Source organism: Thermobia domestica, chromosome 13, assembly GCF_964235325.1.
Source record: "Thermobia domestica chromosome 13, izTheDome1.hap1.1, whole genome shotgun sequence".
In the NCBI taxonomy this organism is placed as follows: Eukaryota; Metazoa; Arthropoda; class Insecta; order Zygentoma; family Lepismatidae; genus Thermobia; species Thermobia domestica.
Window position 1 is genome coordinate 179,884,496 of NC_137466.1, and position 144,179 is coordinate 180,028,674.

Below are 144,179 nucleotides of genomic sequence, written 5' to 3' on the forward strand. Positions count from 1 at the left end.
TAACTATCGAAGAAAGACAAGCGTGTAGCTTCAGTCGTTGATATGATTTAACATTCTTTTTCACTTTTTACAAGCCAGCGGTAAGCAACCAGCCAGAGACAATATATTTTTCATTATTAAAAAGACACTCCTTGTTAAAAAAAAATAAATAAATAAAAACACTAATGGTAGTCACTAATGGTCACTCTTAAAAATGGAAAATCTCTCTGGCTCTCTTAATATTTTGTTTGATTCTTTGCGATCAAAGTAACTTTAAAAGTGGAGTAAGAAATACTATTCTTCCTATTGATAGTGTAATAGTGGCTTCTAATCTCCACAACCAACCCCTTGCTAAGCCTATTCGTACACACATACATGCATAAGCTAATTTTCTGGAGATAATACTTAGACAATTACAAACAAGTGCTACAATATTTTTTTCGTATCAACAGATTATCTCTTTTCCTAAAAAGCGAAACAACATAATATAACAAACCCACACTCGGATTAAGAACTTGTTGAAAACTGTTTTTCCATTGGACAAGCTAAAAATTTTTTATAAATGTAAGCGATGGTTTGGTTCCACCAAATCCTTCTTTAACAAAAGGAAAGAAAAAAGAAGAAAAGAAACGTACATAATTTATCATTTGATTGCTGTTACAAGTTTGTGTTGTCTATAGTTAACAGTTACCACATTGTAGAAAACACTTTACACTAAATGGCAATCAGTTACCATATATACTTTTTTTTTTATTTGGTAAGCTAGTGATTACCGCCAAGGTTGACAACACTTCCGCTCCTCTAAGGACGAAACCCGAAGGTGCACGAAGTACAAACAAAGGTATTTGCTCGTAGAATGCTCGTGAGCGTTCACGAGGAGAGTTTCCACTATCTGCTCGCCGTGGCCAGGGCTGCTGCACACCCATTGAACATTAATAAAATATGCATTTTTGGATTGCGTATGCGTGACTTCTTTATACTGAGAAGGACCACCATCCACAGTCTCTCGAATTCGAAATAGGGCTTCTTGAAATTCGGCCTTTTCGTGATTTTGGACAGCCCTAGCTCTGAAACTATGTACTTTTCGCCGTAAGCTCATATGAACCTTTTCTCTTATTTTAATGTGAAGAATCACCTCTTAAAGTTTGTCGGTATAGTTCATTAACACCCTGTGTATATGGGAGAGCCTTTCCTCTCTTCCTCTAAAATGATGCTACTGCTGGCAAAGGAAATCATTTTGTAAGAAAACAAATGGTCGCTAAATTATATCAATAGTAACAGGAATGTCCTTTCTATGTACGGGAAGAATACGATAATAAAACCGAAAATTGGAATATTGTACTTTTTTTTTAATGCTGAATCACGTATTTTTAAATCAACAGCTTGTGTACCGGAGAGTACACCTCAAACTTAAGCTATCTTAATATTGGGCACTTTCTGAATAAAGAAATAAATTTAAATATTTGAGGAATTGTCCTGTTGTCTTCCTTAGAGGCGGAGTGTTCATACAAGTATATATAATATTTGAGACATTTTTCTCTCTTGTTCCTTAGAGGCCGAGTTTCCAAGGACTCTGAAATATATATTCCCTTTTAAAAATTAAGTGTTCATATATTGAATTCCACATCTCGAACTTGAGCATCCTTGGTTGGGTCATTTTCTGAATAAAGAGGAAATTTAGATATTATAAAGGTATAAGGGGTAAAGACTATACTGGAATGCTGTTCGTATACAAGTTGAAATAAAGAGAACCAAGTACGGGCTGTTGCACCTTAACTCAGGCCCACTGAGCCATTTCATATACCATGGTAATCTCAATTAGTTGGGATTTACTGCAATAAAAACAAATAATTTCAAATACATAAAAGTAAGAGCGAATTAAATTATTATGGGGATGATGGTAGAGCACGTTTTTAGGTAATAGACAAGATATTCTGTGCTAAGTACTCCTTTAGGGGAGAGATAAGACCCCAGATAGCACAGAAAAAAATTTTAAAAATTTGCAAAGGCAAACTAAAAAGTTTGCAATAAACTTGCCGTTTCAAATGAGAAAATTTGCCGAAAGTTCAATGCAAATAACGGAGTTGACGCTGGCTGAGTTTGCACCAAAGTTGCCTCAGAAAATGAAAACATCTGCCAATACAAACGAAATGTTTGCGACTGCACAGCAAGAAAGTTTGCCAGGACTTTGCTGCAAATATTTTGTGCAAATTTTCTTTGACAAAATTTCCGAAAATGAGCTGATAAATTTGGTGAAAATATTAAAAGGTTTGCAGCAACATTGCAGAAAGTGTTTTCACGATCGCAAGATCATGTTTGCTGCAAATGTATCAGGTAATGTTTGCTGCAAAATTATAAAGTGAAACCTAACTTATGAAACATCAACATTTTTATAATGTGGATCCGTCTTTTCTGAGTGGCAAGCATTAAACATTTTTAGCTACTTGCCAAAGATAAGAAACTTACGAACGATAAACGCAAGACAAAGGATATCGCAATTTATCTACTTAACGATCATATCCCTGTACTTACTCTCACACACATTCACAAAATAACGTCAGGCTGCCTGGGTCAATAAAAACATCTGATAAGAGACCAGTGAGTTTATTCTGGAATCCTCTGGTGCATTGGTTTTTCTCGATTCTCACTTCCCGCTTGTTTTGTCACAGTTGATGTAGCGCAGTGAATTCTGGGTACGATGCGCGCGCACTCGGTAATATCATCACATATTTCCTTTCAGCAAGTTTTTCGAAACAAGTTTTTTACAGAGTAGCAAACTGTTTGCGACGGCAATCTTTCAACGCTATATTTTCAAAAAAGATGCAAGTTAATTGCAGTGGTGAATTTATTTTTACAAATCAGCGAAAATTTGCAGATCATATTGAAAGCTTTTAATAAATATTAAGAAATTTTGCCTTCGCAGACTTTCAGATTGTTTGCTCCACTAAACGAAGCAAAGATTTGCCGCAAGTATTCGTGCTATCTGGGACTGAACTTATCCTTACGTCAGAAAGAACTTCGATGTGTGCTGTGACACACACTCCTGTGAACTGATCCAGAGTCAGGAAAATGCAAAGCTTATGTTTGATTAGATTTTTTTGAGTACAACTGGCTGTTGCTCACTCCTCGTAGTAGCAGTTCCTTTTGGGGCATCAGATAGAATGATCGTGAATGATTTCTGACTTTGTATTTGTTGAAATCCAAACTCAACTCGATGACAGAACAATATTAAACTTAGTGCAATTGCACTAACGAAAGCTGCTTCCGTGGTGGTCATCGACTAGCAGGACGTTGTCCTCTGCATTGTGACGTTCTCGCAGAAAACGACAAGTATTGAAGCTCATGACATACAGGGATGCAGGACCACTTAGCTTAGTGGAAAGAATAACAGATAAAAATCATGACGACAGGTAAACAGGTAATAAGTATAAAAACTGTAGTATGACTGGTTTGTTTTCCTAATTGCGTTGCAGTGGTGTATAATACCCTCCGGAAGAGTAACAACTGTAGATGATCCCAGGCAGCTGGTCTGGAGATCGATTCTTCATCAGTCAAAGGTCATCAAATAACAACAGCTATTTGGACCTCTGATGCATGGGGTCCCGGGTTAAACCCTGTTTCCGCCAAGTGAGCTTCGGGGTTCTCCCGTTTCCTCTCACTTTCTTCATTCCACCATTTCATTCATTTCTCATAATCACCATCCCCTTTAGCCTAACCGGCATAATCATGGAACGTAAAACTCAAAAATTTCATTTCATTTTAACAATGGTTATTTGGGTATGGAAAAGGAGGGAACCAACCACAAGTTCAGTATGGATGGTATTAAACCAGAAAAATCGTGCGTGAAGACGAAGAGGTTAGCTGAACATTTTGGTGCACTGATATTCTCTACTTGTGGCAAGTAACCTGCCAGTAATGCCAGAACAACTATAATGATTATAATATATACCTACTCTTAATGTTATTAATAGAAAAATATTCTGCTTCGTTCACTTCCATAAAAAAGGAACAAAAATCTAGTCGAGTGTGGATCTCCTTATCCACGGAAACACTAAGATAGATAGACAATACGAGACCTTTTTGTTTAAGTTGTGAAATAACGAAACATTTGCTGATTTTCCTTGTTTTTATTTTTACTTTCTATCATCAATAGGAGAAAAACTATGGTTATAGTAAATAAATGAATTTGATATTTCAACAGATATACGCTTCATGGTCACTACAATTCAAACAAAAGATATACAACACCCCACTAAATTTTCTAACTCCCATTTCTTAAGCTGAACCGTATCATGAAGCACTTACTACGGAAAAAGCAAAATGCAAAAAATAATAAGCATTTTCGGTAAACTTTCTCCGAAAGAACTTCAACCAACAAACTTACAGCAAACTATGTACCCTTTGATATTTTGACGGAAAATATTTTAGGATTTTTTTACTTATGAATATGAACGAAAACAATTGATTTTATTTTTTTAAAGAAAACTGCCTGGAAATATTTTTTTTTCTGGGAGTAAATTACCCCTTAGGATTTTTAAGTGAAGAGTAGTCTACGCCACGTTATAGAAATCTTAAAGATCTGTTTTTTAATTACACTAAAAAATAAAATAACATTTAAACACTTTTGCAACAGATTTCGAAGAGAAAATGGGTCAAAAAGGAGCATGTTCTTGTCCAGAAAGCGCTAATTCTCAAACCAGTATTCCAATAACACTTATTTATAACATTTATCCTTGAAAACAGTTGTATGTTAATTTTTGCAGAAATATCCGGGACAGTTGGAAAACATACTGTGACAACTACATTTGGTCTCTGCTATATAACAATAAAAACACATATAATCATGGTAATGCCGGCTAGGCTAAAGGAGACTATGATGATGAGAAATGGTGGAATGAAGAAAGTGGGGGGAAACGGGACAATCCCGAGAAAACCAAAGCACACAGTGTTTGTCCATCATAGAGCTCACTTGGCGCGAGCTGAGATCAAACCAAGGACCTCATGCACCAGAGGTGAACGCTCTACCACCAAGACGTATATAATGATTGTGCGAGCATCACTGCAACAAGATGATAGTGAGCCAAGAAAATCCGCGCAAACGTTAGACCCAATGAAGGTAATGATCCCCATTGATAAAGAACCTGAACCCTTGACGAACGGGAGTCCGGTGGAGTGAATGGATGCTATAATCTGGCTATCGTGAGTATTACTCAGGATAGCGAGTCTGAGCCGATAGAGAGTCAGCCCCTTTAATCAGTACTGTTTCATTCGCATCGTTTTCTTTTTCATTGAAGACCGTCAAAAAAGTGAAATAAACAAAAATGTTAAGGTACAAAAAAGTATTTTACAATTTTAGAAATAGTAGATATCCCGCCCTTCATCTGTCCATCGTTCGCACAGTAACTCCTTTGTCATTAATATGGGTTTCCAATGTTTTCCATCAATACTTGGAGTAGCCCCCAAGCGGAAGAAGAATCTGCATCTGTTCACTAACATAACCTTGTGCTATGTTTGCTGTAAATCGAAATCTTTGTTTTACGTCCCATGGTTATGCCGGTTAGGCTAAAGGGGACGGTGATGATGAATAATGAAATGGTGGAATGAAGAAAGTGGGAGGAAACGGGAGAACCCGAGGAAACCCACGCACACGGTGTTTATCCACCACAAAGTTCACTTGGCGGGTGGGAGATCGAACCCGGGACCCCAAGCACCAAAGGTGAACGCTCTACCACTGAACCACCGCGGCCCCACTATGTTTGCTGTGTTTCGTACCTCAAACACATCATGTTCATCAATTTCCACTATCAGTTCATGATTGTGATTCAAAGATCAACAATGTTCTACCCAGAAATGAGAAAAATACATAAAAAAAAAAAAACATTTTTTCCTCCCTGTTCCACCACTTCTTTCTTCACAGTTAATTCTCTACCATCCACACAGTATTAAAATTATGTATTAATGTATTAAAATATTTCATAGATCAATCCCCGCTATTCTTTCTCTCGTTCCACTTAGACCTACCTTCCCATAGAGGGCACAACTCTTAAGTGATTAGGTAGTCCAGGGCTAGTAAAAAGCAGTGTCAATGACATCAGTCTTCTACAGGGTGCTTTGTTAATATCATTTCGTAAGTATACAGGGTGATCCATAATTATGCATATATTTGATTGATTGTAGTATTTGTAATTTTGGATAAAAAGTTTCGATATGGCAACACAGGGTGTCTACTAAAATTCCCAAATGAAATTTCGTGACCTTTTCTTTACCAAACCATAAAATTTCCTAACATTCTCAAGAGCGAATTTGGATGCAAATTAGGCCAAATTTTCATGCATGCGATAGAATACTTTGCTTGCGATTCAGTGGCGTCTAAAGCCCATCATAAAGACATTTTTGATGGTGAATTTTGACATTTGATAGAACAAAATTTTTCAGTCTATGCTTATATTTGTACAGATAAAAAAAATCGTGACCCAAAAGCTAAATTTCTTGACTTTCATGACTGTTTTCTGATTCGTGACCGATAGACACCCTGCAACACTATTTAGCCTGAGAGTGGGGATAACGGTCACTGAAGTTACAACAGTTAGTGTATGCCAGACAGGGTGGTGGGGCTGAACGAAATATTCCCGAACCGCTGGATCGCTCGACGTGAGTCTGGAGTGACCAGCTCGATCTCCCGTTTTTTTCCACCTGATTTTTTCTTGGGGTCTTTTAAAAAGGACAAAGTGTATGAACATCACATACGCAATTTGGCCGAACTACGGGAAGCTATCACAGAAGAGTTCCACAGGATACCAGTACGAGTCTGTCAAGTTGCTTGTGGCATGTATCAATTTGGATGGTACATTGGTGGACCATGCCATGAAGAACAGAAATTAAAATTCTTGTAAGGAAAAGTATGGGAGCAGTGTGTTTATGTTCAGTTTTACGTTCAAATTATGTTGCTAATTCCCTTACCGCAGTGTTTGAAACATAATTACGGATCACGCAGTATATGGTTAGTATTCGTTAATTTCGTAATTTCAGTATAATTTGTTGCTAACTAACTTTTCCCTACAGAAATTCAATTTTGTAGCTGAATGTGCAGTTAAATATAGTGGAAAATTTTCTACCTAACATCACTATACATAATATCCAAAATTGTCCGGCTTATGAAAAGTTTTTTTCCACTTGTTTCTACATCGTGATGAAAATTTTCCGATCTATGAAAATTCCTTTCACTTGTTTCTACAGAGTAATAAAACTTTCCGATTCACAAAAAGTCGTTTTACTTTTTGCTTCAAAATGATGGAAATTTTCCAACTCATAAAAAGTTCTTCAATTTTTCAATATAAGACAGAAAATATTTCGATTCATGAAAAATTGTTTAATTTGTTCCTACATTCTACTGAAAATTGTCTGAGCCATGAAAATTTTCAGATTCTTTAAACGATCTTTCACTTTTTTACATTTCTATACATGAATTCAACCAATTTTATGATTGCTGAGGGATTGTTACTTGATTACTGATATTTTTTTTAGAACGGAAAATTTTCCGAAAAAATATAGCGGAAAAATTTTCCACCTCACATCACTAATCCTATTCTTCCAGTCTGGAACAAGGAGAGAGTGCCACAAGAGGGAAAGGAATCCTTTCAATTCACAAGAAATGCCCCAAATATATTAGCAAGATTAACTCGAGAACTAAAGGACCCATCTAACAACATATGAAATGGTAGTAGACCTTAATGAGCTTAGTGGGTATATGAATTATGTTATTCATGTCTTTTGTTTTGGACTTATTGCCCACCAGATTTCTTATTGAAAAATATTTGTTAGTAAAATGTAAGTGTACACCCCGATTTTCATCTCCTATAATTCGAGAACCAAACATTTGTACACCATAACATTTCTTATGCTTAGTCACCTGGTAAAGGTCTATTGTCTTGATAAATTTGGTCAAAATCGGGTGAGTTTCATCAATTGTGTTTTAATGCAGTTTCTTGATTTCACTAAGTCCAAACCGAAATTTAATGAGCAATAACGCGAAAACGATTGGTCAAGTTTGAATGTGACAGCATGCAATACAAAATATTCTTTCATTAAATTGAAATCCAAATTTGATGGCTATAATTCAGGAACCAAAAAATTGCACACCATATTTCATATGTGTATTAAGTTTGTGAAGTTCTATCACCATCCCACTTTCGGTCAAGATCGGATGAATTTTATCGATCACATGTCATATATATTATTCTTGTGATTGATTAAAAAAAATAAAATAAATAAAATAAAAAGTAACTTAAGAATGAAGATAAAGATGGCGAAGGTACTCAAGACCGTTAATCTATGAAAACATTTTAGTAGCAAGTGAGATAAATTTCTTACAATTAGGCTCTCCAGTGTGGTTTGAATGAGATTATCCCCAACAGAAATGATTTGAAAAATTGTACAAAGTAACCAAAAAAAGTTCTTGCCGCTTTTGACGTTCCATTTGTTATAAGCTCAGAGACGAAATGACATGTGTCAACCTCGCGATCGGGAGCTAGTCTGACCACTGAGCTTCAGTATATAGGCACGTTGCGTACATACAACAATCATAGCTCGTCCAGTGTCGAAGAGAAATGGAGATAGCTAAGCAGCTTGTTCGCGTGTGTTCGTTGTATGACTAAGGTGGGGCTGTCAGTTGCCGCATATGCCAGGCATTTATGGAGAATGCCAGGCATTGGTTCCAGAAATTCCGTCCGGAAGATGTGAGCCTTTCAGATGAACCATGCACTGGATGACTAGGTCCTGAAAGCAGCCATCGAGAACAGTAATCTAACGTGTGATGAACTGGCAGAAAAGTTCCATGTTGCCGCTTAAACAATCAAACTGTACTTGCATGGGATAGGGAAATCATACAAGTTAAGCAAGTGGGCACCCTACACATTGTCGGCAGCCAACAAGAAACAAGTGAGAGCTTGTTTTTCCTTGCTCACTGGTGACGAAAAGTGCGTCCTCTATGACACTCCGACGTGTACCAGACATTGGTTATTGCATCGTGACCCTGTTCCTCACACCTCAAGACCACGTCTGCATCCACGAAAGATTAAGCTCTCTGCATGGTAGAACTGTCTAAGTCGTGCATTACGAGATCCTTCCAGCTGGTTATACCATCACTGTTGACCTCTCTCTCAGCAGTTGCAAAGGGTGCACCGCGCATTGCGGCAGGCGAAGTCGGCACCGGTGAATCACAAGGATGTAATGTTCCTGCACGACAATGCCAAGCCACATGTAGCAAAGAGGACTCGGGAGACCCTTCAGCAACTTGGCTGGGAGAACAAACAACCACTTCCGTGGGAGATCTTTGCAAATGAAGTAGAATGCGGAACGCACACACGAACTTCTTTGCCGCAGTTTTATTACCAGAGTATTGTACAGCTGTAAAAACGTTGGCAAAAGATGTTGGATGCTGATGGAGATTACTTTGACACCTAAAGGTACGTACCGTTAACTGTATTTCTCTCACTGCTCTAGAACGGCAATTACTTTTTTGGTTATCTTGTATTACTAGAAACGTAATAGATGAAATAGCATAACGAAATGACAAAGGAAGAAAATAATCGCAGTTGTTAGTCAGCCTTGAAAATGGATAATCTTTACCTCAAACAGGACTTACAAATAACTACTACAGCATTTATATTGGCAAATATATTTGCTACGAAATTTTTGTACAATGTAAAAGCTATTTGAGTAAACGTTTTGTACAACTGTTACTCATACAAAAAATATCCCTTATTACATTTATACAGATCTATGAAAAAAAGTGACATTCATATAAAATAAAGAACTATTTTTCACAACACTTCAACATCGTTAGTATGTAATAGTTCTAAAAAGGAACAATTAATTTAGATCTTAATTGGAGTAGTACAATAAACATCAACAATACTGTTGGTGCACAACCTCCTCTAATAATAATAATATTTCATCATTATGCAAGAATAAAAGGATACACAATACAAGACTTGTATATTGCCTTACCTTAAGATACTGCACACTATATCTAGTTGTGACAAATTATTACTCTTATATAATACTGCACGAGCAAAGTACTAGGTACACAACTTTTGTTTAAGAGAGTCTTAAATACAATTTTTGTACCAAGATTTTTGTTTTAATGTTCGCCTACATATAAAGTTGGAAATTGTCCTGTAAAGAAAAACTACAAAGGTTCATCCTAGATTTGTCAAGTCCTTTTGTGTATGCGTATTACAGAACAAAATATTTCATTATATTACAAACGGAAGACTACACCGTTGTTCTGTAGATATACATCATGACTATAGTCCTTTGCGAAACTAGGAGGCATTGCGAAGACTTTGTAATAATATAAGAACAAATGCAATATTTAAACACACAACTTCACTGCATTGCACTCTTCTAGTAACTCGTGAGAGCTTTTAAAAACACTGAAACTCTTCCTATCTACGTATTTCAAGACAATGTGAAGTCTATTGAAGTTCTAATACACGTATCTATCTATTATTATCCACTATTTCTGGAGGAAAAATAAATAAAAAGTAAGCCCACAACAAACGTCTATACAACTCTCGACACCGAGTTGCTTTTCACTATCAAAGTGTCGCTTGTCACTCTCAAGTTCAATGCTCGTGTGCAAGTATCTCCGTTTGTTGCTTCCACAAGTTGATCGAGTCAAAGTGAGATGGGACTGTCAGTAAGGCATCTTCTGCAGAGCGTGTGAGATCACAATTCTAAAAGTTGAGAAAAGAAAAGAAAATGAGCTCGGTTAAATTTTTGAGTTTATTCTAAGTGGCAGCAAGATTTAATATCCTAACTTACCAGTTAAATCTAAATTTGTTTATTGAAATTTCGAATGTATGGTTGAATATTTAATATTGTTTTCATTCAACATTTAACGGATTCGCACTGTACTCTAATTTACTGAAAATCAGCTTTATTTTCAAAACAAATCATACTAGTTACAAACTACAGAGGGAAAACAGAGTGGTTTTAAAAATGTGTTCTTTGAAGACCACGCCTTGCTTATTTTCACTGCCAGCTTAAACAAAATGAAAATATCGTAAAAACTTACAAAGAAATCAAATTTAAATCAAACGTTTTGGTCCTTTCGAATCCTTTCCCAGCTAAAATAAATTGAAAGTGACTATGTTTATAACTTAATAACTCTTCAACCACCCGATCTTGATCAAATTTTCGACATAGATGAGGTTCCGACCTGGGATGATTTTTATCATTTTACTTCGACGGTGCAACGTAGGGGAGGAGGAGGCGGATACACATATGTAAAAAATGAAAATGAACGTGACTCACTTTGTGACTTCATCACTCTTGAACCACCCGACGGATCTCGGATCAAGTTTTGAATGTGTATGTGGTTCGAGCCTGGGATGGTTTATATCATATCATTTTGACGGTGCAACTCAGGGGAGAGGGAGAGACATTTAAAAATAACCGAAAATAACCAATATTACTGTCGAATCCAGTTTTCGGGTCGCTGAGATGAACAGTGACACTTTCAATGCCGTTTAAACCCATGTCACTAAACACAAAAATAGCATATTTCACGGGTACCAAACACTTGATATAAGGAGTTGTGCATTTAAAAGTTTTATTTTAACCCAGCAAAGGGGGTAATCGATGCTAGTAAATAATAATAAAAAAGTCACCCCTAACAACCTGTATAAGAATCGCGTAGTACTTGCGATTCTATATATCACATGCAAGGTGAGTACATGATTTCCACCGATTTATTAATCGTAACAACTTTGTTTTCCCTCTCCGGGCATCAGTTAACACGAAAGTACAGCCAATTTAAGCAATAAAGTAAGTATACTTATTTCTGCTGACGACTGTACAAAAAAACACTTAAATTTATTGTCTTGCCGGTTTCACTAGAAATAAAATGATAAAAAGTGAGCCCCTAGGTCATTACAAAACCCTGAAGATAAGCATCTTAAAGCAATATAGTAATCGTAAAGCAATATATTCACATAAGTAATATACTCACCTTTGGTTTCTTCCGGTAAGTATTAACACATTCCACTGGTAACTTGGTAAACTCAACGTTACAACTATAGCCCTCAATGGTAAGTTTGATGATGGTATGCAAAGGAACATCCATATATGGCAGATCATCTGAAAATAAAGGAAACGTTTCATTAGTGAATTATTTCTATTAAAATAAGAATGTATAATTCATAAGTCTCCGTCATTCGCAATCAACTTAAGTTAAAAACTTCATGAGAACTGGACGACTCAAGTATGATGTTTGTATGAATGACGCTTTAACATTTGGAGCAATTAACGCTACCTACAGTTTCTATTGGTATTTCTTACTTCAATAAACAACACGTACAATTTTCAATAGTGGTTCATAGTTAAGTGAGGAAGCGCAAATTTCCTGTGCATGTGGTATCGGGTTCTATTTCCGGTGGGGGTACGTGCTTTTAAGTTCCATCTTCGATGTTTTGAAGGGATAATGATCTACAATCACCAACAAATTTGAAGTCAATTATCCTCCACATATTAGTAGAAAAAGACAACGCAATATTTGCGGTTTATCACTGTCTATTTATACAGTAATAGAAAAAAAACTAGTTAATATAAATACATAAACCTTCCATTTTCCCTATTTCTGTTTTATGGTGGAAGAAGAACCATAATAATAAAAGCAGGCACATCTATGTATTTACTCCTACCATTCACAAATGCATCCAAGTGATACTGCGGGTGATTTGCATTCTTCACACAGAATTCGTCTGAACTCGAAATCTCGCACGAAATTCGAACGCCTCATCTCGGCATCTTAATGACTCCCCCCCCCCCTTCCCTCTTTTAGGCCAAATATTAAGGAACGCAGATTTAATTATAGTTTATTTCTTTAATAGGAGTGCAGTTCGGTAAATTCTTTAAAGTTCACGTGCTGGATTTTACAACAGTATCTGGATATCTCCTTTGACTGGATTTGCGGGGTTGCAATGTCTCAACACCCACTGTCTCTCTCTCTCAATACTATGGCTAATGTGAAGCAGATGTCAGGCAATGTAAAAGCAGGGAAGCTAATCTTGAGAACAGGTATTTCTTTTAAAAAGGAAAATAATGCAAATCTGTAATTTTTCTTTAATATATGATATGAATAACTTATAAAGAACAGATTTCTCTGCTCCCAGGGCATCCACATTTTGCTACAATCGAGTATAATACATATACAGGAAAACTATATGTTAAACAGCAATCTTCTAATCACTGACTGAAAGAACAACGTTTGGAACTGTGCAACTAAGAGACAACGTGGACTTGACAAGCGGCTGCCAAATGTTTGAAATGAGGGTTCTGGGCTTCCACTTGTTATCGGGGATGCTTTCAACAAATTCCCGCAGACGATGACTTATTTATGGCACTAGCCACCACACGCAGAAAGCGGCATCCTTTATATACAAACTGCACATCTATTGACGAAATAAACTACACTTCAAATAAAAATGCTAAATACCTTATTACATGCCTCTAACCTTAAGGGATACCGAAATATGGACCTCCATTTCTTTCCTTTCTGCGTCGAATTAAATTAAAATTTATATATATACACACAAATTTAAAGTTTTTAACTTAAGCAGTTTGATCTAGACGTTGATCAGCCAGTCAGCTGGGATGACTTCTTTCATATACAGAGAGGAACCGCCTTGACGATGTATTACCCTCGAGAAACAAATGACCAATCGTTTATGCCGTGCAACTAAACCATACCTATCCCCCCCCCCCCACCTCCTTTATATTAAGTATATTACTGAGGAATTTCCAGCTTCATAATTACTAGAAAGACCACAACAGTTCTGCATTATTCGACATATACTGAGTAAATTAAATAACTAGAAATATAACCTAGAAATATAACCTCTAAGACACTCACCTGGTTTCTTATTCAGGAAGTATCCCAGCATACATCGAAGTATGGCCTGGTGGCTCACTACGAGAATATTTGATTCTCTCTCAAGCTCAACAAGAACAGGCTCCAGCCTTTCCATAATATCCACATAGGATTCGCCCCAAGGATATCTATAGCGTAGTTTATCCTGATCTCTCCACGCGAACTCCTGAGGGTATTTCTCTTGCATTTCCTCGTATGTAAGACCTTCGCAAACACCCTACAAAGTAAGAATGCAAGATTACTATTACGTAACTTTCTACAGCGAATGGTAGAACCTTTCAAGCATGATAGTCGATCTCCGCCAGAAAGACTAAGTTCATATGCATTCGCCATGCCGACAATCCCGACTAATCTTCATCACGCCTAGTAATGCTGTGAAATTACTTTAAAAGTAAATCTGATTATTTTCTTTTTCTTGTCCCTTATCCAAATAATGTACTGATTCCAATAATCAGAAAATCAATTAACATTAATTTCCTGAAAGCAGTTTCCCATCGGAAATGATGTGTGTTTTGATTAAGTAATCACTATGATGTGTCAGGCCAGCTCTTAATTTACTTCTACATATAATCTTTACTATACTACTGCTAAAAAAAACACCTAAAATTAATAGACCAAATAGTCAATATTCAACCGAAATCATCTCCCATCAGCCCTCAGTCAGCTACCAGTATAGTCTAATTGATTCATATTAAGTTCTAAAATGAAGGAGTTATAAGATAACTGTTGGAAAATCACCAATTCATTAAAAAGCTACAGAAATCAACCGATACAGCTACAACACTTAAGAGGATGTCGATCCAGATTGAAGCATTATAAATGAATGAGCTTAACGTCTCTCATAAGCATTCTCACATTTGAAATTAGGATTTACCGTTCCACGTAAGATCCGAACTTTATATTTTCACCAGCAATCGAATTCGGGTCTCCCACGCCAAACGAAAGAACCCTAACCAGTTACCTACAACAAAGCTCGCACTAGAAATGAGTATCCCACAACGTTAATATCTAACTAATATGATACAGAGACACCTATTTAATCAATAACCTGTCATATTGATACTGCGGAAATTATTTAGTTTCAACAAACTAAAGAGAAGTCACTATGGTACGTGACAACATTAGATAAAGGGCATTAACAACAAAACAGAAGAAGAAAGAAAGAAAAATTGCTTAACTTAAAATCTGACAAAGCGAACACTTATTAAGCTTTCTATCTAAGAAGCATACTGTCACTACTTACAGCATCTAACTCATTGAGCGCCTCCAAACTTTCCATAGGTGCGTTAATTCCTTTCGCTGTTTGAATAGTCCTCTTCTTTTCACTGGTCCACACCCTCAGTCCAGGAATTGCGGCCTCGTTAAAATGTCGTGCTAAAGTTATTCCATACATTTGTCCACGCGGAGAGAGATCAGCATCGCCTCCAATTTTTCCCAACATATTATATTCGCTCTCTCCATGCTGTGAAGAAAAGTGTCCTTATAGTCTTTAATTGAAAGGAATCACGTAACAAGTAGTACACGAATTAAAGGACTTTTACAGGGAAGGAGTTGAAGTGCATTTAAGAGAAAGATATGTACAATTCAATATATTTTGCATTGTATACTCTTTATCTATTATATATACATACACATCTTCCCTGGAAATACTTTCTATTCATTACAGAATGAATATGTTATCTTTAGAGGTTTCCCCTCTCCCTTCACTTCCCCGGAAATTCGAACACTGAAGATAAGACAACTACAAATTTAGAAATTTGCCTCTGTTTACACTTTAGTAGCAATCCATACATTTACAAATTACCTAAGTAACTGACACTTTCACAACATCTATCTGAACTGTGCATAAAATATCTGACATAAACTTACCCTAGAGAAATACAGCGTCTTAGGAAATGGCTTGATGTTTGAAAGAAAGTAGAGAACTTTACATGGAAGATGTCCGTTGAGTTTATGTGCTCTGACGTCTTCTCCTGAAACAATACGGAAAAAGTCAATTGTAGATCATATGTATCTCCATGACAAAATTACGGTACAACTCCTTTCACAATTTGAACTGAATCAAGAGCAATCGTCACAATGACATCTGCTTTATTTTTTACTAAATGTGAAATACCGATTCAAAGAACAAGAATGTCTCTTCCTGCTCAAATAAGTAACGCTTGCGGTCTTTGGTTTGATTCTTGGAGGTACTTGCATCAGGAAAACCCAAGTAGTGGTCAGATCTCATTTTAAGAAGGTCCCGTCTCATGAAGTGTTGGTACTGAAAAGGGGTGTTAAACTCCAGCCAATCAGTACTGACAGAAAGCTGATATGTACCAACCAAGGAAGTGGACTTTTAATTACGGAACAAGCTCTGTAAATGAATACGAAAATTGCTTATTTACCTTCTACACACCCTTGATTTGTCAAAGAGAGGCATTTCTCCACACAGCGTACATATTATTGACAAATATCCAATGGAATCGTTACATACTCACCTAATATTACTATTTGCATGGCTAATACAGAAATATTGTACGTGACAAGACAAAAACAGACTTAAATCCCTACGACTTCCTTAATATTGTTAAGTATCCTAAATCCTCAATTATATACAGTGTCCCACAAAGAGGTTTACACTGAATATTAATAACAGAGAAGGTATTAAATATAAACTGATCAAATTATTATTTGGCTGTCATGATTAGTGTGTGTAGCCATTCACTTTTTTTTTTTTTATTTTCAGTTTAGTTGCCAGTAGCTAATAATAATAATAATAATAATAATAATAATAATAATAATAATAATAATAATAATAATAATAATAATAATAACTTGTTACTTTTAGTTCAAGTTATTCAAGTTTAGTGTAAACCCCTTTGCGGGGCAACGTGTACATGAAGTAAAAAGTAATCGAAAGTAGGTAACTATTACTAAATCTTACCAGCATTGATCAGCTTTATATAGCTATAATGTCCTTCTGTTTTATTATCAATAGTTTCATATTGTTCAGTGTAATGCTCTATTTTCAGAAGGTAATCTTTACGAGCTTTTTCGACGCTCATTTCCTTATAATCTGAACTATGCTTCATTACTTCCTGCAAAATAAAGAGAGAATATCCTGAGTTTTACTCTGACATTAATTAGCTCAAATATAATAAGCACTAAACATATTTTCTAAACAATGCTAATACACACAAATATTCAAAACTCGCTACAAAATCTACATAGGTTTTACTGCAGTTAAAGCTCCTCTAACTAAGAACTGTTAAAAGAACTAAATACCATATTTTATCATATATATATATATATATATATATATTAAAAAACATTGTACATTAGACGAATTCCTCGTTAGATGTAAATGCAAGTATATACAGAGTGAAAAAACGAAAACGGCCGAGAATCGAACTCAAATTTCTACCTTCCGTACCCATGTTTTAACCAATACGCTACCCATTCCGCTTCCTGACAGCCATATATTTCACCAATTTTGAAGTCGGCGCTCAGCCTTCTTAGTACAATTTCTCAGTCGTGCATTTTCCCACCCTTTATGTATCATATTAGTTCCTAATTAACATGTAGCTCGAACTGGAAATACGGCCTGGGTGTATCCTGGGTGTAAAGTTCTAAATGAAATGAAATCTTTCAGTTTTACGTCCCACGATTATGCCGGTTAGGTTAAAGGAGACGGTGATGATGAGAAATGAATGGAATAGTGGAATGAATAAAAGTGACGAGAAACGGGAAAAAATGAGAAAACCTACGCACACGGTGTTTGTCTACCACAAAGTTCACTTGGCGCGAGCTGGGATCGATCCAGGGACCCCAAGCACCAGAGGTGAACACTCTACCACTGAGCCACCGCAGCCTCTGTTAAGTTCTAGTTGGCAAAACTATGGATAAAAGACGTTTGGGCAGACGAAGAAGGAAGGGTAATACAAAGTTGAATCTTACAAAGATGAGCAACCTCACGACTGGCATAGGGCACAAGATGCAACTGCGAATGAAAAGAAGTGGGTCTGCAGCGATGAACTTTAGGGTTTCTTAAAGTGAATGATTTTAAGTGAAAGAAACTGAGGAGACAAAATGACTCAAATTCTTGTTGTTATTCACCTATCTCCCAAGTATAGGATTCATTTACTTTCGTTTCCAAATCTTGTTTGTTTTTCAAAACTACCTATCAAAGAACAATAAAATGCTCCCATATTACAAAAGTGAAAGATATTAAGTTTTCTCTAAATGATTCACCAGGAAGAAAGAAAACAGAAGATATTAAAGAAAAGAGCAGCAGCTGTGAAAGATCAGATTCAGCACAATAATAGTGCCTCGAGCTTCTACTTTCACTTGATTCTGAAGACGTTTTAAAGTAACCTCAACTATTTTCTGCATAGCTAAAACGCACTGAGAAAAAATAATGAAATCATACGACAATGACATATACAGGCTAGATTATTACGGGGAAAAAAATAAAAGAAAATATTATTATACCTACTATTCTTTTTTAATGAGGAGATACTGTTGAAACAGTATAATATACTTACTTGAATGTTCTTTTCAACAATTTCCTCGTCGTCACAAATGGACTCCACAAACAGAACTTTGCAACCCATTATCTTTGCAAACAATTCATGTACCAATTGTCTTCGTGCACGAGTTGCATTAGTTCCATCCAAAATCTGAAAGGAAAAGCGTATCTATTTAGTATTCTGTGAAACCGTATGTGTAAATTTAAGAGCATTATTTTTTTCTAAATAAAATAATTGAAGCCACAAACTATTAGAATAAGAACATCGGTATACTTGAAGCTATTACATCTGTTACGAACTATCCACCACCGTAGCATGATGTACATAGTTTAATCATACCGGCAATGTTATTTAACTGTGATTATCGTTTATAAATCTTTAGATGGGCATTCCTGAGTTAATAGATATAACCACTTATCAGTATAGTTCCTTTAGTAGTTAGTTACGAATATTAAACTATAATATTGCACAAGAAAGAGAGATTACTTGTGGATAAAGTAAACGGACTCTCACACCCAACACAGAATTTTCGGAATTGGCACAGCATTCTGAAAAAAATACGATATCATTTGAAGAAAAAGGAAATATCGATCTCCTGTTTAGAAAGCCAAAAATATCGGCAGTGGGAGCCGGAGCGCTAATAAAAATCACTGAAGTTCCCAACTTAACATTTTGTGGGAGATAATGCCATAGCCAGATGAGTTAATTTTTGTACTGTGTAGCCCCACGTTAATGAAAACTTTACTATGCTAACGGAAAGATTAAAGGTCGACGAAGCATCTCCAATTGCACTCAGAAAAATATATACTTCTCAGAATATAACGATTTCATTAAATGAAACAAGGTGGTTAAATAAAATGTGTAAAATAATAGAAATAGAACTTAAGATGATTCGAAAGCGTCCTATAACGAAGTCTTAACATTTTAATCAGTTCTTACACCAATCCTATCCAAAGATGAGATAATGACTTATTACAGATCGAATATAGTCATTCAAAAACTTAAAAAATAACAAAAATAAATGAATTACAGTGTATATCAAGCTGAAAAATAGGAACCCATCAAATGTAAAACTTTTTATACACAACTGTAAATCCAACACATGCACGAGATTCAATAGATCTTTCCGTCTTCTACGTACTGATACGCAATACTCGCCAAATACATTATTTACATTGCAGGAGTGGCTCCTGTTTGAAATACATATATAAGGCGAGTTTTCCATCTGATGAACTCTCAAAACTGCATTACAGGTAACTTCTACATCCTAATTCCGTCTGAAACTGAGGAACATGACATATTTACAAATTTTTGACAAAAAGAAGTACGAATTCATTTCGCACCCGAAAGTATAAGATATGGGAAGAATTTTCCAGAATAAAGTTGGTCAGAACCTATATATTTTTAAAGTTTCACATCGGATTCAAGTGTTAAAAAAGATTTTAGATGACCGGCTGCAAAATTTCCTACCTAAACTCTTTCTGATTAACAAAGCGAGACCGCTAATAGTTTACCTACGCTTATTCGCAAGATGGCAATACTAACCGCAACATCTCCTTGTTGATTCAACCATTCTGCAGCATCTTCCATTGCATCCAGTGCACAATTCTTTCTGATTTCCATTGCTTCTTCATTATCAGCGCGGAAAAAGTCATGGCTGTCGTATTGCTCTATACGTTTCCTCCTATACTCACTCACCCTGAAAACTAAGGATACGAAAAAATGTATCTTCTATAAATTATAATTCGAACATTATTTAAAAATTTGATCTTTACAAATTCAAATATTTATCATATTGCCCGCAGGATGCATGAAAAGACAGAAGAGATTATCTTCTCGTACACTTTTCTCTGAATAATTGTTCCAAACAAGAAATATGCTATAACAAAAATCCATACAGTTGATCGCTGTTGGAATGTCCCGTCAGCAGTAACATCTTGGTTGAAAATTACTGTATAGTCGTGATAAAATCCTAACCTGATACAAAAATATTCGTACCGTTTAATACAAAAAGTATACTAAATAATGAACTACATATTCTCATTGGCCCTATTCTCTCTCATATTCCAGCTGCCATTTTTGCACTTTTTCAAAACTTTTTTAAAACTCGAATTAATACGGTGTGTGTTCAGGCTTCCTCTGGTAAACGTTTCAATGACTAAAAATATGTTAATGTTAATTTATTCTAATTTTTACAAGAAAAACATATCTAACCGTATTATTCGGTGAAAACACACAGTATTGCTTAATGATATGTCAAATATTTTTTTCTAGACATTTAATGAAAGGAAAAATAAAAAATACATCTGCAGGTCGAAGGCCTAGTTGGTACTGTTTATCGTATACGGGTGTTTGACAGCATCACTCTATTTTCATTTCTCTTAATGCGGGCAAGTGGTACAAGTATAATTACATAAAACTCTCTTAAGCTATACTTTTAATTTTAAAACCCTCTCATTATCATCAACTGCGAAAATATCTCTTCAATCTTACCGTTTCTATACACATATCAGTTAAATATTTCTTCATTTTGTTCTCATTTTTATGAAAACTATATCTAACTGCATTATGCGGGGAAAACGAAGTATTGCGTCATCATGTCAAATATTTTCTGTTGGTATTTAATGAAAGGAAAAAAAAAATGGATATGCAGGTTAAAGGCCTAATTGAAAATGTTTATTGTATACAGGAGTTTGAAAGTATCACACCTTTCTGTACGTTATATAAATGAGGTGTTAACTTCTTTTCGATAGAACACTTCAAATATCACTCATTCCAATTATCTTTAAGTCTATACACTCTGGTACGTTGGTCCGAAACACTTAAAGAAGGTAAAAGGACGATATAAAGAAGAGGAGAGATTTCTCGAAAGTACAGATAACAAGACTGAGAAAATGCCAGCATGATCAGGAAGAAAAAAAAAAAAAAAAAAAAACCCTCTTGAGATACCTTCCTACAAAATTTGCTACTGCCAGCTCCTCTCTTTCCTAGGTTGCTAAATTAAAGGCAGTGACAACATGAAAATACCCTGGCGCACTGATTAAAGTTTGAGAAAATTCAGCAGGAAAAGTCCATCCCAGCGGTGTAACAAACTATGCGGTCCCGCCTTCAAAAAGAAATTTCGGCCCTCGTAGAAATATAATAAAAACGTACAGAAACTAAATGAGTTACAACTGGTTATCGAATATTCCAGCAGACGAATATAAAAGTTAATGCATGGTTTTTCGTTATTAGGTTGTATTATGTGCGGGAGTTATTCAGTAATTTAGCAGATAAATTATTAGTACTTTTTCACATTAGGATAAAGGACAGACATTCGATTTTCTGCAACCATGTATTTTTATCTGCCGCTCTACTATTAAAAAGCATGAAATTTAAAGAATTACATTTTCTTCAAGATAACACCATTTAATAAACAAATAATCATATTTGGAGTGATTCATCGATTCGGAAATTACTGAATTTGATAGTAAAAGTACTCCAATATGGGAATTTATGTTTCGTGCGTGGTGAAAGAATGCAGGTAGAAAGGGAAAAATGTATCATGATTCCAAGTATTATACATACTTCTGCTATTATCAATCTCTGGACTTTGGTGCATATCGAGTCTTCTTCATTTCAGTGCAGTGGAGTAACAATTTTTTAAATCAGAAAATTTGATGAAAACAAAATTAAGGCATCGATTAGGCATGAACAGACTGGACTTCTGTATACGATAAAATTATTAAAATCGAACTATCATTCTTTCACACAAATTATCTCAAATTGATTAAAAGATACTTGTAAAAACATACAAGAAATGAATACTAAATTTCTTAACTGAGTAGAGTGAGAAGGAGTGTAATAAATATTAAGTCTGTTTTGTACTTCATTAACTGCATTTATAATTTAGTTTTTCATAATAAACGTAGCTCCTTTTCAGGTTGGACGCATTCTGAAATTTATTTCGTTTATCCCTAAAATCATCTATTTTCTGAATTATACTAACTCAAAAAACCAGTACAACAACACACGCGATTAACATAGTAACATTCAATATTTAACATAACGGAAAATAGCCGTGCCGCAATTACCAGCACAGCTCAGGTCAGCTCAGTACACATTGTCCTAACTCATTCAGTCCAGGAGATTTCGCACGGCGAAAGTGTGTTAACAACCGAGATGGTGTCTGTGCGAACACTAATCAGTACTCGTGTATAGCCAAACGACAGCCGCCATGCTGAACGGGACGTTAAACTCAAAATCAACTCCTTAACAACCACAAAATTTCAAGTCCAAATTGACGCATCATTCTATATCCTTATTAATCATAATACGATATTAATATACACTACAGTACAGCTAATGGTTAACAACTTACCTTTCGAATTATAACCTATCCAATTGAGATATCGATTAAGCTTGTGTCCAATGACAGTTTTTCCTCGTGCTGGCAGACCGACGAGAACCACAAGAAGAGGTGGAAAGTGCTTATGCTGCGACGCTGAAAGAAAATAATGGTGTCAATGACAGTCTATATAACAATTTCACACACAAATCCATATCATGACACAAAACAATAACCCAGACTATCAATGCCGCCATATGCAAGAGATACAAACCTGCTAAAATACTGAAGGAGATCTAAGTGACACAGCTAACGAGTAGGCTCATTTCAGGTTTTGCTTGAAGAGAACTGTCCATCAATATAAGAATTTGACGTTTTTTATCTGTACTTCATTAATCAAAATATTTGTACGTTCCAAACTCAGGGAAGGGGCCAAATCTTCCCGTCCCTCCCAAATAACGCTTCTGATCTCAATATTTCATCACAACGGCAGCAATGATGGAAAACCTTTCTTATCAAAATCTTCAACCATACGGCGGAAATTGGGTACCTGGATAACGCAAAATATCGCACTTGTTACATTTGCATCTTCAGCACTTTTATTGTGAGGTTTTATTTTTAAAATATAACACCCCCCCCCCAAAAAAAAAAGTAATCTGTTCTGCAGTGGCGTACCAAAGTGAGGTAGGATTAAAATTCCTTTTGAGAAAAAAATACTATGGCAAAATACAAATTTACTGTATTAAGATATTCTGTATACAGGGTGGACCATTTAACTTGATGTGTCCTTGTAACTTTAAACTAATTGACATAAAACGCGCTAAACGTTTCCACTGTGGAAATATCCATTGGGGTACATTGTTTGGCATACTCTGTGATACCGCAAAGTTAACAGTGCTGCCAAGCCAATGTAATATTTATTTTTTAAATGGCACTATGTCAGGTTATTACATATTTAAAATCTACATGTAAATGAAAACATCGAACACCACACTTGTCACGCAGTGTTGCAACCTAAGGACGCCACAGTATAACAAACCTCGAAAAACAAAATTTTGGAGGATTCAACAGTAATTATGCAAGTAACATGGACCGGACAATGCAATACAAAGTATCTTAATGTCAAGTACTACGGTCAGCATATGATGTATTTGGAACACGTAGAAACAAAGTTAAAAAGAACTGAAAATTTAACTTTTTCCGAAGGACTTTTATTTCAAAAAAGCGTTTAGATAATATCACAAAGAATGGCGTACTGGTTTCCACTAGACAAACATCTTAATGCCGTTTACAGCAATTTGATATCTCAAACCATTCGGGAGATATGAAAAAAAAAAAATAGTAACATTTGATTTATAGCTTAAAATAATGTATTTGTAGGAACTTTACAAAACAACTTTTGATTTACTTTGCTCTATAACAGTGGTTCTCGAACTTTCCGATAACGCAGATCCACTGTTCATTCGGAAAGTGATCTGTGGACCCCCTTGCAATCCTATCTGAAATTTTACATGGTATAAAAAATACACTGATTAGAATTACTAATGACAAGATAAAGATCAAGAAAAATAATGTAATAAGTAATTTATTCTGAAGATACACAACTGTTTCCTAGTGAAGGAAATTTCAATTGAAAATACAGTAACTTTTAAAACTGAAAATCATTTAAATAAGAAAAAAGAAAGAAATCCACTGACTATGTTCTCAAATGTGGGGTCACTAATATGAGGAATGAAATTCTGTATTCTTCCATAACTGCATTGAAATCAGGAATAAGTTTTGCCACCAACTTGCCGTGAGTTCCATTTTATTACAACACATTTCAATTTTTAGGCGTCGCGGAGCCCCAGGGGTCCGTGGACCCCATTTTGAGAACTACTGCTCTATAACATTGCAACAATACTCTTTAGTAGGTGTAATATTCTCGGCATTCATGATTTTACATAGTGTTGCAAACTTTAACCTATCTCCAGAACGATTTGAGATATCAAATTGCTGTAAACGGAATTTTGACCTTCACATCTATTGAAAACAATCTATGCAATTGAAGAAAATGTTTGTGTAAGTAGTCTTTCGAAATAAAGGCTCTTGAAAACAAACTTTCAATCCTTTGTAATTTGCTCATATTCACTTGAAATCCTTAATATCACTTTTTTTTCAGTTTATTAAGGACGGATTATTAAGGCAAGTAAATGATTACGGAAAAAATGGTGGAATGAGAATGTGGGAGGAGATGGGAAGTACCGTGACCCACGCACCAGAAGCGCTCTACCACTGAGCCACCATGGGCCTCTTATCATGTTCATAGTATTAGACACTAAAGTACTTCGGATCCGTCTGTCTCATTTGCATTACTGCTGTAGAGACCATCAAAATTTGAATATTTGTGGTACTGTAGCATCCTTAATTTGCAACACTAAATAAGACTGTAACATTGAAAGCTTTTTGCTTAACATATAAATTTGAAATATAGCTATAATAACCCGATATATTGCCATTTGAAAAAAATATAACTTCGTGTTAGATTGGCAACACTGTTAATTCAAAGCAAAGTCCCAATAGCTTCCAGTAAAAAATACTGCACTGCTACGACAAAATAAGTCTTAAGTCTTATAATGAGAAACTTAGATGTTACAGAAAACTTCTAGTAAAAGCCCTGAGACTAACAGTCACCGCTAAAAAAAAAAAAAAAAAAAAAAGAAAAAAAGAAAAAAATTCAAGACTTGACTATAGTGACGCCATGCTACTGGGAAACCACACTCTTGAAGGAAATTTAATTGTTCATAAGGCAGCCTTTCATTCCTTGTAGATCCTCAATCCGATTGTAAAAATTCTGTAAGTGCACGTAGACAGTTGAAAACCAGGAAGTGCAAACCTCGTAACTCATCAAAACCAACCGTTTCTGGAGAGCACAAGAAATACGACACGAGGTTTTAAAAAGTTAATTTTTTAGGTTCTTTTAATTGTGTTTTCGTTTACGAGCTTTTGCACACACGTAGATTCAGATGTGGGGAATTGAATGCAATTAAAATCTAAAATTCCATTTAAAGAAAAAGTGGAGATATGAGGTTTTGCACTTTCGCCGTCGATTTAGACAAAAGAGGGGACACAAAGAAAAAAATAGGTATTTCTTTTTCCTTTCAGATTTAGGTTTCATGGTAAGTTTCAGCTATCAGTCAGAGCTGGCAATACCTAGTGACGCAGCTTCAAAGAGGAATCTCTAGCTATAATAAGATTGGGAAATCCCAGGTTTGGAAAGAACTAAACAACAAAACTACGAACAGAAGTGAGACAATCCTTTTCTTTCTTTGAAATAAGATTGATTCCAACTCATAATTAAGAATTTAAAATTGTATGCATAAAATTCTGTGTAAATACTTTTAGTTTAATATCTTACAATTTTAAAGCTTTGTTTTGCAAAAGGAAACTTCTATTATGAAATCAGAAGCGAGAGGGAGCACTTTTTTCAAGAGCTTAATGACCATGAATCAATGAATTAGCTTTTGTAAACATATACATGGAGTGCCAAAAATGAATGGGGAAGGCGTTAAACGGCATGGAGGTTATTCGGAAGACTAAATTAGATCTGTGAAAGGAAGACCCCAATGCGGCTTAAAATGTGATGAGGTTATAAGAGGCCGAAGTCTTACATATGCCAAAATTTTGATAGATGTAAAGGGACGTCTATCAAACATACGTCCTGGTTACGCTACTTATAGGATAGATATCACCAAGGGCGCCCATGTTGTGGTTTCCAAGGGGGGGCAAGTATAAGCGACGGTTCAAAAATAGTTCAAATTTTACCGTAACTAATGTAAAAATTATATTGGATTTTCGATATTCTGAAGTACAATCTCGTCTACTGGGGGGGGGGGGGGGTGCGCCCTACCTTCCCCCTGATGGGCGCCTTTGGATATCATCTCTTATTTGTTACTATGCTCAATACTAATCAAACCTATATTATTAATATTATTATTATTATTGTGGGAGTATGTTTAGTACAAGGGGTCCAGAAGCTCGTAAAAACACAAAATTTACAGGAAAAATTAATGATGCAAGTACTTAGACGTAACATAACGTAACCAAATTTAACCTAACCTAACATAAACTAACGTAAGCTAACCTGAACTAGCCTAAACTAACGTAATATTAGTAGAAATAAGCGAAATTCTATCATTTTTTGTAAAATTATGCGGGATTCCTACACTAATATAACATAACCTAAACTAACCTAACGTAACCTAAACCAGCCTAACCTAACTTAAACTAAACGAATGTGCACAGAAATTACCAAAATTGTATCATTTTTTAGAAAAAACAGCTGGACCCCTTCTGCTAAACATAGGCCTTATTGTGGGCTGATTTTAAAAATGATAGCTTATATGTGTACGATATTTATACTTGCAAGATCAAGACTAGAGTTCGGTACATCATTGCAAACAAAATTTAATCCTTTCAACAACGTTTCATTAGGCTATTATGTCGTAAAATGAATAGAAACTATAACTCACCTACTTATGAATATTGGAGTCAATTTTAGGAAATACCGACATGAAGTGACACAAGAAAAATTGAGAAATGATTTGTTTAGAAAATACTTTACTGTAAATATCACAATGAATACTGGCTACATAATGTAGGTATAAGGGTACCAACGTATAATGAGTGAAACAAAACAATTTTAATAATGAAAACAATGAATATACAAACAAAACATACATCTGGCACTCTTACGAATATTGGAAAGGATTTCCCGTGTTCAATATGTAACAAATATTTTCTCAATTCCAGAGGGTTAACCATACATAACAGCAAATGCCACAATGATACTAATAAAGATAAGAAAGTGACCGATACTTGTGCGAGTCGTTATACAGCTAACCAATTTCCTAGTACACAAGACTTGAACACAAATGACAATAATAGGGATGGAAACGCGCTAATTTCTAAATATAATAATACTTTAGTAAGATTAAAATCGTCAATAGCCATGCTTCGAAGAGTCCCGCGAGGAGCAAGACATGCAATGGCAGATGCGCTATATGAAGTTCTTCAACAGATAGTGATATCTAATAATCTTGAATCATGGATGAATCTTTTATTTTTCCCCTACATAACACTTTGTATGCCTCCATCTTCTGTCAAAGTCACTAACCTTACTACATGGGTGAAACAGAGGATCCAACTATGGTCAAATAGTTGTTGTGACGATATAACAAACCTAACAAGTTTGAAGAAGAACACATACAAACGCAACAAAACTGCTAACAAATCACCTAATGACATCTTAATCAAGCACATAGAGAATAAACTGGCAGATGGAGACGTACATGGAGCTGTTCGACTTCTTACTTCTGAAGATACTTTAGCCTCAACAGATGCCACCACATTGAAAGTCCTAAAAGAGAAACATCCTGCACATCCTTCTGGATTTACGCCATCCGACACAGCAGATTTTAATATTAATATTAATAGAGTCACATCCAACGAATTCTTAAAAGCGCTTAAATCCTTCCCTTCAGGTTCTGCAGGAGGTATAGATAACATGCGCCCTTCAATTCTTAAAGATTTAATACTTTATAATGCACATGATTCCAAAGATCGCCTAATTAAGATAGCATGTGAATTCCTATCTAAGGTTATATCAGGGAATATGCCTAAAGAATTAAGACCAATATTCTTTGGGGCATCGCTAATAGCTCTGACAAAGAAAAGTGGAGGTATTAGACCTATTGCAATAGGGAACATGTGGAGAAGACTTTCGTCTAAAATAATTTGTGGAAGAATTAAACAACCTCTAGTTCAATTTCTCTCTCCACACCAACTTGGAGTAGGCATTCGATATGGAGCCGAGGCAGCAGCACATGCGGCTCGTATATATTATTCTTACCCTCACCAGAAACCTAAAGCTTTCTTAAAAATTGATTTCAGGAATGCTTTTAATGAGATAGACAGGGACGTAATGTTATCAGTCGTAAAAGAAAAATTTCCTTCGATCTATCCCTATGTACACCAAAGTTATGCTCAGTCCAGCAATTTATATTATGGTAAACACATCATTTTGTCACAAAGAGGAGTACAGCAAGGAGATCCTTTAGGTCCAGCATTATTCGCAATAACTTTACAGTCCATAGTCGATAACATACACACAGATTTGAATGTTTGGTACTTAGATGATGGAACCATAGCTGGAGATCCGGATACCGTATTAAATACATTAAAAGTGATCTATACACAGGGAATTAGAGTTGGTCTACATCTCAATTTTTCGAAATGTGAAGTTAGCTTTCTTGGAACAACGAAAGAGCATATGCACATACTCCTCACATCATACAATGAGGTAGCTCCGGGCATTCAATTAATGTCTCCTTCAAACGCTTATCTCCTAGGAACTGGCCTCACAACAGAATCAAGAAAAACCTTGTTAACTGAGAGCATAACCAAACTGGAGATGTATTTCGCACGTCTGTCATTAATCTCAGCACATTCTGCCTTTTATTTATTAAGGACATCATTTACTACTCCAAGATTACTATATTTTCTGAGAAGTTCACCTTCATGGAAGGAAGAAGATTTATTAGAACGCTTTGATAACACCGTAAAATCTGGTTTAGAATCTATCCTAAATTGCTTCCTTGAGGATAACACATGGCTTCAGGCTTCTCTGCCAGTTGGTTTTGGTGGATTAGGCATCCGACGAGCCATAGATTTGGCTATTCCCGCCTTCTTGGCATCATTCTATGGTTCCCGATGTCTAATAGAATCACTTCTCCAACAGGATATAAGCTTCCACATGGATTCTGAAGTTAAAGATTGCTCTTCCACTTGGTCACTTCTAGTTGGATCTGAATTACCCGAATTTAGTACCAGAGCAAAGCAATCCACGTGGGAAGAACCTATTTTTAAATCACACTTCTCCTTTTTACTACGGTCTTCAGACAGCCTAGAAGACAAGGCTAGAATAATTGCTGCATCATCCATAGAAGGAGGAGCTTGGCTTAAAGCTTTACCTTCGTTCTCTCTAGGTCTTCATCTCAGTAATGAGAGTTTTCGAATAGCAGTTGCGTTACGGTTGGGAGCAAATATATGTGAACCTCATAAATGTCAGGCATGTAGGAATCCAGTAGATAAAAAAGGACTGCATGGACTGTCTTGCATAAAAAGTACAGGTAGATGTCCCCGACACTCAACTGTCAATGACATTATAATGAGAGCACTCATTTCAGCAGGTATACCGGCAATAAGGGAGCCAAATGGATGTAGTAGAACGGATGGTAAAAGACCAGATGGGATGACCTTAATACCTTGGAAGAGAGGCAAATCATTGATTTGGGATTTTACATGCACAGATACTTTCGCTCCTTCCAACCTTCCTTTCTCCTCACTCCAAGCGGGCAATGTAGCCAGTCGAAAGGAAACAGAAAAAAGAAGAAAATACAGCAACCTAACAGAGAAGTACCAATTTGTACCCATTGCCATTGAATCCAGTGGATCCTGGGGCAAAGAAGGTCTCAGTTTTATAAAGGAAGTAGGTAAACGCATCACTCAATTGTCTGGTGATGATAGAGCAAGCACCTTCCTAATTCAGAGAATAAGTATGGCAGTACAAAGAGGTAATGCAACCTCTATATTAGGAACCATACCACCAGGTAAAGAGCTAGAGGAGATTTTTCTTCTTTAAAATACGTTTCTTTAAGTCATCTGATTGTTTTATGCTAGAAGAAGAAGAAATTTGATTTGTATATAAAGTTATCTCTAGTATGTGATTTGCATTAGGATTGTTCTGTTTATGTACATGTTATTTAAACTTATTAGTTTTTTAGTTACATTTCACTCAGTTACTTTCAATATTCTTACCAAATTCCTTCTCGTGGTGTATACATGACATTATAATAATAAATGGTATGTATTTTAAGAAGAGTGTCAAAATCTATTAATCTAATCTGAGCCCTTTACTTTAATCAGCAAGTAATTAAACATAAATTCTAAATATTGACGGATGGACATTATGTGCAATAGTTTCGAAAATGTCTCCATTTCGAAGCTATAAAATATTTTGTAATAATATGACAAGGAATGATTGTTTAAACCCATAATACTCTTATTTCTCTATTGTTTCAACACGTTATTTATATTATAGGCACTTAATTATTATTATATGCATGTTTATATTTCAACAATGACAAAGTGCTGTATTTTTGCCATTAAGTTGTTCGTGGGACAAAAATATTACTTTTTTTTTTTCTTTTAATACACATTTACCCAAGAATTTTAGGTTAGGCGAAGTTATTCTGTTGTTATGTGGCCCATCGCTAAACATCAGGACAAAATAATAATAATAATAAAATAAATATGCCAAATCTAAACGAAAGTACTTTGAATCAGGTTCTCTCACTTGCAAATACAGTGCTTCTAATTTGAAACTGGTCCCGGTATCTTTCGTACATTTACCCCTGGGCCGGTTTAAAATTTAACGCAATATATTTAATGCATTATAATACTGCAACACATGTGACGGGCGAACCTTCACTCCAGTTATCCTTAGGCAGACAAGAGAAATTACACTACTAATTTTAGCAAAATAGTCCAAACTTCCCTAATCCTAAGCTAACCCGACCCTACTCTATTAGGTGCAGATTAAGTCTATTATAACTTTTTAAAGCGGTCCTACTTAACGATGTGCAGCTGGAGTGGGTATTGCAAAGTTTAACCCCGAAAAGAGTTCTGTAATCTTCTTGTATCTAAATAACTTGTATGTTTAACTATTGCAAAATTATTGATGAAAAGCTTCTTACTAGATTTACAATTTCGACTTACCTTTTCTGTTTTTCAGCAACAAAATTGGTCGCCCCTCCAGGTCTTTCTCCAATTGGCTATTTTTAGTTGGCTTCTCAGGGATAACGCTGGTAACAATTGGTGCCATTCTGATTTGTAGTTTTAACAATCAATTATAGCAAAAATGTACTTTAACAACGTATTCAGCTGACCCAAAGCCAATGACGACGTGTATAACAAGATCGTTCGATTGTCGAAAACCACGAATTTCTAAATACTGTACCAGTACAATGCAGTACGCTGTTGGTCTATGGAATAACTCTTTAGCAACTTTCTCGCAAAATAATACACACCTATGTTCAATTTTAAAAGTTAAACTAAGTACTACATATACAGTTCCGAAAAATGATCAGATGATGTATGCCGAATAAATGATTGAAGGTCCGCCCTCATTCCAGTGCGATATTTAACTTTCGGAGCCAGTGTACAGGCTTTGGCTAGGTTTAAAGGTGTAATTATTTTATAAACTAAGGCCAATTATCAACATTATTAGCCTCAGTTCGTATAAACCGTCTCTTCAGCTTCGCGAGTTCTCTGAGCTTAAACAACACAAAACACTTCCTTCAGAAAATAAGTATTCTTTCAAATTCGATTCTCCGGACTCAGTTACCGTTTTGAAACTTGGAATTTCTTGTTGCAAGCACTATGTCGTCCATGGATTTGATAATTCTGAACGAAGTCCGAGAGCATCGGTTGACGATGTTTTCGTTCTCTCTCCTGAAACGCAGCCAAGATTGTTCTGGATTATTTTTGTACACACATGCACTCTGCCAAATGATTAAAGTCTGCGAAACAACGATACGTTTCCACAAAACTCTCGTCCAGTCAGAAATCTCAAGACGAATTCTCTTGTATGCACTGAAAATTCAAGCAACTTATGAACTATCAGCTGGTAATAGCACAACAAACAGCGAATGATCTTAGATCTTCACCAAGTGCACTGCAACATCGATTTTCTTCTTTAATTCGCGCAGCGAGCGGCTTTGTGTAGAAAAGTATTTCCTCCGCGCATGCGCATTCCGTTACTTTTGTGGTGGGATGAGAAAAAGACTAGGGGAGGGGGGATAAAGGAAATAGGTCGGGCTAGATCGATTATTCTGGAGGTAAAATTTGTTAACCATTTTTCATAATAATATTGCTCCGTTAATTGTAAAAGGAAAAATGAAGTAGATTTGTCGCATACATTGAAACAGAAAACAAAATAGGCTATCTAATAGATAAATAATTTAATAAATGTGATTTATAGATACTTGTACTCAGTGCACAGAGGCAAATTTAAGTGCATGTAGCTATTGATTTTCGATTAATATCAATTCTCGTGGATGTATGTTATATTCACAATATTCCATTTAAGTAAATAAATAATTGAAGTTTTCTTTGAAGTCAATAGAAACATTCAGCAGACTCAAGGGCGCCCATCTTCCAAAATCGGAGAATTGTTTGAAATTTAACGTCACTTTTGAGCACCGAGGTCATGTATGGTTATATGCAATAGTATAACCATAACTATACTGTTAAAGTTTATTGTTCGAACACTATATTTCTCGAATATTAGTTATTCGAATAATATACGTTATTCAAACAATGAATAAGTTTTTTAAAAAGTTAATTGATTAACCGGACACTCGTCAGTAACTTTATTTCCCAAACTGAAATACCCGTACTTCGCACGGGGAGGATGAAGTTAAAGTAAAGAACTGAGTGAAATATATAAATAGGGAAGAGCTATCCCTTCGGCATTATCCTTGTCGAGCCGGATATCCTTGTCCATTATCCTTGTTTCGGACCAGCTGACATGTCCCATTTCCCTAGGCTGGCACCAATCAGTTTGGCGATTCCGAACATTAAAAATTTTGGAGATTTTATTTCCCCCACCCTCCATGACGATGGGGGCTCAAGTTGGACGTGAACGGCGTCGGAAGTGTCACTATTCATCTCAGCGACTCTGAAAACTGTGAAAATGAAATATTTAACTTTTACGTCCCACGATTATGCCGGTTAGGTTAAAGGAGACGGTGATTATGAGAAATGAATGAAATGGTGGAATGAAGAAAGTGGGAGGAAACGGGAGAACCCCGAGAAAACCCACGAGCAGGGAGTTTGTCCACCAGAAAGTCCTCACTGCGCGAGCTGGGATCGAACCAGGGACCCCAAGCACCGGAGGTGAACTCTCTACCACTGAGCCACCGCGCCCCCTGAAAACTATGAATTTGACACTAATATTCGTTGAGAGCTCCCTCGTGGCTATATGGTTAACTTACGCGCCTTTCACATGGGTGTCTAGGTTTGATTCCAGGTGGCAGTTCATATAGTTTGATTCCCCTTTTAAGTTGTAGGTTCATGTCTCATATAGCCTTTCTGCTGAAAGGAACTCTAAACTCCAATCCATCACTCCATGCTCGGACTTCAAGATATTCGAAAGCTTTATCTCATCTTTAAGATGTGAAGCATTAGATTTGATGTTCGATCGAGAGCCAAAACTGTTGATCGTAATAAATCTTATTCAAGCTTGTAACAAGGCTTTTGTTTCTGTTCTGTATTCTACGTGCCACGTGCCAACACTTTAACGTGCGTAATACTTTGAAGGATTATCGAGTCATGAATGATAGTTAACTGTATCCTGTGTCGATAACCAAAAAATTGGATATACATCATCGGTATAGATGTTTGTGTATTTATGTGGCCGTGACAGAGCATTAAGTGTTCAATGGCACCAGCTGCACCTTATTAACAGTTAATCGGGGTTAAATAAAATAGTTTAACAATGGAGTAAACATTTTAATGCAAATTAACGTTGAATTGAAGCGAGAGAGAACTATAAATTGGTGCAAAGCAATAGTTCAATATTCTTCCTCAATTCATGTATATTAGCTGTGCAGATATTACATTGCACTGATTAATTGTGTCCAAATACAGTGAACGTAACTATTATGGAAAGGGTTATAATGTGTAATCACACGCACTTTGGAGGAATAGTAACCAAAAAGTTAATTCCTAGTAATTGTTCAAACTGCTAATGAATTCTGACGAAATTTTATGTGGTGGGCTTGTAACGACTGATAGAAATAAATTGTTTTGAATTAGTCCCAGAAGCGACAGTCCTATTAGCGACAGGAACTGTTATCTGTCCTATGAGCGACCGATTCATTTACATTGAGATGATGGAAGATGATATGATTCCCTCTCGTAAAATATGTTTGCCTCTGGCGTTATTAGCGCTCGAACAACCTTGCTACGAAAAATGTACGTGCCAGTAATACAGTTCATCAAATATATTTTCCCTCTCAAATAACTTAGCGAGACCACAGGGACATTTCCATGAAAAGTATATTCTTATGCAATTATTGAAAATCCAGTTGTAATATCTCCTTTCTTCAAAAGCTCTGTTTTCTGTACTTAATTTGATTCAAATCTAATTACTCACTAAGCACAGTAATATATTTTATTTTGAAGAACTTAAATGTGTAACAGTTTTGCCAACTATGTACTTTTTTAGACTTCCAAAGACACTGAATAAAATAAAAAAAAAGTCAATGATAAAAGACAGCTTTTGAGATCCTTTACATCTGATTGGCTATTCTCAACCAATCTCACCAATTACAATGCAGTTCACTCTAAACAATCCAAAAGGTAAACAAACTCTTTAAACTACGTTCCTCCCTATTGTAAGCTACTAAAACGTAAACTAATTGCTTAATTTGCCTTCCTTCCTTGTTTTGACTTATACATAAAAGCTTGTCGTATAGCAATCTGAAATACGAGTAATCCCTTATAACTAGACGAGCTGTTAAGTCCTGCGAGAGATTTGTAACTTGTGTAATAATTTCTTCGAATACTTTTTTTTTTTTTTAAGATTTCTTTGATATCCTCAAGTGGTAAACACCCTCTTTCCATGAGCGCTCGATGGGAAGGCAGGGATCACCCCCCTGGCTCACCAAAATGTATACGTAATATAGCAAACCACGTATATTAAATACCAGATATACCAGACATTGTACAGCAACCATGAAGATGCCCCTCCCTAGAAAATTTTCTTCGGGCGCCCCTACCTCTTTCTGATTTCTTTCTTATGCCATAAACATATTCAATTTAAACTTATGCTCCGCATCATTTTAACATGATTTTTTTAATTATATTAGAATCATAGACAAAGGCGGAGCTACTCTAAATATTTAGTTAGTTTTCCCCTTGATATAGTCAGTGTATTCATAGAAAATAATTCAAAAATATTTAGGAAAAACCATACAAAATATTGTTAGTGTAATGAGAGTAGTCTCACGTATTAAATTCAGGTAGAGCGAAATTTTTCATAGTACATTTTTTAGGTTCTAAATCGCATTAGCATGAAACAAGTTAAAGAAGAGAGAACCTTGTCTTCTTCCATTATCTTAGTATGAACGAATCGGTGACTCATTGAGCAGTTAACAGATCGAATCGGTCGCTTATAGGACAGTTAACAGTTCCTGTCGCTAATAGGAATGTCGCAAGTGTGACGACACCATTGTTTTGGTGGTCAGATAGTAATTGCAAACGTCTCGGAGAAATAATCACTCCAAAAACACTTTTTCCAATAGAGTCCAATGAAAAGTTAGAAAGGCACCAGACTATATGAAAATGATATCAACAATTGAATAGAATTTTCGAAATAAAGAAAAGGAGAAATCTTGTGTTATTTCTTCTATAGATTTTTTTGAAATATATTGGGCCTTATGCAGAGTCATTTTGACGTATGATTAGCGTCATTCTAAAGGTCAGACTACTGCAGGAATCATATGTTAGTCGAATTCTTTAGTATGGCACTAATCACGCGACAGAACGACTCTGCATAAGGCCCAATATATTTCACTTTAGTCACCGTAATACGGTAGGTGTAGTGTTTTATTCAGTCTTCTTGATTTCCAAATGGAGAAGGAATCTAAAGCCTAGGATGGAGGCCATATTCATTACCTACATGCTACAAAGCTTCGTTGTGATCATGTGGATAGCATATGTGCAGGGCTGGATTAACCTATCTGGAGGCCCGGTGCTAGAAAAAAATATGTGACCCCTGCTGACTTCATCTAATACATTTCTGTAAAAGTACAGTAGGAAAAAAAGGGAATATGTTTAATATTTTTGGTCATATTTTATTTTATGATGATGATTGTATCTTCATGATTCTTTTTAGGTAGCCAGTTGAGATTTTGATCAGAGTGGAGGGCCCTGTCCAACTGGAGGCCCAGGGTTATAGGCCCCCTAATCCCCCCCTCTTGATCCGGCCCTGCATATGTGCCTTTTGTGTGGGAGGTTCGGCAGGAGCTAATGTGTAGTTCAGATCGCATGCTAAGCTGTAAGTTCACGTCTCATATATTCTCATATATAAACTCAAATTCAATCCAAATCTAACCTACCTGTTACGCCTATATTTCAAAAGTTGGATGGGGAATTTCTCTTAACCTAACTGGATAGAATACTGATAGAAGTTATCTTAGATATTTTTTTATCTTTTATTTATTTATTTATTATTGTTTTAATCAATTGAGCAAGCATTTTTATTTATTTTGTGCAGGTTGAATATCTAGTATTTTCATGAACATTTAAAACCAATCTGATCATCTAGAGAATTCTCAAGTGTTTCCAAGTCATAGATAGCTTGCAGCTTCTATGATAATTGAAAATTACTTAAGAAGTAGAGCTCTGACATTATCATCTGATATTCAACATCTTCGAACCTGAAATCAGATTTGCGCTAAAAATGCATATGCTAACTATATTTGTGTATGAATGTATTATTATTAGGAAGTATTTTTTTTTTCTTTTTCATTCAGATAATAAGTTTGAACGCAAAATGTGAGAAAAAATAATAAAATAAAGTTTCTCAAATCTTTTTTTCAATCTATTATATTAAACAATGTTTTTCATTATTATACTTAGTATCTACTATATTATTTAGTGGATCTATATATATTATCTAGGAGTTTTCATAAAAATAGTAGATATCAGTAATATCTGTACGTGCATGTGAATCATTACTTTCCTTTTGTATTTACAAGTTGTATGTATCGTCAGCTGATTCCTTTTAGACGAACTCATGTTGCTTCTCTCGGAAATTCCAGAAGATACGCATCATCAAAGATAATTTCTAGACTAAACCAGTATAAATTGGTTTTATCTGTCCATTTTTCTTTTTTCTTTTTTAACTCAAGGAGAGGGTGAGTGAAAGCGAGGGTTGGACGAGGCCTTCTCAAATGACCTTGACTAGAACACCCTTATTGGTAGTGTTGCCAGTTTGGGGTAAAAGTTGCTAAATCTTTGGCATTTGACTTCCAAGATAGCTACAACTTTTTTCCCCGATTGGCGATATTTTTTATTTGTGACACAATCAGCTCCAGGAATATAAATGAATAAAGTTTACCTCGGGACCAAAACACAGTACACCCTGGGCAGTTTAATATGTAACAATAAAGGCGCGGAAAGTGATGTCACAGGACTGCTACCTGTTGAAATTTTCATGACCCAAGTCAACATTTCCTTTTCCAGGGACTAAAGCTTCCAATTGAACCATTGAGTCAAATGAAAGCTGTGAGTCTAGACAACCAATATGGGTGAGGAAAATAGATACACGTGGTGTGAATCAAATGGATACATATGGGATAGAACGTATCAAATGACAATTTGGCGATTTTTGTGCTGCGAACAACCTATTCTTCTGTAATCAAGCACTACTAGTTCGAAACAGTTTTTGGTGTTTCTTCTTTATGTTTCTCATGTTTCTTTTCGTTTCTTTCAACTAACGTAAGGGATAAGTTGAGTAAGTATACGAAAGCTTGACCATCCTTCCACAATCTCGCTTTGTTTCCTGTTACGACAGCCCTCTAACGGAAGACATTTGCAACCTTCTTGTAATTTGCACGCATCCATTGAGAGCTATAAGCAATATTAATAGCAAGCATATTAGCGTAGAAGCGTATTGAAGTGGGTATTAGATTCTATTTTTGGACTTCTTCCTCTTCTTTTTGTAAATTTTTACATATCTTTACTAAAAATTCACTCTGACCTATGCACTTATATTATTACTAATCTGTGTTACAGTTTTGACAAGGTCATTTTCTTCATTAGAAACATTATTTGATATGCAGCTTCGGAAATAGGCAAGGGCGCTGATCTTGGGGGGGGGCGCCCCCAAAGCTTATGTGGGGCCCTCTATTGTATTTATGAATATACAATATTTGGCACAATTTGAATGCAATTCGTCTTAAAATCCTGCGTCTGAATGCCCCCCCCCTAAATTTACAGTGAAATCGGCGCCCTTGGAAATAGGCCTATATATCAATATAATAGACAACGAAAACTAAAATGAGCAGTTTTTTTTTTTTTTTTTTTTTTTTTTTTTTTTTTTTTTTTTTTTAATGTCGGAAATATGATTCCCACCTTTAAGTGACTTTTCAACCCAAATTGGAGTCATTTGATCTCTCGTTTAGTGATTTCTTGTGGCAACATTTTGGCAACAATGCTGGAGTCAAGTGAAGTTTTATTGTGGACACGAAACACTACTTTCAAAAACAATGTGTTATTTTTCTTTTTTTTCATCGTTTCATTAGGCAGATTTTAGTCTAACTACCTCAATAAGGGATCTGGTTCGATTGCGTTGCCTTATGTCGGAGGAATGTTATGTTCTTGTTGATTTAAGAGTAGCGTTCCTTTTCAGCACCGAGGCGGTATGAGACGTGGGTCTAAACCACGTAATACATTCAAATTTTAATGCTCTTCCACCAGGAATCGAACTCCGGGCCACTTGATCGCAAGCTCTTGTAATATATTATCCAGGCGCCGGAACCTGGGGGCCCAGACCATCCCTTAAGACCCCAAAATATTTTCGATGTTTCACTATCATTTTTCTGTTTTTACTTCTATCTTGGATCGTGCTTCGACCAAGAAGAAGGATTACAAACAGAAATTCAACGCAGAATAAAATGTGTCTATGTAAATCAGAGAAAGATGAGCGGACTGTCGTGATAAGAAAGTGGCCGTGTATGAATAAAACTGGCGGTAATAAGACCGGCCATATGATATACAGTGGTGAAACCTGGCAATCACAAGGACCTGCCAAAAGAGGATGAAAGTGGCGGGAATGCGAATGTTAAGATGGATGTGTAGTGTGAGAAGGAAGGGTAGAATAAATAACGATTACATGAGAGCCAGTGTTAAGGCGGGACCCTTGAGTAAAATGTTTGAAGAATGAAGGCTGAGATGTACAATAGAACGAAGAAACGATGGCTATGTGGGAAAGAGAACTGTAAAGTTCGAAGTATCCGGAAAAGGAAAAGGGGAAGACCCAGGATGTAATGGAAGGACAAGGTACAAGATGATCTGAGGGGGAGGGGGTGGCGAATAGAGGATGTCCAGGAAAGAGTCGGCCCTTGGCAATTTGCCGCCCCATGCAATGGCATCATTTGCTGTCCTCCACTTTCTCCAGAAAGAACAAATTTTAGAAGTCACTGTTTTAAGTATGCTACCTCATCATGAACAACGAAGGGAAAGGAAAAATCACTCGCACTCAGAAAGGCCTAAACATTACAAATACAATCTCGTTGTAAATCTATTATGTTACTGAAAGATAAAGCAAACACACCTGTAGAGGAAAGATGGTAACCCTATTTATAAAATTCAATATCGAGCTTCAATCTCAATATATCAGTTTGCAATGCCAGTGCAACTAGCTCTATTATCTTTATTTCTTGATTTTCCTAAAACATATGTTAAGATTTTAAAAAAAAACTTGTTACCACCTTCAGTGATAAGGAACTTATTTATGACAAAGACAAGACTAGTTTTCATATCACAACTATGAACTAACTAAATGGAACAGGTGTTCGAGAATTGAGTTCTTATATTTGGCAACAATGAAAACGATTAATGCTGGGATTGTTTGACCATTTGCTTTAGCACTGTCCATTTGACCTTAAACTAATGCGACCTAAACAATTTATAAATGTATTATTTCAACACAAGGTCAGCTTAGTATATTTAACAACCATCATCATGAAGTCTGTTTCCAATAAGAAATATTTATTTTAAATAAAATACTTATGACAGATATTGCCGCCCCGTGCAAATGCATCTGTTACGCATATGGTAGAGCAGGCCCTAGTCCAGGATACCGGAGAGTGGAGGAAATAATTAAAGACCGAAACGACGCCCTTCCCCCATAAACGTGGGAAAGGACAGAAACAAAGATTTATTATTATTACAGGGATGCAAATAAGCAACAAAGTTTTACTAGCCCAAGAAAAAAAGCTACTAGCCACATCCAACAATAATAGAAATCATGTACTTACCTTCGTATGATAAATACTCGCCCTCACGGATGAACCACTCGCCCTGGGCGAGTGGTTATTTGCATCCCTGTATTATTATTATTATTATTATTATTATTATTATTATTATTATTATTATTATTATTATTATTATTATTATTATTATTATTATTATTATTATATTTATATTTATTGAAGTTTGGCGTGCCTTTCCAGCACCGATATCTATAGTAGGTGCGGGCCTCTTGTTTAAGAGATTCTAACTAGTAATCCATTCAAATTTTAAGGTATTCCAATCTCATTGGGCCAGGATCCCGTGAACCTAAGGCGTACGCACTAGCCACTAGAGCAGTGAAGAGGGCTGTTACTCTATTACTATAACTTTAATCTATTATTATTGCGAAATGTAGGCGTACTGCTCTTATTTTTAAAAATCTAAAGGAAACAAGAAAGTATCAAGAACAAGCAAAACACATTGAAGATTGCATGATTTTCCACGAAAGGTATTTTTCTGTTTCTTTTTTCTACCTTTTTTTTTTTTTTTTTTTTTTTTTTTTTAACAAATATTCATGCATGTTTCACGTGCTGACCACGAGATCAAGTTTTGGAGTGAGCGGGTATCGACTTCAGAAGAGAAAGAGAAAGAGAGATGGACATCCTGGTATGTTGCACGAAACCAGATAAAATTTGAATGAGTAGTGTCGACTGTCGCAACATGCGGTCAGAGTTGCGAAGAATCTTTTCATGCTAACAAAAGACTAGAGCCAAACGCTTCAACTATACGTGTTCTCTAACTTTGTTTTGGCAATGTCCCAGAGTAACAGAGCCATCGGATTGAAAATCTCACTCACTCACAGTTCCATTAGCAACGAATTCACTTTGGTTGTCCTTTCAGCGACCTTCATGTTCGGTTGGACGGTGTGAACGAATCTATGGCCTTGGTAATAATTGTTTTCACTCTTTCTTTTTCTTTATAATTACAAAAAGAAATAACGTGCATAAAAGTTTGCAAGTGATAAGAAGAAATTACAACTGACCAGAGAACATAGTGCAGTAACACTATACATTATCTGATCATATTAGTTTCCGCATAGATTTAAGATATTTATTTCCCTTAGCAAAAACAAATATTTATCTGAAAGATTAGAATTACTTCGACCTTTAAAACAACGTTTTATCACAACTTGTTATGAAGAAATAAACATTTAGAATTTACTACAGAACTCATTACTTTACAATACATGAACTTGGCTTAATAAATAAGCAAATAAGTATGATATGAAGCATCGTAATCAGTTTACGATTCATAGTGCTAGTGAAATAATTTGGCTTCCTTTGCTTGATGATTATTTTATTTATTATTATTATTATTATTATTATTATTATTATTATTATTATTATTATTATTATTATTATTATTATTATTATTATTATTATTATTATTATTATTATTATTATTATTAATGAAGGTTTGAGAATTCAATACTGCATCTGAAATCGTAGAAGGGATCAGACAAAAAGCATTCAATCCCATTTCGCCTAACCTTATCTCGCCTAAGGACTTCAGCCACTGATTTCTGCAAGTAAGAATTTCCGACATTTTAGTCGAGATGAGAATTGCTATCTTGTTTAATCCCATCTCGCCCAAAATGGTAACGAAGGAATTTCTGTGCTAATGAGGAAATTTATGTACAGCACTACATTATTAACCACCAGACTACGAAAATGTTAAAACAAATATATTTTGTTTTTTTTTTTAAAAAAGTCTACACTAGTATTAATCTTTATCACAGATCGTACATGCCTTGTATAAAAATCAATATCCTGATTTCAGTATTGATATTTTCTGTCAGCTATATATCAATATGAAAGATAATTTTCTAAAAAAAAAAAAAAAAAAAAAAAAAAAAAAAAAAGAAGTTGTTTACGAGTAAATTGGATTTTGATTTTCATTTTATATTATACGAATAGGGGGAGTCTATTATTTTTATTCTTGGAGAAAGAGCTGAGAAGTGTGAAAGCACATTTTAGAATCTCCTGAAAAACTTAAAATTTGGCATCCAGCATGTACACATACCAATAGACCAGCGTTTCCCAACCTTTTTCAACTTGCGGCACACTACAGGTGTAACTTGAATTCTCCCGGCACACCCATATATATATATATATATATATATATATATATATATATATATATATATATAATTACTACTATTATTTGTAAATATAAAATGCCGTGGTATTTTAATGTGATTACTGATCTTCTTACAGAGAAGAAAGCTCGATCACTGATTTCCCCCCGTGGTAAATCATTATGCTTATTTTTCATTCTAATTTTAAAATAGAAAACAATTGCAATGAAATATAGGACTCGGGTTTTAAAAAATCCACTTTCTCTTTCGAAAACTGTATCTAACCTTTAACTAAAAGGGAAGATCACTAAATAACGAACAAATAAACAAATCTCCTATGCTTTTAAAACACAAATGTAGGTAATTTGTATGCATGTTTGCTTTGTTGAATTTATGTTAAAATTTCAAGTTACGAAATAGTCTGCAACAATAAAGAAGCAATAATTGTCATGACAATGATAAATATGTTTTTCAACATTAAAAATGTACAGAAAACTAACACAGTATGAAACTTAAAATTGTAGATTTATAGTAGAGGTTCATAGTAATGTTAAATACAAATATACATTTTCCCCTATTTCTTGCAATTTGGTTCCTATAGAATTAATAATTTGTTTCATTTCCTCGCGGCACACCAGTGTGCCGCGGCACACCGGTTGGGAAACGCTGCAATAGACAAACAAAAGCATGAGAAACAAACGTGCTTCCTGTTGCTGAAATTACTGCTGCCACACAGCGGAAAGTGTGTTCTAAGTGTTTAAGCGTGTTCACCTCTGTGAAGTAAAGTAACGAAGTAATTTCTAGGATTTACTTAAAAAAAAAAAAAAAACTGTGACAAACATCTTGGCATTTCAGTTAAACGAATAAAACACAAGCTTTGACGCGATGTTGCCGAGTGCTAAGGGGAGTGGCTATGGCTAAGCAGACATACTATAGGGCGATCAGGTGATAGGGGATAGACGTAGATGTGTACAAAATAAACGTGACAATACCATTGGCCTCTCATTTGCTAGCAGCATTTAAAGGGAACTTGGAGCGCCGCCTTCAAATGCCAAAATGTTTGTCACGCCGTTTTTTAGGACCTTTTGTGTAATTTAAATCTATCCAAGGACAGCAGACTTCATTTCTGACCATTTTTTGATTTTCTATTCCAGTAGTCGGTCACGCTGAGATCTATGTACTATCAAAAGTTGATAATGGCGTAATTAAAAATTCCCTAATTAACAGTAGGCTATATACTGTACATCGTTTTCACAAGTGAACTAATAGCATTTTAAATTTAATTTAAAAGCTTGTAGCATAATTTGCTATCACGTAAAAATGTACTTTTCATGTTTTGCCACCCTCGTGTAGAAATATTCTGGCAATAAATGTATCTCTGAACGTGATTGGATTTACTATTGCATTGACTTTTGGCTCATCCTAGATAGATATAAGAAATACTTATGAAGTTAATAAAACTAACACACCTAAGTCAACATTGCAGGTTTTTTCTAACGGAAACACAAAATAGTTGGCAATCAATTTACACTTGTGTCAGTTTTTCCATGAAAATGCAATGAAAGAAAAGTGTCTTGTTAAACAAATAAATAAACAAAACTCACACGAATACGAGATAAACAGTTAATATAAACAAGCGACTAGAAGATACGGTACTTTTCTGTTTGCATTGCCGTCATCTGTCGTCGCTAAGTGAAGATCGTATCATACTTAGACAATGCATCACTTGTATGGTGAAAGGGCTTAAACGCCATTAGAAACAGGATAGGAAGAAAAGAAATTCCATTCATGTACTCTTCAAATGTTGATTCATTACTTCAAAAAGCGACAAATCTCTTAACGGCTTTTCTGAAACTACCGAAAAGCAATGAATCATATCCTATCTTTGGCATCGATTCAAAATCAGTTACGTACAGGAAATAGTGTTGCAAGAGAACAATTTTAACTTTTCATGAATCGAATATTCGTTTAATCATGTATCATTTTATCACAAATCAATCATGTAACTCAAGGATAGAGGATCTGCCTGTACAACAAAATTGTGAGGCCACACGCCACAGTTACGCCACACCCACTCTACCCGCTCCGCCCAATAGCATTGCAATATTCTGCGCCAACATTCACGGAGGAAACGAGAATAGCCAATCAGATGTGCAGATACTCGGTTGTTGATTTTTTTTTTTGGGGGGGGGCTTCATTAAGTTATTAGGATGAAAATACGTATGGGCAGATCCTCTATTTTATAACATCCTTGGTGTAATTTATAATTTTGACTTGTTTACTATTCCTAATCTTTGTCTAAATCACTTTTACTTACATGAAAGAAAGCTTAAAGTAGGAGGAAAGAGGAATAATACCCAGTGGTTAAGAATTCCAGCATATTTCTTAATGGCTGCGTGGACAATCATGCAATCATGACGACAAACATTAACGATGTTTATATTTTTTTAAACCGAATATATTTTATTTGACAAGCATAAGATAATCGTATTTAGTCGTACAATAAATTCCCATTTAATCTGAATCATGTTGCGTTACATTGACTTTCATAATATATGAAGTTTAAAAGAAATGAAACTTCTACTTTTACAACACACAATTATGCTCCATATGCTGAAGGAGACGGATGACTAATGAAAGTGAATGGTTGTGAAAGAATTAGTGGAAGGAAACTTATAAAATCCATGTGCATTATGTTGTCCACTACAAACTTACATAGCCTGAGATTAGAGATGTAAAAAAAAAAAAAAAAAAAAAAAAAAAAAAAAAAAAAACTTTCATATAAAACCGGGTTTTGGGAGGGACGGATTTTTTTTGGGGGGGGCTTGGGCTTTTCATGACTTTCATGACTATTTTCAAATAGCATTGTTGTTTTCCTGAAATGGATTCTGAAAGTAGAAAAATGCCTTAACAATATCCAGTACTTGTGAGTTCTATGTTCCATCTGAGGTTGGCTGTCTTAATGGCCTTAAGCTGGTGTAGCAATTGTTTCCAACAAGTGTGCGTTATGCAACCACCATATCCAAAATGTAATTTTGGTTGCTTAATCATTTTATCAATTTTATTTTTTTGTTTTTTACGTATTCTGTGTTTTAATTACTTTCGCTTTAGTGTGAAGAAATAGCCACGTTTTTTTTTTTTTTTTAGATTTAGTCTTGAGTTGTATGAGAATATTTTTTTTTCTGGAACGTGTGGCAGCTTAGTCCAAGGAAATTTCGGTGCATAAAAAAATCGGTGTAGGGAAAACTCGGTGTGGGGAAAGTTAGGTGTAAGGTGAATTCAGTGTAATCCATATTGCATATTACCACTTACGATAACTTACGAAATTCATATTATGAAAACGAAAACACCGTAAAATGCACCGAGTAAAATTTTATTACCTATTCCAAGAAAAGCAAATTTATTTGTTTGCTTTGAGACATATCTCTTGCATGTCTTTTGTGGAGTATTACTATAATAAGTTTTCATCACACAATGAATTTGACACTTTTTGTCAGAAATAAAACAATTGCAACTATAACTTTAAAGATAGAAACTACTAAAAACACCTTCCATATAATACATCATAGAACATATAGCCCTATATACATATGTAAGATGCAAAAATATATTGACCGAAAAGGTCTTACGAGGAAACCGATTCAAGTGTGACACGAAATTCTGGACGAGTTTATGCGAAAACGAGGTGTTTTTGTATACAATTAAACCCATTAGAGGGAAAAACCCTCGATCTCAACCGTTCTGGAGATATAGAGGAATAAGGGGAAACCTAATGATATGATATTTTGCGAATTTTTAAATATGTAGCGATAGTACAAGTAAAAAAGAGACTTTTAGAAATGAAGAATTTCTTTATCCACGAAACTATAGTAATACGTCGCCTTAGACATGAGGGTTACAAAACCTAAGAGTCTATAAAAATTGTAGGGTAGGAATGTTTTGGACGGGGAAGGTGAAAATATCGGAGTTCCATTGTTGCCTAAAATGGGCGTGTAAGGTGTCTATGTACAGATTTCTTGGCACGCTGAATCGAGTAAAAGCATCATCAATCAAATAGAACCAGAAAAGTTAAAAAAAAAAAAAAAAAAAAGTGGCCATCCGAATTTTCCGATCATTTATAATTTCTACAATTTTTAACCGATCGGAACTGTATGTGATATACAGTATATAAAGCCTACAGGTTTTGTTTTTCTAAGTGGAAAATACTATTTTTGTTTATTGATTTATATTTTGCATTTTAATATACTTATGTAACACAACTACACACTGTAGTACTTACGTTTGTAACAATATGTGTTTATGTTTCATATTATTTGATTTGTTTTTCTATAACGCTTTTGCACAGAACATGAAATTGTATTTTTGTTCACATAATAGCGTCTCTGTTCCTTTGGTAATATAATTAATACATTTTCATACCATCTTTTCTCATTTTCTACGAACTAAAGACATGATATATTAGCAAGTAATATCATACAGTTTTGTTCTTCGTGTCAGTGGCATTTATTATTCCTAATAGCCCTTCTTTTTCCGGCCCCGGGTAAAAGCTACGCCACTCACCTCAACATTCAACAACACTTTTATTCGCTCTGGTGCATCCTTCTTGACATTTAAATGCAATTTTCAAACATATTCACTCGCAACACAGCCGAAAATCCACAAAATATCAGGGCGTCAGATTTCCCCTTACCCCTCTATATCTCCGGAACGATTGAGATCGAGGTTTTCTCTCTCTCTCTCTCTCTCTCTCTCTCTCTCTCTCTCTCTCTCTCTAATGGGTTTAATTGTACGCAAAAACACTTCGCTTGCTCATAAACTCGTCCACAATTTCGTGTCACACGAATCGGTTTCCTCGTTAGTGGGATGGGCAATATAAAGCAGGATGGTTTTATCAGATAATACTGTAGTTGTACAAATAGTTGACTTCTCTTCCAATCAGATATTTCAGTTTAGGTGCCTTAAGTTAAGGTAAACAAGTACTGTAACCCTATTGGCTCCTTATTGACTTTTCCAATCAGGCGTAGATATTTTAGTAAATGCATTTATTCTTACACCTTTGAGTAACATGATGAATAAAGAAACTATGTCGTTTTTGAAAAATTTAGATTTAAATATTTATTTATAAAATAGACATAAATTGTTAGAACATTTCTGAAAAATGTGTTATTTTATTTATTTTTGGAAGTAGAAAAATCTAGGAGAAACCCTCTAAAACAGAAAAGAAAAAACAAGTTTTAAATTAGAATGTCGATTGGTAGCGATGGTGTCTTCGCTAAATCACACGAACGGACATCGAAAAACAAATTACTCGTCATGTAAGGGTCATAAAATGGTAAAATCTCCCGAAATCTCAAATTCAGATTATTTCACGATCACAATTATTTTAATTCCTTATAGTAGACATAATACGCTCCTTTATCCTCAAACTTAAGTTTCTAATGGATCCTACGATCTACTACAACGAATCTTTCTTTACATGTAGCATTCTCCACACCGAATTTTGGTACACCAAACTTTCCGTGCACCGAGTTTTCCTACACCGAGATTTCCTGCTCCCATATATATCTAAATGTGGGAAAGAACTAAATGTGGTGGCGTCTTTCCTGTTAGATTATATTGCCGATTATGTGCCTCTTAGTGTAAAAGAATTGCATCTTTTCTCTGATAATTATCCTGGACAAAATAAAAACCACACATTGTGTCGCGTTCTATTAGCATTAACAGACACTGGACGATTTTAGAAGATTGTGCATCATTTCCCACGCAGAGGTCACTCATATCTTCCGTGCGACCTGAATTTTAGTGTTATTCGACGTCTCATTAGAAATTGCAGCCGTATTTATACATTGTACGAACTGTGCACGCTAATCTGTAATGCAACTCGTGGTGGTCAAAATACTGTCAAACTTATCGACACCAGTAACATTACCGATTTTGCAACGTAGTGGCCTCGTCTAAAAAAAAAAAAAAAAAAAAAAAAAAAAAAAAAAAAAAAAACTGTGAAAACTACCATGTGTTCCTACAAAAATAGCAGTATTTTCAGATTTCTAAGTATCAATACTTTGAATATTGTGTGGATAAGGGCACTGTCAAAGTATCAGAATTTCAGAATTTATTAAAGGTTTGATATCTGACACCTTTTGCCAAGAATTGTACTTCCTTCGCCATGTACGTTCCCAGCTGCTCGTATGCCAATCAAGCTTGCTAAATTGAAGGATATACGAACTGCCTTCTCGTATGAACTGCCTGACGATGTCAAAGGATTTCATGAAGAGGTTCTTCAGTGGTTCACTACAGACGACAATGAAGCAGACTCAGATGTTGAATAATACATGCATGTACGAACTCATACATTATTGCACTTTAAACACCAACAATAAAATCCAGAAAATGTATTACACTGTCATTCATCAACGAATCTATAATTTTCTATGGAAAATACAACCTAACATAACTCACGTGGGCAGTAGTGATGAGTAAATTCCCGGGAAGATTCCCAAAAAAGGGAATTTTCGGAAATTTATGTACAATCACAAAGAAAATTGCATTCTATTACTATACTATGATTTCAAAGTTAAATTCGTTTTTATATCACACTATATTATTACTGTTGTCCCCAGAGGAGTCTTTAAAATGTATATTCTGAACGGTATTATGTTATTTTATTAATATTTTATTATATTTAGAGAGTATGCATAAATGTATATTTATTTACAATATGTTCTATCAAGTAAATATGTGTGAAAAAATGGTATAGTAAGTCCTAATACTTTTAAACCGCTAAACAGTTTAAATTTACATGTAAGTGGGTTTTCTACACTTGACTCTACTTCTGATATTATAAACATATTAAATTTTTAAATGTTATAAACAAATTAGGTTGGGTAACTGCTAGAAGATACATGTCCCACCATTTTATCAATATTTGCCCATAAATATTTATGTTCACAATACATTTGCAAGGTACTGACTTATCTTTATAATTTTGCACGTAACATTGCCACACAGGACCTTTCTTCCTACCCATTTCTCGAAATTACATACGTTAATTCACATGTAAGGAAGTCCGAGTACCTCTTCAGAAATTCGAGTCAGAGAGAGCAGACAGACCGACGTCTATTACTAAGGGTGGTTCGGGGTGCATTAATAATACTTCATCTCTATTTTTACATAATTTTTAAATTATTTTATAAAATGGTTCCTTTTCATTATTTATAAATTAGTACTTTGCTACTTTTTAGTGCAAATGAAAATGAGACTTAAAATCATATTATTAGTTATATAAGGTACAGTCAACGAATTTTAAATTTTTTAACCTTTAAATTATTTAAAATCTAGAAGTAAATAATAATAAATGAAAATAAAATAATTAGTCATATGTAGGGCAACCATAAAGCATAAAAAGCAGTAAAAGCATAATGGAATGTTTCACCTATGGTTGGTATGGTACCATATCTGTCATTTTGACCACTTTACATATCCAAATTTGCTAATCTTGTAAGCATAATAAAGCATAATTTACAGAAATAAAGCATAAAGCATAATGCTTAATGCTTTTTTATTCCAGAACCCTGTCTATGTGTACTAAAAAGAAAAATATGTTAATATATTGTGTGCAAAAGAAAAAAATCAATAAAGGCTGTTATCAATGCAGCAAACAATGGAAATCAACCGGCAATTGCCTTTACCTGTAACAATGCAAAGTTCGAATTCCTCCTCTCTCCACACCTTCCGCTCAGAATTACCCCCCTCAGTTTGTGTTAAAATGCAAGCAAGAGAGGTTGTGCTTATTCCAAGATGCCAAAATCAAGAGTATATGCAATCTCAGGGAGAGGCACGTAGCCAGGATTTCGTGAAGGGGGGGGTCCGTGGCATGAAATACTATGGTCATCACACCAGGGGATCGATCATTCTAAACAATTTTACTGGAACATATATTGGTTCGTTTAGCCAGGATTTCGTAACGGGGGGGGGGGGGACATGAAATTCTGAAGGCCCAGGAGCTCGATCAATCTAAACTACTTCACTATCAACTTATATTGGTTTGTAAGGATATGTTGGTAAATATTTTAATAAACTATGAAGAAATCTCGAGTAAAATAATAATAAAAATAACGTATTGAAAAAGATTATACAATATTTACATCCTTCCTCTGTTTATTCAAATATAACAATTTTCCTTTCATTATGACCTCAACTATTATAAAAAGTACATACTCAATAATGTCTTGTAAAATATTCTGCAATATCTGCGTTCCTTTTTCTGTTGAATCAAATGTTAACAGAACTTTCTTTCCACGTATATTTTTGTTTATATTATTCCGCCAACTATTGTCTGTTTCAAATGACAGGTTAAAGGAGCAGTAGAAAATTGTTTTTGAAATAACATGTTTGATATTGCAAGGATGCGATGACGAAAAATTATGATAAAAAATGTCCACCCTGTTACACAACGGCACTATGCTTTCGGAAGCTTGAAATCTCCCTGACTAGTAGCAGAAATTCTGAGAATTCCGAAACTTTTCTAGAAATTTCAAATACCCTGACTCTTCCAGGATATATCGGTCACCTCACAACCATGTATTGCAAGTAATACAAATTTCCCCATAAGAAAGAGTAACCAAAAGCTTCCTGTAGTTTATTTTTAACGCTGATCCTTCTTTTTCTCATTTCATTTTGTTTCATCCTTCCCTAATTTTTTTCATTTCTGGTCTCGAAGGGGAGGGTCTGGACCCCCCCGGACCCCCCTTGGCTACGTGCCTGTCAGGGAGTAAGAAAATTCCCAACTGACCATTTCAAAGTAGAAGGCGGTAATCTATTTTGCACTATTTGTTCTGAATTCATTAAATATGAGAAGTCTACTGTGCAGCTACGTGTTTCCTCTTCGAAACACCGCTTAAGAAAAATTGCACAAAATTAGGTAGTATGTTGTATTGATGTAATTTTTAGAGGGGGAAATTGTTTCATATCCATTTCTATGGCCTGTGTGTTAGAAACGAGTAAAATAAAACAATTATGTAATAGAAATGGGTAAAAATGAAGTATAATTCAAGGAGGAGCATATTAAGGCATAATTTAGGAAAAAACATATTAAAGCATAATGTAAGGAAAAACAAAGCATAGTATACAGCTGTATAAAGCATAAAATTGTTTGCCCTAGTCTAGGGTGACCAAATCGTCAACTAGAAAAATCGGGACACCTTTTATTTCTGGATAGGTTGCTCTCCTAAATATATATTTAGCCTCTCATTCTCTCTCTCTCTCTCACACACACACACTCACTCACTCACTCACTCACTCTCTCTGTTTGTATCTCTCACAAAAAAGTGCAAATTTACACTGTTTCTTTTTAAACCTATTGAAAAGGTTGTGGAATTACTTAGATAACAAGTAACTATCAGCAGCTAACAATACATGAAATATTTGAAAACATTACTAAAAATATATGAGCGCTCAAATCTGTCACCCACAGGATTTATAATTACTGTCAGCATCTGATTCCAACTCCCTTTATTTGTTTTTTCTTACTTTTAAACATTATTTCACTTACAACTAGTTTTCTTTTTACTTTCACGTTTATAGTTCTGTACCTTTGTTCCCCTTTCGTAATGGGTTACACAGCGGCGCAAATCTGTCTTTAACATTTGGGGGGGAAGGGGGTAAGATCGTTCCCACATTTTTTTTTTTTTTTTTTTGAGCGATGTTCAACAATGCTGTGGAGAATCAGGAGAACAGTTGTCTTCAACATTGGGAGGCGGGCAAATTTGAGGCTTATTCTGGGGAACATCAATTTCATCTCACTTTCCTTTGTGGCAATCGGACACAAGTCGTCACATTAAAAAAAAAAAAAAAGAAAAGAAAAGAAAAGAAAAGAAAAAAAAGAAAACCTAAGGGTGACAGCCCCCTCCAGTTCCAAGATTGGAGGGGACATGTCCCCCTCATTCCCCCGGGTTTTGCGCCAGTGGTGTTACATCTTAGTCAAATCACGGAAACACTGTACTGTACTGTACTAATGACAGCGCCTCAACCTTCCACCGCCCGAAACAGAGAGTAAAAACAGTTTGTTTTTATGAGGCTTTCAGCCCCTTGCACTGTCGTCTGCGAAGTGGGAGTCTTAGAGGTGGAGGCCTAGGAGGGAAAACAGTGCAGCCCCCATATCCAGTATTTTCCCACAGTTTTTACTTTATTGCAGAAAGGTACCGGAGTCACTACTTTTTCATCCCCACTGTCTCCAGCAGGCAGCAGCGAAGGGCAAGGGGGCACATTGAGATTTGCAAAATTATATTTTCGCTATGCTTTATCTTCGAGCCAAAAATTGTACATTTATTTGTTACACTATCAAAGTTATACAGTTTTTCTGATTTTTCCTCAGAATTATGAAAAAGTGACTCAGGGCCCTTTCTGCAATAAGCCATTCAATATATATATATATATATATATATATATATATATATATATATATATATATATATATAATATATATATATATATATATATATATATATATATATATATATATATATATATATATATATATATATATATATATATATATATATATATATATATATATATAGAGAGAGAGAGAGAGAGAGAGAGAGAGAGAGAGAATAAATGGATAGGTACATAAATAGTGGGAAACATTTAAATTCGTAGAATTTAATACCAATATTCTTTCTTCTTGTTTGGAATAATAACAAAGAACTGGGAGAGAAAGTGCTTTTGCATTGTCAACGTCCGTTTGACCTTAATTCTGTCATTCTGGATGAGTGTTATTTGATTAACAGGAAGAACCAAAAGAACAAAGAAGATTATCTGGCGTTCTTTTTCCAACAAGAAAAGTTAGGATCATTCTTTAAAAGAAGAAGAATAAGAATAAGAAGAAGAAGAAAAATGCAACAATAGCACTCACACAAATGCAGACTTTTTCTTCCTTCCATTCTTTCTCTTCCCTTCTTTCTCTCTCTCTTTTTTAAAACAAAATTGCATTGCAAAAACTCGCTCTGTTCGTGCGCAGAATAACTTATGCTTTTTTTTTTTTTTTTTTTAATCGAAGCAGCACTTTGTCATTATTCAGCGTTTGAGACGTAGTTATCGAGTCTTGCGATAGAAAAGAAACAAGCCAAATAAATTATCCCGAATTGTTTACCTGTAACAACATTGTTTTCTCTTGATCTATAATTGTATTATTGATAAAAAGGAAGAGGAAATCGAGTTAAACGACCTTCGCAAATGTTGTTTTCACTATTTCAAACACCTGAATAATTTTCACCTACTCAATTCGAGGTCGACCACACGCCAGAGGTGAAATACTTAACATAGGTTAACCTAAGGGAAAACTCAGAAACATAATACGTAATGCCATAATGATTCCTGATACAGAAAAAAAAAATATATTAGCAAATACGCAATGCCCTTCCAACCACAACAGTCCTTGCGAATATTCAGATGCATTAATAATAATTATAGATTATTATGAATGTCGTTGAATTGGACAGAATGTAACTTCATCAATGTCACAAACTGAAGTCAGTTTCTTTCTTTCTTTTTTCTTTTCTTTATTTTTACTTATAACATTATGTTATAGTATTGTATTTTTCACTTTTATTTATTTGGTATTTCAAGGTAAAATTGACTTTACTTTCGGTAACCACGTATTCTGAAAAAGGACAGAAATGATATTACATAACAATTTCTTGGTGTGATTTCAGACAGATAAGCTGACTAAACCACGAGTTCAACCAAGTTGGTATCTGGAATTCTGCCGATACACCCAATGAACTAGGAATACGTCTGTTAGTTATTATTAGCAACTTGAGTCGGATTTAGACTTTGTCTGTAGGGTTTCAAATAGAAGAATAAAAATTCCGAAAACTTCATTATTAAAACTTAACTACTTCTAAAACCTTGTAATGGAAGTAAATGGATGTCCCGAGGTTTCGAGAGTTTTTACCTTAAATTTAGTTTCCAATATTTTGAAGATAGTTCTAAAGTAAAGTTGTATTAACCGAAAACCAAATTCAGTTGCCGAAGTATGGCCTAAGAACAAACAGAGATGGCGTGGGTTAATGAAAACTTGATCCATGACCCACCACCCACCTTGACCCATGACCCTCTCTGACCCTACCCCCACCGTCAACCACTCTCACCAATGATTCACACCCTCCTCTCGACACTTATTAAAAAGTTAAAATTCAAATATGTTAATTATCACCCCAACAAATTCTGCATCGTGAAAGAAGAAAGACAAGGGCATCTAAAGTTTGTTTATCGGATTGTAAATCTCTATCGACAATTGTTCAAACATCCGTCCATTGTAAAACTACTAATGGATTTAATGAGAGGTAAGAAGAAACCACAAGAATAGACGGTTTTGTTGATAGTCAACCCAGGGGCGGATCCAGGGGGGGGGGGCGATCGGGGAGATCTCCCCCCCCCAAAAGGGGAAACTTTCTGATTTGATATATATAAATATAAATCTATCCCAGAGTTTAAAGCTCTTAAAAGTAGCTCTAAGTAGCAGTATTACAACCCACCGTCCCCCCCAGAAGTCCGTCCTGAATTCGCCCCTGAGTCGACCTCAGTCGCCGTAAGTGCTTATTTTTCATATCAAACATTTTATAATTACATATAACATTATATCATAAACATTTATTAGATGTATCATCATTAATATTTAGAAATTGGGGAGAGGAGTATTTCTGCTTCATAATATTGTACGCTTGTGAAAAAAAAAAAAAAAAACATATTACAAGACCAGTATCTTTGAGAAACAGGCCCATGGAATTCAGAACAATTCATGGGGAAAGCAGCTCAGGTTATGTAATCCAGGAATGTTCTGGCTAAACATGGATGTCTGGAAAACCTGCTCTAGTACCTCTACAGAGAATTCGTTAGATCTAGAAAACCCACAACATTCACTCATGTACCCTCGGAATATATATACAAGGTGTTTCAAAACAACACCGACAACGTTTGGGAGGTGATTCCTAACACCAAGATAAGATGAAAAGTATAGACCAATCTGGGTGCACAAATGATTCCTTTCAGAGTTATATTCTGCCGAAAACATGAAAAAATGAACTTTAAAGGTTCATAGCTTTTAAACTATGGGACCGACCGTAGTCGGGTTAATATTTCACTTAGGAATTGAAATGTGCGATGTGCCCTATCCCAAAATCCATGTTTCAGAATCCTTAGGTCCTCATGCAACAATTTTTATAGAGGGAGCTACGGGTACGGGCATATAATTTAAAGTACTCACCAACTACCTGTATAAAAATTGTTGCGAAAGTACCGCAGGATTTTGAAAGGTGGTTTTTGGATAGGGCACATAGTTGTTCCTAAGTGAAGTCTTGACACGACTACGGTAGGTCCCATAGTTTTGGAGCTATGGATCTTTAAATTTCATTTTTTCATGTTTTCGGCAGCTTATAACTCCAAAAGGAAGCATTTGTCCACCCAGATTCATCTATACTTTTTGTCTTATCTTGATGTCAGAAATCACCTCCCAAACGTTGTCAGTGCTGTTTTGAAACACCATATATATATTAGGAAAAGAAAGATAATAAAATATTGGTATATTTTAAAAAGTGCAAAATTTCCAAATAAAACCCATGGAAAGAAAATATATATTTTTCTTAAAAAAAAAAAAAAAAAACGGATTTTCTGAGCCCTTGCATCTTTACAGAACAAATGTAAATAATAATTTACGATGTTTTCAACTGTAGTAAGCCACGAAAACTCCAATTTGATAATTTAAAGGATTAGAGGTTGAAGGTGTCACGTTACATTATTTCGAGAAGTTGAGTTCTAGTCGATGTTTCCTCGTTTGGATGAAGGGATTCAGAAACGCTGAAGAGTATAAGAGGACAGACAACGTTGTGACCTCAATTTCTTCGACCACTTTCACCTTCTCATCCCTTTAGTTTGTTTTCTTGAATTTAGGCTGCCCCTGTTTATAAGCCTATTCAATATAAAATGATAACAATAATATGATCAAGATACCTTATTGTGTAGAGTGGTATTTCTCTGTTTACTTGAATGGAAAATGTTGTAATGATTCTGTATATGTAGTTTGTGAAATTCTAATTTAAGAGGGCGGGGGCGGGGATAGAAAATCAATGGTAACCAGAAACCTCCGAACCTATAATACTTTTAAAAAAAAATCTAGAAGGGTTTGTAGAGGTTGTTAAGGAAGAGCACAATTCTTAATACTTCTATTCGAAACTCAAAAATCCAAACCTGAACATAACACACGTTTGTTGTTAAGCAGACGTTTTGTGTATATACAACACGTACTAATTTCTAAATTCTGATTTGTACTTATGCTCCACAAAAAATACAACGGTGACAGTAGCCTATATTAGAAAGTTGGGTGTAAGCGAATTACAGACATCACGGAAGTTAATGTTTTTGCCACTTATAACTGGATGATGAAATATAGAGAACTATACAGATCATGCCTTTGTTTGATTTGTTAATGTTACATAGAAATGAAATTTAATTACAATATTCAGAATGCAATTATCTAAACATAAAAGTAGTTTACGTTAAAACAAATCTGGTTCTTGTACGAGCAATTAAACTTGTTGTGTATGCTTGGTTTAGTGACAACCAAAGTTGATGTTAATACTTCTAGTTTTGCATTTTTCTTTAAGAAATGGCACGTTAATGAATTATTTCCATTGGTTATTTTTAAATCTATGTAAAGTACTTCGTACTGTATAATAATTTAAATTTATTAATTAAGGTGAATATTAACAAATAAAACACAGTTCTGACCAGAGCAGAATGAAATATATTAAAAACTATACTTACAATGTGTTACAGTTTCAAGGACCTAACGTCCTCTTCATCAGACACAAACACTCTCTGTGTTTGTGTCTGATGAAGAGGACGTTAGGTCCTTGAAACTGTAACACATTGTAAGTATAGTTTTTAATATATTTCATTCTGCTCTGGTCAGAACTGTGTTTTATTTGTTAAGCTACTTATCCAGAGCCATGGAGTTTGTTCAAGGTGAATATTATAAAAGGATAAGTATGGGAATCATAAATGTTGCTTGACACTTTTTCATTCTACGAAACGTCACATAAATTATAAAAGAACAGAACATAATATTCTTTGTTATAGATAAAAGGGTAGGGGGCTTAATGGAAACGTCAGTGAGGAAACTATTTGTGTCCGTCACGATGAAATCAGTTGCCAGAACACTATATTTGCACGAAGTTTTCCTCCCTAGTCTAGTGACGTATCGTAACCAACTGGCTGACGTCTGCGTTTTGTATGTGCGTAGTCCCAGGCTCAATTTCCCGTGGGGTTACTTACCTCGGATACAAACCTGGTTAGTAGTTTGGGTTCAACTTTAAGCAATAGGTTCATCGTAGGGGCCGAGTACATAAATGCTTCGGGGCTATAGTATTCATTCGATTTTCCTCTCTTTCTTTTGACCAATATTGTTAAATACATTTCAAATAGGGAAACAAAATACTGTATCAATGTTTTGTTTGAGTTTTGGTCAAAACAAAGTTTAGGTAATCGTTGGCAGTACCCATTCGTAGGCAGTGGGAAAGATTCTTCCAACTAAAGAAGATTAAGTAGGTCCTTATTTGTTCCCAGTGGAAGCTTTATTCTCTGTACAGTCATGAGTCCTTTTTTACCAGAGGAATGGTAATTGCACAATGATTTACTTTCACTATGAGCTTGCTCTGCATCTACTAGATCTATGTAAGTATGTGGACGTTTTTCCAACGTTTTTTTGTTTTCTAATCTGAACGTTTTCTTCTTCTTCTTCTCTAAATGCTAGACTCAGATACTTTATATTGGCGATCAACATGAAATAATGTAGAATATAGAAGCAATAATTAGCATCACAACATTAGCTTTTATTGATTGTATTTTATGCTTCTAACTCCAACCTTTATTTTATGTTCTGAAACGACATTTTAGGTGAATTGGCAACGATGGTATATCACTGCAACTTGTGCTGCTAAGTATGTAGATGGGCAACAAACGTATACATGTCTCATCCCCTTGTACATAACTCTCGAGATCTTTATGTAAAATGGGTCTAGATGCACCACTATTGTTTGTCCCAATAGTTAAGGCATTACTGTGTTGAATGTAATTATGTTACTGTAAACCATCTGCGCTGATTTCAGAATAACCTTGAGGGGGCTGAGGTTCGGGTATGTTTGTTTCGTTGTCAGATACCCAAGCAAAAATATCCAGATTCTAGGGGTGCGGGCCCCCTTGGCCCGCCAGTGTCGACTGTCATGCTGTAAACTAATTTCAAACCCATTAACCTAGACGATTCATACACATAAATTGGAAGAGGCATCATCCTACCACTTCTACCTATGTAGAACAAAGTGGCCTATGGAAGGGTTAAAAGAAAACTGACGCCTATGCAGTTTAGAAACAAATCATTATTTATTTTATTTCAGAAGGCCTGTGCCTCCTTGATGTTTTTTCACGTCCGTCAGAGATAGCCTCCCAGTTTGGAAACCGCTAATCTGTTACATCTGTTAAAAAATGAGAATACGACACATGAGACGTTGCGATTTATAAGTATCAAAGAGAGATTACCCATTGAAGAAATTAAAGTCGGCGTCTATGAACCCTATCTCAAATAGCCTCGGCGCTGAAATGAGACGATAAACTTAAATCAATCCAATCAAGCCAGTCCAGTAGGTAGAGTGCGTGATTTTCTGCATGAGGTCCGAAGTTCGATTCCCGGTTTGGGAGCATCGAATACATTACAATGGTACAGATCTCATTTTGAACTGTAGGTCTTGTCCTCGCTGCTGACAGAGGAACGTAAATACAAATTAATCAATGGGTCACTCACAAAATGAGTTCCAATTTTAAGAACGAAAATTAAATAATTTCTAGCAAGACAACACGAGCTGGGTAAAAGATGACAGCTTAATTATAGTGATAGATTGTGATAAAGTAATAATTAGCAGAATATGTTATTAGGGGCGGACTTCTGGGGGGGGGGGTTGTAATACTGCTACTTAGAGCTACTTTTAAGAGCTCCAAACTCTGGGATGGATTTTATTTATATATATACAAAATAAAGTTTCCTCCTCTTGGAGGGAGGGGATTGGGGCGATCGCCCCTTTGGATCCGCCTCTGGATGTTAGTGTTATTATTGACCGATGCATGAAAACTACAATCAAATGACAGCTACTAGATACAAGAAACAGAAACCTTCAAGAACATTGACATCACCAATAAGTCTAAGAGCACGGTTGACAACAGCAGTCACCCCAAGACACAAATAAATGCGTAGGCAGATTTTAATGCTTCTAAGCTTTAATGTTTAAGCTATTCCATGAGAATGTGAAGGATATGCAGCGATATTTTTTTATCTGTATGCATTTTTGTATAATTATTTAATGTAAAATGGACAACGGATTGTTTCTGGAACTATATATAGTATAAATAAATAAATAGCTGAAACTTAAAACTACAATAAATTATGTGTTTTGTTTTATAGATACTTGGCCAATTAAATTAAAATTTATTAGTGTGACTATTATACGAGTATAAGATCATAGTAAAATGTTTCTTTTCGAATATGTCACATTACTCTGTTATTTGTAATAATTCATGGTGCTTTCTGTATAATTTTCGAAAAACAATGCAACAAAGATAAACTTGGTAAATTATAATGACTTCAAAAACAATAGGTGAAATATACAGTAACATCTGTACATGTTGGAACATGTTCTAGCCGTATACTTTGTTCTAATGAAAGAACAAATGCGGTTTAGCGAATTATCATGTACAATTCTGTCTGACAAAACCTAAAGGACCGCTACTTGCAGAGCAACCTAAGTATATAGTGCAGTGATTCTCAAACTTTCCGATAATCCGGACCCCCTGTTCATTCGGCAGGTGATCTGCGGACCCCCTGTTTATTCGGGAAGCGATCTGCGGACCCCCTTGCAATACTATCTGAAATTTCACCTGGTATTAAAAAATATACTAATTAGAATTATCACTGACAAGAAAAAGATCAGAAAAATAATGCAATAAATAGTTTATTCTAAAGATACATTATTGTTTCCCAGTGAATGTAATTTTAATCGAAAATGCCGTAACCTTCAAGACCAAAGATCATTAAAAAAAAGAAAAAAGAAAAGAAAAGAAAAGAAAAGAAAATTCACTTGATAAACAACGTTCTCAATGTGGAGTTACTAATGTGAGGACTGAAATTTTTTGTGTTTTCCCATAATTGCATTGAAATCTGGAATAATTTTTGTCACCATCAATCTTAGGTGCGATTTTACATTAAGACTATTTCGCTTTAAGGTTTTAATACTGCTAAGAGCAGAAAAGGTTTGCTCACATAAGTAAGTGGTAGGGAAAGGCCAGTGGTGCTATTCTAATTTTTTAACAACCGGTTCTCTCTTTCTCTTTCTCTCTCTCTCTAATATATATTAAGAGAGAGAGAGAGAAAGAAGGAAAGAGAGTAGATGGAGAGGTAGGTAGATGGATATCTTTCTCTTAGGGAAAAAAAAAAACAAAGAAAGTAGAGAAAAGCAAATCTTTTTACTGAATACCAGAAGTGACTAGAGACCTACACAGCATCCGAATACAAGGTGGTGTGACGAAATTAGGTAGCACTGCGAATATATTGGAAAGAATTTATCCAAGATAGATGCTTGTCAAAAAGTATTGAAAAGATCCTTATTCAGGGATGGGTCAACAATTGTTGATAAAGGTATGTATGCGTTTCAAATATAAATAACCGTTACGACTAAACTCATGTGATCCTAGTTCTCATTCTTGATATCTGAACATTTGATATTAAACAATAATTGTTCTGAGAGGTCAATGTTTAACTTTGTAGCTGCAAGGATTCCTAAAAACAATGACACTTAAACTAAAATTTACTGATCTTGGGTATAACAGGATAAATTTTACTGTCATGTCGATGTAACAAACGGTTCTGCGAACTGGAAATATTTTAACAACCGGCTGCATAGCACCACTGGGAAAGGCATCAAATGTTGCAATGTCTTTAAGCAACTCTTCGTACTCACAGCGCACACGCAAACCAATTTGAGTCGAGTTACTCGCAATGGCGGATCCAGGGACATATTTTGGGAGGAGTTTCTCATGATTTTTTTTTAGAAATCCCAGAATTGGTGGGAGGGAGGCTTGGTGTTCATAAGCACAGGAATGACTAACATTTACTTTTTTTTTTTTTTTTTTTTTAAGTGTGGAATTTGTGGAAGCTTTCCGCCACTTGAAGATGAAATCCATGAAATTCCGAGATGTCTTACGGTTAATGTACATCTGTTTTTGAAAAAGTGCTCTAACAAAGAAGCAGTTTCTCTCACTTGAAGTAGTCCTGTACAACGGTTGACCAACTTCAGGGCAGAAATTTAGTAAAGTAGGAAAACATTTAAATTTACAAACGTAAGTATAATTTCTAATTGCTTTCTTTTTAGTAACTCCAAAAATACTTCTTGCGTAACAGCTGTGAGTTCCATTTTATTACAACACTTTTCAATTTTTAGGCGTCGCGGACCCCTTGGCTAGATCCCACGAACCTCCAGGGGTCCGCGGACCCCACTTTGAGAACTACTGCTATAGTGTAATGCATCATATGAGTGTTGTTCTCTCAGGATCTAACTCTAATATTGAATTCAAGAAAATTCGAAGAAGCTGACTTCTTTTTCCTCCAAGGTTCGGGAAATTCTTTATGGATAATTATTATTTTATTATCCTCAAAAATCTGTGTACTTAGCGAGCATTGCTCTTCTGAAACGTTCTGCTAGTGATATATATTAGAATTAGATAATTCTAAATTTAGAAGATGATAGACTTCCATTGAGCGAAATTAACAGACCAACTAATAATCAACTACAAAAAACTATTGAAGTTGCATAAATTGTATGCATCCATATATTTTTACATTAATTTTTTGCTTGATAGTTAATGCAATGTTATTCTAAAGCAATGTAAACCAATATTCAAGAAAGAAAAAGAAGAAGAAAACATGTCATGAACTGAGAAAATGTTACGGTAGCGTGAGATTCCGTTAATCATAGATATAGCTACATTAAAAAAGAAATATTTGATCAAAACATAAGTGTTTTCCATTGTTATTACTTGTGGTGGAGTAATTTGAACTCCAATGAATTATGACATCATTTATTATAGGAGATATAAATTGCTTAGCAATAAACAACATTGAGTTTTTCGTTGCATTTTGTAAATATTAATTAACTTTGCAATTAGAACGAACTTCATAATGTGTGAATACAAATCAAACTTTCTCTGATTTTTTTTTCTCGTAGCCATTGGTAGGCTGCCGAAAACATAAAAAAAAGAACTTTAAAGGTCCATAGCTCCATAACTATGGCACCTACCGTAGTCGGGTCAAGACTTCACCTATAAAGTGAGTTGGGCTACGGGCATATAATTTGAAGTAGCGGTACTCACCAACTACCTCTACAAAAATTGTTGCGCGAGTACCTTAGGATTTTGAAACTTGTATTTTTGGATAGATACATAGTTCCTAAGTTAAGTTTTGACCCGACTACGGTAGGTCCCATATTATTTGAGCTATGGACCTTGAAAGTTCTTTTTTTTTTTTTTTTTCATGTTATCGGCAGCCTATAACTCTGAAAGGAAGCATTTGTGCACCCAGGTTGGTCTTTACTTTTTGTCTTATCTTGTTGTCAGGAATCACCTCCCAAAGGTTGTCGGCGTTGTTTTGAAATACCCTGTATAGGCAACAGTATAATATATAGATTACATAATATGAGTCAAATAAAAAAATAATTACAATACTGCCTCGCTTCATAAAATATATACATCTGGCATCAATAATTATGTACAGCTCTATTATTATAAAACTGGTGTCCTGTTCAGTTGTCTCCTTGTTCCATTCTGAAAGAGATTTTGTTGTTATGAACTCACAATATATGATTTCCAATTTATTTGGTTTGAGTTCGCAATTACCCCATTTTCTGTGACATTTATGTAGTGGTGTCTCGGTATTTCTTTTGAAAGGTCATAGTAGTTTGTTTCGCCAAATAATAACTACTTTCCAAGATATGTTTTTCTTTTCTATAAGAGGGAAGAAGAGAAAGGGAATACAAAAAACAAAACAAAAGTGTAAAAGGAAGTAAAGAAGAAAGTAAAAGGAAGTAAATACTAATCATATAAATTATGTAGGAGTTACTACATGGGTGGCACCACGTCCTTGTCCTGAAGGTGAGTTGATGATTACTCTAAAGTTGCCATTTTACAATATCTTCTCAGTAGATTCATATGAGTGTAAGCTAAAGTAAAGGTTGGAACTTAAGTTATTGTTAAAATTACTGGTAAAAATGAAAGTTCCCGAGAAAATTCGCTGAGGGAATTTTTGCCTATCATAAATTCCATTGCGATTAAACCTGCTATCTTTTGATCCAGAATTCTGTATCACTAAAGTTAAAATATATTACGGCATGTGTTGAAGTAGGAAATAACACTAAATATTAATTTCACCATAACCTTATGGCTAGAATGCTCCCTTTTCTGTATGTGTTGTTCAGTGACGACCTTTGATTTTTTTTTTTTTTTTTTTTTTTTTTTTTGAGGGAGCAGAACAGATATATTTTGGGGAGCAGCTATTTTTTGTGTATCAAAAACGATAGTTTTATATTAATTAACTTACATTAAGATACGTAATGGCAACCTGTCTATCTTGGAACTTGGCAGCAGTGAAGCAACGTTTGCTTGTTTATCTTGGCCACACAAAATATCATATTGTTGTTATTTTTCCTAAGTCTTTCATATTTCCTATGTGTGATACAAATGATCTATATTTCTGAATGGAAACTCGGAAGCATACATTTCCACGATTTCTTCTGTGAGGTCAATTTCTAAAACACTACCTAGCTTGATGATAGACTGAACAGAAGTTTAAAAAGTAGTTATATATGTTTATGTTGTCTGTTTTGGGAAAGTCAATGGACATTTCGGCCCTCCCTTCAAGGAGAGTTTCAGTAATTCCGGAAAAGTCTCAAGCATAAAACTAATCATGTCAACTAATGATACTTGACGGATTATCAATAGCTTGTCAATAGGTAGTGGTACTTTTGGTACCCTTAAGATTTTCTCAAAGGATGTTACTCCGGGGTGAATACTTGTAGCTAATTAACAACAGCTGGTTAATCTGTCGTGCTATTGTTTATTAAAACTTTACTATCAAGCAATATTAAAAGTTCCGGCCTACTGTAAAACATGTTGATAACACTTATTCTCTGTATGTTGACACCTATTTAACTTTACCACTTTTCATTGGAAATGGTGACCAAATATGCTTACTGTAATACGATAATAAGTAAGTAGTGACAAAGATGAATACTCATTCTTGATTAGGCCTACTTATTGGAGCATAAGATGCTCAATTCAAATAGACTTAAGAATACATATGTTTAGGCCTATTCATCGCCTGAATACGATTATTTGTTAGTTGCCTATATTTCTAATAAGATACAACTGATTTGCGAAACTAATACTTTCCAGCTGCAAAAAATGTAGGGCAACTTTGCCAACACTCTGTAACATTATATAGATTGGGAAACCTGTGAAGATTAAAGAAAAAATGGGCATAATATTGGGAAATAGTACTTTAGCAAACAGTTATCTGTATAGGAGATCTAACGTTGAGAAATTATTTGTTGGCTCAATATACAGTATTTCGCATATTATCATTAACAAGTTGATAGTAAGTTTTCGTTGATGCAACATCTTACGGAATGCCATTTCCTTCAATTAGTTAGTCATTTCCCAATGGACCCAACCATTTTTTTCTGCTCGGAAAATGTCTTCGAATACAAAACACATTCGGATCCCACTTCGATACAGATATCGATGCTAGGTCTTTCATAATCTTGTTATTGGATAAGGACATAAAAGAATCACAAATCATAATTTATACATCTGATTACCAATTGACGCAATACGCAAAGTTATTTCGTAACAAACATTCGTAAGCCGTGAGTTCAAATTCCATAACGACAACTGAAAACTAATTCTTGAAAATCTTAAAAAATAGATTGGAAACTATATTGCAAGTCATTCAGAATTTACATTCATATCAATATTATTTATCATGTTCCCCATTGTGCCACATCATTTTCCTATGTAGAGCGTCTAATTACCATAAGAATGTTAAGAAAGAAACGATAGTCTTTGCTTGCAATATTTATATTCACATATTCATTTTAATTTATTTATGGTCACACAGTGAGTAAGCAATGTAAAAATAAGCATTGTGTACTTATAGTGTTAATTATGCTTAATTATGAGCTAAGTGTTACCTGTAAATAAGGTATCAGGCCTACGCTGTTTCTATGTTAGAACCGCACTTGTTTTTGAGCTGCTTTGTCTCCATTGTCTAATTTCTCTATCATTGAATTTTGATGTCATTCATTCAGGATCACAAAAGTTAAAAGCAGTCTCTCCACAATTTAAGTTATATCCTCAATATATAATGTCTTCAAGAACAACACCGACAAACTTTGACAAATGATTGATCACACGAAAATAAGAATAAAATAGATAATAATGGGTTCATAAATGTAACATTTCGGAGCACCATCCGAAAATTTGTCGGAACGGTAAACATAAGGATCATAACTCAAGTACGAGGGTCGGGTAAAAAAATGGATTTACAGCCGCAGATCCAGGATATGATCAAGGGAGGGGTTAAACCATAGTTTGCTGCTTTATCAGTGTAAAGAAAGTGGGATTGAAGCCCATTTTATCCAGTGTATACCTGAGCGTCAAGGTTGGGGGTATAGGCCCTATAGCCCTCCCCTTGGATCCGCACCTGTTGGGTTATTTTAGACCATATATCCCGTTCATGTACCAAGGGCGTCTATAGAGTTAATTGCAAAAAAAAAAAAAAAAAAAAAAAAAGGAGAGATGGAACGAGTAAATGGAATGGAATAAACCAAGTGTTTACAGTGTTCAATTATCCATGAATTCGTGAGTACCATATCTGCAAAACATCGACTATGCCTTGCTTGTCTATCACCAATGTCTTATATCAACGCTAGATTTGCTGCCTTTTTTCCTTGCTCTGTGTAAAGGGATTTCTGACAAACCGAGCAGCAAACTGTGACGTCATGGATCATTCAAATGAAAGTGACTGGTATACGGTATCTGAAGGACAAGTAATGCGAGTCAATGTTTCAAGCACTAATTATTTCCCGCAGATGAGCACTAATGAATTACTTGTATGCAAATAATGCTCTTGTTGTTTAGGAATAAGACTTGGCGTTCATAATGATATTACGTAATGCACAACTCGTTGTTTACATCGATATTCCTAATGAATGAGTCGTTCTTTTGCCCAACATACTAATTTTAAAGCAAAACAAGTGCATGGACTGCGTAATTACCTTAATTATTATATATGACTTGACTATTTTGTACAAGACTATCCTAAGCTTATAAACTATTCATAAATTAATCTAGTTGGAGTTGCACATTCTACTAACAAATTCTATTCAATTTATGGAACAGACAGAAGATTCTATTCAACTTACGTGACATACATCTGTTTATCTTCTCCACGTTAACTATCGTAAAACTGATTCAATTTTAATGGACCTTGGCATGTGTCTTTCTCAAATCTTAGGAGAATCCGTAAGGAATATAGGGCTAATGGGAATAAACATCACTCCATGCGATTACAAAACAATTTTCCAGTATATGGTTGATAAAAAATATTCAGTTTTGATGCAATACGGTGTATATTTTATTTAGAAAAAATAAAATGAAATCTTTGAGCTCTACGTCCCACGGTTATGCCGGTTAGGCTAAAGGAGACGGTGATGATGAGAGATGAATGAAATGGTGGAATGAAGAAAGTGGGAGGAAACGGGAGAACCCCGAGAAAACCCACGCACACAGTGTTTGTCCACCACAAAGTTCACTTGGCGGGAGCAGGGTTTGAACCCGGGACCCCAAACACCAGAGGTGAACGCCTTACCACTGAGCCACCGCGGCCCCTATTTTATTTAGAGCCCACCAATCATTGCCACTGCTTTGGGTTGAAACTGTCAAGAATAAGGGATGAACCCAACGTGATTTAAAATATGTTCAATCATAAGTTTTATAGAAAAGTATTAGCGTTTGATATAATGTATTAATTATTTTATTTGAGGATCCTTAATCATCCCGTCTCCCTGAGGTTGAAAAATAAAGACGTCATATCACAATCTAGGCTGTAAAGTGAGAATAAGTAAGAGCCCTCTGAAACTGTGCAGAATATCCACGGTTATGTCGGAGAGTTTGGGCGTGCATTATGTGGAGCATAAGCACGTTTCTTGACTGGTCGTTTGTTTTTGACGACTCCTCGGAGTTTCAGTAAGTTGTCATAATAAAGTTGATTGTTTATTGGAGGAGTGGCCGATAAACACTCCAACAGCAGAGGCCCAATGACATCGAAAAACAACGCCAATACGATCTTTCCAACTAAAATAGATGAATTTGCCTTTTTCTGTCTTGGTGGTGTAGGATATATCCGTTCCTGGCTCATCTTCTTCGTTGCTGGCCTTGTTGCATGGAAATGGTGGTATGAAGTTGCATTACCATTCATAATTTACCCCAGGAAACATTGTCCATCCTTGTGGCCAATCATATTCCCATCTGTATGGGTTTCTGTTCGTTGGTGAGGTGTCAGGGTTCCCACTGGACACTTTCGGATATCCCAGATCCTGTGCCGGATGGTGGGATTCATCTGACACGAGGTTGATAAATTATAGACTATCACAATTGGGTAGTAACTTGCATCTTGCATATGTATGTATGTATGTAATAATAAATTACATACATACATACATACATACATACATACATATTATTATTATTATTATTATTATTATTATTATTATTATTATTATTATTATTATTAATTTTCTTGTGAAGAAAGCTTCACCATAGCTATAAGGTTAACGTTTGTGCCTTTAGTGCTGGAGATCTCATATGAGTCAGATTCAACGTTAAACTGTGGGTCAACGTTTCATATAGCCTTGGTGTTGAAAAAGGGACAATAAACTCCAATTCAACCAACTTATGGGGCGTTTACACTTGGTCGATTTAGTCGCACAACTAAATCGACTCGCTGCATTTGCCACTAAATCGAAGCAACTAGGCCGAATCAGATCGATGGATGTGTTCAATTATTTCAACCACAGAAAATAGAACGTCTTTTAATTCAGTTGCCAGTCGATTAGTCGCTTTCGATCAACAAGCGATTAAGTTGAATTCCCGTTTACACGGTCGATTAAGTTGAAAGTGACGTCAATTCAACTGAATCGAACGCAAATCGACTAAGTGTAAACGCCCCATTACTGCTGAAGGCGAAAGAGATTAGTTTAGGAGAAAAACATTCAGCTCTGAAATATTTTGACATCTCAGTACGGATTGAGAGTAAATGCAAATTTCCGTGGGGCATTTCAAGTTTGTTTATTTAGCCACTTCAGTGAATGTGGGAGTCATAACCATTCCTTCCTTTAAATTGTTTCCTTAGCAACGAATATAATTATTCATATGTATTTAGATATGGTATAGCAAATTTATCAGTAATATTTGACTATAATATCTATACAAGATATCATACAGGCTATTTATCAAATTTTCAACAGAAGTATTTTTTGCTTCAACTAGTAAAGATTTGATATAGGAAGAGAACATTTCATTCTAGAAGTGGAAAACAAATTGATACAAACTTATCAAACGAATAAGGGAAATATGTACTCAAGATCAATGTGTTTAATCAGAGCGCTTGAATTGTTTCTATTGTTCAATCAAAAGTATTTAATCTAATTAAAGATACTGTAATTCTGTGTATATTACACTTCAGAGAAAAAACATGATTCCACCACGAACTAGTTTGATGTACCTTGAAAAATAATAAAACTAACAGATCTTTATTAGAATCTCATGAATAGTTAATTATCATTTCATAGTTACAAAAGTGTACTTCTTATATCTTATCAAACTGTTCAGTATGTAACAATAATTTTTACTATGATAATATAGGCTTCATAAAGAGTTTACTTACTACGTTTCGAGAACAGATGCAGTATTTGTTCTTGGAATTAGTTTATACTGTACAAACAATTTTTTGACATTATATGTTTCTATGTTGAATAATAATCTTTTTCTGTGCCTCTTAAGATACTACCTAGATAGCTTAACTCCTAAAATCGTAACTAATGGCGTTATTAAACTACACTGTAAATATTACAACGATTTTTATTGTAATTATTGGAAATAACTAAAGATATTTTTGAACACTTTTTTGTTGACTAACTATCTCTATATACATATGCTCATTGTATTATAACAGCATAACAATCATTATCAATCCATTCTCTCGTTGAGTTGATGTTGAGTTTAACGTCCCATTCAGCGGCTAGGCTATATGAGACGTGGACTTACTAACACGGAATCAACCACATGAGCTCCGCCGGGAAACCCATTTTCTTGTATTATATTCAGATGGCGTGATGTTTTTAAACATCTGATAATAGTCCTAATGCAAAGTAGAGTTTTGATTATTAGTTACCTGTGTTCAGGGATGCAACGACTGAGGTGATCGGAGAGTCTGGATCCCCCAGAACTTTAATTTTTAAAATATTTAGCACAATTTTAGGGGGTAAATAAACAAAATTATTTATACTTTGTAGGCTACTCCGAAAAACCTTCGGACCCAAAAGAGAAATCTTGGGTGCGCCACTGTTTGTGTTTAAATTGTGTTATTCGTTGCCTGATGTCGAATGTCTATGTTAAAAAAAAGACTGATTTGTGTTTTGGGCCTAAGGGTCCCTGGAAAGAATTTTTTGCGGGGGACCTGCTTTTAGTGTTCCACCACTGGATCAAAGACAAGTTAAATATCGTTTAAGGCATACACTTTTGTCATTTGTTGTGTTGTGTGTTGTGATCAGCTAAAATTAATAAAGAACTATTTGAGATTCACTATATCTCAAGATGATTAAATGGACTATCTTTGATGGCCATTGAAAATGAAATATTCAATGATATGGATGCAATATTAAGACATTTTGCCAAATTGAAAGCCAGAAAAATGTATTTATAAGATGAACTTTTCAGTAACAACAACAACAACAAAAAAAAAAAAAAAAAAGAGAGAGAGAGAGAATTAAAGCTAATTACCATAATCATATTACTAGAAAATACTATGTAAATATGATTTTAATGAAGCATAAGAACATACCTTTTTGTCAAAACCAAACCTGTGTTAATGTTAGACTTGAAGCTCATGGGTTTTGTTCTGTTTTGACTTGTATGTTTCAATTGTACTTGGCCAAATACATCTAAGGTATATATCTTAATTGTGTTTTGTTCTTATTCAACAAAAAATTCTATTAATTATCAAAATTGGAACTTCGTTCAGTATTCATCCATAGTCAAATAGTTTTAATAATTTCGCCATTTTTCGTTAATATTCACGGGGAGACTACAAGTATTGAAAAAATTCCAGAAGAATTTTTGTCCATTACAACTTCCTACTATTTATTATAATTTAGGTGATGGGGTAATATTGTTTGCTTACACTTAAGAAATATCTAAAACCGGTCTTTCTGGTGAGTGTACAATGCCGTATGTCAACGTGAAAAGACATGGAAAAATATTGCAGTTACTTATTGACTTACTTTCGAATATCTTTTCCTTAAAACATAACATCTACGTTACTACTTTTTAAAAAAAAAAATCTTTAAAACACTCTTGAACTTACTTTTATCAAAGAGAAGTTATGATTGTAAGCAAAGTTTATGTTTTTATTTATAAATTTTAATCACTCAAGAACTTTTAACGTACTTAATTCCAAAAGCTCTTAATACTGTTTACTGTTAACAAAACAATGTCACGTGTTTTCACTTTTGGACTTCGTGTTTTCGAATAAATACCAGAATAATCATATTTGTGCATTAAATGCAGAAACATGTGAGTCTTTGCACTTTGAATGATTTTTTTATCATAACTATGTGAACACAAAATCTTAAATAAAAATCTAATAATATGTGAACTGTTATCCTTACTTTTTCAAGGGAACTTGTTAACCTTTGCTCTGAAAGGTTTTAAGATTACGTCATAATCAGTAGAGATATAATAATGCGTTTGAGTAATGAAGATATTTGAATGTGCAATTACGTTAGATTTTGCTACAAGTCATTACATAAGGCATTTTAATATGTTCTGCTATTATATATAGCATACGTATGGTTAAGTTATGGCATAAAAGGTCCCAAACATGAATGTTGAGTGAAAAGTGTTGAATTGAATAATTTATACGTCAGTTGATTCGTCTGGGACCATGCTTTCATATACCGTAACAATCGAGACTCATATGAGATCCCTTAGGGAAGCAGTGTAGCCAAAAGTAAGGGAAATTCGCGTATTTTTACGAAAAAATATTGTAAAAACAAATGGCTGGAAACACTGCTTTCATGCTGTAGAAAAATATTGGAAAATGTTTGCTGCACTATTGGCAATATATCCTGCAAGTATCGCAAAATTCTAGCCAGCACGTACTAAGGAAAAGAATAATACGTGAAACGCTGGTATTATAGGGTAAATAGGTTTATTTTCGCACATAAATTATGTTGCATTGAATACTTATGTGTAACTCGAGATATTGTAGCAGGGTAATAATTGATACCTTGCTGGATTCGTCAGGAACCATGCTTTCATATTCCGTAACATCGAGACTCATATGACGTCTCTCAGGAAAGCAGTGTTGCCAAAAGTAGCGAAAAATCACCTATCGTTACGAAAACATACAAAAAACAAATGGTTGGCAACACTATGCACAAAACAATTGCACAGAAAAAAAGCACAGAATAATTGTCCGAAAACCGAAAGGAACTATCGCTGTATCGTAAATGACTGCTATGAAATAGAAAAAGAAAGAAAAGAAAAAAAAGAAAAAGAAAGAAAAAGAAAAAAGAAAGAAAGAAGAAGAAGAAGAAAACTAGTAGAGGCAAGTCTGATTGGCCAATCTCGTTTCCGCCATGAATGTTGGCTCAAAACATTGCGATCTTATTGGGCGGAGCGGGCAGAATAGGGGTGGTGAAACTTTGACGTGTTGCTTCACGATTTTGTTGTATAGGCAGATCCCCTATTTTATAACATGTTTGAATTTTTACGGATTTCTTCTTTAAGTCTAAGTTAATTGTTCTTTGCTTTAACAAAATAAATTTGCATTAGATATAAGTTTAATATCACTTAAATAATTTTGTTGCACTTATATGCAACAAATTTAATTTTCACGAAGTAAGGAACATCTCAATAAGTTTAAAGAAGAAATCAGTAAAGTTAAACCAGTAAAATTCAAGGTCATTTCAAGGAAAACAGGAAAAATATTTTCTCAAAAAAAAAAAAAAAAGACTAAAAACAGAGATTCTGAGTTATATTCGTTTTCGTCCTCTTGCGAGGAATAAGGTTTAAAAGTCACAGCTTAATCAAGCCAGGTTCTACTATGTTGCTTTAAATTGTCATACAAAATAACCTATCCAATATGGACGACTAGCCGGTTAAAAGTGAACTTGTTTTTAATTATTTAAAATGTATTGAAGGGATAAAAGAGACGCCAAAAATATAGAAAATATTAGTAACACAGTGAAGATTGCAACCAACAAGAAATGTTTTAAAATAAAAATTGTTTAAAAGTAAAATTAAATTAAAAAAAGACAGCAAAGCTCCTATATACTTAATAGAATAGTTGCCATCTTAACTCCCCCGAATTAGAGTTGTTTAACAACATTAACTAGTATTAGAATGTTATTTTTGGTATAAATTCCACATTTCTCTCTTTTTCTTTCCTTTCTTCTTTCTTTTTTTGATAGAAAGAGTGTATAATATATAGGATCGCTTTCCAAAAATCTGATGTTATAAAGTAAGTAAATAATTTATAATTTTGTTCTAATGGAAATGAGCTGTTTGAAGACGGATTTATTAATGTAACTTATACATTTTAATAATCTTTTAGGTCAGTCTTTGTAGACCATTTTACACTTAAAACGTTATGAACGGAAGAAGGAAACAAACCTTTGAAAAAAAAAAAAAGTTGATCAGGATTTGTATATCAACGTTATTATCCTTACATTTTCTAATGGGCTGAGGAAAATCGTGGAAAAATCTCAGTGAGAATGGATAGCAGAGAAATTCAAAGGCAGATCTTCCTAATTACTGGATGGTAAGTGCTTACACACGACTGGCTTTTATAAATATTATTAAAAATTAACTTTTTCCCTTATGTGTAGAATATTCTTTCAAACTCAAACAAAGGCATCGAGTAATATTGAATTTTCTACATAACTAAACAGTCAGAAATTTTGAAAATCGTGATCTTCTAGATATAGAAATTTCTCTCTACAGAGAGTAATATCAATTTTGATTCAAGATCATCTGTTATTGACCTAATTATCTACGACAAATGATGAAACGGATGTTCAATTAAGAGAATTTAATGTTGATTATGAAAAAGTCAACTCTGATCTCCATGATTCAAGTCTGTCTGTTATGTCAAAATGACGCAATGAACTTTTGATACACGTATGGTATGAAATGTAAACAACACGTGGGAAATTAAAGAAGTATTCCAGTATAAACCAGTAAATTACATGGTCTGCAAATACCGGTACATATTGATAAAACAGTGTCACAGAAACTGTGTATCTAACGAGAATAAAGTTCATCAGTTTCGAACATGTGATTATCTTATTTATCTGAACGTGACCATGATCTACAGATTAAACAATACAGAATAGTCTTCAATTTACTTCTTTACTGACATTTTATTGTTTAAAGCAAGATACAGAATTTTTCTCTTTAATCAATAATAATGAAAACAAAAACATCTAGCCTTGAAGTTTTTTGTATCAATATTTCTAATATTTAGATAATAATAATAATAATAATAATAATAATAATAATAATAATAATAATAATAATAATAATAATAATAATAATAATAATAATAATAAAATGATAACAATAATAATAATGATGACCAACAATTTACAGGATTTGTAACTTGTACTGATTTATACGGGAATACTTGATTATAACTAAATTCATCACAATGAGATCGATTGTAAAATCTTATTACCTGAGAGTAATAAAGCTGGATTACGTGTAGTACGGTACCTGACTTCATTCAATCTGAAATTCCAATTCTAATCTCCAATCTGACCACTATGAGAGAAGTTTTATTTTATTCAGTTTATATTATTATGTTAACAGATTATGTGATAGTGTCTTCATAAAGTGATTTCCACAGAGGTACAAAATTCAGTGGCTATAGTTTCAAAAGTCAGAGAGCATGTGCAATCAATAAAATATTGCAGATCTTTATACAAAAATGTATGGACCTTTCAACATCTCAGAGGAACAGAGCACATTTAGGGAGATGTGCATAAATTCAGCAGTGCCTCAGAGTGTTATCCGCGAAATCATTCAGAGAAAATTGCTGTTTATTTAAAATTTTTATGATACACTTTTGTCGAAGTGTTCGAATTACTGAAGTTTTTATTATATATCTGTCAGTGGTATTTGCAGGATTTACAATATTCCCGATTTAATTTAATTTATGTTTGAAACCTATCAATCTTCTATCTTTCAGCTATCCCTTAGCAAATACATAGGGTTAAAAATGAAGTAAATTGGTTATTTTCCATTGGAAGCATCATATGAGAGCTTATTTTGAGGCCGAAAGAAATTAAAAAGCACTCCATTTTGATTATTGGTTTGTAATATGAATCGTTAAGTAAGATTGCATGCATATTAGTCATAATTACACGAAGTATTGACTTGCGAGATATCTTTTTCCTTTTTGTTTAATTAAGTTCATGATTTTCCTCCACAGAAGAAAAATGATAAATTAAATTTTGTCATATCAACTAATCTTACTGACCTGATGGCATCCATAGAATTTTAGAAATCATCAGAAATAATATAAGTTCAATATAGGCTCCACCCTGTTGGGTTCTTCAACACGTTTTTGATCTACTATAAAGTAATCATAGTTCCTACAGTACTCATTTATGTCACTTTTCAGTGAACAAGCAGTATAGCCATAACGCTTAGCGAATATGTTGACTTTACCTCTTTAACCCCTTGATGCAGTGAAACAGTATAATGCTCCGATGTTCGCTAATCACATTTCAGTAATATTTCCACTTATCCCTTGCATCGACCTTGAATTATGTTTTGTATTGATTGTGTACGTTTTGTATTAATGTTTAGTGCTATTTAATATGTTTATTTATCTGACAGCAGGGCTAAAAGTGGATCTGAAAAGGTGGGGGTCAGTTGGTAGCGGCATGACGTCATACCGCCCCCTGGCTATTTTTGCCCATTGTAATTTTTTAGGAAGAGGGGGGACGCTGTACATATTTTTGGAAGGTGAGGAGACGGCGTCTCTGCGCGTTCCCCCTCACTTTTACCCCTGTCTGACAGCATTAGATCTACTATTAATCTGCACAACAAAATTCTATATGAAAGTATGCGGATAGGCGACAATGACGTTCTGTGCCTTACTAATCAAAGTAAGAAAAAATAATCTTTTTCGAAACAAATATAAACAAGTCTGACTATGTTTCCATCGTTGTGAAAATTAGTATAATAATTGAAGTTTCATACATCTGATGTAAAAAGGAAGGAGATTGCGTTTTATATTAAACTGAGTGCTATTTTAAGTGCACTGAAGTTACCTTCCTAAGTCGAAGGAAACTTCATTGGAGAAACGACAATGCTCAACCAACCTCTTAATCATTTAAGATCACTTTGAAAATCTTATTTTGAAGACGGATAAATAATTCTAGAGATGGTGCACTAAGTACATGTTAATTTGGATAGTTTTCTCCTTCCTTATTAGATACTATCTGCTTTTCCATTATGGAAATTTAGTATTATCACTATCAATATTAATTATATATCTCTATACATTCGAGTATAATTATGCATTTAGTGTGTTGTAATTAGCTTATGAAAATATAACAAGTAAAAGCATCTACTCTGGAATAACGACGAAACTTACAGTTACTGATATAGGTTTATTGAACAACTCATAACATACCAAAAGTCAAATCAGTCATTTTCAAATTATGACATTGTGTCAATAATATCGTTTATAATTGAAATCCAATTATTTTGCTTACCTGAAAGATAAAATCAAGTTATCCAAAGTGATTTATGTACACGAAAAATACAAATATTAGATAATATTGCAAAGTATAAATATAGAATAATTAAAAATAATTGAAAGAAGTATAAATATAAATGACAGTACGATTATACGACTACGATTATAAATGATTATAAATGACGAAAAATATAGAATAAAAAAATAAAGTCTACGATACTAAAGAATTAATGTATATTAATGAATGCAAGATATACATTACTTACCAATCTTATGGCCAGTGCTACTCAATCGGTATATGGACTACAACTTATTTATGTTTGCTGCAGAAAAGAAAGAAGAAATAAGAGAAGTAAAATTATAAGAAATATTAAATCATTAATCTAAATATAGGTATTAATTTTATTATTGATTATGGTAACTCTTTACTTGGGCAAGGCGGTGATATCGTGTCACTCTTACTATTATTCACAGGTTGTTACTGGTTCTTTACTCTTCTTAATTCACATGGATTCAGTTTTTATATTTTCTCACTAGATGTCGTTGCAGGTCGGTTCCATAGTATTGCCGAGAGAGCGACAGCCGAGAATTGTCTTCCAGTTTCTACTCTCTTACTATACTTATGTTACACTTACCTGCGTCTATATTGCTGGTGCTTACAAAGTGGAAATTGCAGCTAATACTTACAATATTGAACTTTCTTGTATATAATATGTCATTTTCATGGGATTTTCTTAAATAAATTACTGCATGAATCAAATATTGTGTTTTGAGTTGAGTTTCCACATTCTACTTAAATCTTGACGTAATCTACAAGCGCTGAGGTGTCACCCGATATAATTACTCAGAACTGAGAATATTACGGATTGAAAATTCTCATGCGGAGTTATCGAATTCTTTGATTTCGACACAGAAACAATAGACCATGCTATATGTGGTCTATTTTTTTCTGTTTACTGGTAATGTCTTTCAATGAACCGTTTATTGCCTTTTTTTTTTTTTTTTTTTTTAGGAATTTTCCTGCGTCAAAGGATCATTTCTTCTAGTGGTGGCTAATGTTAGTGTTACAGCGTTGCGCAACGACCAAAGTATTTCAAGAAAAAAATATTATTAGGAATAGTAGTAAAGAACAGAAAAAAAATACTTTCTGATAATCCCATATATACTTTAAATAAAATATTTTTTATTTCTGTAACTGTCCATTCCTTAATCCGTTTTAAAAAGCGAAAAATAGTCCGTCACAGAGTCTCTAATTTATATTGCGTTGCAGCGAGCATACAACGACCAAATTCCTTCAGCGCGGCAATTGGAGCGAATGTTAAGTCTTCTCTCCCCTATCTCATACGTTAAAGATTCTGGTCGTTGCAGTGCTTCTGCAACACAGCACGGTTTCCAGTGAATGAGAAGGTTTTTCGCGCTAAATAAGATTTCTGAATTTTATTTCACTAGTAATTAACAAATGGAATTTGTTCTCATGCATTCATATTTTTAAATTACGGGACTATACTAAAGCAAATCAATATAATTATAATTAAAAAAAGTGATAGCAGAATTACAAAATAAGAAAGAAAATATGTAGTAGAGCAGAAAACAAATGAAAGTAGACCCAGATTTACAAGTTAATTCTTAGCTTATATAGATAATGAAGGCTTCTTCTACAGTAATTTGTGAACCAAATATTAATAAGTCAATATGTAGAATCCACTCCCACCCCCCGTGTGGATAGTATTTTAGTATATACATAAAATAAGTATATTTTATACTCTTGATAGTTTCCACATAAAACTGTATGATAGAGAACGCCTCATTGATTTTGGGACTAGTTAGCAATGAGGGGCGTAGCCACAAGGGGGGTCACCGGGTCCGGATCTCTCAAAAATTTCGAAACTTGACTAACATTTGTAGACTTTCTTAACGAACTATACTTGTTTAATAGAGCAATGATTGATGTAGGCTAAATATTTTATTTTACGCCTCATCATGTACTCTTTCTTTTCTTATAAAAATAATCGTTGTATCATTTTTTGTAAAAATATAGGTGACAGTAATTAAGAATTATTTATCGTCTTTTCGGGTGCAGTATAAGACAGGTTCGATATTACGTAGACATATTGGACCTCCCTCAAATACTTTGTACCCCTCCCAGCTAACATGCTGTTCCTATATCAGGCGGGTTTCAAGGTTGCTTTCCAGAACGTATGACATTGATAGCATTGTTTCGCCTCATGTGGAAGTATATTGTGTTCATCGTGCATTGCGTAGCAACCAAGACGGATAATTTGGAATGTAGTTTTTTCTTTTACGCACATGTGTGTGTGTTGATGTATGAATAGGGTTGCCAACTTTGAAAAAAAAAAAACGGCATCTCCTCAAAATTCCCTGATATAGGTCTAAGCGTGAAGTATCTCTGTTCGGACCTATCCATGGAAAGGAAATGTACTATCGTGAACAAAAGTGTATTAGCACATATATTCTGTATATCCTTAGAACATTCACTAATAAGCTTAATAGATACATTGTTCTATAAATGAGAAACTGAAATTGATCAATCGGCATTGAACAATTTGTTGTATTTACCAGTAACTACCACTTCTTTAAAATTATCGAAACAGATGAACAAAAGTATAATAATCTTTACGTGACAATTTATATTTGGAAAATGAAATTCACTCTTTAAACATATAGTCTCTACTTCAACTACAGAAAATTGCTTTAAGAAGTCCTTTTCCACTCTTAATAAATGTATAAAATTCCTTGAAAGTAAATTTCAAATTTTCCCTGATACAGTCCCTGTCATCTGTCTAAAATTATCTAAACAGGCAAACAATATATATTAATCGTTGATAGTTGGTGAAAGGTAACAGTTTTGGGTTTACAGAAGGACAGCTACTTTTTCAATATCTATGGGTAACCAGGGCAAGAGTGAAAATGCTATTGACGAAGAAGTGGCAACGTCGGTAAATAAACGAATGTTGAACATTAGTTCGGCATGACACATGTAGGAACGGAAAAGGAGGGGAGCCGTGTGTGTGCAGTGTGAAGAGCAGCAGAGTAGAAAGTTTGTTGCAAAAGGAAAGAAGTAAAAGATTCGTAGGTAAGTGTCACAGCTTATAACGTAGTTTCAGCTGAAGCTGCAGGATTGGAAATATTTCCTGGAAAAGCTGTATAAGTTCGTATTTCTTATCAGTGGTACGCAAAAGAAAAAAGTGCTCTGGCGGGAGATGGCAAGAAATTATTGGAAGATACCTTAAGCGGGGCAAGTGTGAACGTTCACACTTGCCGCTTGTTTTAAAGTTGGGTAAAGAAGATGTAGGAGCCAACACGTAACATCGAGTAAGAAACATTTGCAGAGGTAAGACAGAAGTTGGCGGCTATAGACTACTAACAAAACGTTTGCATTATTGTTTAGAATTTCACAGCCCGAGTTGTTGAGCATATGTCATGTCGCATGGGAACACAAAAGAAGCTAGAAATTTGCATCAAAGTCATCCACACTTATGGGTACGCCCAGCCAATTCAGTGGGAAATTGTTTTCAGATACGCCAAACAGTGAAATAAGGATTTCCTGTATCATATGCAAGTGGTCTCATGAATAATGTTCCAATCTTAATGAAAGGAAGTCTGTGTACGTATGTGACCACTGTGTTCACCGCAAGTGACATTTTTGTACTTCGTGATGAATGTTGAACTGATTTCTCCTATTTTTATATTTTGTAATTATAACATGTATGATATACAGTATTGTAACATTTGTTGGTAGTTCCATTTGACACTAATCTGTTTGGTATTTTATAACTTCCTTAGTTCCATGTAACCAGCAGTAGCGGTTCGTAGTCTGTAGAAGCACCGGTTGCAATATCAAGGGTATGTAGATACGCGCAAGTGTTTCCCTCCTCCAGCGTTCTTGAGTTTTATCCAAAAAATATTCAGAAAATATGAAGAGGAAAGTCTTTTAAAGCTATATTTGTATATTTATTGATTGAAGTGTATTCTCTAATATTGATTTAATATATAAGCTATTTTCTTTATTTGAAACAATCACTATAAATGTTCGTTCATAAACTATTTATATCCCCAGGTACAAAAGTTCTACACTTGTGTTGTTGAACAAGAGATAAATCGAATATATAGTATGTGCTGTAAGCCATGAATGATGGCGTTAACCCAAAAGAAGAAAAAAGCAAGGAAATTGCATATATTCAAGCAAGCAGTTAAACAAAAATTATTTAATTAAATAAATTATGCATTATTTTAAAATAAAAGGTCTTTCTTCGTTCTTTTCGAGCTTTAAATTTTTATATGACTTCATTGAAATCTGAAATGCTGCTCGCCAAGTTTTTCTGAATAAAAAGCATCGCTACCTCAAATATTTTCCGCTTTATTTTCTTTAGGGTACAGAAACACGTCTCCGACAATACGCATTTTGTTAGCATTTCTTTGTATGAATATAAGGGACAAAAAGTCCATTTTCAGTAACCACGTATTTTTGTCTGCTGTTCTACTATAAAGAAGCATGAAATCTAAGATGTTTTCCTTCGAAAATAATAATTAAAAAAATAGTTTAACATTCCAACAAATTAGGCTAAAGAAGACAGATGATTACACTGGCTTACAGTGGTTTTGGTGCCGGGTGTTTCTTAGCTGATTTGAAGTAGAATTGGGACGCTGAATCCAAATATGGCGTTAGTTTTCCCCTAACAGCTTTAGTTTTTGAGATATAGGAATTGCAAGACTGACCTGCTACAACGTTGAAAATTGCATAGGTGCTGTTTTACTGTAAGTGAAAAGAAAACTATGACATTTAAATCTGTTATTTGGAACACTTTGAAAATAATGAAAACCATATAAACACAAACATCAAGTACATAATAACTCTGTAACTACATTTTATAATAGTTTTTATGAATAAAAAATCAAATAATTTGTTCAAAACGATCTATTCAACACTTCGGAAGCTTCGTTTTCGTGACATCCTTGAATGTTTCTTTGCACAGTCTCTTTTTAGGTTCCAGCAGTAATCTGCCATCATATGGGCATCCCATCTTCCTTGGTAGCGGTCCTCCATTGTTTTAATATCTTGGTGAAATCTTTCACCTTGTTCTTCACTCAGACTGCCTACGTTGTCTGGGAAACGGTCCAAATGGCTGTGCAGGTAATGAATTTTGATACTCATATTACATCCAAGTTTTTGGAATGCATTAAGCATCTGGTTCACTAGCTCAACATAGTTATCAGCTTTATTATTGCCAAGGAAATTCTTGATGACTTCTACAAATGAGGTCCAAGCTCTACGTTCAGTCTCATTCATGGACTCCACGAAAGCCGGATCTTTCATGAGTTGTCTTATTTGGGGACCATCAAATATTCCAGCTTTTAATTTTTCTGTGCTGATCTGAGGTAGCTTGTTTCTCATGTAAGCAAAGCACGGCCCGTCCTTATTTAGCGCCTTTACAAACTGCTTCATCAAACCGAGCTTGAGATGTAGAGGTGGCAAAATGATTTTGTCACACTCAACAATAGGCATGTTAATAATATTTTTCTTACCAACAACCATGTCGTCTCTCTGCGGCCACTCTTTTTTTGACCAATGGTTTGCTTTGTCTCTGCTATCCCACAGACATAGAAAACAAGGATATTTTGTGTAGCCACTTTGCTGTCCAAGAAGAAAGTTCACCATCTTTAAATCCACACAAATCACCCACTGATGGTCCTGATATTTAATTTTTTCCATAGCCAAAGCAATTGCTTCATATTCTTCTTTCAGTCGTGTTGAATGAGCGATTGGAATTGAGCCATATTTATTGCCATTGTGTAGAAGGACGCATTTTAAACTTCGCTTGGAGCTATCAATAAACAGGCGCCAATCATCTGGATTGTATTCTGGAAGACCCATGTGTTCTAGGAGACCTCTAACATCGTGACAGAATACGAGATTTGTGTCTTCAGTGAAAAATGGTAAAAACTCCTTTTCCCTTGTTCGGTAGAATGTGATTTTAGTTCCTTGTTCTAGTACGTTTTTCTCCTTCAATCTGGAAGCAAGTAATTCAGACGATTCTTTTGAAAGATTAAGGTCCCTAACTAGATCATTTAGCTCATCTTGATTAAACTGTTGAGGAATTGTTGACATTCCCTCATAATCCCTGTCACTTCCATCATCCATGTCACAAGAATGTTCACTACGTTCGTTTTCAGTCTCACAAAGCTCTGGCAAGTGGTGAAACGTTGGGATTGGTATTTCATCGGAATGAACAACTGGACGTCTTGCTGAAGGCAGATCAGGATATGTCCACTTGTTCCGGTTATTTCTATTCATACCCGTAACATTTACCAGGCAGAAATAACAGTCATCAACATGGTTTGTGGGTTCCCTCCAAACCATTGGAACACCAAACTTAAGACTTTTTCTTTTTCCAGTTGTCCACTGTCGCAAGTGTTCAGTACACATTTTACACACAATATGTGGAGCCCACGTTTTATCTTGGTCCCCTAGGCGTACACCAAAATATGCATGATATGCTTTTTTTTACAAAGTCACTGATATGTTTTCTATTGTCTTTAAATGTGTACTCACCACATATGTAGCAAAACACATCAGGATGGTTAACACAACTTCTTCGACTTGAACTCATTTTATGTTCAGGCCACTAACACGGATGTTAAATATAAAGCCTTAGTATACGCGATACAAGTTATGATTTCAGAACAAAACTCACATGTTCCAACATGTCACTCCACCTGCAAGACAACAACTACGATCCACTAGCCAAGTAGAATACCAATGCAATCTAGTGGACGTTCCTGGAACTACTATATGACTAGTTTCCGTTTAGTACCGACAGATAGCAGCACTAATGAGAAAAGAGCGCCGTTCTTCCAAATAGAAATCTCTATAGAGCACAGTAGGATTTATTTGAGTTGCAGAGTTTATAAGATCATATTCAAACTTGTTATTACGAGAATATTTGTATTTCTTTTGCTTATTTTGTATACTATTGCAAGAAGCATGCAGAAATAGTGGTTACATCATTTATAATTTACATATTTATTTTGGATTGTAATATTTCTTCCACATACATTGTAACGTAAATAACACTACTGGTACAGTAGCCTGTATCTACCAAAGTAGAGCTGATAGAAAAAAAACTGCTTACATTATTGGATTCAGCGCCCCACACATAGTTAAAATCAGCTCTAAAATTTTAGGCACCAAGAAAAATTTTTTTTTCTGTAGGCCTGTGTTATTGAAAGTGAATGATTTGAGATTAATTTTTTATGCTCTCCGCCGGAAATCGAACACGGGATCATGTGCATGAAAGACACAGAGCTAGGAATTAGACCAATGATAGGACTTTTTCTCTTTCGAGACATGATTTACTAAATATTAATATTTGGAATGATTTGTTAGTTTTCAATCCATGGGAATTAACCGTGAATTCGAATTCACTGAATTTGATGCTGAAAATATCTTGAATATAGGAATTTCTCTTTTGGGAATGGTAGGTATATATCTCAAAGTAAAAAAAAAGAACGAACTGCGATTGCAAGGACTAGATATTTCTGCTATTGTTAATGTTCATTTGATTTGATTTGGTTTTCCATTCATTCTGTACATCATATTATATGTATGTTGGACTATTGTGTCTTCTTTATTTCAGTTCTTAACTGTAACGATGTTTTAAATTGGAGAAATTTTGTGAAAACAAAATCAAGCAACCTCTTAAACACAAAAATAATATGTATACTTCTGTGCATAGTAAGATTATTATTCTTTCAGTGTCACAAATTATTTCCTATATTCTAAATTACTTGCGGCACCTGGTTCGATCCCAGGTCGCGTCAAGTGGGCTTCGTGTTGGACGAACACCGTGTAAGTGTGTTTCCTCCCACTTTCTTCATTCCAACATTTCATTCATTCCCATCATCTTCTTTAGTATATGGCCATAAAAAGTGTTGATGAGAAATTAATTACAAATTACTTAACTGGATGGAGTGGGAAAAAATATCTATATATATAAAAGAGAACGTACAAATCCTTTGTTAGCTCATCACGCTAATACGGCTGAACCAATTTCTTTCATTTTTGGGGGGTTATTAAGATTTGGACCCTAGATGGTTTTTATCATATCACTTTAATTTTCAATTAACAGTGTCTTGAGATAATTGACCATTCAAGTGTCCATAACGTAGAAATCCTTTGTTAGCTCATCATAGCTAAATCTAACCGTATTTTTATGCAACCCACATGACCGTGTCACTCGGCGGGTTAACATAAATGACAGGCGATATAATGTTAACATTTACTGCAATCTTCTATGGTTTTTATCATATCACTTGAAAGCGAAAAAGTAAAAATTATCTAAGTAACAAAGTTTATTGCGTTCCGGTGTGACCCCAGCGAAGCGGGGTGAACGCTGCTAGTCATAAATACAGTATTAAGTCCCGTTGACTACATTTATACTTCAGTTTTTCATTAGACATACTTCCTGGTGTTCCATGTTGGAATCTCTTGATTTCATGGCTGGTAACATGACAATACCCCCCTTCCCCAGAAAAAAGGAAAACATCTTGCTTGAAAGAGAACCGATAGGGACAGTTCTTGAGGCAGTAAACATTCTTAAAAACTGCACCGATATGAGCACAAAATTAAAACACAGAATTATTTTATATTTTGATAATTCCTCTGTTTTAATCATAATGAATATTTAGGACCACAACCACCCAACTTTAGGAGGGCAAAACTCCCCCGATATTAAGAAAGAAGGAAACAATATTACCACCAGACGCGTATTTGTTCTTTGCGAGTTTGTTTTGTGAATAACTTCTTTCTTCCAAGCGTCTGTATGTTACCCTATCAATTGAGTCAAGCGCTGCCAAGCGGTGGAATTCGTAACTATTACAGAAGCTGAAGATACACCAGTTGCGAAACGAGCTGCAACTGCAAACAGGCACCCTATGTTAAGAGATAGGCGCTCGCCGCTATATGCTCAACGTTACTGCTTCCAGTGGCAACGCTCGCTGCAACTGGAAATGTAAATCTCTCTCTTTCTTTCAGTTTTTGAATTCAATTTTTTAGAAATACATCAATACTGTTTTGCGCTCAAGAGCAAAGGTTTATTTTTTTACTGATACACTACTTTAATACTTAAAAATAACTTTAGTATTAAAAAAATACCCGGTTGCACAACCATGCAACATATAGTACCAGCCGCTACTGGTAACCAGTACATATACATCTATGATTCGATGTATTTTTTGGTGTTTATGCCTACGTGTCTATGTTTTGATTCGAGTGTACATCGTTGCCCCAACCGTTGTTTACTCTTACCCCACCATATGGAGCAAGAGTACAAAATTTTTCCTTCGTCAAAACTATGTTATTCCTCTGTATCCTCTGCTTGATTTGCTACAATTAAATTGTATATGTTATTAGAGATAACAGGATTTCACATAGAGAATATATTGCGTTTTTCTCTGTCACGACTCCACCCCAATTCTTTGATTTACAAAAAGTGTTCACTCTTGCCCTGGTTGCCCATATACTTCGAACTACATGAAATTGCTTCGAACTAGATACAAATTTGAAAAAATTGGTCATAAAGGGGCAATGAGAAGTTTGTACCCGTCACCGGCTTTAATCAAAATAATAGCAATTTTTCCGGCCAGGCCGGTGAAAAGCCGGCCAGTTGGCAGCCCTATGTATGAATATGTGACATTCGCAATTCATATACCAGTACCTCTTTTGTATCAGCTGTTTTGGTTATTAGTTATTAGATTTAATTTTATTGTGTGTGCTTTAATTCTGTACATAACCTACAAATTCTGAATGAATTGTGTATCATGACTTCTGTAAATAACTCACAAAAAAAGTGCCCAGCTTTCAATTGAGGAAAAACTTGCAATTAAGGCTTAGACAAAACAAGCAAAGTGCAATTCAGGAGAGTGATAAAAAAAAACGGTTTAAATTTATAGGACATCTTATGGCAGTAATGTTGTATGCGCTAGATATATTTCCACAATTTATTTTAAACTTTCCTAGATAAATTGTGAATAAAGCGTGTTCAATGTACATTTTTTATAACACTAATCTCTGCTACGAACTCTCTTCAGTCGGATCACTGTCAGGGACTGAGTTTGCTATTGTTCGCAATAATCTAGAAAAATTATTTAGTGAAGCTACAAAGCTTCTGAAATTAATATTAACTGTACCTATGGCGTCAGCAAAAGAAGAATTTTTTTTTACATCAAAAAGAATTGACACTTTCAAGGAATTGAATGTCCCAAGAAAGGTTATCACCATTGGTTATGCTTTCCATCGAAAAAGACCTGACAATAAGAATACTAGAGTTCAACCACCAACGCTGATTTGCTTCTATCAAAGAGAGAAGAATGAACTTACTAATCAAATAAGGTGATTAATCGGATAAAATGTTCTGCTTTTTTATTTTTTTAAAAACAGAATTTTATTTAATTTAACATGTCACATACAGTCTGTTACAAAATAACTGCACCACCTAAGAAAAATCTATACATTTTGCGAATTTTTATAAATATTATAAAAGATATTAATAGCAATGGTTTCAAATTATTTCTCATACATCGTTTGGTGTTTTATCTACTGCATATATAGAGACAAAAGATTCAAATACAAGATATTACATAATACTATGCTACAAATAGCCATTATTACAAAAAGTACGAATATATTTGTTTTCATGTACTTTGTATGAACGCATGTTAACATCTCATTAATGAACAAGAAATGAATGCGAGTTTTTTTAACAGTACTGTTAAGTGTATAAAAGCAATAACTGTGTATATACTCCATTCAGTACTTTGTATGTTTCCCATGTGCAGCTTTCAGTGTTGCCAACCTACTTGGTATGCTATGTGCGAGAGATTGGCAGAAGGATTAGTCTAACTCATGGAACCAGACTTGTACCACAGCTTCAATAAGCTCCTTCCTGGTTCGAAAGCACTTTCCTGAAAGCTTGCAAGACATGGTATGCCATAAATTTTCAATAGGATTCATGTCTGGAGAGTTAGGTGGCCACCGCAACCTTTGGATATGCATGTCTGCAAGCCACTTCTTAACCACAGTAGCTCTGTCACACGGCGCATTATCATCTTGAAATATGAAGTAATCTAAGTTTTTGCCTGAGAAATGATCCCTTGCTGTTGATAGAAGTTTACGGTTTAAAATGCCCATGTAATACTGTGTGTTAACTGACCTGTTGCAAATTTCTAATCTTTTGACTCCTTTCGACGTGAAACAGCCCCACACCATTACACTCTCATCAAACTTCTCTGTCGATGATATACAGTCGCTATTAAGTTCTTCTCCACTTCTCATCCATAGTCGGACGCCACTGTCATTCCCAAGTACCCTAAACTTTTTCTCATCGGAGAAAATCACATGTTCACATTCTTCCACACCCCACGCTTCGTACATGGTAAGAAAATATTTCCTGGCTCTTACGTGATTTGTGTTAAGTGCCGGCTTCTTTCTAGATATTTTCTTCCGAACTCCTTGTTCCTTTAGCCGTTTAACAACTGTCACGTAGCTTACACTAACACCAGTGTCATCGGACATAGTTTGAGCAATTTGTCGTGAAGATGATGCTCTGTTTGTCAGAGCTTGGGCCTTTATTTTTCTGTCTATGCGAGGGCTTCTTTTTCGCCTTCGGCCACATTTGTCTCTCAAAGAGGACTTATTATACATTGTTTGCTTTTGAATAACTCTACTAACCGTTGTATGATGCAGTTGTTTTGCAATTTGACCTTTCGAAATGCCACTATAGTTTAACGCCAGTATCTTCCCTTGTATACGAGGGAATGTGTCGTTCAGTATTTTACTCAGTTTTAGTATGTAATCATACTAACTATTAAGGAACAATCACAAAACACTAAATATCATATACAGATTCTAAACTACAACCCACAAGCACAAAAGGTCACGCATGGAACAAATTTGTATTAACAACGATCAGCGGATCACCATTCACTTGCGCATACATATGGCAGCCATTCGCATATTGAATGCACTGCCACCTGTTGAGCAAAGATCACACAAAATCCATGAGTAGTAATAAACAAAAAAAAAAAAAACATAAAAATGCAATGGCTAACAAGTGTATGATACATTAAGTCCCGTTAGAGATAAAATTAATTAAAATTTCCTAAGGGAAATTAAAACCTTGTAATTTTAGCAGGTGGTGCAGTTATTTTGTAACAGAATGTAGCATTTGCATCTAAAATTATGCTGATTAGTCAATGAGACCATTTTATATCTTCTGTCTCCGATCGTTCGTACTGCAACACCCAAAATCACAATCCACCGGCCGCCACTGATTTCTTCATGGAGGTCATCTACATTACCTAACACAGAGCTGCACTAATATATTCTAAAACGTTGCACATATTTACTGTAACAGTCTGTTAATTCTGCCGCGAGATGTAATATATTGTATGAAGTCACATGACATCAGTCAGGCAGAGAAACCATTATAACAGATCACATTAAAACACACTCATATGCAATTGTAAGCCAGCAAGAAGAAAATTCGGTGGAAATCTCAAGATGAAGCTCACAAACAAACCTATTACTCCTTGTATTATAGGTAGATAGGCAACATTCTCAATCGCTAATATAAATTCCAAGTGCTAAAGATACGATACGGAAATGAAAAACAACAAATGGTTAACAAATAATAATTCAGGAGCATACCTCTGTAAGAGTTTTGATAGCTGTAGAAACCTCGAGATTTTTCACATCTAAGTGATGATTTCAAAGTAGGAAAATCTTTACTCACTCTGCAATTAATGACTACTTGTGGTTCGTGGACCACAGTTTGAGAAAAACTGGTATATAAAATGATTTAATAATAATTGGTGATACAAATTGTTAATTTCTAATCATAAAATATTATGTTGAAAATCTAGCAATATATTATTATTCATAATAATTATCAGTCTTTATACTTTATGGTAAGTTCTTTGATAAAAATTGGAGACATAGTGGCTGAGTGCTTATCTCTGGTTTAATCTCAGACCATATTAGTTTGCGAAGGAGAACATCGTGTCCATGGGTTTTCTCCCGTTTTGTTTCACATTATCACTCAGCCACTTGTGTTATAATTACAGCCCGGATTTGTATGCAAAATGCATGTTTATATTAACATGCAGAAACGTATGGAAAGTATTTTTTTTTCTTTCCGACAGATGTAAAGATTCGTTTGAGACGCATATGATAGCACATATAAGTGCATATTTTGAATGTGCATGCATATTTCGTAAACTTTGCAAGATATTACTTATTTCCGAATTTTATTGCTGCATACTAGCATATTTCAGAGTATATCACAAGAAAATAGGTCATATTTAAAGTAAAATGAACCACTTTGTATACACAGATGTACGATTTTTTTGTTTTTAAAAAAAGCATTGAGTTTGTTGCTCACAATCCAAGTTAAATTCACTTTCGATTGCAACAGAGGTCACTAAGGTAAAATATTTTTCTAAGAAATTGAACTTTTATTTTCTTCGTGTATATTTCAGTGCATATGTTAAATTTTTAATGCATATTTTAGAGCATATTTTTGATATTTTTGTGTATATTTGCATGCATATCTCGGGGTTTGTTTGCGCATGAAAATCCGGGCTCTAATTATAATTATTAATCATCCGTCTCGGGGTGTAAAACAAATTTCATTTCATTTGATAAAAAGTTCTGGAACAAATTATATATTTAATATTTAATAGGATTTGCTGTTGTTGGAAATTTGAAGTTTCGTTCATTTTTTAAAAAAAAGAAGTCAAGACACGGTCATTATTGTATTTCGTTGCACTAGGCGTACCTCTCAAAACTATTAGATACGTTGTTATAGTCCTCGTTGTCTGAAGGAAAAATAAAAAAGAAGCTGTTGACTACACAGGAAATATAAAATAAACATGAAGTATAAGTAGAAAAAAAAGCATGGACTTAGAGCATCCGGGTTCGGTTAAAAATAAAACAGCCTTGGATTTCGAATCGCATCCGTGCTATTAACTGCGGAGCAAACGAAAACACAACGCAAAATGCATTTTGATTTATATTTACTCTCATGAACGTAAACTCTGGTGACTTAAAAATTAGTAAAATAAAAAAAAATTAGTTTAGATTGTAAAATCCAAAAGTCGCTGATTTACAGTAAGGGATATTTAACCCTTTTGGGATCTTATGGTACAATTTGTACCATACAGGTGTTTCATGGTACATTGCGTTGTAACTCTCCTATTTGAGCTTTTTCGTCCGTTTTTTTTTTTTTTTTCTTTCTTCAAGTCCAGAGGCATTGTATAAGACGTTACGTATGGTTTCACATCTTCCTACGTCAAGAGTTAAAAACAATCAGAACACTCTTGAAGATTATATGAATTGCGAATATTATCACTTCAGAAAGTATCGGTTGAACATTTCTTCAAATCATGGGATAGCATATCATCACCACTTGCAACATTCTACTAAAACCGAAAGTGGTGAGAAGTTTACTAGTGCTTTTGGTTTCAGTACTTACTTTCAAAGAGGAAAAACGATAAGAGATACCAAAAAGCGGCTTTCGTGATACAGATTCAGCGCCTCAAGAATTTGTTGAACCCAGAAGTAGTGAAAAATCTATGTTTATTGGATTACAACACTGATCGCATAGTGGGTAAAACGGAAAGTTAGGGCCTAGCATATATATATATATATATATATATATATATATATATATATATATTTAAATATATGGATTCAGTACCAAGAATATGTTTCATCTCTGATTTTATTTATTTATTTTTGTTGTAACCAGAAGTGATAGACATCAATTATCACTTCTGGTTTTAATCCCTACAAAGCAAAAAATGTAAGAAATAGCGAGCAATGGCTTTTTGATATACGAGGTAGATTCAGCGTCCGAGAAACAGAATCTGTTCTTAATCTTGTTCCTCTATTGCAGCCAGTAGTTATAGATGTGCTACTTTGAGTATTGAATTCACATAGTTTGGAAGTCTACGTTCATTCACACTGTGAAATTAAACTCACTTGTCATTAAAAAAACTTAGGGAGTCATTTGCTCCCACTCCTGCAACCTCAAAAACGCTTTTTTTTCTAAAAGATATGTTTTAGGCCATACGTAGCTTACCATTTGTAGGGTATAAATGCATACATATTTTTCGATGTCTGTAAATCATAGAATTCGGAGCTCTACTTACAAGCATTGCATTACTTAATTTACAAAATAATTATGTTGTTAATCATAATTGTTATTGCGTTATTATAACTGAAATTTAACAAATCTGTTCAGAGCGTATGAAATCTTAAACATTGTAACCTTGCCATTACTCAATTAAATACAATTAGTCTCAGGGAAGAGAAACGAGAAAACAGTAATAATGTAATCATTTTTTAGAAACCACACGTCAGTTTCTCACCTCCAGATGCCCCATTTTAAAATGCAATTGGCAAAATGATTTTAAGTCAATTTTCCTTCTTTTTTCTTTTTCTTTTAATTTCTGAAGTGAATAAGCTTATTCATGGGGAAAACCGAAACAAAATACTAATTTACGTTTCATTTTCCTATTCAAGGAAATCTGTTTGTCATTATTTCTTTTGTCAGAAGGAGACATATTACTGATTTTGTATATGCTTTCAGCAAGACATAAAGTGTAGATAAAAAGGAAACTACGTTTGCACCGTTATTTTGTAATAATTTTAATATTTTGTAATAATTTCTTTTATTACTTTCTAGAATTTATATTGGAATAACTCATTACCTTCAGTTCTAGAGAAGCAGTCAATTTATACTCTAACTCAGTGTTTCCTAACTTTTGATCTGCAGACTCCCAGAGGATCATGAGTGATTAAAAGGGGTCACAAAGCATTTTATTAAACTTTATTTAATCATGTTGCTCACAAATGAGAATTTGTAATGTATGTAAATGACGTAGATTTCAACCAATTGAGAAGAATAAATACCAAGAGATAAAAGAAGAAATAACAAAATTACCAACCTAGACGGAAAGATGCATCACCTATCACATTACTCCGATATTTTATTGAAAGCCTATTATACATAACATTGAAAGTGCTGCCTGATTCAAATAAATGAAAGTTTGACATGAAGGACGCAGCATGGAGATGAGTTGTGATTGACTATATTTAGGTATAAAAGAAAAAAAAAGTATTTGAAAGAAAATCTGAAATTAGCTAAGCTCTCACCTTTCGGTGCCTACAGGATTGTAGCTGAGGTAAAATGAAACATTTGACATATTGAATTCAGATATAAACTAGTCGAAGAGTGTTGTATAGACACTGCGATGCATTATAGGTCAAAAGGATACGCCCCACATCTCACTCTTGTAAGATGTGTTCGTCTGTCACTATTCAACTTTCGGCATTTCTTGCAACGAGTAAGTGTCTATCACGAAATTTTGATTTCCTAATCAGTGAAACGTACACTTCATTTTTGTGGTTTGCATCACACCAACAGACGTACCGTGATGTTGAAACTTTTAAATGAAATCCCAACAAATCGGAGGAATTTACTATTCTGCTTTTCATTTCCACGTCTAGTGCCTTTCACACGTTTTCAGTGGCATTTTGGTAGATTTAAGTGTTTCCTCTTTTGAGGAAATATTATAAACTGTTGGCAACGCTGCTCATTTGAGACAACTGTTATTTCATTGGTACGGTCTCTGTTAAATAGAGAATGTTTTCGCTTTGAGTGGATAAACGTATTAATGTGGTATTCTATGAGAAGTATGATGTGCATAGAATAGTTAATTGTGTGAGTATAAGCATTTATCATAACAATTTGCTATTGAAAGGAAGTGGTATTATACAAGTGCTTAGCATTAAAAAAAATACTTTTCCAAGAAACTCATCGATTATGCAGTCAGCCAACGAGAGAAAGTTTGAGAAAAATCTATTTTCTTGAACATTTTTATCATTGTCATATCCATTTAGACTCATAAACATGTTTAAAGTTTTTGACCTTTCTTTATTTTGGTTTCTAGAAGAAAATGAAAATGGTATCTTATCTGTGTAAACAATTTACAGAGAATGATCTCGAAGTCCATCTGTTAACTACGTATCTTATTATTAGTTTTGTTTTGACAGCTTCAGTAAACAACGGAAGGTATTTAACCAGTGTGAAAACAAATACTGTAGTTAAACTCTCGATTTTTCTATTTACTTGACTTTTCAAGTACTTGTGAACAAAATTAAATATCGTATGTACGTATGTATAAAGTTAAGAGTAACTTTATACGTATGTATAAAGTTAAGAGTAACTTATACGTACGTACAATGAAATAATTAAAAGTTAACGAGTTTTTAATTTATTTTCTTTTAAGATAATTATGATCAAATTGAACAAAATCGCAGTTCTTTATGCACACAAATTAGACATATTAGGAATGTGTCCTAATCCCCCCCCCCCCCGAACCGTGTTTTAAAACGTAAATGTTCTTTCGATAATCTTTCATCATTGTTTAGATTTTCTTATCTACAATTTATGTGAGAGACGACGAACTGTAACATCTTAAACGAATGATCCGGTAATTTTTAAACACGGATTCCAGGATCCAATAACAAACACCCCCTATCATGTGTGTATCTCAAAATCTCAAAGGCCAAGTGCAAGGAGATAGACTGTCTAATAACTTCAACTATTTTTTTCTAATTCCCTATCCGATTCTCGCCAAAGAATGCTTTCATAAAATTTTGACATTAAATATCTTGAATAGATATGTAGAGTTTAGTTTAAAAAACACTCATCACCTATGTCTCCTTTTTTAAGAGGTCATATCTCGCAACCGTAGTTTATATCTATCTATCCATCTATCTATACAGTATATATATATATATATATATATATATATATATATATAGGGTATCCACATGAAACCTCCCTCATTACAATATTAGCAGGAATATTATGTACAGGTCTGGTGTAGACTCTATCTTTGCCATAGGAACAAATCCATAGGGGTTATGTTGCGAAATCGCGGTGGCCAAGGAGTGGGTCCATCGCGTTCCGCGTCCAATCCATTGCTGTGGAAACGTTTGGTCTAAAGCCCTACGAACCAACCCATCTAAACACCAGTGCGGTGGGGCATCATACTCTTGGAATATCACGTTTGGTTGCAAAGAAAGTAGCTGTGGAAAAGTGAAGTGTTCAAGCACGTCCAAATGGACAGGACCAGTTATTGTGTACTTCATGAAGAAAAATGATCCGATAATTCGGTCGCGTCCCAAAGCACACCACACATTCACTATCTCACTATCTCTGACATATTCAAGAACAACGTATGGGGGTTCGGAACCCCAAATGCCCACATTGTGACGATTCACCTTGCCTGATGTGTGGAAGATTACCTCATTACTGAAAATCACCCTCCCCAAGTAATCGGGGTCATCCTCGATTCGTTCCAGAATCTCCATTGCAAACGTGGTTCGTTTTGGTAGGATATCAGGTCGTAGCGCCTGAACAATTTGCCCCTTATATGCATACAAACGCAGTCTTTTATGTAGCACACTATGGACCGTTGAGCGTGGGATGATCAGCTCGCGTGGCGTTCTGCGAACTGACTTTGTTGTGCTTCTAGTGAAGGCCTCCCTGACCTTTGTAATGTACCATTATTACAGTTGAAAGTAATGGCAACTTTTTTTACTCACCCTGTACCTAGTGAAATTTTTAAAAATTCTATTTCGGTTTAATTACACAATTTATTTATTCTCTTTACTTCAAATTAAATGTAATGAATCGAAAGGTCTCATTAGTAATCATACTTTAACTGCATAATATATTTATTTATATTTTGATTAATTGTAAATCCCATTTTCGCATATACAAGTTGAATAGTTACAAGGTTTACCATTCTGACGTCATACCGAAATATAGTTCCGCCATTGGATATAAATTTTCTTAATTTCAGACCAATATAGATTTTGGCCAGGTATCCAAACTTTCCCTCACCCCTTTTCACTAGTCCATAGTCACTTTCAGATCCGGTTATATCTGGATTTCACCAAATTTCTATTCGCTTTGTAATTTCCGCGGCTGGAAGACTCCGCCCTGATTGGTGGAATTCTCCAATCCCTGTCGTTTTCGGCGCAATGTTTTCATTCCCATCACAGACGGGTTAACAAAAACAGCTCGTAATAGTTACTATGACATATTTGCCGGAAGAACCCTAACTTCCAGGAAAATAAGGTAAAATTTTAGTTTCTCTGTCACAGTAAACGCCATATGATCATTTAGGAGCTGACAAATCTACATTTTCGTTAAGTGAACTGTAAAACAAAGGAGAAATAGGAACCAGCTTTTCAGACGCCATATTGCTCGTTATGCAAGCAAAAGCATAGACAATTTAGTTTCAGTATGGAATCTTTGAGAAGGCCGGTTCTATAATTATAAATTTGTTTGGTGATAGTAACAGTAAAATCAGTTGGGGATTAGGGGAAATACGACCTGGTTTTGTGTATTTTGTTCGTGTATACAGTAAATGTGATTTTTTTATTATTTATTTAGTAATTGCATGTACACAGTAGGTTTCATAGTTGCAATGTTAACTCTCAGAATGACAGCTTAATCTAACTAAAGGGGCTCCTATTTCTTTTCGGAATTGAACGATTTCTAGCAGGGAATGGGTTAGTTATTGTTTGTTTTAGGGTCTTTTCCCCTCTCAGGGGAAGGGTCCCTCAATAAACCTCGTTAAGGTGCCCCCAGGGCATCAATCTTTAGTAAACATGTTGTAAACAATTGGTCAGGTCATTTTGTCCCCCTAAAGTTTAATAGAGCCAATTTCATATACCAACAAGTAGTAATGTGTTTGAAGGTACTTGTCTTCAACATGCATGTAATTAAATGGTGCTTGTTTGGTTTAGTAGTTTAGTATATATATTGTTATGTGTAGATAGTAGTTTTGTGTGAATGTGTGACGTTACTGTGCGAGGATAGTGTAGTTACGTATGTAAACTCATTACCATTTTTCTAACTAAAAGTAACTAAACCAGAATAAATATTATAGATTTGATTAGCAAGTGTAAGGCTATATTTTAGTACACAGCGAATTATTTCTCTACTACAGCGCCATCGTGTCCGTTTTCGGTAGTCAATTGTTTGTTGACATTACGACATCGCATTAGTTAGTGATCTAGATTGTTTGATTTTGGCCCCTTTTTCTTAAATTACATCCCGTGGATATGGTTTTCGGTTCTTATGAGTGTACATTCATAAAAAATAGCATGAGACCTTACTGTTCTGAAAATTACAGCTTGCTATGTCAATTAGCAATCGAAATATCCACTGAAATCAAGAACACCTATTTTTTAATATAAATACGCCCACATGATGTTACTGTTTGTTTCAAAATGTAATATTAAATTCTCTTTTCCCGTGGCTGTAGAAAAAATCCATTGTTGCTTTAGTTTTATCAGCAAATCAGAAATAAAATCATCGTTGACCATTTAACTTTCAGTGTGTGCACGTATGACTTTTTTTTAACAAAACTGCGAAGTAAATATAAGTCGGTGTTTCGTAATAAGAGTCTGTAGTTCGATGAATGTTGTCGTGTATCGGCCTAAGCGTGACATATCATGATAATTATAGATTTGTTAGTGTATAATATAATGAGTGTATGGCCTGGGCATAAATACACATAACAGGGTGTCTGTGTAGTATTGCTTCGTGTATGGAAATGAGTAAATAAATTAATAGATGTAAAAATATAGTGATTATATGAGTATAATATAAAATGAATAAGACGATAGGACACCTGTATACAAATGAATAGGCCCAGTGTACCTTATATATATATATATATATATATATATATATATATATATATATATATATATATATATATATATATATATATATATATATATATATATATATATATCGAAAATACGAATATGCTTGATGATACATCTCTTGTGCTTCGACCCCTACACCAATGCATTCATTCAACTGGGTTTGTTATCGGATAGCAAAGCGTAGTCTGGAATTATATTTTACTTCGTATTTAAGTACCTCATACTAACAGCCCAGGATCTTAAGCCTTTCATCAGATAGAGTAGCATCATGTGGGAATTACTTTTAAAGGTTGACAGAAATGATAATAAAGAAAAATAACTGCTATATCCTGGAATCATCGGAAAGTACAGGTTTGGTCATTTGTACCTTTGACATTCATTGACTTTCCGAGATTTTTTTCCTTCGTTGCTTACCTTATTTACTGTGCAGTGTTCATATAGCTAACAGCTTAGATCGGACTATCCGATTAAATCAACCGCTACTAAATTTATATTTATGCCCATTGCGTACCCGGATGTCGACCCCTGACCCTCTTAAGTATTTTTTGTTTCTTTTCTTAGTTTAATTAGATGATGGAAATTAACGACATCCCAGACCTTGGCATGTCTGCGCAGGGTAGCCATCGGTGATGTTTGGTCACTGAAATTTACCGATCCAAAATTTAGTTTATTTTAATGTTTTTTATTTTGGCAAATATCATTAGGGATATCTTAGTTATTACTCTAGTTTCATTACTATTCTGGACTTTCTTAGTTTCTAAGAGGTCGGATGATTTTTTTCCTTTTTGAAATTCTAAATTAGCACCTTCTCTAACCTTCCGGTGGATTTCCGGGGTCTTCAATGGCGTTGACCGGATACGGTGAGTGGTGGGATTTCCCTAAAGCCTTTGTCTTTCCGAAAATCCCATCGAGGGCACAGACTCGTCTCGTCGTTGCAGACATTTGTTTTTCTGCTATTTATTTGGTAAGCCGAACCCCTTTTGGCATAAAAGAGAATATTTGGTTATAGTATGTTGTATACATAAATTCGACCACTTATCTTTCGTAGTTGTAATGTTCTGTCTCCTCTCTTTTTACCTATCCTTCTTCTACTTCTTCTCTAAAGGTTTTTTTTTTAATTTCCAACCTTCCCCCCGGTTTTGAAACTCATGAAAGCATACAATGTTCATATCACTTATTTCGATCGTATGTACTAACTGAGACATCGAGGGATACAATTCGTGGAGGTATTTTCGGTATTTCAGCACAACTCAGGACCATTTTCACGATATTCAATCCACCATGGGAGGGACTGATGAAAGGTACACTACGATTTCAGATATCCAGAAGCTTGATTATTGTTCATCGATCGTACAAATTATATCCATTGATTACTGATTTCTGGTTTTCTTTCTATTGATTGGTTATATGGTGTGTATGTATTAGTAGTTTGGCCCACTAGTTTCAAATAGCCTTGATTTTTTCTTTCTCTGTATATACATCTATATATATATGCTTACATAGTTTGAAAAGTTACGTGCCTGTTCTATTTGTTGTATTTCCACCTCTTGTGTCAACTTATTAAATAACATCAACCATTTCTTTATACGCGGATTTTAGTAAATTGAATTATTATTGATTATCGGGTTTATATATACATTTCAATGTTGCAACCTTATGAAAAGAAAAGAATTTTGTTAGTCAGGGTTTTTGTTTTGCTTTGAGCCAAGAAAATGTGAATACTTGTTGAATATGAAAAGGTTATGTAGAATTTAAATGTCGACGAAATACCAAGATTGATATTAAAGTGAAATTTATTCTATTGAGTAATATGAATATATATATATGCGAGTATGTATATAAAGGGCTCGGTATTTACCCTGGTTGTTTTAGGTTGCCATAGATTTTGACACCCGATATTTGACCAACTATTTGTGTTTGTAAAGTATTACCGCGTAATTTGTGATAAATGACACCTTACTGATTTGTTAGTAATGTTCGTAACAATTAAAGTTTAATACTATGTTAAATGTTGCATGTAAATAGAACAAGTAGCAGGTCGTAAGAAAAGAAAAAAACCCTAATCCGTATCCAAAGTTATTTTGTGAACAATAGTGAAATCAGTAAACTACGAAACAGTGCGCCCCAAATCCTTCCCCTACGATCGGAAACCTAACTATTTGTCGTTCGTCAGTTCAGTGACTAAAATCTCTTGACTCCACGATCTATACTAGAAATAAAAATTCAGTGATCTTAATTTGAACTGATTTTGGTTAATAATTTAGTAATGTGAATACAGGACCTAGATAGGTCCAAAGACCTAACTCCATTGAGATATCATATAGTATTATGGAAATATGTTCCCAATGTCTGTGACTGGATCCGATAATATTTTTTTTTTAATCTTAATAAATTTTGAAATTTTATACCAAGTGCGTCAAGTGACGAAATGAAAACTATATTCAATATGAATAAACCATTTTTCTTTCGTCTGTAGTTAAGACAAACGATTAAATACTCTCATGGACACCAATCACAGTGCATAAAGAGAGTTGATAAAGGAGTTACTATCGACGTGAGAACAAGAACTCATAAAATTGTCGAAATTTCTCCTCTTGGGACAGAAACTCATTAAAAATGCTACCAAAGTGCTTTTTTAAATGATTAACCAATTATATATTTTTTATTTCCTCTTTCACATTGATATGTATTAGTTCGTACTGAATCTCAAATATGTGCAATGTTAATTTTTTCCTCTTCTTCTTTCGTTTTGTCGATTTTTTTTAACGTAATCCAACTTTCAATATATCTACAAAGAGAAATGTCTTATTAGATATTGAAAAGTAACAAATTTCTATGCATGTCTATAAACCATATTGTTTTACTAGTATTATTTTCTTTTCATGTATCGAAATTTCTCCTGTGCTGTGGAATTAAGTTTTTTTTTTTTTTTTTTTTTGAAATGTAATAAATGTCTATAGAAATGTTGATGTTGATTTTTGAGTTTAACGTTCTTTTTCAGCAGCGAGGCTATATGAGACGTGGATCTACTGATTAACGTGGAATCCGAACCACATGAGCTCCCGCCGGGAATCGAACCCGGGTCTCCCGCTCCAAAGGCGCGTACGCTAACCGCTTAGCCACAGAGGAGCTCGTATAGAAATGTAGTTAGGTTAGTTTAATTCAACTAAATGCAACCTGAAGTATACATTTTCCTGTATGAATGTGAGTGTGAGTGAAATGTAGGTTTAGTATTAAGTGCACCAATTCTTTTGACATATATGTGTGACTTACTATAATTAATGGTATTTGGCAATTAAGGTCGTTGAAAGTCAATACAGTACTAACTTAATTTAAGTTGGCTCTGTAAAGGAAGCAAAAAGGACGGAAATAGCCTGAACGAATGATCATCATGGGAGAACTGTGAAAGTCAAAATCTTCGACAAATATATGTTACTCTGATTTTTTTTTTTCTGTGGTCGATTCTAGCATGCCATCAACTTCGTCATTTATCTTTCAAATATTGGATGCTAGTCGAGAACTTTCGGAAATATTGAATAAACTGTTAAATTAAACTTTCTCATCTATCTCAGAGCTAGATTGGGATAATTCGGTAGTTGGGGTTAAATAGATCTAGGTCTGGGAGGTATGTGTCTACCTTTGATCACCTTAATACCAAATATTCAACCAATAGCTATTGGAAATGATCCCAATTCGATAATTATTCACTTTCCTTTACCATATTTCTCAAAAATATCCAGTAACAGTTTCCCTCTTTTCTCATCTTCTTACTTTCCCTCTGTTTCCTCTCTTCCTTTTTATCCCAACTTTTTCTTCTCTTCTTTACTTCTTCTTCTATTTTAATAAAACTAAAAAGGGGGTCGCGACTGGGAATTCCATATATAATAAACACGGTCATGTATTTATTTTACCTTATTTTATTTTTCTTCAAAAGTTCGATATAAAAGTTTTTTTTCCAGTTCGGTTGAACCTTGTAGGTTTCGAAACAAATGAATTATATATATATATATAATTAGATATAAGCTGATAGCTTCATGAATATTCCCCCACCAGGGGTGAAGGGTTCCCACTCACGACTTACTCCATGCATCTCATTTGTTACAGAGCGAGCTTAGTATTCTTTCTTTCTTTCTTTTCTTTCTTTCCTTTTCTTTTCTTTCCCTTTTCACCTTATGCACAGTTTCCTCAGATGTTCGTGCTTTGTCCGATCCAGGCTGTCGGTTGGCACTCCCCATGGCTAAAAACTTCTCAAACCATATTTTAATGCTCTTGATATCTAATGGGACCCTTGGTGCTTTCGTCTGAAGTTCCTTTTCACGGTAATTGGTGATTTAGTCTCAGCCACTGCGCTCTTTCTTTGCCCTTGTCATCTTTGTTCATGAACACCTGCAACAAATAATAATAATTAACAATCAATCAAAAAAAAAAAAAAAAAAAAAATTGAGTTGCTCTTCAAGATCCCGCAAATCGTTATTTTCTGGCACTAATAGTTTCCATGCAATTAATATTAGTAATCAGAGTGGTTTACTACAGGGTAGACCTATACAGACCAGCATCGATCAAGTATGGCATTTTAATTTACTGAGATAATGCATTTATTTCCTTCGGTTTGTTCGAAGCTTCAGGTATAAATGAAAAGAAATTAAGAACAAACAATGAAATTAAGAACACCCTACCTCTTCAAATCCACTTTTACCTCTGGGTGGTGCTACATTGTGTCAAATAGTTTTTAGTATAAATTGATTGACTTTTCATTGTAGAAGCAGAATCCACTAATCTTAAAACAAAACATTGCACGATCCCCTATAATCCCACATATATAGTCTCTCGCTGTAAATTGTAAATAAAGTAAATAATACACTTCAGAGATGAAAGTTTTGTTGTGTAAGGGAAGAAAATACAATCAAAAAAGACGAACATATTCGGCGAAGAGCGTTCCGGCGTTGCGTGCATTGTGCTCACTGGATACAAGTTTCACCAATTTCGCATTGAAATATATATATATATATATATATATATATATATATATATATATATATATATATATATATATATATATATATATATATATATGTTACATATGCACGGTTAATACACATGATAATTATATTGAGATCAAGCAGTGAGAGTAACTGTGCATGTTACTCAACAAACATTTAAACTTGTAGGAATAATGTACACACGCGAACTTAGATAGTTTCCCCTTGAGAAAACGTATTTTGCAGCCAGGTGCGCACCCTATATGATTATTTTTCCCTTCAATTGTCATATATTCTAAAATGTTATCTGTTTTTTTCAACTGAAATAACTTTTTCTTTCTTTTAAAATACTGAAAACTCGTAAAATGCGTAAAAATGTTAAAGGGGCAGGTATTACTTTCACACATACCAATATGAAAAGTTCTGGATATTCCTATTTATTATGCCTTTAATATATTTGAAATACAAAAATGAAATGAAATGAAATCTTTGAGTTTTACGTCCCACGGTTATGCCGGTTAGGCTAAAGGAGACGGTGATTATGAGAAATGAATGAAATGGTGGAATGAAGAGTGGGAGGAAACGGGAGAACCCCGAGAAAACCCACGCACACGGTGTTTGGTATTTGAAATACGTTACGAAAAGTAACTGTGATGCTACTTGATTTTTAAAAAATCGTTCTCGTGTGGTAACATATAGCAGTCTTTTATTTTGAGTAATGTATAAATATTTATTTTAATTCTGAAATACTGGTCAAGGTTTTTTAACAAAGATCAAAATGTGAAATATATACTTACTATAACAATCTTACGACTTTTATTGGGTTTTCAGCATTTTTTAAAATGTTATTTCCGTAAAATGAAGAATTTCAGATAACATTTTAGATACATAATAGTTGAAGAAAAAATAATCATTATTTTATTAATCTGCGCCTATGATTCTGTCGCTTGAATTTAGTCCATTTTGTCTGAATTTTCCGTTGGATTTGTTCTCTTGAATTTTGTCCTGCATTCGTAGTAATCACTTTGGTAATTCTAACAGAGGCTGTAAGAACAATAACTATTTTTTTAAGTTTCATCATAAATTTTAGATGTTATTTCTTCTTGTTCTTCTCGGAAAAATGACGAGGATACAGTTCTTTATCAGCAGTGTTATTCACATCTACTTTGGTAAAGATGAATGTAATTTTTTAAAAATACCTGCGGGCAAATGAAAAATTGATTGACTCAGTTGCAAGAAAGCCGTTTGACATTGTAACTAAAACAAACATAAAATAAATTTAATTCAGTATAATATCAAATTATTTCACATCAAGATATTATGCACTTTTTCAGTAGTTCATCTCTAACATGCTAAGAGTCGCAGTACGTAAAAGGTGCCACAATTCACATCCTCAAGACATTTTTGGCCATATATTAAGCAAATAATGCAAGAGGATGCATAAGGCGACTCTGAAGAAAGAATGTTAATGTTCTACATCACAACTCCTTTTTCGGCATCACCTTATCAGCTGATTTGTCTTATATGCATAATTCTATACTATATGCAATAGAATCATATATACTTCTATTTTCATATTTATATTGTCAATGTAAATAGCAGCAATACAAAATATCAATATCAATATCGAAATACTTGTATGTTTTTTGTAGTTTCAATCAAATCAAAAGGTCAGATAATTGGGGATAAGGGCCGTCTTACGCATCCCTTTGCATTGTTTGCTTAATATATGGCCAAACATGTCTTGAGGATATGAACTATTGCATCTTTCACGTACTGCGAGCAGCGGCGGTTTTAGCGGCTACCCAAAAAGTTTTGAAAAATATATAAACACGAAAAGATACAATAACGAGTAAATATATTTTCTCACTTTTTATATTAATGGTAAATAATTATTTAATAAACAGCATCAACCACTACTATAAAAGTAATTTCCTATTGTCGAAAATCAATCAAATGTGCATATATATCCATACGCGAGGGAACGGGTTACCCTCCCTGGACAGAATTCCTCGTCTCGAAAAATTAGGCAGAACGGGAATTCCCGTTCTGCCTAAATATAAAGTCATTTAAAATATTTTCTACAAAGTACTGGAGGGCGTTCAGGCAGAACGGGAAGACACATTAAAAATCTTGCCATTTTGGTTTTTAAAAGATTTCGAATTCTTGTTTTTAAGTGCCAATAGAATAAGACAACTTACTTTCGACAAGATAAATTTTCAAGCAAAACACCCAACGCAAGATAGAATGGAAATCCAACCTTTACACGGCTGTGATCGTCACAACAACGTTTGATAAATGGATTGCCAACGATTTAATCTCGACGTCACATCAAGCATGAGAAAGTCGACGCTAATTGTCTCTGGTTGTGGAAGGAAATCGAATGCAATCGTTCGTTGCGTCAACAAATTTTAAAATTTGAAAAAAAAATCTTAATGCAAGATTGCACCCTCCCAGATTTTTTGAACACCCCAACTATGTTCAAAATTCTGGATAAATCACTGCAAATGGATATCTTAGTTTAGCTAAGAAAGATATTCATTGTATTCCACGATTTCTTAATGTAATTGGATATCAATTATTATCAACAATTAAATTTCAAATAAGGGCATTAGTTGAATTATAATAAACATTTGTTATACTTCTTCATATTTGATTTTCATACAACAAAAACAACCTCTTATTATATCTATATTTATCAAAATTCAAAATGGAGAACGCAGCATCGGCTGTTATGCACTCGTGGTATAATTTATATATCATGGGCGTACACTTTCACTTTCTTGTGCGCTAGTGGATTGCACCCTTTGCTCTGTGACGTCACAGTTCGTTGATATCTTCTGAGTAAACCACAAGGAGAGGAGGAGAAAGTAGGAAACCCAGCATTGAGAAACAGCAGTGGTGATACGCAAACAAGAACATCGATCGTCATAGATCTATGACCATGCCTACACTGAAAACACCCACTTATTCCGTTCTCTTACGTCATCTCTTTGCCTCAGATTCTTTACATGCTTCCCTAAGTTGTTTTACTCATTGTAAAGCCTTCTCTTACGTCATGTATTGTTCAGGTGGAAATGACTGCCATAAAGCAACGAAAAGAATCTGATGAAACAAAAATGAATGCAACAGATGGAGCACCATACGTTCAACTAATCGCAGTATCTGACTTTTTTGTGCCGTTACTTTGGCTACCAGGAAGCATCACTTTAAATACTTCTTTTGAGGGAAACTGTTAAGGAAAAGTAAGTGCACATAGCTCACAACATTCATCAACCACATTGGTCAACCATTAATTTCTTTCATTCCCAGTCTTTGTGTCGCTTACACCAAAGCTGCCGGTGGCTGAGTCAAGTACTGTTAAGCAATGGTGCTATTCAGCCGGTTTACTAGAACCGGTTGTTAAAATATTTCGAGTTCGCAGAACCGTTTGTTAAACCCAGACATAAACACAAACATGCATACATACGATGACTTAACCAAGAGTGAAAGAAAGATGTCAAACAAATTTTTGAAAACACCACTGTACATTTCCCGCTCCCTTGTATTGGAAAAACAAGCAACTTTAAATTGTTTCAATTCAACGGACACCAGTGGCGGCTAATGTTAGTGTTGCAGCGTTGCGCAACGACCAAGGTATTTCAAGAAAAAAAAAAATATTATTATCAATAGTAGTAAAGAACAGAAAGAATACTTTTTAATACTCGCATATATACACTTTAAATAACATATTTTTTACTTCTGTAACTGTCCGTTCCGTTAATCCGTTTAAAAAGCGAAAAATAATCCGTCACAGAGTCTCTAATTTATATTGTGTTGCAGCGAGCATACAATGACCAGATTCCTTCAGCGCGGCAATTAGAGCAAATGTTAAGTCTCCTTTCCCCTATCTCGGAAGTTAAAGGGAATGGTCGTTGCAGTGCTTCTGCAACACAGCACGGTTTCCATTGAATGAGAAGGATTTTCGCGCTAAATAAGATTTCTGAATTTTCTTTCACTAGCAATTAACAAATGGAATTTGTTTTTATGCATTCATATTTTTAATTACGGGACCATACTGAAGCAAATCAATATAATGACAATTAAAGAAAGTGATTGCAGAATTACAAAATAAGAAAGAAAATATCTAGTAGAGGAGAAAACAAATGAAAGTAGACCCGCATTTACAAGTTAATTCTTAGCTTATATTGATAATGAAGGCTTCTTCTACAGTAATTTGTGAATCAAATATTAATAAGTCAATATGTAGAATCGCCCCCCTTACCCCTCTGGGGATAGTGTTTTAGTATAAACATATTTCTTTTATAAAATAAGTGTATTTTATAATCTTGATAACTTTCCACATAAAACTGTTTGATGGGAAACGCTAGATTGAATTTGGGACTAGTTAGCAATGCTCAGGGGCGTAGTCACGAGGGGGGTCCACCGGGTCCGGACCTCCCAAAAATTTCGAAACTCGACTAACATTTGTAGACTTTCTTAACGAGCTATACTTGTTTAACAGAGAAATGATTGATGTAGGCTAAATATTTTATTTTACACCTCATTATGTACTGTTTCTTTTCTTATAAAAATAATCATTCTATCATTTTTTTCTAAAAATATAGGTGACAGTAAGTAAGAATTACTTATCGTCTTTTCGGGTGCAGTATAAGACAGGTTTCATGTTATGTAGACGTATTGGACCTCCCTCAAATACTTTGGGTCCCTCCCAGTTAACATTTCTGGGTGTAGAATTTGCAGTGCTGTTTGTTTTGATGTTTTTTTGATTTTTGGCTTCTTTTACATGCTGATCCTTCATCTGGCGGGTTTCGAGGTTTCCTTTCCAGAACATATCACATTGGTAAGCATTGTTTCGCCTCATGTGGAAGTATATTGTGTTCATCGTGCATTACGTAACAACCAAGACGGATGATTTGGAATGTAGTTTTTTTCTTCTTTTACGCACATGTGTGTGTGTGTGTGTTGATGTATGAATATGTGACATTCGGAATTCATATCCAGTACCTCTTTTGTACCGGCTGTTTTGGTTTTTAATTATTAGGTTTAATTTTATTATATGTGCTTTAATTCTGTAAATAACCTACAAATTCTGAATGAGTTGTATACCGGGTACCATGACTTCTGTAAATAACTTACAAAAACATTGACCAGCTTTCAACTGAGGGAAAAATTGCAATTAAGGCTTAGACAAAACAAGCAAAGGGCAATTCAGGAGAGTGTTCGAAAAAAAAAATCCAGTTTAAATTTACAGGATATCTTATGGCAGTAGTGTTGTTTGCACCAGATACATTTCCTCAATTTATTTTAAATTTTCCTGGATAAACTGTGAATAAAGTGTGTTCAATGTACATTTTTTTTATAACACTAATCTCTGCTACGAACTCTCTTCAGTCGACGCTGAAGAGGAATTCGGATTACTGTCAGGGACTGAGTTTGCTAGAATGAATCGTTCGCAATAATCTAGAAAAAATATTTAGTGAATCTACAAAGCTTCTGAAATTAATATTAACTGTACCTATGGCGTCAGCAAAAGACGAAAAGTTTTTTTTTCCGCATGAGAAAGAATTGACACTTTCAAGGAATTGAATGTCCCAAGAAATGTTATCACCATTGGTTATGCTTTTCATGGAAAAAGACCTGACAATAAGAATACCAGAGTTCAACCAGCATGTATTAGACAGATTTGCTCCAATCAAGGAGAGGAGAATGAACTTACTAATTAATTAAGATGATTAATCGGATAAAATGTTCTGCATTTTTTATTTTTTAAAAACAGAATTTTATTTAATTTCACATGTCATATAGCATTTGCATCTAAAGTTATGTTGATTAGTCAATGAGTCCACTTTATATATTCTGTCTCTTATCGTTCGTACTGCAACACCCGAAACCACAATCCACCGGCCGCCACTGACGGGCACACAGAAATTTGAATAAATGGCCGCCATGAAATTTATCTGATGCGATCGATAAAGTTTCCCAGTCATATTTATTAAAAGTATATAGTTTATATATAAATAAAAATAGGAAGAGAAACTTTTTGAGACATTGGCTAAGAAGGAATTCTATTATGAGGGACATGCTAGATCAGCTTTACTTATAGATACTAAAATATCGCGAGCGAACACTGTCGCTGTAAAAATAATCAAAAGAAATCAGACATCATGATTGGCAGAAAGAATCAAAACTGATCTCCTTATAACTTCGCTATCCACCTCAATGCAATACTTTGATCAGGAGCTCCTTTTCGGCGATCGACACCGAAAATAAAGAATTAACATTCCCTGAAAACATCTAAGAAATATATGAATTGGCACTTTGTTATTGTTGATTTTGACTCTAACTAATTTGAAAAGTTACGTGTTACAGTGACTGCCAGGAAGTGCATAAGGACAAACCAGAGTTATTTTGAACGCTTGGCATCTCGTCCACAAGGTAATCACGTGGCATAACACACGAGCGTGACTAATTTCATTTAATATTTGAGTTTCTTATCTTGTTTTTCTATCTTCTAATCTCTCTTAACTTTACTAGAATTAGTGTTAGAACATCAAAGATGATCCAAAAATTAATAGTTTATCTGAGTAACCTAATCGTGTTGGTAATATAATAATTATTTTCGATTGTGGGCAAACGCAAAATAAAACCAAGAGATGTGATTTTAGTAGTTTATGAAACTCACTTTAACAAATAGAAAGAAAATATACTATTAAATACAATGAAATCTCCGGACAACAGACATCGATTTGTAAGTAAATGAAAAGATACAGAAGTTAAATATGAATTAGTCACAGCTCATGAGGTAATTGTATGAAGAATACGAGTACAATAAATACATTGGTCATACATGCGAAAAATAAGTTAATGTCGATGTACTGTACTCAGTATTCGTATTTCTAGAATCTGTCTCCCTAAAGAAACAACAGTATTGTTGGAGAACTTATGTTTTTATGGACTGCAAAATATACTGCAAATGCAAGAAGTTTTCGCCTCAAGTAGTCTCATCTCCTCTTAATAATAATAATAATAATAATAAAAACTAAAATAGCATACTGACTGAACTGAAAGTAACAATGACACATGCAACATAGTAATACTGAATGATTCATGGCTCACTCGGCTCTAATTGGCTGAGAGACGTCATGTGACTTGATAACGTGGTATGACGTCATAGGGGTCAATGTTCTTTTGATATTGGCATGAATACCTTGGCACACATCCTAAATTTTGGAATGGGTACATAGGATCACTCCCTTAAATTTCGGAAGTTGCCAAATTTTAAAACTTGGTATGATGGTATATGACCTTGGTATGTACTGTATCTCTGCAAGCTTGGGTGGTCCATCTCGTTCCCTTTCTTGGGTAAAAAATTGCCAACATTTCAAATTTGGAAGGTTTTTGGTCTAATTTGACCTAATTTTATTATGAAAGGGGTACATTGGTCCACTCTTAAAATTGGGAATTATCAAAAAAATGTAAATAATCTCTAGAGCTTCAATATACGTATATTACGATAAACTTGGTTGGTCCTGCTTATCCCTTTCTATGGATAAAAAAAAAAAGTATTGTCATGTGCTCACCACTTGGTCAGTTATTGACCTAATTTATCTCCTTTGATGAGCCTTTATCAAGTTATATGGTTATATAATTGAGTACAGTGGTCTATTTTCCTTTATGGGAAATGGGTACATTGATTTTTCCTTCTCAAAATTTTGAAAGGGGTGTATTGACCCACCCCTAAAATTGGAGAATCGTCAAAAAAATAAAATTTGATAAATGTTCTCTACGAGTGGAGTATATAACTTTGTACGTTTTGGTGGTCCTACTTATCCCCTTCTATGGGGCAAAAAATTGCCAAAATATTCTTATTACAATGTGCTAATCACGTTGTCGGTTATTGGCTTTATTTATCTTCTTCAATGAGCCTCCATCACTTTATATGGTTGAATTGACATTACTACTTTTCTATTGGTTAAGTAGTCTAACATAGCTATTCTGGATAAGTGGGCTACAATCTATCTCAACCAAGACGGTACACTATATTTTGTTGTATGAGTAAATTAGAAAACAAGGTCAAAGCATGAATGCTTATGCAAATTTATTGCAATCTTGTTTGATATATTTGATAAAGGAAAATTTTGTTCAAGTAGTTACTATATTTGTTTAAACGATAATGCTAAGCTATTGTTTGTTCTAGAATATCTTGTTAAATAAATGTATGTAGATTCATGTTTCTTTTATATGGGTTATTAATCATGATCTGGCAAGTCACAAAGATAAGAAGATAAGAGTATTTACAATATTCACAGAATATATAATCTGTATATTACTTCTTGGAATTTCCGAGGAAATTCTTGCTTCTATGTCAGTTCAAATATTGTCTCTGTTTTATTAGCCTCATGGAGCAGTAGTTACTTACAAAAATGACCTCATACCTATACACATTCAAAGTTAACATAATTCCTTTAATATTAATAATTTCATGGTATTAAAAAAAAATAATTTACATGATGCAAGTAACATTTTATTTCTTTCTCATCTTTGTTCGAAACTGTTTAAATATGACATTACTAATCTTTACTGAAAAAATTTCTGGTTTCTCCGGATTTCTCATAGTTATGTCAAATAAGTGACAAACTGGAGAAATACATTGATGAAATATTTTTGACTCATTATTCCTGCCTTCATATTTAGAATTTAAGATTAAAGTAAAATAATCATAATTAAATTTAGATAGTATTATTAACAATAATAATTGTATATAAATACGGCAGTATCATTTTAAATATTTCAAACTCATAGAAGCATTGGAGATTTGAACACACCATCAGCAGCAGCATTTTAAATGACTATTTAAAACACGCTCATCTTAGGGATAGGTCATATGTTACAGTATTTGCATATTTTGAATTTTACGCCAGATTTTAGCGTGCCATTTAAGTCTTGAATAGTCCGTGTTTTATCTGATCACGGAGGTTTTCAATCACTAGCTCTAAATTATTTTATTTGGAGAAAAGGGAATTCAATATTTTTGCTTATTAAAGAAATTACATTTTAACTCTGCGAATCATAGAAATGCACACGATAGGATTCTTTATTTGGTATATGCAGCGGATACCATACATATATTGAACTCCTCATTCGTAAAAAGCACACATCTGAACGACTCTTTTAAAATGCATAAATCCATAAATTATTATTTCCTGACATAAGTTGAAGAAAAAAGTTATATGCATAAATTGTAACTTTCAGACGTAAGTTTTAAAAAATGGAATACATTCATAAATCATAACTTTCTGACCTAAGTTGACCGCTATTGTCGAGCAAACGCACTTTTTTTTTTTTTTTTTTTTTTTTGTGAAAGATTCAATGTATGATTCTATTTTCTCAGTTGCAAAAATAGTCCTAAATTGTTCAGAAAGCTTCCAGAATCTCTAGAGCACATGCATAGTTCTCTTAGCAACGAAATAAACATGATGCAATAAGAAAATCCATGAGACAATCTTTTGAAATTACTGAAATCATTCAGAGAATTGTTTATTGTAAAGTTTTGATAAACTTTGAACATACTTGAACCGTTCTTTATCTTTAAATGCAAACACTGTTGAAGTAAAATATCAATAATAAAATCATATTGACACCTGAATGATTGTAGAAATAATAGAAAATGATATTAGTTGACGCAAAAATAGAGGTAGAATTGTTTCGGTGAAGAAGACTTACGTATCATATAATCATTTCATGTAATAAAAAAATCATCAAATCGTCTTTAAGTACAGTATGTAAAATAATAATCTGTGATCCTCAAATTATGTCAACTAGAAAAGGGTAGAGGAAACAATTTATCTAGGATGCTACATACCCTGAAAATATTTATCACGTGAAGGTCGTGTACTGTTGCTTATACTTCTCAATGAGAACACTGGTAATATTTCAGTGACTAGTAATTATACACGAATTGTAAGGTTTGAAGTTAAATTAGCTTCTCAGTAAGTTTCATCTGTTTCGTTTAGGGAAGGGTACGAGCGAGTTTTCTTTGAAACTCGACTCACTTTGAAACACACATCTTTAAGGTCGATTCGAGAACTCGACTCGACATGCTATGTGTAGTTTCAAGTAGTCTCTTCAAGTATCTTACATAGACAGTATAATTATAAATGATACTACTACTAAAACTTTATTATTATTTTATTATTACGTATTATTATTATTATTATAAAAGCACCATGTATAACCATGAAAGATACGCAGTTTGAATCTGAACACTAAAAACTAGTTGACTCTCGATCTCGGTCGTCTAGAAGTCTTCGGAAGGCAAGAACATCATTTACAAGGTTCTGGGTTTGAGTTCAGGAGGAGCAAGCATTTGGGCTCGAGCCAAAATTTGTTAAAATTATGGCCAAACATGTTCAAAACTGCTCGGCCGGGGTTTAGGCTTGTCAACGACTTTTATTTCACTATATACATTGATGGACTGTGTGAAATCTCCATAGTAAATAGATTTTAAAATCTACCTAAAAAAGCTAATTACAACCAAGTAAATACTTATGAGAGTTACTGCCAAGAGGGTGTAATAAAAAGGGGTCGTGATATGAAATAAGTTAAGAATTACTAATCTATACTGAAATATTCTGTACCCAACACAGTGTAGTCTTAAGCGAGATAAAATAAATGAAAAAGTCGGTTGCAAGCAGTGGTGCTATTCAGCCGGTTCCGGCCGTTTCGCTAGAACCTGTTGTTAAATATTTGGAGTTCGCAGAACCATTTTTTATAACCAGACATAACAGTAAATTTTACCCAGTTATACCCAGGAACAGTAAATTTTAGTTTAACTATCTTTATTTTTAAAAATTCTCACAATTAAAGGATTAAACAAATGATTCCGTAGAACAAAGTATAAGCGGTTTATTTCTTAATCTCAAATGCTCAGATATCAAGAATGAAAACTGGGATTACATGAGTGTAGCGATGAGGGTGATTTACGTGTATTTGAAACGCATACATATTATCAACACTTGCTGATCCATTGCTATATTAAGATCTTTCCAATACTTTTTGACAACCATCTATGTTGGGTAATTTGTTTCCTAGATATTGGCAATAGTACCTAATTTCGTCACACCACTTTGTATTAGAGTGCTGTGTAGGTCACTTCTTGTCACTTGTGGTATCCTGTAAAAAAAATTGCTTTTGTCTACTTTGTACGATTTATGTCCTACCTATCCATCTACTTTTTTTCTCTCTCTCTCCTCCTCCTCCCTCTTGAAGTAAACTTGCCCTCCTGAAGTAAACTTGTACCTAGAAATGCAACGTCGCTTACAAAATAACATTTTTGAGTATACTAAGAATCGCCGATTTTATCGAAAGTGCAGCAAGTACGTAATGATTTTGTACTGATATACCTATTGTAATCTGCACCAAGTGCCCATCATTCGGGGAAAATTCTGTACCTTATGGTCTATTTTCTAAACTTACCGAGAAGTATGCCATACCATCAATGTGAATTTGTATACGGGATAAACAAATAAATAAACAACTTTATACAGTTAAAAGTTTCAGGCAGTTTTCCCACAAAACATGCAGAAATTCAAATTAACGTATTTTTACTACGTGAATCAGAAATAAATTAGTTTCTATTTATATCCAAATGTTTTTACCGTGTTCTGACCACGTTTCTACGAATTGCTTCTAGCCGTCTGTGCTTATTTTAAAACAGTCAACCTGCTTCTTGTATTGTTCCTATTCCGCAATCCAAACAGAATTAGTTGAATTAGCTTTGTTCTCGTTTTGATGCTCGGAGTGTCTGCTACCTATAGATTTGGCAAACTGGTGAGATCACAAGGTACCCACGTTTGTTGCCAGACTTGTTGTCTTTAAAACATACGTAAATAGATATCAAAGCTCATTCATTGCTGGGGATTTTTATATTTAAAATAAGAAGTCAATAAAATTAAGCAATGTTACCAAAATTGTGCCAACACTGTCATAATTCCCACGTGTGTTCTACATTCAAATTGAGAAAGGATTTTTTTTTTTTTTTTTTTTTTGTCTAATGTTATATTTCCAGAAATTAGGATACTAGGTCAGGGCGACTGTTTGAGTCACACTTAAACACATGAAACTACTTAGACATAGTGTGGGGGGAAATTAAACAAACAGAAGGTAGAATTTAGACTGAAATATATTATCTGACGGATATATGCATGAATATGTCTAGTTCGATTGTGAAATTTAAATTGCTAAGATGAAACATACATTTCGTTGTTTTCACATGATCATAAAAATAATTTGAAGATAAATAGAAGTAAACAGTACAACACTGAGCATGATTGATCATATGATTAATTGATTAATAAGCAGTTTTATTAATACTTCTACAACCAGGGGCGGATCCAGGATATGATTAAGGGAGGGGCTAAACCATATTTTGCTGTTTTATCCAGTGTAAAGCAGGATTGAAGCCCATTTTATCCAGTGTATACCTGAGCGTCAACGGGGAGCTATAGCTCCTATAGCCCCCCCCTTGGATCCGCCACTGTCTACAACTGATTCAAGGTTTCGTTTAATTCGACTTCAAAGTAAAGAGGAGGTTCTCAATTTGCCTATATATATATATATATATATATATATATATATATATATATATATATATATATTAGGGATGGCCAAAATTTTCCGGAATCCGGATTCCGGAAATTTTGTTTTCCGGAATCGGAAAATTTACTTTCCGGAATTCGGAAAAAATCCGGAATTCGGAAAAATTCCGGAATTCGGAAAAATTCCGGAATTCAGAAAAATTCCGGAATTCGGAAAAATTCCGGAATTCGGAAAAATTCCGGATTTCGGAAAAATTCCGGAATTCGGAAAAATTCCGGATTTCGGAAAAATTCCGGAATTCGGAAAAATTCCGGATTTCGGAAAAATTCCGACATTCGGAAAAAATCCGGAATTTAGAAAAATTCCGGAATTCGGAAAAATTCCGGAATTCAGAAAAATTCCGGATTTCGGAAAAATTCCGGATTTCGGAAAAATTCCGACATTCGGAAAAATTCCGGATTTCGGAAAAATTCCGACATTCGGAAAAAATCCGGAATTTAGAAAAATTCCGGAATTCGGAAAAATTCCGGAATTCAGAAAAAATCCGGAATTTTTCCGAGATCCGGAATTTTTCCGATTTTACTTTCCGGATTCCGGAAAGTAAAAATTCTGGAATTGGCCATCCTTAGCTAGTAGTTGTTAAAAGAGAAACACAATAATGAATAGGCTATATATACTGTATTAATTTCTTGTAGTTGGATATGTCTTTATCATTTACGTAGACAATTGCTACTGCAGTTATTTACTACTTTATGAGAAAGATCTTATTTTCACACACAAAAAAGTCGCCGGTATGTCTCAAACATTATCGCGTTCCCACCTGCAGCTGCTCCAAAGCACTGCAAACTACTTTTTAATCAGGCGAAAGGCAGTGAAGGAAAATAAATCTCAACAAATATTCTAATAACATTCGCTTATTGTCAACATACCTACAGTGAGCGCAGAAAGTGTTCGTACACCGTGCATAGTTTATATTGAAAACAGCTAGCATGAGAACGGGAGGTGGAAAAATATATATATAACCAGAATTAAGACTACACATTCATACATTTTATTTCTATATACAAGAGAAAGGCCAAACAAACACAATCACTGTTTTGTTCAGAAGAAAAGAGAGAATTCCTTTTTTGTAAACGCAAAAAGTCACCGTACACTTATGCTTGAATTAATGCTTATAAAGTATATTACGTTATTTAATATTTTGTGGGATTACCCTGTGCGTTAATGATTGTCTGTAATCTTCGTGGCATTGATTTCACCTGTAGTAGTTCGTAGTTCTGTAGCTTCGGGACTGATTATGTCCCATTCTTCTTGAATAGCTTTTCTTAGGCCTTCTTTAGTAGACAAGCTGTGCCTTCTGATTCTTGTCTCCAGAACAGATCATAGATGTTCTATGGGGTTCATGTCTGGGGATTGGGGAGGTGTGCGAAGCTGTTTCAAAATATTATAGAGTCAGGGGCGGGTCCAGAGGGGGCAATCGCCCCCCCTTCACAAGAGGAAACTCTTATTTTATACATAAATAAACCCATCCATAACAAGTTTGGAGCTCTTAAAAGTAGCAGTATTACCGCCGACCGCCCCCCCCCCCAGAAGTCCGTCCTGGATCCGCCCCTGGCAAACCTTGCAGACAGGCCTTGTTCAACAGTACAAACAATAATTGCGATGTATAATGTTTCTATCACTGTGCGAAACCATAAAAAAAATAATAAAAAAAGAACTCGAAGACCAAGAGTGTTGAGTGAACAAGTTAAACGTTACATTATTAGGGAAAGAAAAAAGGTTCCAAAAAGTAGTGCTGTGCAATTGGCAACGGATCTGGAAACACGCGGTGTTAAAGTATCAGCCAGTACAGTGCGGAATATTTGCAGGGTATCATGGTCGGATAGCCAGGAAAATGTTCTGGGTGAACAAGACAAATCGTATAAAGAGACTAAAGTTTGAAAAAGAGTATAAAGATAAGGGATCAGGCTTCTTTCTGGAATAGGGTCATATTTTCGGACGAAAATAAATTTAATTTTATCGAGTCCAATGGGAGGCGTATGGTATGGCGCAAGGTGAATACAGAGATGAATCCTCAAAATCTCGACTCTAAAGTAAGACACGGAGGAGGGTCCGTGCTCGTCTGGGGTTGTATGAGTGCCTCAGGAGTGGGTCGTCTCCACCTTATCGATGGAGTGATGATCTACAAAGTGTATATTAACATATTAAAGGAATATCTCCATACTAGTGGGCAGAAGATGGTTCTTGAAAACAATTTATTGTTCAGCAAGACAACGACTCCAAACATACAGCGGAAAATACTCGATTGTGGCTACTCTATACAGGGGCGGATCCAGGACGGACTTCTGGGGAAGGGGCGGTCGGCAGTAATACTGCTACTTTTAAGAGCTCCAAACTTGTTATGGATGGGTTTATTTATATATAAAATAAGAAAGTTTCCTCATGTGGGGGGGGGGGCGATGGCCCCGATCGCCCCCCTCTGGATCTGCCCCTGAGGTTTGCTATCTTTCTCAAAGACTTACCCTTCTTATGCACTTTAATAATTACTTTTCTTGTCTCCTCATTTGTTTCTGTTCGGTTGCTTCCCATTTCGACAGCCCACCGTGCAGTTTTTTCACTCCTATTCACAACTAAACTCATTCTGTTACTCGTCATGCTATACAGAGGTGTATACTCAGGTGAATACTAGTGAACCCCAGTTGTGGTATCTTTGTTTCGTATTCGTACGTCAGGTGTACGATCACTTTTTGCGTCTACTCTATATATTTTCTACGGAATTTATTTACTTTCTGACCATTAAACTTGTCTTTGTGGTTCTTTATTGATATATTCATAAAGCTTAGTTTTCATTATTCATATTGTGTGTGTTATTACACTTCTTAAATTTTCTGTTTCTTTTTCGCAGGCATTTTCGTTTCAATAGCATAGGTGTACGAACACTTTCTGCGCTCACTGTATGTACAGTAAATACAAATTGACTTTACGAAGTATACAATGTAATTGTTCAATAATTAACATAAGCAGGCATTCATTAATTTATATTAATATAATAGTTAACAAAACTAATAAGCGGGTGATTGATGACTCAGTGGTAGAGTTTTCATCTATGGTATTCTAACCCAGGACATGTGGGTTTTCGATGGCTAATTTTGTGTTCGAAAATTTTCCCGGTGGTACTCTTGGTTCCCTTTCTTATATTTGTTCCATCATCACTCATTAACGAATTTAGTTTATCAAAACTCTATAGCCATATATTCATTCTGTCCGTCAGTGAAACAAACAGTCTCAAGAACTATCTGATGGATTACCAATCAATTTTGGCCATGATGTACAGAGTCAATAGTTAAGAATCGAGTTCCCTGATGAATGTAATATTCAAACCGGAAGCGGTACAAATCAACCATTTCCGGTTTTAACGTTAATCATTATATAGTAAATATGGTAATAGATAGCGAGAAGCGGTTTCCAGTAATCGACATATATAACATTCATGTAGATAGCATGTTACCCAGTTTGTGCATCTGCTGAAAATAATGAGCTTAGGTATTTAGAGAGCATTTTCCGCTTTAGAAAATGTGTGCTTGGTAAAGAATGTAGAGATTTAGCTGAGTCAGGCACGTAGCTAGAATATGGTAATAGGAAGGGGGGGGGGTCTGTCACGAAATACTATGGTTATTTACCAGGGGATCAATCATTCTAAACTATTTTATTGGCAACATATATTGATTCGTTTAGCCAAGATTTCTAATGGGGGCATGATACTGTGGTTACACACCAGAGGCTCGATCAATCTAAATATTTTACTGACAACATACCCATATTGATTGGTTAGGACAATAAAATGAGGATATATTAGTAAGTATTTTAATAAGAAGCTATGAAGAAATCTCGAGTAAAAAATTATAAAAAAGTATTGAAAAAGATATAGTCTTCCGAGGTCATTCGAACGGTGTCGAGAATTTTGCGTCTGGGAAATTTGCGCCCTACCTCAAGAACAGGGAAAATTGCGCCTGCGATGTACCTCCACCGGGAAGTTTGAGACCTGCGAAATAAAAGAACCTATTGGAGCTTACGCATTTCCTCGGAGGGGCTGACATTACAGCATAAACAATCCTCCCCCCACAACCATGCCATTTGTGATTTATTTTCATTGTGGCTATATAAGGGGAGAATAAACTTCAATATAAGCCAAAAGAACACAACGGATCAACGCAATCACTGCTTCTTCCAGAGATGATTTTGGGGGAACACTGGCCTCCCCAGAGCTCTCAGAGTGCCCCCTCGGAGGAGACCAAAATAATACGTCTATAATATAATAATAAATAGAATAGTACCAGCAGTGACCCCCCTCCGGAATACTAAATGTGCCCCCCGGAACATTTTTCCTGAAAGAACGACTGAACGCAATTGTGTGTTTGAAGTGTAATTCCAGCAAGTAAACACACTGTACATAGTTTTCTTGATAATATTACTGAACTGATTTTACATTCACTTTACATTTTCTTTTCTATATTTTGTGTCCTGAAAAGCCAAACAACTCTCAAGGATTGTGAACAGAGATATCTGGGTAGAGCCAAACAGCCTTTTGTAGACTAAATTATACTCTTTGATTATATTAATAAATAATTATATATCAGTCATTTATACGTTTATTGTAAATTTTGTAGTATAATGAAAAATTGTATTTGTATGGATTGCCCTTTAGTGAACTAAAATTGTATTTTTTTTTCATTTGTTCGGAATATTATAACGGATGGAGTAACTCACTGAGACGATGAGAGGCAAGCCTAGTTCAAGTGCGAGTGGAAGTTACTTTACACAATACAATAATAAGTTGAATTGTAGGGCGCTAACATCCCAGTGCAAATATATAGCCGGCGCATTTTCCCCTCTTTTTGGGGTAGGGCGCAAACATTCCAGTGCAAATATATTGCGAGTGCATTTTTTCCTATTTTTGTGGTAGGGCGCAAAATTCTCGCATTCAAGGAAAATATAATGTCCGTGAAGTTGACAAGCCACTTATGTCAGACTCCAATTTCGACTTTAAACGTCGCTAGTGCTACGTTAGTGTTCGATAGTGACGCAAATCGTTAGTACTCCAACTGCATGCCAACACGCCCACTTCTAAGAATCATCTCAAAAGTGAGGTTAACCATTAGAGCAAGTAAGTGCTCATTGGTGCCATTAACATTAACGTTAAAGCCTCCATCGTACGGCCCTTTGAGTAATAATAACACCACGTTTTTTGCTAGTCTCAATGCGTCCCTATATTCTCGCGAATATTCTGACGTGCCCAAGTTAGTTACTTTTTTTTTTGGGACTATTGTTTATGTTATTGTTTATTGTTTATTGCTAGTCTGCAGAGTAGTCCTTACATTAATATGCCATTGTCCTTGATAATCATTGCGTATTTACAAGCAATTTGTTATTACTGTTAGAAGATATCAAAAAACAAGATAAAATATACTACTTAACGGTTCATATTTTTCTTTTACAGTACATAAACGATTAATAATAATAATAATAATAATAATAATAATAATAATAATAATAATAATAATAATAAGAAGAAGAAGAAGAAGAAGAAGACTATTCCAGCATAAAAGTTATCAATTGCATTACACTGGCAACAAGCGACGCATATTTTAACTTCATAAAAAATCGTTTCTCACGATTTTCTGGAAAACTACGTATGATAACATCTTCATTATGTCAAGTTGTTTATCTCAGTGTAATATATGTCTTACCTCTGGACAATATCACAGTAAAACAAAAATTAAATATTAGGAGTACATCGTACTTTTGGACTACATCTCATTAACCATGGGAAGATTGAGTAGTGTATACTTTAAGATATAAGTTTCAGCTTAACTTGCATCATACATTCTTAGGATTACAAAAAGGAAATTTGTTCGTTTGCATTTGAACAAAATTCTTAGGATTACAAAAAGAAAAAATAATTTTTCCGAATTCCGGAATTTTTCCGAAATCCGGATTTTTTCCGAAATCCGGAATTTTTCCGAATTCCGGATTTTTTCCGAAATCCGGAATTTTTCCGAATTCCGGATTTTTTCCGAAATACGGATTTTTTCCGAATTCCGGAATTTTTCCGAAATCCGGATTTTTTCCGAATTCCGGATTTTTTCCGAATTCCGGAATTTTTCCGAATTCCGGATTTTTTCCGAATTCCGGAATTTTTCCGAATTCCGGAATTTTTCCGAAATACGGATTTTTTCCGAATTCCGGAATTTTTCCGAAATCCGGATTTTTTCCGAAATCCGGAATTTTTCCGAATTCCGGAATTTTTCCGAAATCCGGAATTTTCCGATTTTACTTTCCGGATTCCGGAAAGTAAAAATTCCGGAATTGGCCATCCCTAATATATATATATATATATATATAGGACAAGTCAAAATAAGTATTGCAATCCAATATCTCGCAAACTATGTATCAAATAAGAAAAATGTTAAGAGTCAATGTACAATAGAGAGGGGCCAAAAAAATGAGTCAAACACGAGGTTCCCCGCCCCTTTTTTGGGGGGAGGGGGTGTACGTGAAATTTTCAAATGGGAATATAGGTCGTGTGATATCTCGTTCGAAAGAGCTTGAAAAATAGAATAATAAAATTGAATATTTTTAGGAAACAATTTTCGATATGGTACACCGTTTTCAAGGTGGTCCCCAAAAATGGTCCTGTATCAGATAAAATTTCCAGTACTTATAAATCAGAAACGGCTGAGTAGAAAAGGATGAAACAAAAAATGAAAACGACATAGGCAACGTGGAATGGTGTTGTCGCGGTGTCCCATCATGGGGCCCCTGGACCAATTTGAAAATTTCAAATGGGAATATAGGTCGAGTGATACCTTGTTTGATAGATCGTGGAAAGCCAAAACAGCTTAGCAAAAAAAATGTTTTGATTTTGGGCAAGCCTGTTTCTAAATGGCCGCTGAAAATGGTTCCACATTCAGATACAAAGTGCAGTGTTCAAACTGAGTGTTACAAGCCAACATCCAGCGAACTATGCATCAAATAAGAAATATGGTCAATGGTACAATACAGACAGGCCTAAAAAATGGGTCAAACACGAGGTCCTAATTTTGTACTAAACTGTTTGGTATTTCACGATCTATCAAAAAAGTATCACTCATCCTATGTTGCCATTTGAAAATTCCACTTACACCTCCCTCCAAAATGGGGGGCAGGGGATCCTCGTGTTTAACCCGTTAGGCCGTCTGTATTGTACATTGACTCTTAACACTTTTCTTATTTGATGTATAGTTCGCGAGGTATTGGCTTATAACACTTATTTTGATTCACCCTGTAGGCCTATATACAGGCGGATCCGAGGGTGTTATAGGGGCTATAGCTACCCCCTTAACTTTCAGGTATATTCTGGATATGAGCTTCAATCTTGCTTTGCACTGGATAAAGCTGCAAACTATGGTTTAGCCCCTCCCTTGAACATATCCTGGATCCGCCACTATATATATATCGGGTGTTCTAAAAATAACACCCACGGCCTACGGAGCAGTATTCTAAAAGTCAAAATAAAGCAAAAGATATAGATAATTGTATACCTTTCGGGCCCTCGTCTGTAGACATTGCACTATATGACAACGTCGCAGATAATCTACCAATCCATGAAATAGTTACATCGATTCTTTCCAGATAACAGTTTAAGTCAATACACATTGACACTAACACCGTTTATTAGCGTAACAATCGATGTAACTGTTTGATGGATTCGTAAAACAGTGCTAATGGTTCCAAGTTAATATGCGATGTTGCCACATAGTGAAACTTTTGATTCCCTATAGCTCCGAAAGAGGTGCCGGAGGGTATACTAGTATCTAATATTTTCGCTTTATTTTGACTTGAAGAATAGCACTTTACTGTTCGTAGAGGCCATTTTTAGAACACCTTATACACAAATAGTATATTATTGTATACATTGTGTCTATGTTCACGCATATGTCCTTTTTTGTGTGAAAAAAAAAGCATGTTTTCCCTCTGGTCTCATATAAATTTCATTAGAATATGATGATAGTCTTTTGAGCTCGACCATGAAGCACCTCCACGGGTGTAGGGTGAAATTCATGATTAACTGACTTTAATGTGCGTATAATCACACATATAACTTCGATATAATTGCACTGATTTTTATGATTGTTTTCTTGTTTGAAATAGTATTCTTTCTTGATGGTTCCATATAAACTTCATAAGAACTTTTTTTTATTTAACTAAATAAACAAGAATTTGAACTTTATAAATAGTTGTTTACTACTGATGACAGTTTTCGTTCAGACAATTTCTTCAAAAACGATCGTCACAATTTTGTACATACTTTGAGGAAAACAAATAATATCCCAAATTGATATAGATATTTGTTTATCTACTTACGATATATGAACAAATTCGTCAAAGCTAATTTCTGGAAAGTTGCAGGTTTCGATTTCCACTGTTCTGCATATTACTCGAGGCTTCAAGTTTCGCCTATTCAAGATTCGCCTAATACTTCCTAACTATGAAAACGTCAATCAAAGCGATGACATAGAGTTAATTTTCTTATTAGGCGAAAGTTGATTTTTTTTTTTTTTTTGAAAACTTGGTTTAACTCGCATACATTGGTAGTCCTGTACCTTATTAATAGTTAGCATCCTGTTGTAACTATTATCGTGTTCTTATCAAATCCAATTATCTTATCGTGTTCCAGTATATAGGGGAAAATTTTGACAAACCCAGCAAAAAATTACTAGTTTAATGAAACTTGCAGGATAGTTTCCTTTCTTCAAAGTATAATAATATCTTAAAAGGAAGTCCCCGAACACCCCTCTAGAGCTTCATCCAATATGGCTGTCAGATCCAATTTGGCCGCCACCGTCTACAAAACAATCATGTTTTCCTTTATTTCTTACCTTAGGTTCAATTCTACGGCCTTGTAACTTATAACAAAATATTTTGTAGATAAAATTTCGTTTGTTTGATATATAATTAATCCCTGCAGGACAGCTAGATATAAAGTTACAAGTGATAGAGCAGGCTCTATCGCTTAATCCTGTACTTGTGTTTCTTTCGAGCGTATTTTTCTAATTTCTTTGGAGCATTGTACGGAAGTTTTTGTAAACTTATTTAGGAAAATAGCACGTAGAGAAAACGTTATTTAATCGAAATTCAGTTTTTTAAAATAAACAATGGAAATAATTTATAGTACATAGAAGATACGAAAATTAACCCATCCCTGGCACGGTGCACTGTTGGGATGGGACTTAAACGATACGGTTGGGTTGGATCCAGACTCACTACTGCTTCAGATCAAAAAAATCATTGAAATAACGGTTTTAAGGAGAGCGTTTATATTTAGTAATTTAGGTTTCATATAATAAACTCAGAACAGGAAAGGTACCTATTACACTGAGAAATTAAAAAGAAGAAACAAGGAACTTCGAACGATTCATAAAAGTAACGTATAATTCAAGGGTAGTTCAGCAATACGATAGCGCCAAAATGTCACTTTCATCCTGTTATTTTCTGATTCCCAAAATGTAATTTCCCTACAATTAATGCACATGTCTGAGTATAACAATCTTTAACATAAACAGTTGGTGTAAGTGCATGAAAGTTTTAAATTTTCAATACACCAACTTCATAAAACAGTTTGGTGCTGGTATGTCCAAACCAATTATTGGGTAGCATTCTTCGTTTTCTCCTCCCATCCCCAATCAATTTCTGGAATATCTTGCTCAAGTCAAGTTTGCTTCTAATGGTACCTCTTCAATACGTGTCGTCTGCTCACACTTGCTCTTATGGATAAAACTGTGGGATGAGTGACTGGTGTGAAATAAGTCTTCTGTATGTGAAATACAGACAGAAACCCGGTGCGTCACCATCATGCGATACATAAAAGTGTGATTGGAAATGTTGCCCCACTTTTACGAGTTCTTCAGGATTTGTAGTAGATTTGCTGAATATATTCACAATCTGTTGCAATTAACTGTCTATCTCTCGAGTAGTATCTAACAAGTTTTTCTTCCTTTCTGGAACAAAGTCCTGAAAAATTCACGTAAAAACAGTATCATATCATCCATATTTCCTCCTGTATTTTCATGTACGAATATTTAATCATTTTGGCTAGTTGATGAGATCTGTTTTCTTTATGAAAGAGTTTTAAAAATCAGAGAAACGGTTTGAAGAAATAGACACAAGGTTAAGCGACACAAGCCCACTTATCATTGGACGCAAGCCTACATTAATAATGAATACAGGGGACTAATTGAGCGGAAGCATGAAACTCCAAAATAAACAAAAAAAAAAAAGCAGGAAATCCACACTTGAATATATACAGATTTATAGATCTTTTGAAACAGGAGCAAGCAGAAAATGAAATGACAATGTATCATCTCTAGATGGACACGTCGCTAAATTAAGGAAACTAAAATGGTATCGTCTTAATCTACGTATTGTGGAAATAATAATAATAATAATAATAATAATAATAATAATAATAATAATAATAATAATAAATCTTAAATCACAAGGAATAAACATAATACAGACGTTGATACAGTGTCTCGCTGCATTTCATTTATACGTCTGATTAGTGATGCTTGGTGCTTTATTTTGATTTATTCAAACTCTCTTAAGATGTCTGTTACTTCATTTTATGTTTTCTGTAAAAAAAAAAAAAAAAAAAAAAAAAAAAAAAAAAAAATTGTAACTTCATGCATCATGTAAAATGTAACATCACAGCTGGATGTCAAACATATAATATCTAGTCATATATTGTAATTGTGCTTATACTGTTTCAATATGTACTTTTTAAATACATTTTTAAAATTTAGCAACTACAAATTTTTGTCATTTCTTGTCAGTGCTACCTGCTTTAGGTAAATCTTAAAGACAAATTTTGAAGGCGCCTACACTTTCTCTTGAGCTAACACCTGTAAATTCCATTGCCTGAGGTTATTAGTCGAAAGTTGAAGTTGCCATATTACTCATAGATTTCGATATCGGAAAGATTTTTTTTTTTTTTTTTTTTTAACTGGAAAAATCTCACAAAAGTTTAAGTTTAAAATTTGGTGTCAATACCTTAAACTCTGTGGCCTACAGGTATCTGCATACACGGATGGGCAGACATCGAAAAACTTTCAAATGTTCAGATATGAAACTTCTAAATCCCTTGTAATCAAGGATCTTGTAATCTCCAATTCATTTGTTTTTTTCTTTAATGATTAACAGGTCTTTTATGATAACAATTATTGCTCAAAAGTAGAAAAAGAATAGAAGAAAAAGTGTTGATATAAAATCATAGTATATTGGTACGATTTCACCGTACAATCCATGCGTTTCTTGTGTAACGCAACTTAGGTGTATTAATTATAAGTATACAAATAAAACAAATGGAGAGGATGGACATAACCAATGACCACGTACTTGGTTTAATTTTTTCTCATAAGAGGGAATATAATGTAACTTAGGTGTATTGACTTGTTATAGAAAATTAAAAATGCTTATGGAATTAGTAGGATGCAAAAATAAACAGTCTCACTTCCTGAAAGCCAGAATTAATAAAGTGAAATTGAAAGTGAAAAGCATTCGAAAATAAATTGAAAAACAGGAAAAACATATAGGTGAAACCATAAATATCAACTATGTAAACTGCCTGAATAATAAACATGTTAAGTTAGTCGGAGGTAGTCATAGACGCTAGAGACCACGTTCATTTAACTGGTCAAGACGTCGTCAATGTGGTATTAAAACTTCAAGATTGTTCAACCTTCATTCTGTAAGTTATACCATTTATTTGTTGTATAAAATATTAAGATAAAAGGTTCATAATAATGCGGAGGTCTTCCTTGAGATAGGCTATCCTCCAACTAATTTTATTCATACATATATTATGCTATTGTTTATAATCATCATGTAAACTTTACTTATGCGATTACAGATTAATCTTGAACTAGCTAATACAAGTTGAAAATCTTTTTCTTCTTTTGAAATGAATTATATGGTTTAATATTAAAAGATAATTTTAATGTCTTCCCTATCTTAGGACTTAATTTAGTGCACTATACTACCAGCTCTACTCACATTTGCTTTAAGTAACATAATCATTTTATTTAGTTACGAAACATAACTAAATTTTAATTATGAAACATTTGTAGCTGCGAGTGCCGAGTAACTGGAATCTACTGTTTATGTCTATCTGAGAATAGAGTAAAATGGCTGATATCTAAAAATGATGCAATGTGTGGGCCGTTTCATGATTCAGCATTTTTTCCCTACCAATAAAATGCACCAAAACATCATCATAGGTGTTGGGCCAAATTGCTACACCAACTGCGTCAATAGGCGAGATTTAACGTTGTTTATCTCATTTATTTCACATGTTTCAAATCTTTGTGATGATCCCAAAGCAGATGGTTCAAAAATAACTAGTCAATTGTCGTCACTAGAAAACCAGGATCAAAACACTACGTCACAACTTACGGAAGCCACACCTCCCATTGTTTGTATATGTCCTTGCGTGATGATGAATTATGACAGAGTTACAGATCAAATCAAATATAATCTGTATCTAAAATATGATTATAGATTAGAAACCAAATCTATATTTAACACAACGAATTTTCCGTTCAGAGAATTAGTTTTATTTTTGCAAGAACGGCAGTCAGTCTTAGATTTTGTCAACAAATGAGCAAGAGGGCAGATGTTTTCATCAGGAACTTCCCATCTGAAATAGACATTGGTGTTGAGTTTGTGCCAACTAAAGTTACGTGGCGAAGCATAAGACATTAGTCATGTAAATTTTTATTTTAAATTTGCAATTCGTCCTTTGTGCTTGCACCTGAAGTTGGCATTCACCAACCAGACAGAACTAGTTATACTGTAGTTCTGAAAATGCGTTACTTTTATTCAAAGGTTAAACTTACGGTTATTCATATTTGTTTAAGCCTACTCGTTTACTTTTTGCAGCAGTTAGAAGTGCCTCAGAAACTGTTGTTCGGAATGCTTTAACAGTTGCTTCAGGCGATACATCTTATTTTTCCTGTGTGGGAACAAAAAGAAGGCGTTAAGTGATAAGTCAGGTGAATATGGACAGTGCGTCATTAATTTGACAATTTTACTGAACAAAAAATCAACAGATTGGTGTATTGAGAGGGAACTAGAGTTGACCTGATGAAGAATGGTGCGACGATTTGGGTTCATTTTATGCAATTCATTGATGACCTCTGGCAAATAAACTTATATATTCCTTATCATTTACATTCCTTTGATCCTCTAGTGCTACGTTTGCCACATGTCCAGTATAACCGAAGAAACAAACAACTTGCACTCGTCGAATGAACACCTTCTGTTGGTTTCGGCTCATTTTGAAGAACCCAGACAGTTGATTGCTGTTTAGTTTCGGGTTCGTACTAATAGATCCAAGTTTCTTCCAATGTAACTATGTAGTACACCAAATTTGACGTAGCGCCAACATCGCTTGAATTTTTTCTGTATTTCTTTACACCAATTATCAGGAGCTTGGTTTTGAGCTTCAAACAAGTTATATGACAAATTCGGATCCAAAGTGTGAAAGTTTCCGTACTTTCATGTGTCCATACCAAATCGTATGTATTGCTTACATGTTAACGTTCAAGGATGCCTGAATCTCATGGTACATTACATGCCATTCCTTCACAAACATGTTACCCACAACGTCAACATTACGGATGTAGTTGGATGACCTTCATGATATTCATCACTGAGAAATGTGTGACCACTCTGGAATTCGAAAACCCAATTTTACAGTTCTGTTGGATAGTGCTTCATAGCCAAAAGCCAAATGAAGTCGCTCCATGCATTGTTTCGGAGCGTTCTGTATTAAACTGCATTAGAAAATTTAAAATAAAGAAACAAATAAAAAATCATTATCCGAAAGTGTTCGCGAGAAAATTTATTTATTTATTTATTTTACATAAAACTACTTTTTCAAACTACTTTGAAAAATAAAGGAACAGAATAATATAGGGAGGTCTAATCTTCCGAATTTTATAATAGTGGGACACTAGCGCCATTGTTAGTAGTAGTTTGCAGAAACTTTTCTAGCAACCCTCGCATATGGAAGCTTCTCGGCTAACATTATCAATTATAAACATCTCGCTTAAAATCATCTACACCATAAGCATTATACCGTACAATTTTACTTTCTTTCGCTCAGCCTTAGTTTAAATTGATCGTAGGTGAAAAATGAAATATCTTCAATCTGCTAATGCTAAATGTGAGGTACAGTTTTTCGACAATCATTCATAACAGCTGTATTACTCTAAAACCATCTTGGACTAGTATGATCAGAAAGTAATTGCTCCTAAAGTAACTAGCAAGATGATTTTAAGACCATCATTCCTCCCCAAGACCAAATGATTCCGTGCATTTTCACACGGTGCAATCTCGCACGGTGCTCATTATCGAGCAATTTCACACGGTCCTGGTTATCGCATTAATCAGTCAGCAGGTGTGGTGCATTTTCACACGGTCCATCTGCAATCACGTGATTCACCCTGAAACTCCTTTCACTACAAGGGGAGGGAGGACAGAACAAGTATGAACTAAGTAAGAACCGAGAAAGAGCAAATACAAGTTAAATATGAACAATTGCAATTAATACTAGAGAAGCTAGAAAAAAGAAAAAATTAACAAACACACGTTATAATAAAGAAGAGGAAAATAATTACAAAAATAAAATAAAACTAATAACGAAAATAATAGCAAATTAAAGTACATGAAAATAAAAATTCAGAAAAACAAATAATCTTGCGAAAACAGACTAAAATGTGTTACTGGTTTCCACTCCAAATTGATATCGTCTCTGCAGGTCGACTTTCAAGGCATTCTGCGGCTAAGTTGATCAAGATCTCTATTTTCGGAAATAATGTATGGACAATAAAGTAATTCTCCACAGCAAAAGCACTTTGTTAATGAAGTCGGAACCCATTGTTTAAAAATAGAAAGATGAGTTAAATAAACTTTTATTTTGTGATTATTCTTTTCCTGTTACTGCTTAGTTATCTCTGCAGGTGCGTATGGCCATGGTACACCTGTGAATCATGTCATTGGAGGGTGGGGGATAAATAGGGTATAAAAGAATCGCCCTTGATGTCTAATTCCTTAATTTTAGTGTTTTCGTTGTTGGGTGAACATAGTGATTCAACGTAGAAATGGAGTTTATAACAACTAGCAGAGGTAATCGTCTCTTAGTTCATGCAGGGTTCCAGTACTACATGCAGAGAGAAAACAGGGATCATACAGTATGGGTAAGTATCGTATTAATAGAATTAGGATTTTCTGTAAAAATTCATGTTTCCTTTTTTTATGTTCTTAATTTCTTTTCTTTTTTGGGGAGGGGGGGCCGCGAAGGTTTCATATAATATGACTAGACATCGGATTTTTATGCAAATGCATTGTTTGCTCGTATGCATCTCTGTTAAATTTGGTAGGGGTTTCTAGAAATAATAATATAGTCCGAATTTGAAGCTTTGTAGTGCATATAAATGCATATTTCAAAGGTTAGAGCATATATTAGTACTCAAGAGCATATTCAGCACATTTTATAAGTTTTTATTTCAGATGTATGTTTACAACATGGAATAAATCCAGTTTTAGTTTATATTTTCAATACATTTACATGCCTATGCAACGGAAGGGCTTTTTGCATGAGAAGATGGAAGAATTCCTAATTTATAGACGACCAATAATGTTAGAAACCGATCACCAGAGCAGAAATGCCCACAATTACCAAAACGTTAAGAGAAATCTGATAATAATAATGACATTGTAATATCGTGTCGACATCAATTCAGAAACAAGAGATACGAGTATTGCTACTCAGTGAATGCTTAGCTCTAGTTGGTGAAGTTCGACACGAGCTCCGGTCATTTTCTGGTAAATTCGGGCACTCCTTGAAAAAAAAATGACGGATCTGAGAGGACAGTATACTTGCTTCTCTAAAGCATAAATATTTTTTCACGTTGTTTTAGTACTTCTAATATAGTAAAGCCCCAATTATCCGCGGAATTTGGTAGCAAGGGCACCAGAGATGGCGAAAATCTCCGATAACCCAAAAATATTTCAGCATAAACACTGTTTTATTGTACGAACAAGACATAATAAAACTTTTAAAATATGTACAATACAGCAGAAAATTGGAAATATTGATTTTTACAATGCAATTTATTTTTATGTATTAGAACATACAGTACATATCTGCGTACGGATTGTCATCCCGCAGCGACTCGAGTACTTATGAAAAATAATAGTAGGCGGCTGCAGCAGGGCTTAAAAAAAAAAAGTACTCGCGGATAATCGGAGCTTTACTGTGTTTAAAAATTAACTTTCTTTCATGTGATATTTTGCCTAAACAAATATCTACACATATATAATTGCGTAAAAGGAAGTTATAACACAAATTCGCATGTTTTTATGTTTCGAAAGCGACTTTCAAATTGCAAGAAGAGAGCAAGAGACGAGATCCTTACACCGGGTGAATCAGGGTGAATCACGTGATTGCAGATGGACCGTGTGAAAATGCACCACACCTGCTGACTGATTAATGCGATAACCAGGACCGTGTGAAATTGCTCGATAATGAGCACCGTGCGAGATTGCACCGTGAGAAAATGCACGTCACCGACCAAATCATACTCGTCTTGCCTTAAAACTATACAACAGTCATTTCCAATAGAATGCTCTGTGACGTCACAGTTTGGTGATTTCCTTCTCGATAAACGACACGGAGAAAGAAAGGAGCTGGTAAGGTCATTTGACGTTAATAAAAGATAGTGGAAACAGAAAAACAAGAACATCAATAGGGAAGACACTGGTTCTGGAGGTATATAAGAACCTATCTGTTTCAAGTGTGCCCCTTCTGGCGCTGCTGTCGATGTGTTTTTCCCGTACCTCTCTCAAAAGAGGAGGTACAAGTTACTGTGGCCGAGATTCTTCAATGGTGCAATTCATTTTTCATATAAACGAAATCCACAGTGGGTAGTTTACTCTTGGGGGAGAGTCTATTTTAAACAATTTTCTCCAAGTTGTTCAGTTGATATTGTTCATCTATATAAATAAAAATGAAAGTGACCATGTTTGTGACTTACTAACTCTTGAACCACCTAATCCATTTCGATCAAATTTCGATTAATCGATTTCGATCAATACAGATGAGGTTTGGGCCTGGGAATGTTTTAATCATTTCACTTTGATGATGCAACTTAGAGAGGGGGGATATATATATAAAAATGATAGAAAATGATCGATATGAGTGTCGAATCCATAGTTTTTGGGGTCGCTGAGATGAACAGTGACTTTTCTGATGAAGTTTAAATCCCAATTCAACCGCGCAAATTGGAGAGAAGATGATAAAATATAAAAATGATCGAAAATGATCAAATGAAAACTAGTCTTGTCTTTGTAGTTAAACAAGTTCCTTATAATTGAAGGTGGAAACAATTTTTTAAAAAGATTTTTTTAACAGATATAGAAAGTAAATCAAGAAATCAAGATAAAAGGGCTAGGTGCTCTGAAATTGCAAATTGATAGGCCTATATTGAGATTGAAGCTCGATGTTGATTTCTATAAAAAAAGGATTACCATCTTTCCTCTGCAGGTATGTTTGCTTTATCTTTCAATGACAGAATAGATTATTATTTAAACAAAAAATAACCGACACAACTAGATTGTATTTGTAATGTTTAGGCCTTTCTGAGTGCGAGTGCCCTTTCCATTGCTTTCGTTATTCATAATGGAGTAGCTACTCAAAGTCGTGGCTTTTAAGATTTATTCTTTCTGGAGAAAGGGGCGGTGCCATTCCACAGTGCGATAAACTACCTAGAGTCGACCCTAACTGTGCGTAAACTTCGGACGTAAAACTATATCTTTCATTTCATCGAAATATTTGTAAAATAATATAGTTAGGCTTGTTTATTTTTACATCTTTTTGCAACAGAAGTTACGAACGAAAGGATCTACTATTTACGGTAGTTTATCTCCGAAGTCCGAACTACGCCACTATTTGAATCTTCAATTATCCAGGAAAACTGAATTATCCCAGGACAGGAGTACAGATTCCAGCTAATAACAGTTACAAAGGCACTTGAAGTTAACTATGGCATACAAACGTAAATAGGCTACAAATTTTTGTGTTGGGACCAGAGATCGATTGCGGACTGGTTAATACTAAAAAAAAAAAAAAAAAAAAAGTATGCTGTATAGGCACTGCCCTTAGATGTTACATCATGCCGTTGCAGGATGTCTGACATCTAACAGTTTTCCGTATATAACATGCATATACTTATGTTACCTTCGTCAGCTATATGTTATATACGTCCATTTGTATGTGAGATCCTGATCGCCTACATTGTTTCATACTGAAAGTACGTATAGATGGAACACTTATACAGAAAGTATTATTAAACATGCGTTTTCAGTTATACGTCTACTGTACGTTGTCCAAAAACTACAGGAATTACGCATGTAACCTGTCTTTTTAAGTACGCCACCTACAATTTGTTTTCTCAGTGTATAAAAGATGTCTTTTATGAATTTATTTAAATAATAATCTACAGAAAGGAATTGAATATATATATATATATATATATATATATATATATATATATATATATATATATATATATATATATATATATATATATATATATATATATTGAATTCTGATATCGTGATATAATCTGATGATCACTTCTATTTTTGTGTTTCGTGTGAATTCAGGATATTCTATTGAATATTTCAACAATGAAATACGTGATGAACCATCCTTTAAATAAAACAACCTCATGCTGTTCACGTGATCAGTTTCAGGTATTTGACATGAGCTCTTCACACGGCTGTTTGCTAATCAGGCGAGATACTCAAATGTGTAATTGGCAATTGTGGGCGAAATGCACTTGACTGACTGGAATATCACTTCACACACACTGCATGTATTTCCTTTGGCGAAATGTCTTGTTATTGTTTCTCAAGCGGACAAATGGAAAAGGAAAAACATGACGCAACTACCGGTATTGTTCAGATGTGTGTCACTGTACACTCACGTGTTCATTCAGACTCATTAGTTGAAGGCATGAAAATCAAGCGGGGTTTTACATTAAGCAAAACAGAGAGGGGAAATTCTTAGCAATACTTTCGTCGAGCCCCCCCCTTTTTTTTTTGAAGAGTGTTTCATTGCTATGTGAACTTGGAATTTCATGTTGCAGAGCTGATTGAAATGGGTCTAGGAAATTTCGGTGTAAGAAAACTCGGTGTACGGAAAACTCGGTGTGGGGAAATTTAGGTGTAAGGTAGATTCGGTGTAATACACATTGAATGTTACCACTTACGATAACTTACGACACTTCATATTATGTAAACAAAAACCATAAAATGTAACGAATAAAATGTTATTACCTATTTCAAGAAAAGCAAATTTATTTTTTTGCCTTGAGTCCAATACCTCTTGCATGTCTTTTGCGGGGTATTACTATAAATTACTTTTCATCACACAATGAAGCTGACACTTGATCTCTTCGCTAAATCACACGAACGGACGCCGAAAAACAAATTTCTCGTCATGTAAGGGCCATGAAATGTTAAAATCCATCGAAATCTAAAATTCAATTTATTTCAGTAACAATTTTTTATATTCCTTATAGTAGACAGTAAAAGTACGTTCTACACAAAGTTTGAAATTAAAAGAAATACGCTCCTTTATCTTCAAACTTAAGTTTCTAATGGATTCTATGGTCTACTACAACTAATCTTTCTTTACACCTAGCATTCCCCACACCGAATTTTCCGTACACCAAATTTTCCATGCACCGAATTTTCTTACACCAAGGTTTCCTACACCGAATTTTCCTGCTTTCGATTGAAATACGAAGCAAAAATGTTATACCTTCCCCAATTGTCTTGCAAGAAAGGGGGAGGTTCTATAGTTAGAAAGACATTTTCTGTCCCACCCTGTGTTCTCCCCTCTGCACCGACCTTTCAAGTGAACATCTAGAAATTTTGACCAGAAAAAAAGCAGGAATAGTGATCGGTTAGACTCCCTCTTGATTTTTTAAATAAAAGGTTGATATTTAGGAATTAATGAGAGTATCAGCAAAATAATGTGTAATTCCTATTCTCCTATTCTAATAATAATAATAATAATAATAATAATAATAATAATAATAATAATAATAATAATAATAATAATAATAATAATATACAGGGTGTTCGAAAAAGAATGTACGCTTTTCAAAAAATATTCTCGGGCTCCCTAATATGACTTTAGAATCCTTTATATACCAAAAGCAAGGTAATACATCAAAGTTTTTAACCTACTTTACAAAGATTCAACATGTTCGTTTTTCGTGACACAGCAGATATCTAGTCGATAATCCATTTCCTTCCATGCTTGAATCAACGTGTCTCTAGTTACTGAAACAAAGCTTTCTATGACCTGCTCTCGCAGCTTCGTCGGATCTCAAGGCGATGGTGGGATAAAGCTCCATAAAAAGAAGTCACATGGTATCATGTCACAAGATCTCGGGAGCCATTTCAACACCGCTTCATCATGAGGATCAGTGCGACCTACCCAACGCTGTGGGAGATGTTCATTCCGGTACCCTCTCACGTCATTATGGAAGTGGGATGAAGCTCCATTCTGTTGAAAAAAAAATCTAGGGAGTCTTCTTCAAGCTGTGGTATAAACCACATCTGTAGCATGTCAAAATAAGAGTATCCCGTTACAGTTCTTTCTGCAAAGAAAAATTATCCATAAAGCTTTGTTCTGTATATGGCAGCAATGATGTTCAACTGACATTTGAAGAATCTCTGGCATACTCAATGGTTCGCCGAGGGTGTTCTAAACCTAAAATTCGAATATTATGTCTGTTGACTTTATCGTTGATATGGTAGGTCGCCTCATCACTGAAGATTACCCTGTCTCTAAAATCATCATTTTCCAGGAATCCCAACATGTCTGCATTGAAGATAGTACAAAGTTTTTTTTGTTATCATCAGTGAGTGCCTGCAGAAGTTGTAGCTTGTAAGTCTTGAATTTCTAACGCTTACGAAGAACATTCCAGACTGTTGAGCGGGGCAATGCTAACTCACGTCTCGTTTTCCGAACTGACTTCGTGGAACTGCGCTGAAAGGATTACGAACTCTCCACTGTCTCCACTTGAACGCAAAGGGCGGCCAGTGTTTTTACCTTTACGTAGGTAACCTGACTCCATGAGTTTGTATACAACACTTAATGGAGTCCTTGTCGGCTGAATCAACCACAAACTGTCGCGTATTCGTTGTCTATTCCACAGCACAAAATGCCTTCGGTTGTCGTGTGGGCGCCATCTTGAAAAAAAATTGAGGTCTTGGAAATGGCAGGTACTTCAATCAAATTTGGAGTATCTAATAATAATCCTTGATACGTACCTCTCCACACACTGGACACCTATAAATAATAGTGAAAAGGATACAATATTTTTCGTACGCCCTTTATATATACATACGTACCACTGTTACAGGATATGTTTTGTTCAATATACTGTACAGAGTCTTCCAAAAGTCCTGCAAAAAGGTAATCAGCTGTAACTTTGAAAGTACTATTTACAATTTTGTATTTTGTTTGTAATGTTTAGTGGAAATGTTAAAATTTTTGTTGACAACAATGAGCGGATGTAAACGTTGACGTCATAACCGCAAGTCACATGACAAAGATAGCGTCTACTCAAGAGAAAGCGCAGTGTGTGGAGTGGTTTTGTGAGTTAAAATCTAGGGTTTTGGTGAGAAGAAAATTCCGACAAAAATATCAGAAACAACCACCTGCAGGTTCAAGTATCAAGAGATGGTACGATAAGTTCCTATTACCGGAAGTGTCTTTGACTTGCCTCGTAGCGGAAGGCCAACAACCAGTGTTGATGTGATTCAGTCCGTGCAGAAAAGCGTATTGCGAAGTCCAAAGAAATCGTTGAAACGCAGATCCTTGGAGCTGCGAGTGCCAATGACAACGCTACACAATACCGTTCGTTAAGAAAATGATACAGAAGTTTACAAGCAAAAACCGAAAGATGTTCAGGACCTCCGGAAGAAGATACCTGATGTGATTGGGAGTATTACGGATGAAATGCCATTCTTGGATTCCCGAAAAGACTTCAGCAATGTTTGGACGTAAATGATGCTCAGCTGGAGGTTTGGCGTTGAAAAAATGCTTGGAAACAAAATTTCAGACTTTCTTACAAGTCCACTAAAAGTTTTGTACAAATACAATAAATGGTTTCAAAGTTACAGCTTTTTTACTTTTTTGCAGGACTTTTGGAAGACTCTGTATGTACAGTATTGTCAGTATACGAATAATAAATTCAAGTAAAGTACTTGGTTGATTAATTGAACTGAAGTTCAGTGTTCCTTTCACCACCAAGGCTATATGAGACTTGGATTTACAGCATAATCTGGGATCCGAACTGCATGAGTTCCCACCGGGAATCGAGCCCGCCAAAGGGGCGCACGCTAACCCCATCCACACCTATAAAGAGCTCATACTAATACTCTACTTCACGTAAAGGTATAAGGGGTGGAAATTGAGAAAATGTCATTGTTTATTAGGGATGCGCACGAGACGAGTTGAAACAGGATTTTCTTGACAAAATTCGAGCCGAGACACGGCTGTTCCAATAGTGAAATATACATTTTTCGAGTCGAGACATCACTTTTACAGCACATTTTCGAGACGAGACAGCCACAAATCTTTTCTCGTGCGCATCCCTATTGGTTATGGTATCGCGAGCACAATGCCCATTAAATACACATAATTTTACATTTCGTTCTGAAGCAAAAAAAATACATAATATATATTTGCCAATTTTTAGCTTTAGGTCATCTTTTTTCGATGTTAGGTCATTACTTTGTCATTTTCCCTAAGTTTCGCTGATTTTTTCGTCATTTTTCGTAAGCTTCGGTAACTTCTTGTATTGGTCATTTTTTTAAAATTTTAGTAATATAATTCGAACTTTTTACCAAAGTAAACACATTTTCTCATAGAATGGCAGTTTATAAACAAAATATAAAGCATCTGAGCTACAAATATTAGTTTTTGTTCCTATGTTGTGTATACATGGTTATGTACAGTACGGTAAGTACAAAACTGGAATTTTCGTTTTTATTAAATATTTCAGTTTTTTTGTGTGTAATATTTTAAAATAATTTCTGACATTTAAATTTGTTACTTTTTTGACGATCTATATTTTGATAGAAATAAACAACATGCCTAGAAAATCCTCCCTCTGCAAATGTCCCTGATTTTCACTTTCATATTTTTAATATAGGGCTACAATTTATTCAATTCTAAACAATAATAATTACATGATATACGTGGCAGCATTATTTCTTTATCTTCGCCATGACGCGCAAGTTGTAAGTGTGCTTCAACATTAAATTCGTATAGTTTGAAAGTCTACCATACTTCTATAACTGTGAAATGAAATTAGCTTGTTGCCTTCTTCTTCTTCTTTGTCTCCGCCATTTCCCATGTTTATAAGGGACCGTATATTGTATAGACATATCCATATTGTATTGTATAGATCATATTGTATAGACGTATCCAATACTGTAATAAAAAAAAAGTAGCAATGTAATAAATATTGTGGTGTATTTTAATCCTCCCCTTTCAGTGTTCCGGTTAGTCAAAAAAAAAAAAAAAAAAAAGGCAAGCCTACTCATATTGTTTCAAAGGCAATGTTTTTTTGAAGCATACTTTGTGATGCTTATTTACAAATTATTATGAAGGAAAAAAAAGTAAAACTTCCTTAATGCATTCACAATTTCCGAATATAATAACATGTGATGTAAGCTTTGTTAATGTTTCTTTTTTCAATCATTTAGGGAACGAATGAATATCCCTGAACTATGTTTTAAGTTGATTTATGTCACTGTTAAAACAAACATTCCGAGCCACAGACAATGTGTGTAAGTGTTAGAGTTGACTCAAATAAATTATTACAAAATACCAGTAAGTAGAGAATAAACAATTGTCTAGTCATGTAAGGTAGGTTTAAGGCGAATGCTCAAAAGAGGTTCAGTAAACTCGATCTATATTTTGCGGAACTTCGTACATATATTGCAGCTTCCTTGTGGATATACGGTTAACAAATACGTCTTCTGCATGGGACACCAGGGTTCGATTCCTGATAACATGTCTGATTCAAATTCAGCGTAAAACGGCAAATCAACGTCTTAGTGCTGAAAATGAATGATCGAATTAACTACTCCATTGTTTAAGCAAACAACCAAAATCCAATGCATACCTGGATTTCAATGTATCATGAAAATATCCTGTTCCTAGTTTAAAAGTCAATATACAGTAGATATACGAAAAATTAGGCTAGTTAACTGTTTTTAATAATTTCCTAGCTTTTCTGTTTTTCTTATCTGTTTTAAATTACATGTTAATTATTAGTATATTAATGAGTATGTATCCAAATTCATTGTTATTTTTTCTTTAATATTTGTACCTCAGATCAGAATTTTAAGAATGCCACCAATGTGAAAAATCACTGGAAATTCCGAAGCCGGGGGTTGATTTTTTTTCGGCAGCTAACAAAGACAGTTTCACACATTGCCGATATGACTTCCCTTTTGTTGAACTCTGTAGCCGCCACTGATTGAGTGATTGATCTAATTAGTTGAAGTAAGATCATGATAATACGTCTTAATTTTATAACACTTGTGCTGTCCTTGTTTCAATTCAAACAACCTTGCACAGGGCACTGCTCTTCAACACAATAAACGTTATCTACAACGAAACGTGTTGAATGTCCTTGACTTCCAGGCGTTGTGCGTAGCACGTTTGTTTACATTTACATAAAACAGTAAAATAATCAGCTTTAAATTATGCTGTATTATCTACAAGTGTTTTCAATATTGAGTTTTCTTGAAATGTTTTGTTAGATTCTATTAATAGGCTTATTAATCATATCTAGTTGAATGTAATTTGTCATGGTACTCAATAGCGATGTGTACGAGACAAGATTTGGGGCTGTCTTGACTCGAAAATGTGCTGTAAAAGTGATGTCTCGACTCGAAAAGTGTATATTTATCTATTGGAAGAGCCGTGTCTCGACTCGAATTTTGTCAGGAAAATCCTGTCTCGACTCGTCTCGTGCGCATCCCTAGTACTCAATAAATTATAATAGTTTATCTTAATCAATAGAAACTTATCAACATAAACAACTTTGTAATATATTTTAACTGTGAAACAACTTTAATAGAACTATAGTTTTCTACATGTAAAAGTTTATTTTTCTATGTTGTATATCTATAAACTATCTTCTTTCTCACCTCAATCATAGGTTGGTGGGCAACATGGAAATTTTAACCCTTTAGCTCACAGCTTTGCATCCTGTATCAAAGTTCACTTTCAAATTGTATTGCAGCATCTAGTTTCTAGTTCGGACATAGAAAAGCAGCTTTGTGTATCAGCTAAGATGCCCTTTCACTAATGAACTTCTGAATTTCCCGCTAGATGTCATAGTAAGCCAGCGTTGGACTATGTCTTACTTGTTGCACGCGGAGTTAATGGCATATTGTTATCTTTGAGCTTTCTTTGCTCGTTTAGGTGGACAGGTTTTGAACTGTTGATTTTTTTTTTCTATGTTAGACAGAAGTATAATGACTGCAAAAGTGCAAGTGCGCTGACATTCGTCGCGTTTTATTGGTTCTATCTGGTTTTAGTGGACTTTGTAGATGTCAACTCGCAACTTTGCATAGACTCTATATGCAAACACCACAAAATATCCCATAGACTCCATATTATTTACATTAATTTTTAAAAGAATTCCCGTGTTTCCTACACCGAAACCACTCCAAATAAAAAAAATCAATTTGATCGGAAAAAATGGCGCGTTAAGGGATTAAACCTTTTCTCTCTCTTGGAAGAGCTGTTTTGTACTTTGATAAGGTCTCTTCTTCATAACTGCATCTAGATATTCTATCCTTGGTCTTCCTCTTCCTGGTTTTCCTTATGCCTTTCCCTACGGTGATCCAATTGGAGTGCCGAATAAGACGGTCAAGCATGCTGTTTCCTCTTTTTCCTATTATCTTCATGATCTGTCTTCCTTCATTAACTTCCTTTAGTATGTCTTCATTCCTTTTCCTTTCGGTCCATGATATGCGCAGCAGTGTTAGAAGTGGAAAAAAGCAGAGGTGGCATGTTTTATTACGATTTTGACTCGACATACCGGCTATCTAAATGTTGAAATGCAGTGAGGTTATGTTGCCTAAAAGATTGCATTTCTATTTACATAATGACTGAAAACACTGGAGAACTTCTCTGTAGTAACGTGGGGAGGGATATTGAGAGACGTTGATCCCCCGCCAACTGCTTTCTGAAGAAAAAAATACATCCCCTTATGTTGTATTACAGAAAATTATACATGAAAATACTAAAAAACCGAATGAGGATATTAACTATTTCCTGCGGGAAAACTCCCGGCCCCCCACTCGACTGTAGGGTATTCCAAAACCCAGGATGGTCCACTCCCACAACAGATAATCCCGTCCATGCTCAAAGCACGGCATTCATAAGCATTAAGGCAAGATGACACACACATACATAAGAAAGAAACAATTCAATATGGCACATCAAAATAAAAACTAGGTGATTTTCTTTGAAGACATTTCATTTTAAAAAGAAATGGTAGGAAAAAGATAACAAAAATGTCAGTATTGTCAACTTAGAAATTGTTTCTACATACGGAATAAAATCTCTAAAAATTGATTTATTAAAGGTTATTAGCATCAGCGGCGTAGCGAGCGTTACAAGATGGGGGGGGGGAAGAAACTTGAAAATGCCAAGTCTTGATAAAAAAAAAAATTGCCACACTTTTACCAACCCTATGGAAAACTTTACAGCAACCTTATTTTCATATTCGTCCCATTCCATGTCCCATCTGAGATACGAATATGAACAACCCCCCGGTTTCGAGTCCATTTCACACCTCAATTCAGGAATATTATCATCACCCATGATGCACAACTGTTAATTTGACAACTCATGGTTATCATAGTTAAGGTAATTTCCGCCAGCCAATCCTCACGAGAAGTGCGCAGAGCTTTTTTTTCTGTCCTCCAGTCTCCTCCCACTTCGATATCATGATTTCGCATTCTGATGAGAAGTATTTAATACCGGCAGGAAAAATACTAATATATAACCTCCCTTTTAGGTGCCCCTCCAATCACGCGCCCGGGGCACGTGAATTGCTTTCTTCCCCATAGTTGCGGCCCTTTAAGCTACGTAACATACAATGGTTACGTAATGCTTTGACTTTTAAATACGTACTATAAAGAAAGGAAGAACTGCAATTTTTGTTTAACTTTCCGAAAGAAGCAACTACGGTATTAAAAATAAGGTAGGAATGGCAACACATCTGTATGAAAATGAAGTGAAAGACACGCCGGTCTATGCTTGCACCCCAGCATACGTATTCTTTGGCCCTCCAGAATGTGAGTTTTGGAATCATGCATTTAGGTTTACAGCGGAAGCGACAAAATGACTTGACTCTTCTATTATAGCTTCCCCCCATCGAACCCCTCAGAAACCTCTGTGGCACCCCAGTGCCGTACAATGGAAATTAGCGCCTGGGGCGGGTGTATACGACGGCGCCCACGTATAATATGAGTGGCGTCGATAGACTAACCGCGAAGCGCCACCATGGTTGACGCGAAGCGTAAGAAAATTTTCGAAACTAAACCCTGCTTTTCCTTGATTTTAAGTACTTTTTATTACTTTTTTCCTTCCATTTAATATATGTGCGCATATGTTTTTTCTCGGGACGAGAGTACATGATGGCGCCCGCGTACGTATAACTGAGTTCGAAATAACAGCCGCGAAGCGCCACGATGTTTGGCGAGAAGCGTAAGAAAATTTTCAAAGATAAACCCTGCTTTTCCTTGATTTTGAGCACTTTTTATCACTTTTTCCTTCCATTTTATACATGTGCGCATGTATTTTCCTCGGGGCGAGAGTACACGATGGCGCCCCTGTACATATGAGTGAGATCGACATACCAGCCGCGAGGCGCTACCATGGTTGATGCGAAGCGTAAGAAAATTTTCAGAAATAAACCCTGATTTTGAGCAATTTTTATTACTTTTTCCCTTCCATTTTATATATGTGCACATATATTTTCCTAACATGAGTAACATTATAAGACCACCTCCTAAAGCAGAAAGAGGATTTAAGTGCATACTAGTAATATTCCTCTAATTTTTCCTTTCTTTCTTTTTTCTTTCATTCTCTTCTTTTTTCTTCCCCAATTTTTCGCATCCTTACTTCGGCGCCCGGGGCTGTCGCTCCGCTCTCCCTCTTATACAAGGCACTAGCTATACCATTCCCAAAACACACTTTTGTTCAGTTCTCCCTACTCGAAAAGCCCTGTAAATAGAAAGTCTTACTGCAAATCAGAACTGAAATAAAAAGTTTATACTAACCAGTCACTGCCTTGTTCTTGTTTTATTAATACCAATTCTTATTAGTC

At 34.7% G+C, this 144,179-nt stretch overlaps 1 protein-coding gene and 1 long non-coding RNA gene across 5 annotated transcripts; one reads left to right on the top strand and one right to left on the bottom strand.

Moving 5' to 3' along the window:
• Window positions 1-9,639: 9,639 nt before the first annotated feature.
• LOC145668822 (6-phosphofructo-2-kinase/fructose-2,6-bisphosphatase-like) lies at window positions 9,640-32,565 on the bottom strand. The gene is made up of 10 exons (XM_081736997.1): window positions 31,571-32,565; window positions 22,787-22,909; window positions 19,972-20,132; window positions 18,442-18,576; window positions 16,842-16,995; window positions 15,785-15,888; window positions 15,159-15,377; window positions 13,898-14,132; window positions 11,996-12,123; window positions 9,640-10,718 (listed from the first exon to the last, which is right to left on the bottom strand). The coding sequence occupies exons 1-10, from the start codon at window positions 31,674-31,676 to the stop codon at window positions 10,608-10,610; spliced, it is 1,476 nt and encodes a 491-aa protein (XP_081593123.1). The 5' UTR covers window positions 31,677-32,565; the 3' UTR covers window positions 9,640-10,607.
• Window positions 32,566-36,761: 4,196 nt separating this feature from the next.
• LOC145667443 (uncharacterized) lies at window positions 36,762-78,089 on the top strand. 4 transcript variants are annotated; one of them, XR_014127884.1, is made up of 5 exons: window positions 36,762-36,917; window positions 62,253-62,453; window positions 64,120-64,259; window positions 74,062-74,268; window positions 77,767-78,089. It is a non-coding gene; the product is annotated as an uncharacterized LOC145667443 (long non-coding RNA). The 4 variants fall into 4 exon arrangements; XR_014127882.1 differs by lacking the exon at window positions 36,762-36,917 and adding an exon at window positions 41,627-41,825; XR_014127885.1 differs by lacking the exon at window positions 36,762-36,917 and adding an exon at window positions 58,278-58,745.
• Window positions 78,090-144,179: the final 66,090 nt, after the last annotated feature.

What these genes read in the sequence shown, in the direction of transcription:
- LOC145668822 (XM_081736997.1), bottom strand. Translation starts at nt 31,676, where the DNA reads ATGGCACCAATTGTTACCAGCGTTATCCCTGAGAAGCCAACTAAAAAT. An exon ending in GATAGGTTATAATTCGAAAG is followed by an intron (nt 20,133 to 22,786) that starts GTAAGTTGTTAA and finishes TCGTATCCTTAG; the next exon opens with TTTTCAGGGTGAGTGAGTAT. An exon ending in CTTCCTGAATAAGAAACCAG is followed by an intron (nt 12,124 to 13,897) that starts GTGAGTGTCTTA and finishes CTTTATTTTCAG; the next exon opens with ATGATCTGCCATATATGGAT.